This window comes from Dreissena polymorpha, chromosome 10 (assembly GCF_020536995.1).
Source record: "Dreissena polymorpha isolate Duluth1 chromosome 10, UMN_Dpol_1.0, whole genome shotgun sequence".
NCBI lineage: Eukaryota > Metazoa > Mollusca > Bivalvia > Myida > Dreissenidae > Dreissena > Dreissena polymorpha.
The window spans coordinates 75149034-75282491 of NC_068364.1; the positions used below are offsets into that span (position 1 = coordinate 75149034).

The 133458-nt window shown below is 34.4% G+C and overlaps 1 protein-coding gene across 1 annotated transcript; it reads right to left on the reverse strand.

Annotated features, from left to right (window-relative positions):
- Nucleotides 1-14566: 14566 nt before the first annotated feature.
- LOC127847096 (chitin synthase chs-2-like) lies at nt 14567-82543 on the reverse strand. The gene is made up of 28 exons (XM_052378704.1): nt 82394-82543; nt 80178-80337; nt 78845-79098; nt 78457-78587; nt 75230-75371; nt 74782-75002; nt 73097-73410; nt 71430-71541; nt 51301-51467; nt 50877-50976; nt 50452-50597; nt 42471-42547; nt 42085-42184; nt 40992-41145; nt 40109-40319; nt 34132-34332; nt 33450-33542; nt 29035-29339; nt 28408-28572; nt 24599-24734; nt 21223-21358; nt 20325-20497; nt 18895-19093; nt 18240-18426; nt 17096-17254; nt 16377-16579; nt 15922-16020; nt 14567-15488 (listed from the first exon to the last, which is right to left on the reverse strand). Exons 2-28 carry the CDS (start codon nt 80282-80284, stop codon nt 15332-15334), a joined length of 4449 nt encoding a protein of 1482 aa, XP_052234664.1. The 5' UTR covers nt 80285-80337; nt 82394-82543; the 3' UTR covers nt 14567-15331.
- Between the last annotated feature and the right edge of the window lie 50915 nt (nt 82544-133458).

The following is a 133458-nucleotide window of genomic DNA, read 5'->3' on the forward strand; positions in this document are numbered from 1 at the left end:
TTAAAACATTTAAATTTCCTCAAATACGTCATTCAACTAAAATTTAACATGTTGTAACATGAATTGACATATTGATCTTTTATTTCAAATAGTTGGCACGTTCTTGATTTAATTCCAAGTATTTTTATTTTGATGATACGTACTGATCATCGAATTCATGACGATTATCGATGAAATTTTATTTCATATTTTGTATAATCCACTGTTTTTTTCACGAGTTTTTTGTTCCGCAATACGAAGTTCTATACCATTAATCGACCAAACAATGTTACGTGTCTGAAAACCAAATGAACAGACTATAAATGCAAAAAACTGAAGAACTCAACTCTCGGGCGTGGCGTTTGTTGTTATCTGGTATCGAAGTGCCATCTGTTATCAAAGTATCCGCATACCCGGCGTGATGAGCGTCGTTGATACTTTAACAATGACCTATAAAAACAGATATAACAACCAATCATGTACATATGCCTTCAGCTATGTAAAGCTTACCATAAACGAGCACATGTTTGTGCAGCTGAGCTCTCAAAACACATCAGCACATGTTTATGAAGCAAATAACAGTTGGAATACGTTAACTGGAACGCTGATCCAAGAGCTTTAATTAATTCGCACACTTTTTATTGCTTGTTTTTCTCCTAAACCATAACATAGACGTGTGTATAATACATGTCGTATTGTATCCGACCCATCGTTTTAAAGCACTACTTTAGTTGTTGCAACACGCGTTAGCTATGACACCGTTCAATTTAATTGACCATTCTTATATTAAATATATCCGTTTTAATGCAAAGATTTATTATAATCATCATAACATGTTTCCTGTTTAATTGTTTTTGTCATTACTTTTTTTTGCTCTTCCAATGCGTCACTCAATGCCCTGTATATGCAATATGAATTCCAATTACGTATCAAAATACTAGTTGCAAGTCAGTTTTCAAATGACTGGCTGGAGTTTAACTGCCTCTGACAAACATTAATGGGTGAACGTTTATTTTACATGATAACATGTACTGTCAGAGCATGAAATACAAAAACGGCACCGAGTGAAGAAGAAATATCATCAAGGTCATTGTGTGCGTATATTTAATCTAGTGTGTGTTGTTTTTGTGTGTGTAAGAAATAGAATATTAAAAAAACTATAAAATAAAATAAAAGCTTATCTTCCTACCACCTTTTATGAAATAAACTGAACATGCTTCATGTTGTTTTTTTTTAGCAAATAAACTTTGTTAAATGATTTTTCTTGCATAAATGGTTATTGTTGTTATATGTCTGGCATTTGTTATGATTGTTGTCGAGTACTTGCGTGCGTGCGTGTGTGTTAAAGAGTGTGGTTGTTTTAATTATGATATATTTCATTATTAGTGTGCATGCATATATGGTTATTTATGTTTTGTTCTTATTGCTTAAGATAAAATATGATATATTTGTTGTAATATGTATTATGTTAGAAGACCTTGTTGAAAGTAAGAAATGTATTTTATAAATTGCATATCATGTAGTTTCATCTGATGTATTTCTTAACAAGTCTATCTTCTTTAAATGAAGATTTAATAATTATTATTATTATTATTATTATTATTATTATTATTATTATTATTATTATTATTATTATATGTCACACACAGTATTTAAGCAGTGGCAATGTTTGAAGTCTAGTCACAATGTCTTCATGGAAACTGAAAAGGGCTACCAAAATACAATTTTCTGAAACGAATATTTAAAAAAATGAACATGGTTTCAAGCGAAAGTTGTATTATCGATGGCGTTACGATAAGTGTTATTACGGTTGAAGTAAAGAGTGCGAAAGAGTGAACCAAAACTGGATCAATATTGCATTTTTCAAGCTGTAGAACATGGCAAAATGGTATAGTGTGAGCTATTGTTGTATATATCACTGGTGCCATTTTCCGTGTGTAAGTCCGAGAACTTAACCTAAAGGTGCCTACAGGGTGCAGAATCACGTGACTTTGTGGGAACCGGTAAGTGGTGATTTTTTTCCAATAACTTTTTAAAAACAATTTTTCTTAAGAATTTCAACTAGTGCATAAAAACAGATTTTTATGCTGCTTGATGCAATGTGAAATCGTCAGAATTACTTTATTTAATAAGCCTGTGTTCTTGTAAAAAATTCCATTCATACTGCGCGATCATGCTTCACGCAACGTGAAATTTTGTCACCGATTTCGACGTATTTAAGGATTTATTCTTATACCTTAAGATATCGGCACAAACTGCAAGAAAAACTGTCTTTTACACACCAAAGATTTTTGCAGATGAATTTCAATAACTTGAGATATTTGCAAAAATAAAGTTCTTACCGGTGTTTTTACACTCTGTTCAGCTCTTGTGTAACCCCTGAAAACCCCGTTGATTTTGCACCCTGGTTAGTTTTGCTCGGAGTGCAGTTAATGGAAAAAATAAGGTATTTGATAACTGATTTTGTCTGTTGAGTTGGTGACGGTTAGCAAGAGATTTTAATATGCATGTCACTATTTAATTTGTTTGACATTTTGACATGCTTTTACAAAAAAATTGTATAATGTTCATTGAACCCAAAAAATAAATCAAGTAAATATTTAAATCGTTGTACTTCGAAAAGAACAACATTACATGTACAGTATATAAAACAATACTTCTAATATCGCATCATGAAACATCATTTTATCATTCGATGATTTATGTGTATTATGTAACTCGTCAATTAAAGGGTGCAACGGAGTAACGAACATTTGTGCGCCGAAAGCATATACTGACAGTTTTGTCAAAGGTAATAATTACATCCTGACTGGATTGGAGAATAATTACGCGGAATTTTATTTGACAATACTTTTGTCTTTCTAAAACATTTATTCGTACAACTTGAATTCTGCTGTAAGCAATTTTTCCGGTTACCACATATACAGCAACCAGCTGAGATGTTCTTAGTGTGAAAGAAGGAATATAGACTTTGGCACTCACTGCTTCAACACTGTCCTGAATGTTAAAGTCTCTGTAAGCCAAAACAACATCACATGGTGCACGTATTTTTTCACGTGTTTCGGTTGTGTGCTTGTATATTGCTCGTCCTCCGAAGGAATTAAATGAGATAATTAATTGCGATGTAATGCCAATCAGAAACTAAGAAGTGTTTTCTGTTTTTTCCTACACTTTTTATTCAAACAATCTTTGGTGAGACGATCAAAATATAAGCGTTTGATTGTAAACAAGGAATGACCAAACCATATTGCATAACATGAATCGTAGTTATATTAAAATTATTCGTGATCTTTCACGGAATCGCTTGACGAAATAGTCCTCAACAATTCAATTAAAAAGCAGTTAAAAGACAAAATATCGCTGTGTGCACGGTTTCAAGTATAAGTGGAACACATAGTTTTTTGTTCAAACTTAAAATCATGTTTCACTTAAGAAAAATACATGATTATGTTAACTTTAGTCTACAAACACTTTTTCTTTGACTTACATGTTACTAACTCACATATAAAACTCAAACATAAACTTACTTATAGTTTACCCACCAACATTTTAGTATGGAAAAAAATCACATGGTTTATGTTCGTCTAGTTTTCTGTCATGATATGTTTTCCATCTGAACGCGACTTAAATGTTATATTTGTTTTTCCTCATCTTACTTTTCCATTTTAAAAGAATATAGGTAAGTAGGCATTTCGTTGTGGGTACGCATTCTTCGATCCACTAACAATGGAACGACTTATTCATCTAGTCCGGCAGAAAATGACATTGTGGTGTATAGTAAATACGAATGTGATTTTTTAACGGAACATGCTAATGATGAAGACTCAAAATGATGCAGGGCTCGTATCTTTAGGGGTTTTGAGAAATTCAAGATGGCGTCCAAGATTGCCGTCATTTTCAGCATTTTAACGTATATGATGATATAATCATTATTTTGGATCTTCTCAGGCTAACAAAGAATGGTGTTATGATAGTTAATGTTTTGAAAGTGAATCAATTGAAACAAAATTAAAGATTATACATCATGGCTTCCAATATGGTCGTTAATGCAAATAATTGCAGTTAAAATTCCATTACATTGAATCAAAATTTAATGCTATGAAAACTGCAATATTGTTTTTCTGAATAGCATTTTGTAAAGAACATTCAATATTATCCACCTAAAGCCATTAAATGCATTATTTTACCTAAAAATAAGGGATTACTGGCAAGAACCGTAATAAAACATACACAAGTTCTGCATAAAACATTAGGTGCGAACACCATATACACATGTTCGTTAAGCACAAAGGACTTACAGCCGTTTGATTTACATCGGATAAGCATGGGCTACGCAAATGAATTAATTTTTGATTATGTTTCAAAAACATTTAATAACAGTATACCAACGTTACTTCCATTTGATGAACAAAACGTATTTAAAGATTACTTGTGGGGTCAGTGGGAACGCTCATGGCAAGTAATGGGTTGGAAGAGCTGCATTAGTCAACATTTGCTACAATCCCCAAACTCATAAATGGGAGAAATATCCACAGTATGTACGGGCCTTACGAACAGTGACAGAGGAATTGTTGCGCAAAGTATTAACTACGAATAAATTGCAGACATTTAATGATCTAGAAATATATCTAAACATCATAGCATGTGCAAGTCGTACGTTTCAATTGTTGGTTGATTGTTTGATTAAGGCATTATTTCTTATAATGATGTATGCTCGAGCAGAAAGAAAAAGGTGTTTGGCCGTTGCACTTGACATCAGTTAAGTTCGTGTTACCATACCTCTTCCTGCTGCACACACAAAGTACCCGAGATACGGCTTCTGTTATCTAAGGTCAATGGCAAACTTGCATGAAAGCGCAAAAGACAAGTTCTTAAAGGTCGAGCATGTCATGGGACATTTTCCGAGGATATGGAATGCCACATGGAGCGACATTTTAAATGAAACAACTTTTATAAGATATGGCCATGACAAGAAGGGAATTATAGGTTCATATTTTCAACCTGACAATCTCTTGGTTTTGAGTTTGAGCCTGCATATTTATGCAACAGGATGGAAGAAGATCTGAGATAAATGAGCAGTGCCTATTTAGTGACACTGATGAACAGCACAACAGAGAAAAGCAGGTGAGGATTAATGCAGATGCTTAGGATAAAGCAAGTATTCTGGGAAAGTTGACAGAATATATTGATCCGTTAGATCCAAGCAAGCATCCGTCCAGTTTAGCGAACATTGTGCCAGAAACAATAGCACCAACGTCTGCTTATGTTGACCAAGCAGAGGTTATTGGGAAAAACCAAATTATGGAATTTGAAAACTCATGGCCGCACAATTTTTGTGGGTCTATATCTAAAACAGTTGAAACCCAGGGTGTGTCTTAAAAGCACCTTAGGGGTGCAAAAGTGTTTGACATCAATCTGATTAATTCAAGCGTGATTGGCTTACACGCTAATTATAGGGAAATTGATAATAACCATATACCAAACCATGTATTGCTCCAGTACCTACTGCTATGTTAACTGAAATAGGGGAACTCAGAATAGGAACAACCAAATAGGTGCTGAAGAATCAATTAATGAATGTGATCCATATATTGAAAGCCAGATCAAAAGTTCATTAATAGATAAATCTTCTGACCTGTGTGTCATTCATTTGCCCTTAGACGGAAAGATACATGACTATATTGACAACATTACGTTTTATATAAGACACAAGCTTAATAAATGCGACGTCTACATAATGTTTGCCCAATACATAGGGTTCAGCACCAAAAGTTTAGCGAGGTCAAGTAGACAATCCAATGTCTCAAAGGTGTCGACCTAACGGGTGACATGTCTGTACCACCACAGAATATTATACTTGATGCCACTGAAAACAAACAGTAGCTGATTGGATGCAATACGGTGCCTGGATAGTTGGTATTGGGAAGGAGACATTTAGTCAGATGCTGAACTTGGGCAACTCCATCAGACTGTTAGGCGAAATGACAGCTTGTTAGAACGAAAATGTGAAGGAATATTTGTCTCAGAATTCTATTGAAATACTGATACAGAGGAAAAGTGTATTACAAGACAGAATCTTTGGGCAATCAGGGAAGGGAAGTCAGGTTAGGCTATGCAAACGTTCGCAAGCTTGCCGCCAACCACGGAAGCATTGCAGTGCTCATAGAATTCATTAATAGAGGGTGCCTTACTTAATTTGGTTTTGCGTTGCAACAAATTCAAAATTCTAGTTTTTTTGGCATTTAATGATCTAAGTTTTGAAGAAGTATTTACATTATGTTTGTTAATGAATTTATTCATTGTTCTTTTGCATTGCTCACTTGCATTTTTTAATCTTAATTTGTTCTCATTATTTTTTTTATATTTGTGTATATTCGTCTTTAGCATTATGATAGTTATGTCTGGCTTGAAAGAATCTTGGTCCAAACCAGGGTTTATTGTTGGGCTAATTTACTACATGATTGTTTTTAATTTTCTCAGGGAACGTTTCAATTGCTGTATTGTGGAATATTGTATGTAGTTTGCTGGTTATAAATTCAACTGTTTCCTTGGATTGAGGGTAGGTGTTATGATGTGTTATTATATTTTCTATGTCTGCCATGTTTATGTTTTGCTTAAAATGCTTTTCTTACCTTGTTTCCAGGCTGGATGATAAAAGGTTGGTTTAGTGTCTTGTTTTGGCATTATGTTGTTCAATATTCTAAAGGTATATGTAAGAGCGCTGTGTCCAACAGATAAAATGGGATCTGTTTCAATAATCTCAAATGAGTCAATGTTTGGGAAGCAATCGGCTGTTGCAATGGCATCATCAATGACAGACTTATCTCGGAATTTGAGGGCACATGAATTTTTATCTGCGTCTAGCCTTATATTGAGAAGAAAATTGTTCCCGTTTTAACAGATATCAAGCATTCGGCACCCATGAATATTGTTTCTGTTTTTTTATGCCCCCGGATCGAATGATCGGGGGTTTATTGTTTTTTGCCTGTCTGTCTGTCTGCCTGCCTGCCTGCCTGTCTGCCCGCCTGCCTGTCTGTCTGTCTGTCTGTCTGTCTGTCTGTCTGTCTGTCTGTCTGTCTGTCTGCCTGCCTGCCTGCCTGCCTGCCTGCCTGTCTGTCTGTCTGTCTGTCTGTCTGTCTGTCTGTCTGTCTGTGGAAAACTTTAACCTTGGTTAAAATTTTGTAATATTTAATAAATTTTGCAAAATTGAAGATAGTGATCATTTTGAGTGGTGAAAGGTCAAGGTCAAGGTTATCCTTTAAGGTCAAAGGTTAAATATATGGCTTCAAAGCGGCGTCAAAACTTTAACCTTGGTCATAACTTTTGCAATATTGAAGATAGTAACTTTAAATTTGGCATGCATGTGTATCTCATGAAACTGCACATTTTGAGTGGTGAAAGGTCAAGGTCATCCTTCAAGGTCAAAGGTCAAATCTATGGCTTCAAAGCGGCGTAATAGGAAGCATTGTGTTTCTGACAAACATATCTCTTGTTTTTGTCTAGAGAAACTCTTGTATGTGGAATTGACAAATTTTCAAGGGACGGATTTTTTTCTAACTTTCTTAACTTACACACATATCCATGGAACCTATAAATTTAGATCTCAAATTGACACCATTTACCAGTGCTGTGTATTATTCAACACAGATATGAAAATTGTGTCATGTAGTTTGTTGCTATTTGTGTGTTTAAATGTGTCTAATCAGTGGTTATTTCTCAGTATGATATTAGACAAGAAATTAGCCCTATCCCAATTAAATCAACTTTGCATCATAAACATTTATCACTATTAGAGAATCCTGTCGACCAAGGTCCCAAACCCTGTCCCCTTATGCCTTCACCTACATGCCCTTGTTTTGATTAAATTATTTAATTATAGTGGAACGTGTATTTGAAGTTTCAATAAACCATTCAGAACTGTTCTGTGTTGATAATTATGAAGCGTACAACGTAGTCATATTCAATGCGATCGCACTGTAGTATGACAATCAAAGTAATCAACATTAAATTGTGTTTTTTTTACCGACACATGTATTAAACACAAACATAACAATATTCATTTACCAATCCGAATTTCTAACACGATGGTCATATTGAGTTTCGACACAAGATTTCTCACTATCTGAGTCAGATTCGAAAAAATTCAGTCACTTAATTCCTGCTCATACATGTACGGGTTTAACAGAAAACTCTCGACAATCACTATCATCTTCCATTTTGTTATCATTTTTTCTTATTTATGTTGCGAGAAATACCACATTTGCCCTCTAATGCCGGGTCATTATTGAGAGCATTAACATGTATCAAATTTACGTCTCTTCCGGTTTAATTGAAATGGCGAGTAAATCGGAATGTGTGAACATTCGCATCTTTGTTGTAATCGCTCTTGCTAATAACACCGTTATTGAATGACAGTGAGGTGCGGAAACTTTTTAAACTGCACTCAATTCGAATTTATACAATCGGGTTCAATACATGTGAATGATCCATTAATAGCATGGAATAGGGGATCTTAACTGATTAAGGGCAAAACATCTTTTAATAGCCAAAAGCTTACATCATAATATTGTATATAGCAGAGCCTCAATGCACAAACAAGACCATCCCATTGAAACGGATGAACGGGTGAACGGCGAAAACAACTACATATACTTTAAACATCGGGTTATAGAACTTGATGTGAACATTGTGCAAACGCATTTGGGGTGGTTTTGTTATATCTCTGGTATTAATTTTGTGCTTATTTATTGTTTGCTTCCAGTATATACACTTTTTGTGTACATTTTTAACATATGATGTTGATTATATGAGTCGCGTTCTGAGAAAACTGGACAAAATGCATGTGCGTAAAGTGTCATTCCAGATTAGCCTGTGCAGTCCGCACAGTCCGCTTTTATTACATTTTTCGTTTAAATGAAGTCTTTCTTAGCAAAATCCAATTAAGGCGGAATGTGTCGTCACTGATTAGTCTGTGCGGACTGCACAGGCTAATCTGGGACGACACTTTACGCACATGCATTAAGCCCAGTTTTCTCAGAACGCGACTCGTATGCGATTATGTCTTGTATTGGTAAAGGATAAATGTTAAACTTGAAAAATATCAAGAGATGTTGAATTAACTGCCCGCAAGTTCTAATGTTGCAATTCCAGTACAGCACGCAGCTTTGCGAAATTCCTTTCAATCATTGGTAATATATACATCGCCTTTATTAAAAATGCCTGTCGTAACCGTAAATATTGCATCGACAATCATAACAGCCATATAAATCACCTTCAGTAAATTTATAAATTATAATTTTGATACTAATGTCATTAGTAAAAAAATAATACAGACTTTCATTTTATCCAAACCCTAACGCATAAATGCCAACTTCTATTCAACACTGACAAGATTGCACTTCGAATACCTTCAAAAGCAACTTATTTTACATTTACATATAAAATGAAACCTTTGCATGTAAGGTATCTAAGTGCATAAATTGTTACGTAATCCATAACGCTGAATGCATCGAATTTAAAGTCAAAATAAACAGATTTATTTTTAGTTTAAAGTATGTACATGTACCGACCCAACTTGATGTGTCGTCTATGTAAGGCATCTCTAACGGAAATGTTTATAGCATTTTTACAAAGTATTAGAAGCTGAACTTAGAAAAAATCAGCTCAACGTGGCGCAAATTAAGAAGCTGTGGGCTAGATCATGACAGTTATATTAAATGTTAGAATGTGGGTAATACGTGTTACGAAAGGTTTGCTGCAAGAGAAAATGCGAAACAGCGACGCAACGTGAGGACACCTCGCGAAACAACGCAAGACTCGGCAGCTGTGCGTGTCCTTATGAACACACATGAACAAACTCCCGGACATCTTTGCAGACATTGTGGTCTAATTATCCAAAACAGCGTTATGTCGTCTCCTGTCAAAGACTGAGCGTTTATAGACTTACACTACTACGAGCGTGTGACATGCTCCCTGATATAAATCCATATGATATATTGACATTATTGCTTTCACTGGCCAGCATCATCGATTGGACAAACAGAAGTATATGTAATTTCATTCACATTTGTATTACGTCAAAGTAATTGTATCGTATTTTAAAACAAACAGACGTGTCATTTATCTTTTTATACATAATATTCAGATGTAAACTATTGTTTATGTAAATAGTAATTAACTCTATGTTTTTATATCTAAATGTATATTTGCATGATACTGTATGTATCTTTAATCATAGAAAAGTGAAAATAAACAGTATATATAAGACACACATCTAAACAGTTTCTTAAGACGGAGAGAGTGAACTTTATTGACAGTAAAATATTTCTCCCGAAATGTCCGGATGCTTCTCAACTTTTCTTTGGTAAATTGGGAAGCTGTAAACACCGTGTACGGTAACGAAACGTTATCTCTGTTACAGTTCAAAAACTCTTAAATAGTAGCAAAATGTGTCGGCTTATTTAAGCATGTCATTGATTTCAAATTGAACACTTACTTTAATAAATGTACTGTTGCAAATCCTTTTTTTTATTCAATATAAAACATATAATGTATACATGTATATGATTATAAAACAAAGTGATACTATGTAGCAGCAATAATGTTCAAACATGTTACACAAGATATGCTAATATATACTTTTTTAACCTTGTGGTTTCCTTTGGATTTAAAAAAAAGGTAATATGTATTTTTTCTTTAGTTGTTTGTGATACGTGTTTAAAAAAAAAGAAAAGAAAAGCAACAGAATAGTTATGAATAATGATGAGTTGCATAAAGTGGGTAGAAAGCATACTGGACTTGTTTATGAAAGTTTAATTTTTTTCCATTTTTGCAAATCCTTTTTTTTTATTCAATATAACACATATAATGTATACATGTATATGATTATAAAACAAAGTGATACTATGTAGCAGCAATAATGTTCAAACATGTTACACAAGATATGCTAATATATACTTTTTTAACCTTGTTGTTTCCTTTGGATTTTAAAAAAAAAGGTAATATGTATTTTTTCTTTAGTTGTTTGTGATACGTGTTTTAAAAAAAAGAAAAGAAAAGCAACAGAATAGTTATGAAAAATGATGAGTTGCATAAAGTGGGTAGAAAGCATACTGGACTTGTTTATGAAAGTTTAATTTTTTTCCATTTTTGTTCAAATATATGAAGTGTATCATTGTTTAGGGCAATTGCTTTTTCAATTTGAATCTTCAGTTTTAAATTATTGATAAAACAGTTCATTGTAGGTACTTGTTTTCTGTATTTCATGCTGAATATAAAATATTTCATTAATATAATTATGTAATTCACAACGTTATTAACCTCTTGTATTTTGAAGGTATTTACCCCCAAACTGATGCCTAAGAGAGATAGTTTAACATTTATTTGTTGTTTCTCTAGAAAGGTTGTCAATTGATTCCATAGAGGTTGAATATGTTTACACTCCCTGAAATGGTGTTCTATTGTTTAATATGTTCACTACACATATCACATAGATTTGTGTTGGATAGGTTGCGCTTAAAAATATATTTATTTGTTGCTATAATTCTCTGGATGTATTTGTATTGAAAGTTTCTCAGTATGCTATCAGTAGTTGATTTATATGGCATGACAAATATGTTTCCAATTAAATTCTTTTTCCCCAAGAAGGTTTTGCCATTTAGTTTGAGCTTTAGATAGTTCGACAGGGTTTTTAATTTAAAGTGTATAAATATTTTGTTTGTTTTGTTTTGTTTTGCAATAATGTTTTCTACGAAAGTTTTTTGAGTACATGGTGTGTTATTTGTAATGATAACAGTTTTTATATGTATGGGTATACTTTTGATCAATGTGTAGTACATCAGGAAATTACTTGTAGGTATTCCGAATATGTAGCATAAGTTATCAAAAGAATAGAAGTCGTTTATTCTGTAGTCGTATAATTGATCGATATATTTTATGTTTTGTTCGAACCAATTTTTATAGAAAAACGTTTTATTATTAGTAGTTATGTCTTTATTGTTCCATAGAATGATTTTACTGTTTATTTGGTTTCTAAATTATGAGTAACTTTACACCATGCCGATAGAACATTCGATAGAAATATGTTTTTGGTAGAAATTTCGTCTAAGATATTGTTGTCGATATTACATTCCAAAAGTAAGGCGTCACCATATGTTTAAAGGATTTTCTGGTAGAATAATTTCCATGTACTCGTATTGGTGATATCTTAATATCGTTTAACCCAACTGCATTTGATTGCATTCAAGAATGAATCTATATCCTATAGTCTGATACCTCCATATTCTACTGATTGAATTAATTGAGTTCGTTTAATTTTATCCGGTTTACCGTCCCATATGAAATTACATATTTCTGATTTTATATCTTCAATAATATCATTTGGTGGGTTTGGGAGAGCTGTTATTATATAAATTAATTTAGGGAGTGGAAAAGTTTTCAACACGGTGTTTTTTGCCGATTAGTGTAAGTTTACGATGCTGCCATGATTTTAAACAATTTTTAAATTTTTGTAATTTAGGCAATATGTTTTTTAGAATTGTTTCATTTTCATTGTTTGTAAAGGTTATTCCTAACGTTGTTGCTTCATCTGATGTCCAATTGAATTTCATTTCTTTTTAAGATGAATATTACTTTGTTTAAATTTACCTACTCGTAGCACAGTGCATTTAGTTTTGTTTAGTTTAAGACCAGATGCCATTCCAAACAGGGTTAGCGATTGTATAAGATTATCGAATGATTCACTACTGTCATTTAAAACATATGTTGCATCGTCAGCAAATAGGGACTGTTTAATTTCTTCGTCAGGTTCTAGTGATATTCCTTTTATATGTTTATTTGATTGGATGTAGTGTGATAGATACTCGATGCATATAATAAATAGTGAGGATGAAAGTGGGTATCCTTGTCTTACCCCTTGTTCGATGTTAAAACTGTTTGAGAAAAAGCCATTGTTGATAATTATACGGTTTATATCCGTGTAAAATAGTTTTACAACTTTAATAAGACTTTCACCGAAATTCATATTTTCTAAGCAAGAGAACATAAACGAATGGTCTAGTGAATCGAAAGCCTTTTCGAATTCTGCAAAGAAAATAAAGCCAGAATTGTTGGGTTGGTTTAAGTAATTTATGCATTCTTGTATCAGACGTACGTTTTCACCAATGTAACGTCCTTTAATGAAACCAGATTGTGATCTTGAAATGATTGATGGTAATATTTTTTTTATTCTGTTTGATATACTTTTAGTTGCAATTTTAGAATCATTGTTCAGTAAACTAATAAGGCGCCAGTTTGATAAGGATTCTAAGTTTTTTCCAGGTTTTGGAATGAGCGATATTATACCTTGTTTTTTATAGCGTAGTTAAGATTTCGTTGTTAAATGAATAGTTAAGTGAAATAATAAGTTGTGTTTTTATATCATTCTAGAATATTTTATAAAATTCGATTGTGATGACATCCGATCCTGGACTTTTGTTGTTTTGCATTTATTTTAGTACTAATCCACATTCATATTCATTAAGAAATCCATTGCACAGTAGCTTTTCCTCTTGATTTAAAGCATGGCGTGTATTTTTAAAAAGGGTGTTATTTTCAACATGTTTTCGTTTATAGAGGGTTTCGAAAATGAACGTTGTTCTTCTAGTATTTGAGGTTCTGTGTGTTATATCTTAGCCATTGACTACTAATTTGTGTACAGTTTTTTGTTCACTTCTACGTTTTTCGATGTTTGCGAAGTATTTTGTATTTTTTTCATTGTGTTCAATAAGCTGTGCACGTGCTCGTAGTATTATTCCATTAAGATATGTATGATGAATTCCTTCTTATACTTGTTTATTTGATGTTATTTCATCCTCAATGGCTTTGGTGTCGTTTGTGTTTGTTTCGTGTAATTGTTTTTCAAGTGTTTCAATGATTTTGATGGTTTCAGTTTCAAGTTTGTGTGTTTCTTTTTGTTTAAATGATGTGTATCTAATTGTTGTGTTACGTATTTTTCCTTTATTTACTTCCCATAAGGTGTTTGTGTTCGCATCTTTATTATTTTGAACTGTATTGAATATTTCTTGTTTTATTTGCGTTTGGTATTGTGTATCTAATAAGACGCTGTTGTTAATTTTAAAGTATCCTGTGACTCTTTCAAGTTGTATTTTATGCAGTTTAAGTTCAACTAGCAAGTGGTCAGTCATAAATCCTGGTTTTATGCTACATTTGTCAATAATGTTGCAGAGAGACTCAGATATAAAAAATAGTCTAATCTACAAAATATTGTTGGTTTTGTGTTTGAGTGCCAGGTGAATTTGCTTTCGTTTGGATAAACTGTACACCAGATGTCTATCATATTGTTGTTTTCAATTATGTTATTTAATATGTTTCTATTTTTAGGATGAGTATAAAGGTTTCCCTTCTTTTTATCTAATAATATGCAAATCTTATTTAGCGTCATTGATTTTGTTCAAATATAATCTGGCGCTTCTCGTATGTATCATAGTTAAAGTAGTCAAAGTAGAATATATATCTCTTTTCATATATGATATGTATGTTTATATAGAATTCCATAATCAGGATGAAAAATAACAACGTAAACCGGGAGTTATCATGTATGTTTTATAACATCTGATTAGTATGTTGAAATACATGATTGAATAAAGGCACGGTTATTTGTCTTTTACAAATCAAATCATGCCAAAACATCAAACCTCGAGCATAGAACTGTCCTCAGAAATAAAAACAAAATATGAAACATAAACAAAATAAGAGTTATAATAACAATACAAAGTAGATTAAAATCATACAACGACAGGAGTCTTGAAAAATGATTTATAAGACAATCTGGTAAACAAATGCATCAGAAGCATACATTAAAAGTAACATAAATGTTTAAGTATTTTAAAATTAAAAACTGTTCGTTAATAATGTATCCTCACTATAGTTAATGGCTTCAGATGTTTTATTGCAGCTACAATCATTGCGGTATGTTTGCTCTAATTGTATGTACAATATCAAATGCTGGAACAAACACTAGTATGATACATGTTCTATTAATTCATGTATGTTCAGCAGCGATTGTTCTCTTTTACGTTTAAGGTGACTGATGAGCGCTTCGAATTCTACCCTTGATGTATAATGGTTTGGCGTTTACGTTTGTGTTAGTTTTTCAGTATCTTACTTAAAATTTCTTTCGTCTGTGATCAGATTTGTTTATGCAAACTTAAAGTTTACTGGACGCATTTAGCAATGACCTTCGTAAATGCTTTGAACATAGTCGTTAATGTGCTATGGATGTACTTAAATACTCATTGGGGGAAGTGTTACCGCGGACTTCTTCACTAGAACATCGTTTTCGGACTCCATTCCGTTACTTATCCTTCGATGGACTGTCAGTAATTTCGCAGGCTGTAACGTGCGGTGATCCGGTGGAGGATACATTTGGATATTCATTGTTTGCGCTTTGGGTCACTATACCCCTACTTTTGGAGACGACGACACCTCGTTGCATAATAGATCTTTTGTTTCTGGAGATAAAGAAAATCTTTCGAAAGATCAGAAGATTGTTAGAATTCCTATTGTGCGTATGGCAAGGAAACGTTGATGAATATTTAACAGCTTTATGATAGACGTGAAGGACAATGTACTTAATCCTAATCCGACTGTATTGTAAACCTGCACGAGACTGCATAGCATTGTTTAATTTGTTACGAACTTACTAATATATAACTTGGCCTCAATAGTAAAATAGTTTAATACATTATGTCAAGCAACATATGAATGAATTGGAATTTAATTTTAAAGACAGGCTAAATATGGAATCGTATAGTTAGTAATCATACCTCATTTCATTGGTTTACGAAATTTCCTTTGACAAGTTCAACATAATAATCGTAAAATATACTTAATATTGAATCGTGCCTGTGTAATGTTCATAGCGTCAAACAAATGTGTTAGTACCTGGGGTCCAATGACATCTGGGTCATTGCGTGGACAGTGTTGGGGTCAATTTTTCCGAACTCTCTCCGGTCGTATTTGAACTCTGGGCTTTGTAATTTTCTATGCAACGAAAAAAAAGGATTGTTTCAAATTGAATTAAATTCAGTTTATTTCGTTATTTTGTTTTGCTGCACTAAGCAATATATTTCCAAACCGCAGCATTTTCAATTCGTATGGAGGTGTCAATGCAATTAAGCTAATGAATGCATTAAATTATCAATTAAAATGCGGACCGCCGAATTAGAAGCGGCTGCAATTAAACAACTTTTTTTGGAATGAGCATGTTTATCGCCAGATTTTATGAGCTCATTTTTACGATTAACATAATTTCAAATGAGAAAACCGTATAAAACAGGTGAAATGAAAAACTATAAATTACTTTAGATTATAAACATTAAAAACCATCGCATTATTACTTTAAGGAGTTCCTGAATGTATCGTTAAGCGATCTGTACTCTTGTTCTCCGCGACGCCGACGGGTCAGAGTGGACAACAGCTCTTTCTGGCGAACGACATTCTGCGTCTTGCCGGCTTCGTCTGTGTCGGGTGAAGCGGCTGTAGATCCTGCGACATATTCGTCTGCAGAAACCACTGGTTTCAAGTTGTCGTCTTTTACCGTCTAAAAAACACATCATATAGGTCTTTGTGAATTTCATAATTAATAACTTTACCAGGAGTTGTAATTATTTTGGATATGCCAGTGTATGCAGATAATACAGATCATACGTCCAAATATGGTATGTACCGCAACTCACATTCAAAGCTACATGTACATATAGATTTTGGATTAAGACTTTGTTTGAATTCTTAATCACGATTATTACATACCTTTTAACACGGATAAAAGGAGAACCAAGTTATACAAAATCAAATCTAAATGTTTAAACAATGTTGGAAGAAAAACATCTAGAATGATACCTTTATTTTCATTTGCCGTGTAAATACGAGGATACACCACATGTTTTCTTTAAAAAAATGTTACTGAGGACATACAATTAACATTCAATAAGAAATCAAGGGGCGAACCAAAATGGAGATTGATGATTGGCTAATCGAAAACAATATCCATTAAGAGTATGCTTAAAGGGTGTGTTCGACTTGTTCGTTTGCAAAAAAGAAGAGAAAAATAACCAACCTGCATATTTCTAACTAACTCCAGTCCTTTCTTGACAGTGACAGTGGAGTCTTCGGACGTCTTCGCGCGTTTCGGCGTGAATAGTCCAATATCCGTAATGGAGAGTATTTCAAGGAACGTGGACATACGATGGATACACATGCATAGAAACTGTATCGCCTGGCGAAAAAAACTTAATGTTTAAAAATATTATTTCATAGAAAACCATTTTTCATTCAATGTGATTGTATTTATATTGCACTGAAACACTGGATATTCAATGTTCGTATGTCAAAATTGCAGTGATAACATTGAATGTTCAATGCGTCTTTGCAAATGCTAAATATCAAATGCGCGTTTGCACACATTGAAATTTATATTAGTTTCATCTTTGTTCATACTGCTTAGCAGCACTAAAAGTAAAACGCACCTTTGTCCATACTAATATATAGCTTCGTAAACCAAATGCGTCATGTCTGGATTGAAAAACTAATATTGTGTATTAAATTTATTATTGTTATTTACAGCGTTTATGTCCAAATTGCAATGCAATATGTTGTCTGTTTCATCAGGGCAATGCAACATGGTATACTATATGCATTAATTACAAAACTAAATTAAACTAAATCATTTATATTTGACGCGTCTGTCTCTATACTGCATTTCAAACGCGTGTTCTTCAGGTTCGTTGTCCATTTGTCGCTGCTCAAATTGCATTAAAACGTCCACGATGCAAAATTTACACGATGATTGTGCAATCACAAGGTGTGTACATAAAAGCCTTAAAGCAAGAGAACGTTAAACATTCGTGTACACCATACAACATGATACAAGTGCGCTTGATTATCAAACTGTTACAACTCTTAATATTAAGGTCGGCAAGATGTGACTTTATTAGACACTTACTAAATGACATGCTATCTGCAGATACCTATCTTCCATGCCAGGTGCTTGGCAGGAAGTTAATCGGTATCCCTAAATAAAGTAGCTGTTGGTTAGACAACCGACAGTAACAGATCAAGTGTGCGAGAATCGAGAGTACGATTTTATTCAATTCAGGTAAAATGCCCTTGATAATAAGTAACGAGGATGGTTCCTTTATATGTATATGTGAAAAAATGCAGTGTGAAAAAACACTTAAGTAATGTAATTTCTGTACACTTACCAGAAGTACCCCAAACACGGCGGTGAACGCGATGCTGATGGGCTCAATGGACGCCCCGCGGCTTCCGGCTGCGCAAGTCAGCTGTATGGAAATGTTGCCGCCCGAGTCGGCGTTCACTTGCTGTAGGGAGAACACGATCGTCACGAAGAGTGCGTTCACGAGGAGGAAGAATAGACACACCTTGTTTCTAGTAATAAAACACACACACAAACAAAGTAAGATTTTTATTTGACATTACATTTTCTCCCGTTGGAACATGACAAGAAAACTCACGTTATTTGTAAAACATAAACAAGTGAAGGGGTTTTCTCTGGGGTTGAATCAAATTCAGAGAAAATAAATCTTTGCTCGTGAAAACTTGGAGATTTATCTTAGAAATACGAAGTGGAAATTGGAAAGACCAAGATGTTTTAAAGCCAAAACACAATTCTGAGTGTTATATATCTGGTAATTGCAGTTTTCCGTAATAAAAGTAGTATAATACCAATCCTTTTTTAATGAAAAATATTAAAACTAAGACTAATCGGCAAAAATCAAAACGTAAAAACAGAATAAACAACAGGTCTTAGTTGCGAAGAAACGTCTTTTTATAACAACAGCAACCGCTGCTGCTTCAAAAAAAAAAAACAAAAAAAAACACAAGCGGCCATCAAACCTCAGTTCTATCAGTTTCTTCTGCGTTTCCTCCTGTTGCTTCTTATCAGGTTTCATCGGTAACAGGTACGTGACGATAAGCTCCCGCCAGAAGGTCTCTTCCTCGGGCGGGAGTATTTTGGTGATGCTCTTCTGGAAATCAGGGTCCTGTGTCCATTGACCCGGTCCATGTTGCTCACGGTTGCTGTTGTCATCTGTGTCTTCAAACAGAGAGTTTACTTTCGGTCATATGAGACGAATTTGGGAGGTGGACATATGTAGATGAGTATGCAGTTGCTATGGCAACTATACAAACGTGAAACGTTTTTTATAAACTTTTTTGTCGTAGCACTAATTCTTTGTAAGAAGACCGTTAGTTAATTACTGCAACGATATTTTTTTCACATATCTGTGGTAATATCTTGTTTGGCATGTTTTTACATTTGAATGTTTTCAACTACAACAAATGTCAATCTTTTTTTTTTATCATTTAATACACACGAAAAAAAGAGCTTTTTTAAATTAAGCGGAATATTTTTTTTTTATTTGCTTAAAAACAAAACAGATTTTGCTTTGGCAACAAAACACATCAATGGCAGTGCCCTCTGCGTAGAAAATTAATAGCGAGTTTGCAATAAAAAGATGACTTTAAATTAAAATAATGTTGGCTTATTACGGTGCATTTTGGCAATACAAATTAACAGCGTTTTGTCTTTCAAATAAGCAGTGATTTAAGCGTTGAAATAACTTTGCGTTTAAATTTAAAATTCTGGTCTTTTGTAAAAAAATATTATCTTCGAATTCAGGATAAGAAAGATAAGATGTTAAGAACGGTAAATTCCCCTGATGCGTTTGAATACGAGTCCAGGTTAAATAGGTTATGCACAATTAAACAGGTAAATGGGTTGCTTATCTGAGGTAAATGTATACCTACAATTAATAATACGATAACTTGAGAATATGTACATGAATTGTATTATGATAATGAAACTGCTTCATACACACATAAATGTGTTATTGACGCTATTTAGAAGATATATATATTTATATTGCAATTGTGTTATCGTAATCAGATGTCCATAAAAGGTTCGCGAATTTTGTGTATCAAACGGATTGTGTTGTGAAATTAGTTATTATTATTAATTATTGATAATAAATCGGATACAAAAAAACATAAAACATGAATGTATAACTTATATAATATTTCACAAATCCTAATGTTTGACTTGTAATAAATAAGTTCTTCAAAAACTGAATAAAAGCAACAACTAATATTTGTAGTATTTACCACACAAATGACAATGTTATATCAAACACATCGAAAGAATCGAATAATGTTTAATATTGCCCTTCATTATATTCGTTTTAGGGGGCTTTATTTTTGTCATTTTAACATTACGTTAACTTGTATAAACTACGCGAAAATATCGAAATATTATGATCTTGTCATACTTCTCTCTTTGGCATCTTTGAACAAGTATGATGCTGCAGACTCATTTCCGTTAGTCTTGTGATCGGCGGCGGGCGGGTCAACGATCTTAGCTTCAAGGTCATCCAGGCGTTCCAAGACGGCGCTCAGTTTAATATCCACGGTGTCCGGCGTCTCTTGTGGGCAACACATACACCTTTTACCATGAAAATAAACATAATTTAACTTTTATTTAGCCTTAAAAAGTTAATAAATCTGTTTGAACTACAGTTTCAGTCCTTATTTTTAAGAAATGTTTTTATTTTAGTTTAAACAGGATTGATTTTTATTTGTATTGTCAAACATGTTAAAAACAAACAATTAAGATCAACAGTTCCATTCCGCTGACACAATGACCCATTGAGAAAAAATGACCCATTAAGTCAAATACAACGATATGAACATTTTTCAATATTTATATGAATACAACATGCATTAAATCTTGTCTGGCAATTAAAATACATGTATTTTTACAAAAAATCATGTTAAATGACAACTGTAAGAAACGATAATTGAAAGCAATTACGTCAGGATTTGGTAAACGATAACACGATGAACTTATCAATTATGATTATCTTACACAAAACTTCTCAATCGTAAAGAAGACATTGGTTTTAAAATGCAAATGATTTCATCGAGTTTTCATCGGAACCGAAATCTTCATTAAAAAAAGAAATTTGTTTTGAAAGTGATACACTTTATAAAGTCTATTTATTTTTAATTTGAAAAAATCTCTTCATACACATCTGAAGAAAAACTCGGAGGGTTAGTGCGTCCACTGTTTTTCAATTGCACTCAAGAAAAATCATTGGTACTGTCAAGCTTGGGATAATGAATAGGGAATCATTGTGCTCTATCCGTACTGTGGGGAAAAAAACTTACTTAAAGAGGTTACCGAAAGCAAACATATATCCCGATTTTCCCTCTCTCCCCTCGGCAAATCCGATCTTGTCAAGCCATTCCTGCATCGCCCCTTTCTTTTGCGGTAGAGTTTTAACAGACTCGCCTGGCTTTTGATCTGAAAAAAAAAGCGATTTTTTGCATAATTTCTATCATCTTATATTGTTATTATTGTTCATGCCATGCTGGTAATGCGGATACTTTGATAACAGATGGCACTTCGATAACAGAGAACAACAAAAGCCACGCGCGAGAGATACGTTCCTCAGTTTGTTTTTTTTAAAGTTATATCCTAAAGATGAGTTTTTCAGACATGGCACATGGTCTAGTTTATAAATGGTGTATCCTTTTCTATTGGGAAGAAAACATATCACGGAAGAATGGTAGATTTTCCCCCAAAATAATAGAAAATTCGGTCGGAAAACAGCATGAACTGGATGAACAGTAAACATTTCAACGAAATAAAACTACTTAAAAATATTGCAATCAATTGTTTGATATTCCAGCATGTAGAGTAATCACTGTGCTGCAAATACTGAAATTTTGATAGTATTCAATTAAACATAAACGAAGATAGGACATGTTTTAATAGGTAGTATTCATGCAGTTGCAGACACTTTGATTACCGATAACAGACACTTCGGATAACAGAGACTTTCAACAGATTGGAGACTCTCATAACCTAGTTTTAACTTTTACCTGAAATGTATTTATGTATATAATTGCTTTTCTTTATAAACATTTTGAAGTACAAATCAATGTGTATAGTCAAGCGCGACACATTGGGAATCTATGCATAACTTAATTACAAACACATGTGAAATACAACAACTAGCGTTGTTCGTTTTCAAAAATCACATTTATTTACTATTAGTAAATACTATTAATATTATAATTGCAATTTTTAAATAAGATTACAATGCTTATATCTGATGAAATATATTTCAAGTGACGACCGGAAATATTTGTCTACATAATGAACTTGTTATTTAGCAATCTCCACGCAGAGTTGTCGTTCCTTGCTCTCACATACAACTCTGCGAAAGGCTCAGCACGACATTTTGTCTATAAAATAGCTAAAACCTAACAAACGCATTCAATGTATATTTGATTTGGATATTTAAGATCGCATGCATTAAATTAAGAAATATGACTTTTAAATGTACGATAAATCGTGCAAATACATGCGAGTTTTAATGCAACTCTTTGGAACTATTTTATTGCCCATTTACGCAGATGGAATCATTCCACGCACTTAACATATGTAAATAATTGAACATTATGTTTATTGAGTGACGTTGGGAATTGCTTCGACGTGTGTATGTATGTTGGTTTCTTAACAACAAAAAACCATATCAATTTTATAATAATGAATTAAGACTGATGATAGATATTATGGTATGAGATGGTTTTCTTTAATGCAGTGAATGCAATGTAACCGTCGTGCAAGAGATTGTTTAGTATACTGTTACCTCAATGATGAACGCTTGGTATGATTATGACATGAATGAGACGCTTTCATAACAATAGTCCGTTCTGAGCCCAACACAGAGGTGAATGTAATGTAACCGTCGTGCAAGAAATTTGTTATTTAGTGGTAACTTCAGATTCAGAGAGATGAAAATACAACGGATCATGTGGATCAACACAATAGTGTATAATTTTACTTATAGCAGGTATCTAAATAAAGGGAGCGAAGGGGTCTTTAAGAGGCAAATACACCTACATAAAATCCTATGTCGTTGGAGCTTATTAGAATCGCATCATATCATTAAGATGATACTAATGCGTAGACACAACATTAATAAGAGAATTTAAAACTCCCTTTATCTTGAGCTTTGCTTATAGGGAGAACTTACTTTTACACAATGATAACGTAAGCTCGAAGTGCGAATCACCTAACCCTAAATCACTATTTGTTGAGTTAAAAGAATTTCGGACCTGTATCGCTACTGATATTTATCTTTAAGTAGCAGTGTAAGCAGAGTGATGTTTCATGACGTTCTATCTAATATTTAAGTAAATGACCTTAGTACCTTTATTAGGGCATAATTATACATGGTTTAGATCAACCGTATAGCTACAAGGGACATTCGTTAAAATTGTTTAAGCTCGTGTACTTTTCGAAGATCCGGCGGTTGGCTGAATCGAAAGTTGGAAAATATATGGTCATATAGACAGTACTCATCAGACATATCGTATTTGTTTCACATTTATCTTTTACATTTATACAAAACCATAATCATATTCCAAAGGAATAAGAACACGTTTAGGTAATTCGTTTTTAATTAACATCAGTACATACATTTTTATGCATTGCCTGCTTACTATAACCGTATTCCACAGCGAATTCTGCATTTCTGATGTACTAAAAAGAGTGTGTTAAAAAAGTGTCGAATAATCGGGAACAGAAGTGCTATTGTCATAGAGATGATCGGTTAAAGAAATGTCCATGAAAATTTGGCATTCTACTCTTTAAACATTTGAATCTACTCACATACGTTAGTAAACTAAAATGTGACATCAACACACTGACATGTTTTAACATTAATAGATATACTGAACTTTTATTTCGAAAAGTAAGCACGTTCTTGGTATATTTTCATGTATTTTTATTTTGTTGAAATATGCACTGATCATCCAATTTATGCTGATTATCGATGTAATTTTATCGTTTTTTTTTTAAATATATTCCACCGTTTTTCTGCGAACTTCTTTCTTCGCAATACGAATTGCTATACAATTAATCGACCAAACAATGCCTCGTGTCTGAAAACCGAATGAAAAGAACATAAATGCAAAAAAGCTAGAGAAATCTCCTCTCGCGCGTGGCTTTTGTTGTTCTCTGTAATTGAAGTACCATTTGTTTTCAAAGTATCCACATACCCGGCCTGTTGTTATTGTACACAAGACTAATTTCTCATGGAGATACCAATATTGTTTTTTCCAACTGTCAACCAAATTATTGTTGGTAAAAGCACCAGCCTATCAGTGCTCTGGCAGCCGCATAAAAACCCATCCCATGTGAAGGTGTTTACAATAAGTGTTCATGTCTCAGATCAATACTGACCTATCCAAACAACTGTAGCGCTGTAGATAAAGCGTAAACGACTTGTTTTTAGTTAGAAAAAATCTTTCAACATTTAAAAAACGCACTACGAAAATATCTTAGCGTTCTCTGTTCTATGAAGTTTTTATTCAGCAATCAATTATCTAAGTCCACGCTTTCCCCAAGGAAAAATGACGTGACGTCAATTTCTAGCGGAAGCGCTGAATTTATCATCCTTATTTTGTTTATCTTATTTATTTCTTACTTTGATTACTGCGACATAACCAGAATCACTCGACCAAGTCTCACCTGCGGCAGGCTTCGGATCCTCCCTGGTTCCCCAGGACACCACGTGCAGGTTCCCGATGGAGTAAAGCATCAGTAGCATCGACATTGAGGGGATGGCGAGGAAGTAGAGGAAACCATGAAAGATACACCAAAACTCCTGGGAAGAAAATGTTATAAAATACAGGTTTATGTCATGAAAGAAAACGGTGCGTTACAGAATAACGAGTTTTAAGATCTGACTTTGTGCTGGTATTTTTGTTTTTCATTTGCGGTTATTGCGCCAGCTCCGAAGTCGAAATTAAAACATGAACTGCGAATATCAGTAAGGTCTAAAATACCGAGCAATCACATTATCATGCAAATGCAAACCGCGACTATCGAGCTGATGCGAATATCTTGTTAGCACTGGTATGGAATTCAAACATGAACCGCTAATATTCAGAATGTTGAAATTTCGATCCAGCAAATATATTTAATGCGGGAAATCACGTGATCAGATTTGAGAAAAAACTGGCCGCCAATTCCTCGATTCGATGGAGAAATTGAGTCTTCAAACATACATCTACCTTATTACTTACTTGTTTTTAATCGGATGACGCCTATCATAGGGCCAACCGGAAGCGGTTTCAGCGAGTACCAACCGTTTTCCTCTGGTTGGTCTGAGTGTGGAGATAACTTATGGAATATTTCGCGATTTCCTGAACAGTCCATTGACATTGAACACGGACTAACAATAATATCACTGTTTTCACACTAATTAGCACTGTTTAAGTACCAGTTGTTCATGTGGATGCATTTTGGTTGACAAAAAAATGGATAACTCTATTGCTCATGGCGTTATTTTCAAGGTAAAGTTGAGTTTCGATTGGTTTTTACGATTGATATTGAGCACGCACATGACCCTTATACACGGACAACTTCTTGAACAACCTGATATTGAGCAAGGACATGTCAAGAATACCGTTTTCTCCGCCCAATAAGTCTATAACAACCTGGCATTGGCATGTTCTGGTACATGTAGCGATAGATATCTAATGTAAAGGCACTGTAAATGTTAGTATACGAAATTGGCTATCTGGATCATCGAACTTTTCTTTTTTATAGGAATTTTAGCCTGTTTCGGTGTAGCTGCTTTTTGTTTTGGCTTGCGAGTATTTGAAAATGTTGTTTTTCCTCCAGACAGTTTTAATAATGCTTTTTTGACTGCTGTTTTTTACTTGAAGAAATTCCTTGAAGAAAGGCTCGCGCTCGCGGCGTTCTAAGCCTCGCAATATACATTTCTCTCTATTCAACGCTTACCTAGTATCATACAGCTAAATGTTTTTATATAACAAACTACGACTCATTGAATAAAGATGAGGTTTATCCCACACCTTATCTTTATTCAACGCCTGTACATATACATGGGGACTTGTTTTTGCCGTTCACCTCTGGTTAAAAGTCAAACGCAGTGAGGACTTGTACACGATTTAAGTAGTTAACATGTATCAAGATATTTCGTGAGCATTTTATTCATCAAATAAAAAAAAAAATGTTTATTGTCTTGATATTTTATTTAATTGTTATCAATGACAATAATGATAACAATAAAATAAATAAATAAAAATAAATCACTATTGCGTGTGTAATTTTTAAATCATATCAATCAAATTATATATACCGTATATAATTAAAGCCGCAATTTATCAATCCAAATGCAGCGTTTCTTTAAAATTCGTTTAGCTAAAAAGATTTTTTTTTAACCAAACGGGCATGTAAACTAGTGTCTCCCGCGTGGTAGCCAGACATTCTAACCACGACGCTAAGAAGCTTACACAATTCCTCGTATGTTAGAAAAGAGCTTATTTATTACACCGCAAGACCTCATTTAACTACACAGCTGACGAAATCACTTGATTGCGTCATTCATGTTCAGGTGTCTAATGTAAGCATTTGGTACGAGTGTGTGTCTTTACGATAAATTATTATAAATAATTTGAATACAAGTGTTGGACTATATGGATATTACACAAATGAAACCGGTAAGACTGAATTATCGATATCTTTAAGTGTCGGTTGTACTCGAATAACACTATGTTTTTTTAACAATTGACGGATTAAGAAAAGTGTCAGTGAATTGTTCTTTAACTTTTTGAAGGAAACCAAAGATCAAAGAATTGCCTTCTTACACCAAGTGTTTTAAAACGGAAAATAATAATAAAGATGAAGAAATGTACATTTAATTGGTAAATGTGTGCAGAATTTTCATGAAAGTTTGGTGAGTAGAACAAGAACCAGCAGATGTTTGAAATTTTAATGCCAGATAGTAAAATTGTGTAAAAAAAAGAGTTGTTTATAGAGTAAATTCAAAATGGCAGCATTTTTTTGTATTTTGCATTAGTGAAACTAGAATTATCGTCTGTGTTCCACTTGAATGTGTAACATTTTGAATGCTGATTAAATTTTAATCGAGGAATATAGCGATATTTTGTCTTATTACTCTGCTTTTGCGTGGAATTTGTTTGGACTATTTCGAGTCGTGTAATCGGGAACGATCACAAACAATTGTAATATTACTACGCAAGGTAAGATTCAATTAATTTAATCTGTGTTTGCTATTGTTTTTAGCAATTAAAGACATTTTTTATTGCATCGGGAACAAATTAAAAATATATTTTAGGATAAAAGAATACTATGTAAGTGTGATTGTTAACTTGCATTTATCCGACTCGTCTCAGAAATGTTTACACGGCTCGCCAAGCCTCGCCTTGTTAACCTTTCTTCAACTCGTCAGATATATTCAAGTATACAATCACACTGACATAGTATTCTCAATACAGGGCTTTTTTTCCTGTTTTTGTAAAGCGACCTTCCCCCCCCCCACTTTTTGTGAAAAAATAACTGTTCAACATTGTGAAAAAATGAGTCACGAACTGTTCAAAATTGTGAAAATTTGAGTCGCAAATTACCAAAAACGGCCATTCTCACAGAAGGAAAAAAAGCTCCGCTATATAAGTGCTAAAAAAGTGCGATTAATTCAACCTAGCTCTATATACGTTGTTTATCTTTATATTTGTCAGAACTAGCACGATAATTTCTTCAGATCTATATACGCATTTCTTCTTTTAATGTCGATTTCAGTGTTGGATCGAGATTAAGCCTAGCTTACAAATCGCTAATAATGTTTGAATTGTAATGTCAGAGCAAGCACGATAATCGCATCAGCATGATATTCGAGTTTCCTCTTAAAATATCATTGCTAGCTCGAAGTTCAAACTTGCTCGATATTCGCTGTTCATGTTTGGCATTTGATGTCAGCGCTGGCACGATATCCAAACCAGTTCTAAACCAAACCATATTCGCGCTTTGCCTTTTAATATTGATTTCAGTGCTTGTTCGAAATTTAACCGAGTGCGATATTCGCGGTTCATGTTTGTTTTTCTTGTTTAGCACAAGAAAGATATTACGAACATCTCGATCCTCAATTTTTGATGCGATTTGTTACCAAACATACATGGCGTTAGTAAATATGTATTCACATTCCTTTTTGTAAACAATATACCAACGTGAATTTAAAATTAAAAGTACTGTATTATCGAAGTGGTAGGATTGGTAAGTAACTAAATGCTTATTCAAGTTTCTGATTGAAAATAATACAAAAATATGTATTGCTTTTTATGGTCATAACATTGATCCTTTTTCATATTGACGTATGAAGCCGAGAATGTTGTTTTTCTATATATGGCAAAGAAAATAAACTAAAAGTAGGTGATTCTACTACTAATGCTGCGTTTGCTCTCAAATGGAAATAATGTTTACTTGCGACTGTACGTTATGGAAATGGCAGTTACCTGAGGATGAATTAAAGCAGAAATGATAATTACGCCGGCGACAAAGCACAAAAAGATGTTGATGACGGAACAGAAGCCGTTCTCTGCCGCCTGCTTTATGAGCCCAACTATCACCAGCATCATCACCAACGAGTAGACCGTCGATAAGATGGCGGCATATGCAAGCTATAAAACAATGAGTATCATTTAAAAACCAGTGAATGAAATTTGTAAGTTAGAAGATAGTGGGCAAAATGCAGGCTTACGTAAGTTTATTAACATGGATGTATGTATTTATGAATGATGTACACAAATTCGCAACACGTATTGTATGTATTGGAATAGGACGAAACTACGAATATTCTAAAACATGTTTGCTTATTATATGTATATGTAATGTTTAGTGTTATGACGGGGAACATAACTATAAAAACCAGAAATCAAGAATAAAAAGTGGAATAAATTAAAAAACGAAATATTCTTAATGAAATACTAAAGGACAATGGATTGAAGGTTAAAAACATGTCGAATTTTAAGTAGTCGACATAATAATACACATAGGCAAAATGCAATAATGACAATAACTTAACTCTAACGAATGTTAAAACATTGTATTTGTGAAATGTTTATCAGACTACATGTACTTACTTGAGTTTCGCTCTTGGCAACGAAACACAAGAGGATAAAGATGGCGACAGGGATTAGGTTGAGTACGAGAGCCCAGTATAAGGACAGCTGAGGGAACGCCATGTTGATGGCACCGAGCACCATGAGGAAGATGGTGCCCGGCGTGAGGATGGAAGAAACCATGAGAAGCATCTGGTAGCAGACGTAAAGCATTGAGATTTCGCTGTTGCGCTTGGTGATGTTCTTGAAGTCCATGAGAAGGTCAAGGATGTTTGCCATGGTGGAAGGAGTCCAGCGGCGGCGCTGGTTGTAGAACTCGTAGAATCCTGTGAAGAAGTGAACGATGTGATAAATAACAGATAGTAGACACAAAATATGCACTCGTATAAACCCGCGATGAAAGATATGATAAATAATGAGTTGAAGAACTCGTAGAAACCTGGAATAGATTTTAGATATGGTACACGATAAAAAGTATCGCTTTGAGAAATGCACTTAAATAACAGGAAACTAACACCGTACAATCGCATATAAATGGGATAAGATAAAAGAATAATGATTAATTATAAACAACAGTTTACTTAAAAAATAAAAATTTAATATTTAAGATTGCTAAAGAAAAAAACACAAGAATGAGCTTAACAAACACGAGATGCAAACAAAGAGATGATTTACGATCGAGCAAACTAGCTCAAAGAAATAATACACTCTAAGCACAGTTAAGGAAATGCGACAAGAACTAATAGAAACGGGTGGCACAAAAAAGATGAGGAGAAGAGCAAATGAAAGTATTCATTGATAAGTTCCGGGAACGAAAATACTTATTGTCGGGATTAAATATAAACATTGGTAAAACAAATAAGAGTAATAATTGTTAACAGAATATTATGAGAAACCATATCATGCATGCGTGAGGAAACGAAATTGCGATAGTAATATACACATACGAGAAAAGAGTATTATATTTTGCGTACAATATTAAGTTTCAAATGTGCATATATACTGTGTATATGTCTTTCCGAAATACCGTCGGTCCTCGGATTTTTCCGATAATAATTTGGAAAATCCGGAAATGATTCTAATATTGCCGGACCTCGTGTCGCAAATTACACATTACGCCATCACTATATGAGTACATTCGCAAAGGGGGAGAATCGATACCATGTACATTTGGATCCGTTATATCCGATGAATTCGTAAGCAAGCCGGGCATTAACACAGGCCATTGTGACCTTCCCGCGATCTGTCAGTGTCAACAGCTAAACAGGAGTTCGAAGCGATCTACCAACATCTACAGAGGAGTTCGAAGGAAAACAGAGTATCCAGTTATATAACAGGTGATTTCATTTTCATTTTATTTTTAATATCTTAAAATGTTTCAATTAGGAAAAAATGAATGACAGGCCTTTTAACGTGTCATGGAAAGAAGGATGATCGTGGCTATATTTTGATTAAAGTAAAGGGGCTATGGATTGCTTGACCTGCATTGAGTTTTATGGAACAAAAAACATAGGTTATGGGCTTAAAGGATGCAACAACTTCCCCACTGGTAGCACCAATTTGAAAAAAATCAGCTGTCAGTGATCATGAGCTGAGCAAAGCCCACATTGACGCTACGTCAAAAATGGCTGCTAAATGTAGTGACAGTGCAGCTATTGCCAGTTCACAAGCTGGAAAAGCCATGCTATCACTACATTTATCAGAGCGCCAGCGATTGATACATTTGTTTTGAAATGCCCATGTTGTGGGAAAACAAGGCCGTTCCATTACAGACAACACATGGCTATGTAATGTCACTGAAGCCAATGGTGTTGACCTTGGCAAAACCTATCGAAATGGAAAAGCTGCTCTTGCGTTTTATTCGTACAGTGCATGTGCCGAAAAGACAAGACGGTCAAAATGATGAAAGCAGCCAAGGGGTTTTCATTCCTAATCGACGGAACAACGGACCTTTCTGGTGAAGAACAGGAATGTATTTGTACGGGCTGTAATCAATGGCCATGTGCAAGAAAGATTTTTGACCATTTGCTCTCCTAGTAGAACCACAGCGGGTGATCTGAAGGCCTTTGTGGATGATGTTCTGTTGGAGAACGGCCTTTAGAAAGGTATAGCAAATTGCTACCAGCTACCTCTCAATTTGGAAGACAATACCAGCATTTTTATTTTACAATCATTAAAACTTTCAGGAATGAGTTGCATGGTTAAAATCCAAAATTATACACTCAGTAGCCTAACTTTGCTCTTTGAATAATTCATGTATATATAGGGGGTATAACAAAAACTTACTGGCTAATGGACTCGTCCTAATTTTAATCTATACTCAATTATTATCTCATAAAATCATGATATTATGGAAAAAAAACCCATCACACTATACTTATATATAATTAAAATGAATCTTAATATTTCAGAAAAGCTGATTGGATTAGGTTCTGATGGGGCAGAAAATTTTGTAGGGGTACGCAATGGTTTTGCTGCAAAGCTCAAACAGGATATCGGTGGTAATTTATTAAATATTCATTGCTTTAATCATCGTCCAGAACTAGGCTGGCATGACACCATTAAACAAAACAAAACACATGCTACGCTGATTACTTTGCTGACATGACTTTATTTTATGTATCACAAACAGTACAAAAATAACAAAAAACACTGCTGTCCAAGTTTAACTATTGATGTCTCCCAAAGCCACTGATACCCGATGGCTGCCAAATCTTGGCAAGGGTATTGATAGTTTGGTACACAAATTCAAAGCATACTATTCCCACCTATCAACTGTGAGTCACAAAGACCCAAAGGCTGAAAGCCTGGCACGATTGCTCTTAGACAGGTCCCTTATGTCCGTTTTCTAAAGGTTTGATACAGTGAACATTATTTTTGTAGCGATTTTCATATAAAATAGAAAATCAAGTCATGTTAATTTTTAATTATTTATAATGCAAATGACGATGCTTATGTGACTTGAAGGTCATTTAAGAATATCAACAAAAAATTATATGTAACAGGAACTTCTGGAGCCACTGAGCATCCTCTCATCCAAGTTGCAGCAAAAAACAATAACCCTTGCAGATACCCAAATCTACGTGGAAACAGCTGCCGAAATGGTAGATGAGCTGAGATCCAGGTAAATAATAACTATTTTGTGGCTAACTTATCTTATTGCATGCAATTTTTGAATATTTAAATTTATAACAAAAGAAGATAATTTTGCACATATGCCTCAGCCTGTATACTTTTTTGGTTATCTCTGGCCATTGAAAAAAGTGAATGAGGTGGTGGAAAATGGAATCTACCAAGACATTCAGCTGCGGGGCCCTAAGGCAAATTTTACATTTATACCCCCTCATTGGTGGTGTCCTTGTGGCAATTTAAAGTCGTTTTTGCCTTGAAACAACATCTGAAATGTCACTAGTCAAGGCAACCAATGTATTGTCCACAGAATCTTGGCCTTGCAAGAACCAAGATAAATTTCAAGGTAAAACCTGTTGTAGTTAAATGTATTTTACCTTAAATCAGCTTTATCCTGCTATAATTAAAACAAGCAACTTGTCTTTCATGTAGTATATTTGTACTAGCGTAGTAATATATTTTGAAATAATTCAGGGGATATGAAAAAAAAGTAACTCAAACCAATATTTTTTTTTATAAAGCAACAGTTAGAAAATTATTTTGAAACAGTAAGTATAATAAGTTAATTAGTTCAACAAAAAAATAAAGCATACATATTTTATTTATATTTACAGAGTTTGGAAATGAAAAAAAAATGGAGCATGCTGCCATCTTCTATCGTGACGTTCTCGAGAAACATGATATGTGCCCTGAGAAAAAATATGTCTCAGAATGGAAATGCTTCAAAAGGGTCATGTGGAAGAGGTTTGATATATTATCAATATGATGGTAATGTCTATTCAATACAATTTTGTAACAAATATTTTTAGAAATTCTTCATATACTTGCAATACAGCATATTCATTAAGACTCGAGTTTAAGTATTTCTAATGCTGATGACTATCAGTTTGTTGATCTTCAGACACACAAATACATTGGGGAGTATTACGTTGGCAGATCTCTACACAGGGGAGTTTGAGATTTGTACTCATTTCAAGACCTGCTGCTAAGTCTACCTCCAACTAGCGTCCAATGCGAATTTGAATCTTTTTTTCCCTTTTTGTGCCTGAAATGATCAGTATGGGCCGGAAATGGCTGCATGATTATAGGACCTCCAGGCCGGCAATACAATTATAATTTTGGGAAGGACTGTTAAAAAAACAGTTTAAGCATACACAGAAGTTATATTTTAAGCTGTACACTGATTAATTTAAAACGTGTCTGACTGTTTTTGTGTTTAGATCAATCAATCTTAAGTTTGTTATTATATGTTGTATTTTGTTCCATACGTTGAATATACTTATAAGACTAGACGAAAACTAGCCTACCTTCCGGTGCGTACGTCAGAGCGTCCGAGGCGGCACAGTACTCCACGCGGTATCCTTGCTGTAGCAGTAGCGTGCACAACCAGCGGTCTTCTCCTACAAACACGTTCATTTGGGGTATTCAGAATTGTTGGTGTCCAGTACGTAGGTTAACAAGTATATATTTTTGCAAAGATATTCTTGAATAAAGCGCACAGAAATCAAGGGTATGTACAGCTGATTAAATTATTAAAATATATGTTTAATTGATGGAGCTTAACGAGCGTTTATTTAAACGAGGTCATATTTGATATGACATTTAGTAACGGCTGAATATGAGTTAATGTTCATTTCACAAATCTTTAAAAAAAATCCTCGTCTTATTTCATCCTTGAGATTAGTTGAAAGTTCATTATCTGGTATATATCAAGTACGGGAACAAGATTGCGATGTAAATTACATTCGTGTACGGGAAGTCGCAGTTTTCAGGTTTGCATTTTTTGGTATTACATTAAATATATAAAAATTACTATGTTATTTAAATTACTTCGACAGGTTCACTTTAATTTGTTATTAAACTCTCTTATCGCTTCCTTCTATTGTTGCTTTGTGAAAATTACATACGATGTTATAAATACAACATACATTTATGCTGCCAAAAACTTACTTTTTATGACTGTGATTAAAAATCAATGGATCACCATACCTTGGTCATACTGCACATAATGGCGTGCCTCTGTAGGTGGCGTCGTGTAGCGCTTCATGACGTTTTTGGCCATCAGGGAGGAGCCCCGAAAGAGGCTGAAACATCCGGGGCTGCACAGGACGCAGCCTAGCCCGTGCTCGGTTGCCTTTTGAAGCCAATGGCTGACTGCGTATTCGAACTTCTGATACCAAACCATAGGTCCTGCAACGCAAGGAAGTGAAAAACGAGGTAGGCATTCAAAATGTTAACAAAAGGTGATAAACATTAACAGTGCGATTTCCACGTCACACAACACAAATTTATATTAAGCATGATTTATATAAAGTACATTGTCAACTTTGTATCTTAACTTTAAATTTAATTAAGATTAAAAATATACTGTTTTTTTACCATAAAAACAGAACAAGTTAATATGTAATAAAACGAAAAAGTATATTTTAAATCCCTCTAAATAGCATGACTAATGATGTTTCGTGATTTTTCTTATGTAGTCAGCTTATTTGTTTTATAATCACTTTTCAAACAACAAAGTTATATGTTTAAATATACTGTGTTTTCATTTGCATTATCTACAAACACAGTTTTTATGTGAACACATGAATAGTTAATAGCTATACGTAGTGAATGGACAGACTATGCATGTTGTAATTCAACGACGGTGTCGGTTTGACACAGAAATATGATTTGATGTGACAGAGAACTTATAGCAAGGAAATAAGTTTCCTGTTGGAGGAATAATTCATTGGAAAACAATTATGTACATTACCTGGAACGTCATTATCAGTATGGCTTGGTGGCAGTTAATTGTAGTTATAAAAAAATAGTGTGCCGTAAATGTACCTTTTTTGTTCAAAAATTAAAGAACAAATTCTATTTTAGTGAACGTATGCAACTTTTTTTTCCAAAGCGAATTATTGACAACGTTTGTCTTATGATTGCGAAAGCTATCATTTATTTACATATGTCTGGTACTCTCCGTTTCGCGCATACATAGTTTCCTACATAGTCATTACTCTCCCTCGTTTTCTTTTTGTTCGAAAGAAATTTTCTACAGAAAGACCTCTCTTTCCGCTATTCAGTCATACCGTAAAACAACAAAACAAATTACTGATTTTAAAGATTATAGAAGAACGCTCTGAAAGTAATTATCAAATAATACTTTTAAAACTGATTTGATGCATATCACTATACCATCATGTAGATAAATGCATGCTTTATTGGAAAAAAATCGTCTATCGACATTAATAATATTTAAGGAAAGTTATCTAGAGATTATGGAAAGACCGCATAATTCTTGTTGTGCTGCCAGTTTACTGTGAAAGTTGGTAAACAAATATTTCATTATGATGTGCATGGAAAAGAGGGTTACATATACAGACCGATTCACTTTTTACCACTTACCAGCTCAAAATAAGTTAGAGGCTATATTTGGAAATGTTTTATAAAAACATCGAACCGAAAAAAGTGGTTATATAGTAAAAAGGCAAAAAAGTAAAAGGGTAGGAGGTTGAGGCATTTACTGTGAAATATAACAATTGAACATACATTATTATATCAAACAATGTCATTATCTTTGTAATATGTATTACTTTGTAAAACTTTTAACATAAATTAATATACCTTTTTAAAAAAGAAGATGTACTTGTTATTTTTAAAAATAAATAAAAATATTGTGTGATGTATTCTTTTTAATATTCTTCTGGAAATAACTTGTTATGTCTTTGATTTTATGTTTATATTTGTGTTTAGGTGTATGTATGTGTGCGTATATGTATATCTCCGCTTGTATATATGTTTTGCAACTCATATATTGTCTGTTATTAAAGCAATTCACCTGATTTGTTTTCAATATTACTGAAATGCAACATTACATTTATCAAAGCCATTCTAATACGGTCAAACGCGGAGGGGATTGACAGAGCCGCCGAGAAAAATAGAAACTACCACTAATTAAGAACAAAAATATCTGAACAAAAAGTACTTAAACAGCTAATGATGAAATAGAAAATGGTCATTCAAAGATTTGTGAACACGTTTAACAATATTTCGCTTTACTCTATAAAATAGACGTATTTTTGGACCAAGATAAAGCGATATATACTTTCAAAATCTTGAAAATATTTCAAAGGAAGATATAGATAAATACCCCGATTATTTATCCGAATACATATGCTTCCATGCATTGAAAGAACTAAAAATTAACAAAAGCCAAGGATCAGATGGACTAACAATGAAGTTTATAAACTTATTTGGCATAACATAAAACAATAATGTAATCAATTCAATAAATTATTCCTTTGAAGCATGATATTGAAACAAACTTCAATCCCAAGGTCTTATTTCATGTTTGCCATAATTTTTTTTAAAGAGATTCCATCTATTGACAATTTGCGACTTGCCTTTTTGTTGACTATGCAATCGCAAGTAAAATTTTAGCAAATATAATAAAACATTTTTTAAAACTTATAAACAAGGATCAAACGGGATTCATAATGGGAAAGATATATTGGGGAAAACATAGGTGTTTTGAATTATGTAATTAATAAAGTAAACGAAACAGGATTGCTCTTTTTCAGAAAGCTTTTGATAGCTTAGACCATTTATTTTACTAACCAATGTTCATTCAATCTCTGATACAGTGAGTGAAACATTTTGTATAGTTATGCAAAATATTGATAAATTTATTATGAGAATTTCTCTAAATTCTTCGTCAACAAAAAGGAAGTGCGACAAGGTTGTCCTCTTTCGCCATATCTGTTTATCGTATGCTTTGAAGACAAGACAAGACCAGACAAGCGTTTTATTCGAGATCAGTATAGAGTACATAATCTAGACAGTAATGTGATTAAAAACAATAAATCAGTAGTCAGTTTGTTTAGGTAATAACACAAATAGTGATACAAATACAGCGTACAGACAACGTAACATACACTTGGAGAGTGATGTACATGTATTACACGGAAACAAATTGTCTTATATCTAGTGCATATTATATAAAGTTTGCAACATTTTTAAGAACATTATTTCTAATCAGATTCTACGGCGGAAAGCTTGTCATACATTTTATCCTGTGATAATTCAAAACTGTCTACCTTTTCCTCTACTGATTTCGGTATTTCATCTGTTAGAGTATTAAGTTTTAAGCTCGTCTAGAGTTTCCAGTTTCTGATCTATTTTGTCCAGCCTACCTTCGATCTTTTTCAGACACAACAACAAATTTTTGCTTGTTGGATCCTTCGTGGCAGGGCGACTGCCAGAAACTTGCCCGAGCAAGAGCCTTTATCCATCTCAGCAAAAGAGTCAATTCCAAAAACACAATCGTCCGTACTTGGGTTTGAAAACAACGCATAATTTGCTTGACTCAACACTTCGCTTAAAAACAAACCTCCGGCCAGGCCTCCATCAAACGCTGACCTTTTTCGACCAATCGCTTCACTACCACTAAAACTATCGCTATTTCCTTTCTTTCTGTTATCTGTACGTTTATTTTTACGCATAACAATATTCAACTAATCTTATATATTCCACTGTATTTACCACATACACGACACATATAATGATTTTTATTAAAAATATTTCGAGAGCGTCCACAAACACAATCTTACCCGATCGACCACGTGACCCACCCAAAAGTAAAGTACTCGCTTATAATATTACACATTAATCAAATGTAAGAGGAATTCTCATGGTAAACATTGACATCATGCAAACTTTATTTGCAGATGTTGCCTGTTTTCTTCTTGACGGCAGTCAAAAGTCATTGGAATATTTAATAATTAACGTTGACAAATTTGCCACTATATCAGGTTTTAAAATGAATAAATAACAATAATTTCTCTGTAAATTAGGTGCATTTATAAGTAGAAATATAAAAATGTTTCCACTTAAAGGGATCTTTTCACGCTTTGGTAAATTGACAAAATTGAAAAAAGTTGTTTCAGATTCGTAAGTTTTCGTTTTAGTTATGATATTTGTGAGGAAACAGTAATACTGAACATTAACCATGCTCTAATATAGCCATTATATGCATCTTTTGACGATTTTAAAACCTAAAAATTATAAAGCGTTGCAACGCGAAACGATTGAATAATTTGGAGAGTTCTGTTTTGTCGTTAAATTTTGTGAAACTACGAAGATTGCTTATATAAGGTATAAAATACGTCATGATGTGTACTCGGCGGAATAGCTCAGTAGGCTAAAGCGTTTTTACTTCAGGACTCTGGCAGGACTCCAGGGGTCACTGGTTCGAAACCTGCTCCGGGCAATGTTCTTTTCCTTTTTTTAATTTTTTTCTTGATTTTTTACTGGAGCTTTTACGATCCAATGTTTACATTTATCAATATAAAGCATTTAATGAATAAGTTAAACAAATGCCAAAATCTGTGAAAAGGCCCCTTTAAAACTGATAACGACTGAAAGCGCGACCAAACATGAAATAACGATTTACAACTCTACAATTGTAGCAGCTGAATAGAATATTGATAATACAATTTAGCAATTGAACACTGTTTATATGAATGGAACTTAGGCAATCTATCACGGATATTTTAGCATTTGCATTGAGAAAAATTTATATACCCATTTACAGTTTTAGAAAGACCAGTTTGAAGTAAAATTAAAACTATAAAAAAACATCCATGCTCAAATTTTTATGGAATGGGCAGATACTACAAGATTAATCGTTGTCAAATAATACAATAATATACAAATGGAGATTTAAAAATGATTGATATAGAAAGCTTTGTAAATGGTCTCAACGCTACTTGGATTAAACAATTAATACATCAATCTGAATATTAAATAACATTGAATGAATCAAATTATAATACAATTTTCATGGTTTTGATGCAACAAAAGTTGGCAAATTACACAAATCACTCATGGAAAACAAATATAGGCATATAAAGAAAACAATTTTCTAGTGGTGGGAAATTACAAAATGTGTACGTATTAAATTCCAGTATTTTTCTGAAATACTCCAGTCTTTATACAAGTGTTTCACTAGATTTGAAAGCTAAAATCAGAACTTATCAACCGCCTAAATATTAACTATAATCAACTACAGGGTCAACTAAATTTTCAAATTATTTATAAAAAACAAGTTGTGACGAAGCAAATCAATCCAATTAAGGCAATTACAAAAAGGGAATTATTTTTTTACAACGTGTCTCAATTAATTATTCAACCGTTTAGACTGACACATGAAACCAAGCTTACAACTTTCCAAAATTAATATTCGATGCAAATTTTTCAAAACAATATATATTAACGGCTTTGTGGTTTTAGTTAACACATTTCAATATATGTGATTTTTTTAGAATTACAGTAGACTCGAATGTGCATTTGTTTTGGGAATGACCTGTAAATCAACAGTTTTGGAGCGATGTAGCTGTGCATACCAAACCAACTTAGACTTTGCTGTGCGTTTCGAACATATTATGAACATATACGCTACTGAGCCGTTTCAGTTGGCGATTCATAAATGTCACAGATGTTTACATGTATCATATTGTTGGCAAAATTTTACAAATAAGTATCAAAACAACACACCCAATATTAATAATTTTAATACATATCTTCAGAATAGGTTATTGCTTTCAATAAATATCAAATAGAAACAGTTGGTGAAAGTTGGAACAACTATTTAGCATAAATCACTATAACTGTAGTTTGAACATGCATTTTTATGCTGTGATCTTTTTGTCGAATCGTATATAATTATATGTATTTCTACTGTTTGGTGTGCGATTTTGATTTTCTTTCGACTGTTTTTACTAAATGCGTGTTATTATGTTTTTTTTTACTTTATGAAAAACACAATCACTAACCTAAAATTACATATACATTATTCGAAAGTTACGTATAACTTCAACGGGACAAAGTTGGACACTTAACGTAAGTAACATGAATACACACCGGAATGTGCGTAGATAAAAAAAAACAATTACGGGCACTTCGTTGTTACAATGATACTCACCGGAACCGATCGGGTGTATCCTGCCGCATGCGGCGCCGACGTTCGGGTTCCGCCGCATCCGGTCTATGAGCAGCTGCAGCGCTGACGGCTGAAAGTCGACGTCGCCGTCGAGTGCGAGGATGAACGTGTGGTCGGCCACGGTCCGGATGCGCTCCTTACTGCCGCCCATCGACAGCAGTTTATGGGCCAGGAAGTAGTACATGTACATCACCTGAAGTGTGGAACAGTAAGCACATGTACATCACCTGAAGTATAGAAGAAGTATATGAACATCACATGAAACGTGGAAGTAGAACATGTATATAACCTGAAGTATGGAACAGGAAAATATAACATGTGCATATATCGAAGGCGGGGAGATAGAAAGGAGACATACGAACTTGCTAAGAAATACGCCTATATCGACAGTGTATCAGAATTTCGAGGAGTGATAGAGAATATCCCCGTCTCATGTTTACGCTCCGGCATTGGAAGCAACGAAATGCATTTAAGTTGGGTATCCCTCGATGTACCTACCTATTTCAAACAATTTCTGCAGCTAAGCCTGTCATATAGTAAACTTACTGTCGTGCAACTTACCCGAACCCACGTCTTTCGGTAACCGATCTTGTGCCAGTCTTTAATTAGATGCGCAAAAGAACTTCCGCAGTGGAACATTGATGATACATTTCTTACCATGACGTATCTACTGTTTTGGTTCAGAGTACACAGATAACGTTAGTACAATCTATCTGGCTTAATATCTTCCGGTGCTTTATCTTCTGTTTTTCCAAGAGGTGCGCGGAAAAATAACTGCAGTTTAACATAAATGACTCCACCAGTTCATCTGACCCCTGCTCTGTTTGTGCTAGATATTAACAAAGATTATTTCAGTGTTACCTACCTGACTCCATCTTTTCCGGTGTCGTATTTTTTTGTTGTCCTTCAAATGCGCGATCAGCATGTTACCCCCGGGCAGTTCCCACACCAAACGACCCCCATAAGGCGTTTCGATCTTTTTGGGAGGCGGGATCTTCATATCAGACGTGTGGACGGAACTAAAACACACGTGTATATATTTTTAAACTGTTATTATTATGATGTAGTAGAAGATGACGGCGATTTATCACATGCCATACCCTGTTTCCCATGTAATATAACCATTACGAATATTTTTATCTTACACATGTTTAATATACTTTTTAAGCGTTTTCATTGGCTTAGTTTTCGTTCGATTGACCAATCGCAATTTTATATTTTGCTGAAATGACGTTGCAACGTCAAATGCCGTCACGAAATGTAAACAACATTCGGGATTTATCATTATGTTTGCGTATATACTTATTTAATTTGCTCATTTAAAAGCATGTGATAAAAAAGATCTTACAGTCGTTGTCATTTCATACTATATTTTATTAAACTCGCCCAGGAAATTCTTTAGTTAGTTCGCCAAAGGCTCGCTTACTAACAAAATTCCTGAACTCGTTTAATAAAATATAGTATGATATGACAACTCGTGCCAGATCCTATATTTATAACACATGTGGTTAGAATGTGGCTATGATATCAAATTCTTTGAAAAAATATGTACATTTCCAGAAAGGAAATTCATTTCTGCGTTGAATAAGACCGAGTTCATTGAAATCGCTGCACAATTAATAATGTTATGGCTTTTAAAGGCGATGCACTATGTTTTCGGGCCATTTTGAGTTAAATACCTTGATATATATACATATTTAAATGTAATACGTTTTCATTCAAAATGATGTTTTTACTAATTTATATCATAGCCACACGCTAACCATCTGTGATTTATAATAGATGCTGATATTGGTAAGAGTTGCTTCAGTAACAATGACTGGCAGAGTCAAGGCATATTTTGGGTGGGGTTGGCCTTCTGTGAAGTTTCGGAATGAAGTTTTACTCTCGCACTCGAGCGATACAAGCCGATTCATAAAGTATGTCTTCAACATTTGACACATCTATGTAAATCTCACCTGATTGCGTCATCAATCGTCTTGATCAGTTGTTTTACGAAACCATTAGCGCGTGACTCGCCGGCGTCGTAATCAAACGCGTCATCAAAGAATATGTGGGCTGAAAGCACGTGAGCAGATAACAAAGTGTAACTTTCACTAGAACTATCTTGAAGCACGATGACCTGGAGGATTTTACCGTACTTCAAGGGAACATTTTTCACCGGACAGGATGTACAGCCTAACAATACGTAAACATCTGTAGTTTTGTAAAAAGAGAGAGTACTTACAGTGCCTAGAAGAAACACACATCATATTATCCAACGCTTTTTATTTAAAATATATTATAGACATAGCATTTCATACCTGTTTCATAATTAATACATTTAATAATGAGAAATTCCTACCCTCAAATTCGTAATAGTCCGGATCCATGATACCAAAGTCCTTCAGGTTCATCCGAGAGCACTGATCTGTGTCCAGTCTTAATACAAATGAAAGCATTAATTTAGCAAGACCTAAGATAAATAAAAATGCGATGTATTGTAAAAAGGTTATCCTTTTTTTTCATAGTATCATCCCTCCTCATTGTATCGTGCCTTTGACATAAACCCCTCAAAAAGTGCTGGGCAGTAAATGTTTTTCAATTTTTAGAAGTTTTAATTTATTTGCTGACAAATTAATGACTATTACGACAATATTTCACACGATTTTAGGTTTTCATTTGAAAGAAGGTCATGTCAAATCCAGGCCGATATTATGATTACACATAATTGTGTTAGTTTGTTTTTGGATCATTATAAGGCTTATCAAATGTTGTATAAACCGTTTATTTGTGATAAATAAATAATTAATTATTTTAAAAGAAAAATGAACAAGCAAATTGGTTCAATTGATATCCTCCGCCAATATACTTCTGGACACAAATATATCTGGAAGGATGGAAAACGCCAACGTGCATCATCCTCTTATCTATTTCTATACTCATACCAAGTTTCAATGAAATCCGTCAAAGCACTTCCAAGATATGGCTCCGGACACACAAAAAAGCATTTTATCAAGATACAAAGGGCCATAACTCCGTTATCATCCAATGGTGTACAATGCCATTTAGCCTGCATCATCCTCTTATCCATATATATAATCATACCAATTTTCAATGAAATCCGCCAGGGCACTTCCAAGATATGGTTCCAGACACAAAAAAGCATTATTTCAAGATACAAAGGGCCATAACTCCATTATAAACAGATGGTGTACCATGCCATTTGGCGTGCATCATTCTCTTATCCATATATATACTCATACCAAGTTTCAATGAAATCCGCCAAAGCACTTCCAAGATATGGCTCCGGACACAAAAGTGACGGACGGACGGACGGAAGGACGGAAAGACGGAAGGACGGAAAGACGGACGGACGGACAACGCGAAAACAATATCCCTCCGCCTATGGCGGGGGATAACAAGGGTTTCGTTTTTCCAATACGAAACTATAAATAGAAAAAGAACATGCGGGTAGTAACTAACCTTAGCAACCAATCAGACGGGCCGATACTATGAGAAACGGTGTACATGATACTGATTACTACATGGGGCTTAGTTTCGCCAGTATTTCGGCAAAACATTACCGATGTTTATGCAGTTTTTGGGGCGATTGCCATCTGCAACTCGCCCCATAGGTAACATAATATACGTATACCGAAAAAAGAAGTCCGTTACTGCATGCATCCAGATTCTGCATTCGCTAACAAAATAGCTCCTATAAGCGCGTTCCATTCATGGCAACGTCTTTTCACTGTGGCATTAGCACCCGAGAAACACGCAGTCCTCATGGAGGGTGTATACAGCGACGAAATATCGGTTCAATACTAAACTATCTACACTTTAGGGGTGTTGCGGCAGTTAATTTAACCGAGGATATATTTATAGAAACACCGAAGATGCTATTATCGTAACTCAATATTTTTGTTATCAGTATCATCAGAAATGACCGAGTTGGTTCAAATGATTATCATCAACATTGTATTCACAAACGTTTCGCAGTTATGAATTGGCACGTACGACAATGACTTGTTTTAAAAAGCAGCATGTTCTTTTGAACCTCAATAGCTAAATCATATATTATGTTGACAGCCTGTCACCTTTCCTTAATTCCATCTGTTTTATTGAACAAAGGTGGTTGGTATCACGGTGTAAAGTGTTTTTACGACAAAAAAAATGAACAAAATTGCCCCACCAGTACTTTGAGTACTTTGATTTACAACAGTGATGAATTTCTGACCAATGAAAATCCTAAATTTAAGGATATTGTATCGAAAGGAAACCGGACCAAATTATTATTAGGTTATATTATGTTGAAAGCCTGTCACCTTTCCTTAATTCCATCTGTTTTATTGAACAAAGGTGATTGGTTGGCATCACGGTGTAAAGTGTTTTACGACCAAAAAATTGAGCAAAATTGCCCCACCAGTTCTTTGAGTACTTTGATTTACAACAGTGATGAATTTCTGACCAATGAAAATCCTAAATTTAAGGATATTGTATCGAATGGAAACCGGACCAAATTATAAGATGACTCAGTAATGAAGTGGAGTGTAACCGGCACAAGTCAAGGATGTGTAAATTTTGCGTTCCGTAAAAATCGCATATTTAAATGCTTAAAAGCTAGCTTTTCAAGTATAAATACACGCGTTTGAAAGCAAATGATCCAAAGTTTCGTATCGTCATTTTGTAATTAAAATTGGGTCATGTGTGGAAAAAGTTCGCCGTGGCGTAATGAACATGGTGTCTGCCTAGCGATCGAGAGGTCACGGGTTCGGTCCCCATTCGGAGAGCGTTCTCTAGATCTTCCCATAAGAAACCAAGTACTGGTTATTGGCCCAGGAAACGGACTCGAGAGCTTTTCTATAAGCCTAAGGCTTTTAATGCAATCGAGCTACAATAAATTGGTTTAAACTAAACTAAGTGTGGAAAATTGGTGTGAATACTTAAATGGAATCAGGTGAATTACAACTGAAAATGTCAACATATATGGCTACGTGTTTGGCGATCGCAAGCCACAAAAGTCAGAATGGTTGAGACACGAGGAGCTATACAAAGCAATAGCTCAAGGTATCGACCCAAGCCACATTACAGTGCTTCAAAAGGTACGTACTATGTGGCATATCTATGTTTACAATTTGAGTGACGAAATTATTCCCGATGTCTTATGGTGTTCAGCTATGGGGACGAACTATAAGAGTCATGCATACCAATCCAGAAAGACTAGTAAAACACTACACGGGTTAGTGTTACAAACATCCCCCTCTCTGTTGACGACGGGCTGATCACAAGAGCTTTAACATTTAAAAGGCATTGACGGTATTTCAAACAGAAGGGACAAGCTACGCATAAATGGTACATTGACCAACCATTGCACAGGTGACCGAATTTGCATCGTCAAAACAAGAGCCCCTACCGAATACAATGCAGTTTGGACAGTGTATTTGACGTGTTCTGCACAACGGACAACCTACTGCATTGCCAATTTTATCAACAAAGTGCACACAGATTCCTCCGATAAAAAACATAAGTCATTCAAACACAGATGGTCAAAATGGTGAAACCCGCAAAACCCATGGAAACCCCCATTAACAACCACACACCAAATCTAGGAACTAGATCCTTTAATGCCACGAGATCCACGGCCAGTTGCAGCCAACAATCAATTATACGTTTCACCATTACCTCGCCCAATACTTGGACGCCAAACAAGGACAGTCAAATGAAAGTTTCGGCAAGATCGCCGCCTGCACATGTTAAATAACTGCAGCAGAAAACACAGTGCTCCGACAAGAAGACAAAGCATGCAAAGAAGAAATAACTTTCGCAATGTCCTCATATTGTGTACCTACTTAGAACAGTTTACAGGCAACGATCAAGATTAATCACCGTTAACAAACATTATAATTGGACGTGTTACCTTTATGAAGGTACATAGAATCGTAGCAAACAAATAAGATATATATTCGAATACGAATTCGAAATTAACTTATACATATATAAAATCGCTTCATGTTTATATAATTTTACTTACACATACCGCTTTCTTATCTCGAGGTGTTAAACGAATGTATGCACCATTATCAAAAGAACATTGTGACCATTCTGTACTTTTGGCATGGTCTATTATTTATCACTATTCTATTTTATATGAAGTTTAATCACATTCTATCAGTTAAATTGACTTTTAACGTTTCGCTGCGTATAAGCATTTAATAGCAAATTGTGTCAACATGACGCATAAGCGCTCATGGAATAAACATTTATATCTAGTGGTTATATTCTGTTCCTCTTTTCGTTCAATTGTTTAACCTTTTAGGTAAATGCGTTAAGTATCGGATTAAACAGGTTTAGTCATTAAGCATGCCTCCAAATGTGTCTTATGCATGTTATGTGTTTAAACATGCTTAACTCATCCCTAGTGCTACGGTTGTATATGATGGCGTATACATGTTGTTTTTTAGTGGTACCCTTGTATATGAAAGCTTATGTATGTAGTTTTTTTTAATGAAGTTTCCTAAGTTATTCATTAGCATACCATCGTATGGTGTACCGACGGGCTATTTCTGTATAATATTTGTGTTAATGACACCCTTAAATAAATATCTACACATTGTAACCATGAATGTAATTGATGAAACAACTTGTTGAAACTCTTTTCTGTAAATGCGAGCCTTAAATGCATATTAACATATTATTTCCATCGATGTACAAGTCCTAAGATATAAATTAAAACACACACGAGCAAAACATTACCTTTACACCAACAAGCATATATCGCCTTTCTCATGAGACACGCTTTTACTAGATAAACTTTTGGAGTGGGATATTTATAGCTTATACGAAAATGATACCAGCAAACGTGTGTAAATCATAATTAAAAAGTTTCTTCAATGAACAGTAATTGATACGCACAGTTACATAAATGGAATAAATCTTTTAATAAATATGCAAACGAAATCCAATAATATATCTCTACTGAATATTTCTGCACCAAATGGCAAAAAGCAACGAAATGTATTGTTTGATTTAATTAAATGAACATTCACAGGGCAAAAAATAATCGGTGGGGATTTTAATGAAATAAATGACATACATGAGTATCATCCTCAAACAATTAGGTAAAAATTAATGTTAAACTCACAAATCTTACAAAAATAAATAATCTTACGGATTTTCGGCGATATTAAAATGCCTAAAAACAGTTTTCAAGAAGAAAGAATCGTAAAGATTTCTGGCTTTTAAACAGAAATAATATTTCTCTTGTACATGCAAGCGATATTAGACATGCAATAATTCAATGATTAAAAAAATCAAAGCAAAGAAGGAAAACTATTTTGCCTCTCAACGTCGATAGTAAACACTATACTAACCAAGTTGATATTTTAAATCAAGAAGCAAGTTCTTATGAATCATTATACAAATCAAATGCGTGTGCAAACTCCGATTTAGCATTTTACCTTAATTCAATTATTCTTGCATAAGCAGTCAAAGATACAGATGCTAATTTATGTGAAGACAGGCCTGTACCAAGGGTTTTGAAAAGGGGGGTGCGAAATTTCCCATCAGCGATTGTTATTGATCAACGAAGTGGCGAAGGGATTAGGTGCGTGAGGGGGTGTCCCCCTCCTGCAATCGTGGGGGGGGGGGGGGGGGGGGGGGGTTAGAGGTCCTCCCTCTAGAAAATGTTGGAAATGAAACTTAAAATCCTGCTTTTTATCTGTATTTATAGAGCATTGTTATATGAAATTTCACTTTCATTGACCATACTCGGTGACTGATCGACATGAATATGGTATAACATACATGTATTCCACACTACCGTTTTTCAATAACCACCTTTTTCGATCAGTCACGTAAATACATTATTTTATACGGTGTTTAACCCGACACTAGTATGCGCGCACACACTTTGTTCACATATGCAACAACAAATCTTTAGCCTGTAAAATCAACAATAAGAACGGTATAAAATATCATTTTTTATTGGAATCTTGGAATCGTGATAAAATTGGTGTATTGTACCATTCCAATATTCAACCATTCAAAAATCAAGCAAATAAAATGGAAATATTTGATTTTGTTTTCAAAACAATTGTTTGTCTGCTACTATGGATAGTACCAGAGGCCTAGCATTGCTCTAAACGTGCCAATAGTGTATTGTACAACAAACACTGATTAACAAAACTGGGTCTTCTCTAATCTTCATCAATACTTAACAGAAATCAAAGTCCTGGCTTTGACGGCATAGTCGAATTCTATCAAAAGTTTGGGATATTTTATCGCCTTTACTGCTGAATTGTTTTTACAGAATGTTTTCAAAAGGGAGAATTGACGCATATCCAAAACTAATTTTCTTTTTCATTGCTATATATGAACGGTGATCCAGAGAATTAAGACAACTCGACATCAATATCAATTACTTATTAATAACCTATTTATTGGTTGCATTATTCGATAAAAAAATGATATATTCGATTATTGAGAATAGTTAGAAATTGATGGCGCGCGTGTATATGTTGATTCTAAGAAGACATTTGATACAAAAGATTGGAACATGATGTTTAATGTCTTAAGAAAATTCGGTTTAAAAAGCAACTTAATAAATATGGCAAAATATTATATAACGATATATCCTCATCTGTAATGAACGATTGGCAATTTCAATTCTTCCAAATACACAAAGGAATACGACAAGGATGTTCTCTTTTGGCTCTTTTTTTTTAAAGCAGAAATATTAGCAACAAAAATTCGTTCGTGTAATCAATATGAATATATTACGATACAATTCATTAAAAATGTTCGAAATATGAAACTCACACAACTTGCAGATGGTACTTCGTTTTTCTTCTAAACATAAACGAGATATCAATTGTAATTAGTATACTCCATGATTTCGAGTTTATATCAGGTTTGAAACTAAATAAACAAAAAATCGTAGGCATACTGCTTGGCAAGTTAAAGCTCGAAAACGAATGTTTAATCCACGACAAAAAATGTAGTCCGACTGTTAAAGCCCTAGATACTTAACTTACTTTGGTATACATTCTGTTGGATGTGAAGAACTAAATTGAAATAAAAAATTGTTTCTTGTCAAATATTAATTAATTCACGGATTAACAGAAATCTGACATTTTATGGAAGGGTAAAATAAATCAAAACATTATTGCTTCCAATATTTGCATATATTTTTCAGTCAACATATGTTTCACAGAATATCCTAAATGAACTAAACACTATGTTTAATGCCATCGGCATTTTCGTGCTTTAGATTTCTCTTGTTGTTTCTTTCTTTTTTTCGTGCTTGAGAGTAGAATTCTATTGGTACATGTAAATAATGTGTTTGAGCTTGCATGAGTAAATGCCAATACAGCGTGTTTACACATGAACTAATTAGTCTTTGTGTGCACAACTGTACTTAAAAGACTTCAGATGACTTGTAGCCTAATGTGGCTTTCTAAACTTTACATTCTCAACTTTGGCACAGACATTCAATATAAAGATTTTTAACCAATAATTGTATAGTAAAAAAAAGAAAAGAATATGAATCAAAAGTAAGGAACAATTAATTACGAAAGAATTACGTAATGCACTTTCAAACTTAACGAAAAACGTTTAAATTAATGTGTACGTTTATAATGAAAAGCGAACATCTTTTTTTAATATATATACCATAAATACCAACGACATTGTACTCTATGTTTTCCTATATTATTTATGTAAAGGATATATATATTTAGTTTAACTAACAATATACAACTTAACTATAAATTAACTATTAGATTCACATTTTTAATGAAGGGCATATTTCTGTAAATGTGTGTAACTGATTTTTTTTACCCTAAGTGTATTATGTTATATAAGCTTATTTTTTTAAATAAATAGTTTGAAACAAATAAAAAAGATTACTCAGAAAAAGAGCAAATTTTAGGCCACGTAGGCTTTATGTATAGGTGAAATACCTAGTTTTCAATATATTAGGATACTGTTTTCAATGTCAACTACCAGTACCAAGCTACAGATTAGATGAGATGACTTAGTGATGGACCGAATTTTAGGCCAGGGGGATATTATGTATTGGTAATATACCTACTTTGTTAAATTTTTTGTGTATGCGGGGGGGGGGGCGATATTGGCTCAATGCTTCACCTCAAACCGGCCGAAGAAGTCAAACAGGTCACATTTATTTCACTCGCGGCAAAAAAGGTCAATTCCGCTCTATAACACGATTATACCGATGGCATAATTTAGCTTAACCGCTACAAAACGGATCGTCTTGATCCCAAAGATCGCGAGACAATATTTAAAAAACAACAACAGCGACTAGATAAACAAATAGAGATTACCTTAACAGCGACTTGATAATCTGTGTCATCTCGTTCTTTGTCTCATGCCACATGGTGGCGCAAATGTATATGAAGGGTGTGTCGTCTTTTCGAAGAGGGCTATGGGAGCTCTGCTCCCCGGGTCGTGGCGTCTCGCTATCATTCATCTGCGATATGCATTTAGCAAAACTCTAAAATTGCTTTTCAAGGTGTGTAAATCATGTTTTTCAAAATAAAAATTTAATCACAAGATATTCTATGACGTATAACTAGATTTGCTTTATACCGGAAGTTCGAACCACTTTATTTTGTCCATACTTGTCTTGTTTACTTGAGATATAAAAGTCAAAAGTAGACATATCTATAATTTATACGATTCTTCCGCACTAAAAAAATTAAAATTGTAATCCACGAACAAGCTCCTTTAACAATTCTGATTTCATTACCTTGACATCGATTGACTTTATGTCACCCTTTTCTTTCCGTCTGTTCAGGAGCAACGACTGATCTAGCAGAACGCCACAGTACATCGGTTGTACGAATATTCTAGAAAACAAGTGTCATACCATTTACCGATTTACAAAACAAATTGTGTTAAGTGACCGTGCCGACCCGTCCGGCTGTACAACCATGTTTAATGAGTAAAACTGCTAACAATATTATGCCTTATATATAACAGTTGTATGTACCTGTATGACTGCTTATTATTATTATGCAAAACAATTGCCTGTATATAATATGAACTTAATTGAATTATTTATATGATATCATAGACATTGAAACAAATTAACTACACTGGGTGAAAAATCAAAAGGGAAACACTTAAAAATATTTTAAGTGCATGAAACTAAGGAAATTTTGAGTTATTACTGATGTTTTCGTTGCATGCGTTGCTTCGTTTGCCGCCAAATGTACGTAGTCACCATAATAATTGTCATGTATCCCATGATGCTCGCCACAATCATTGACCAATCGTAGGCCAGTCCGTCCATCCATCTTGGAAAAGGGAGATTACACCCAGAGGTCATGGATAGCTCCTGATATAATTATTTGTAATTAACTTACCGATTATTCAATAATAATATTACTGAATAAGTTTACTAAAACTACTGCTATCAAGGAATAACTACGCACTATCTACCTCTAGTCTTCAGGTTGATTAAGACACGTTAGCTACTCGAGCATATCCATCGATCAAATTGGCGACATATGAACAACAATAGACAAATAGAACGTTAGACCATTCAAGCAGTGCGGCAAGATCCAAGAGCGGAAAAACGAGCTGTATCGCTTCTGCTACCACGGCAATGAATTAGCCGAGGTAAGATGGATAAGCTTCGCAGAAACATTTACAGAGCAAGGGAAATATATATTTTTTTAGCGGAGAGGATTCTTAACATCGCCACGGGGTTTCTTTCATCGTACGTACGTATATCCGCAAGTCCATTTATGTTGCCAAATTACAATTACATATTGCTTAATGACAATTGCATTTTGCTTTGTTTTATTTGTTACAACATAACTGCGTCTTCCTTGCGTCGTTATGCATGTTTCTATCAGTTAGTGAAATATTGCTTGCATACTTCGTTTTATTGTTTACTCGATGTATGGTAATCATGTATTACGAGTATTGCGAGTAAATGACAAATGAATAATTTTTGTTCATAATCATCTTCTTGTTGCTGAACTATTATCATTTCAATGCTTAGTAATGCTAGAAAAGGCATATTGATTGTAAGTTCTACTAAGTGACATCAAAAAGCACAAGGCAGCAGCTCACATGAAGTAAGCCGAGGGCCGAATGCATTAAGACGAATGCATTTGTAATACTGAATTTATACGGAGAACCATATTTCTGTAGTTTTTGGTTGTTTTCGTAAAAGGTTAACATTAAAGGTGCCATCCTACAGATAAAGCGTCGTATCGACGCGATTCGATATTTTGAGAAACTACGAGAATTGCTTATATAGCTAAACAATACATCTGCTCTGAATATGAGCGTGGATGGTCGAGTGGTCTAGGCGGGATGTTTTTTTTACTCCATGACTCCAGGGGTCAGTGGTTCGAGCCCTGTTGATGGTTATTTTTTTGTTTCCTTTTTTTAAATTATATTCTTGTGTTTTTTTACTGGAGATTTATAGTTCAAATGTTTAAATTTATCAATATAAAGCATTTAATGACAAGCGTCAATACATGCCAAAATCTGTTGGACGGCCCCATTAAGAACGATGTTGTACTATATATCTACCTGAAACATAACTCTTCCGCGTCGTTTCGAACGTATTTTCCACTGTTCATTTTCAGGTAAAGTGTACTCGTTTATTAAGTAAATTGCATACGAATATAATCCCCATTTCGAACGTTGGGTTGCCATTTGGTTTTGATTAAGGTCTATTTGAAGTTAATGGACTTAATCTTGTTTTTTACGAACACTTCAAACGTACCACTGTCAACACGTACCATAGTACCATTGTGACGAAGGTGAGTTACGATGATTAAAACGTCTTACTGTTGGCTGGTTTAAATTTAACTAAAAATGTCATACTGTTTTCATCGCATATCTTCGTTACAATGTCTTTATCTAATTAAATCGTACCTATGTTGGTAAAATCGTATCTTATTCAAATAGTCTATTTTAATTGTTTTATTTACTAGTTTATCATCAATTCGGCATAGAAAATCATATACTTAAATATAATGTAATTAAAATGGAAAGCAATGTGAGAAAATAAGTATGCTTAGTTATCTCATTTACAAACAAAAATAATTATGTTTTCCGGAATTTAATGGTTTCTCCGTGTCATTTCAAATGTTTATATTTCTGATCCTGTTTTATACTATTATCAATATGTGTTGATCATCTTACACCTATTTCTATATATTGAGTACGAGATGACTTTGGATATTTACCAGTTGACCAAGAAAACAGGTATAAGTTGACAAAAAAGGGTTTGAGTGACCAAAGTACGGGTTGAATATTTTACCTAGTATCCAAGCCAGCATTCTATACATAGATGGTGACGTCACTACGTTATTGTCACCTCTATACTTAGACGCATCACGCACCTCCATTTGGAGGCATTTATGACTACGACACAAAGAAGTCCGCGGATGAATGAAGAATTTGCTTTTTAAGTAAACATTCATGTTGTGATTTAAAAGTTAAGTATTATTTTGTTCAGTCTTACGGTCTTTTGTTAGTATCAATTATAATTTTCGTTAGTTTTCAACAATTTCGCTCTTTATTCATTTTTTTTAAACAGAACTTTCACTTTCGGTTGTATAAGAACATGTATCCTTTATTGACGAAAGTTTGCAATGAAATAGCGTTTACAAAACCGCTTAAAAAGTTTCAGAAGTTGTGTCTGGTGCATGTTTTGAAAAGACACAATGTCATAGCTATATTGCCGACTAGTATGGGAACAATTTGATATTTCAAGTGGCTCCATTTGCATTGCAAGAGAAGTTCAAATTGACTTGTCCAGTTTGTTAAATTTTGACACCCTTATTATATATTTTTTTATAAGTGCCTGATAGATTTCTTTCTTAAAATAATTGAAATCATTGAAAAATTTAGTAAAAGCACAGCATTGATGTTCTATGATGGTCATTTTTAGTGGAATAGTATGTTACAATAAAACAATTATAACTATTGTATTAATGAATTTAGATTAGGTGTCATTTTTAAATGGGGTAGTAATTCATTATATGAGATTAGCACATTATATAGTTGAAAAATAAATAACACTTTAATGACTTACCATAGTGAAATAAAGTAGCATAGAATATGTTGCAGGTCATAAAATGTTAAACTGAAGTTCAAACTCAGAAGAAGCTTTACAAATATTTTACACTGACAACACTGTTGATTTTCCAAAAAAAATCCTTCCTATCTTCCTGCCCTAGTTTTTTGGGGAAAATTTAAATATTATTAATATCATTGAGTTAAATGATTAAAATATCAATATGTTTTGATTACATTAGCTAATTATAGTATTATATTATTAATAATGAAATACTTTGCAAGGAAAGTCCAATTCTGTTTTAATTAGTCTTAATTAGCTACTAGTAAAATTGAAAATATCAGTGACATCCAATAATTGGATTATATGCGTGTGAATGCATATGTTTTTTTGACAGTTACATAGTACCCTATTTAATTGTATAACAACAAATAACTTTAGTTCCACAACCCAGCCCAAGTTTACACAAACTGAAATAATTCATCAATTGATCCTATTTAATTATATTAAAAACAACATGTGTAAGATTTTGAGAATATCCCATGTATTCCTCTAGTATTCTTTTCGTACACCCAGGGTTGGCACCAATCGACCAACCCATGTTTTAACCGGCGGTTTTTACCGGTTAAAACCGCCCCGGTCAATACTCCCAAATTTGTCATTACTGGTCAATACTTCGATTGACCTTTACCCCCAATTTTGATTAATATTCCATGCTTAATTAACAATATTCATAATATAAATTAAGCAGACATGTTGCCAATAATGTCTTAAGCTATTAATACCCACTATTTTATACCTGTTCATGCAAATAAGTAAAAGTTGGTCAACTGGATTTTTCTGGTTGATTGATTTTTTTTTAATTCTAATGAATCATGAATGCTCAGAAAATTCTGTGCTTGATTCAACACGAACCTGTCAATTACTGTGTATTAGTTGTTCCTCATGCCCCACTGTCCCCAGTCTTCTCACCTATACAGGTTAGGGCATCCAAAACTGATAATAGGGCCTTAAATGGCACCTTCTTGACACAACCCTTTCTTGTCATGTATTCTTGCCTGGATTTCTTTAAGTACTTTTTAAACAAAATAGTGAAAAAATATTTTATTTTCCATTGATATAAAAAAAACAACAACATAATTAGAAATAATTATTAAAAGAAAGTAGAGTAGACCCACAATTGGTAAACATTATTTGTTCGCAAAATCAAGAACTTTGATTGCTTATTCATTTGAAGACCAATTGAACTTTAAAATATGAAAACCCTCTTAATACAGAAAGGAGACAAGTTAGAAGTAACTATTAAATTAGTAGCAAGTTATCTCCTTTTGTGTGAGTGAAATGAAATAGCCTAAGGGCAGATTTGCTTCATTGTCACTTTCAGAGACATTACACTGCATGCATATTATTACCAATTAAGGCTTAGGGGCCAGATTTATGACCCTAGAAACCACACTAGTTATGTTTGTCATTCTGCCTATCAAATAGATATATCAATAGATCAGTGAAATGATTTATTATTGTTGTTTTTAGGGAAGCCTCAAACAAATTTTACCAATTAAATAGATCTAATTAGAATTGTTTCTATAAGTACCTGAATTTTTTCTTTCATTTATTGAGATCCTTGAAAAATTGAGTAAAAACACAGCTTTGATGTTCTTTGATGGTCATTTAAAGTGAAATAGTTGTGATTTTTAATGAAGAATAATAACTATATCCAAGTTTTAACTGAAACACAAATTATTTTGACTAAATAAATATCATATTGGGATATTTATTTTGAGACAAGTAAATAAAATTGTTATGTACCATTTAAATTATAATGTCCCAATACAGCTAGTATGAACATTTTACATTGATTTGTAGTACTCAGGTGTTACCTCTCAAAAATATTCTTTAAAAATTAAAGGAAACTCAACGATGAAAATATTTTCAAAACCAGGCAAATAATAGGAAAGTTATGTTTTCACTAATATTAAGTAACAACACACACCTACCATTGAACAATATATCAGGCACTTATGGTGCAATATACAAGCGTTAATTGGATTAGCAAGTGTATATAACAAGATAACAGCTATTTTATAAAGGGGTACTTATGGTGCAACAGGCCCATTAATCAGCATTGATGAGATTAGGTGACATCTTTGAAGGGGGATAGTCATTCATAAGATGAGATTAGCACATCATCATACAAAAACATTTTTATATAGTTTATCACTGTTTTAATTATTATTAATAAATTGCTTTGAATTTACCTTTTTTTAATTCATAAAGTTATTAATTTTTCCTTAAATTCCAAAAATTCATTTAATAAAAACGGGTAATTGTGTTTTGTGTTTCTTATATCAATAAGTTTTTATTACATTTGCTAATGAATTATATTATTAATAATGAAATAATGTGCAAGGAAAGTTCAATTCTGTTTTAATTAGTCTATTTGAGTTATTAGTAAAAATTAAATATCAGTGACGTCCAATAATTTGATAATAAACATATGAATGCATGAAAAAAATGTTGACAGTTACTAAGTAAATATTTATTTATCATATTTAACTGTTTCGAAATTAATTTAAATTTGATTTTGCCATTTCTCAATTCACCAATTGACCATATTTAATTGGATAAAAAACAACAAACACTACATTTGCACAACCCTGCCCAGGTTCACTCAAACTGAAATAAGGTGATAATTGTGTATTCAAAACGGGTCTTGATTACACATTATTCTTGGTTGCATTTGTGTTGAGCACCATGTATAAGATACTCAGTAAGATTTTGAGGATATTCCATGTATTCCACTAGTACACCAACATGCACTAACTAATGATTTACATGCAATCATTACACAGTTAAACCCTCCAAAAAACAATTCTAAAACCAAAAAACCATACAAGCTGCTTCATAGATATTAAAAGTTAATTAAAGGCTTCATAAACAAAATAATAATTTTTTTAATAAACAAAGATTATACTTCAACCGAACAATTATAAAAAAAAAATTTGGGGGGGGGGGGGAAACATCTGCACTAAAACTAAAATGGGGGGAAACGTCTGGGGAGGAAACATCTTAACGTCTTTGGGGGGAAACGTCTTGGGGAGGTAACGTTTTGGGGGGGGGGGAAATGACCGGAAACCATTCCCAAAATGGTGAAAAAAAAACACTGGCATATAAATTAAATGGAAAACATACAATATTATGTCAAGAAAAATAAAGCTGTACAAATCTCACCTGCTTGTCTTTGATGTTGCAATTAGCACATTCAGCATTTTCAGTATCTATTAAATAAATATATGAAAGTGCCAAATGTCCAAGATACCATGACGTCTTCCTCAAAATGTTAGATCCTTCGAACTCCATTTTATTTTAACCCTGACTAATCCTCTCACACATTAGGCCTACATGTAAGATTCCTTGTAATGTTCACAGCGTTTATTTTAAATCGTTTACGTTCTCAAATTTCAGCAGGTTTTTAATTATAAATATTTATTTATGATTTAGATTTATTTACTATTTCGAAGATACAGTCTTGACACATGTTTAGTTAGTCTAAGTTACGTGTTTAGTGATTCTTACAAACAATAGACTGACATGAAAAGTGGCTCCTTTTGAAGCACAAACTGCATCCAACTATATATTACAGCTGGCCCGTTTTGATGGGGCCTGTTTTTGATAATAATAAATTACCATTTTTCACTTCCGTGTTTATTATGTTTACCAACGCCATGATGGAAACAAGTCCGTTTCCCACAATGCTTAGCGCGCATTCACACAGGTCAGTAAAGACCGGTGTGACACAATGTCCAAGCCAGTATAGATAGCGTCTTCAAACACACACATTTTTATGAAGAACTTTCTATTATGGACTTAAATGGTAGATTGATCTTGTTTGTCTTTGCATATATATTAGGTAGCTCAGTGACCCAGTTTATGCTTACGTTTTGTAACTCAGGGGTCCTGGTTTCGATCCTCACATGCGACGCTGATTATTTTCATGGGAGTTTCCTCTGACACTGCAGAGCCCTAGCCTAGCATTGGTGAAACCCAGGAAGTATAAATAAGTAAATCTTTGCCTTAATATAAGTTAAATACACGGGCATAAACACCATACAAACAAACAAATCAAGATGATAGTAGATGTAGGATAATGGGATAATAAGATTTTCCCCAAAGATGGTACTTTGATAATCAACGCATATAAGATCATATTTCTGTGATAAAATATAGCAACTTAGATCAGCAAGTGTAATATCCGAGTATGTAACTGTTACTATCTCTCGAATCTATCATTATACTACATAATAGTGACTGGTTTTAGTAAATAAAAAATAGTGTACATGAATACATTTACAGATATGAGCCAACAGCAAAGAGCAGCTGCTCTTTTTATGCAGGCAGCAGATTTGTTGAATGTCAACACAAAGGACAAGAATACATAATACCAGCACCTGCACCAGTAACCTCTGTCAGTAATACTAGTGCTGAAAAAGCAATGTTTGCACCCGACAGTATTAGTATAAGAAGGAGGCATGGACATGCAAATACAGGGACTGTGGCAGTGTCAGCACTGGACTATTATTCCCAGGTGTAATCAGGTAGGCATCATTGAAGAGGTCTGTGCTAGTTATTTCGGAACTACAGTCTATACCACACATATTCTTTTTTAATGTAAATAATTCTATTGTTTCATAATATTTGTGCATAAAAAGCTTATTTTACTGTGCAAACTTAAAAAAATCTTTTATTTTTCAATATTTCCTAATTATTGTTTACAAGACCTTCCTGTACTTTCAATTTGTTCTGGAAACCACCTACATAAAACCCCGAAGCTATTGCATCAGTCCAGCTAAATATTAAATGATAAATTTCAACTATAACAAGACAAATGTGTTGCATTTACTCCCCTGCTGTAAATGCAGGTCCCTGATTACAACTTATAACCACCTTTTGAAGGAGCTAGCAGAGACCCGGCAGAGACACCAGCACAGAGGTGAATCAGCTTAACTGGAGCTACACGCAGCTTAAGAAACCCTTGAGCAACCAGCCTTAATGTTCTGTTAATGATAAGAACTATTCTGCTAGTTAGAACATATTGAACTGTTTATTGAATCATGCATGAATTATTTTTTTTGCCCTTTGAGCATTTGGCATGCTTAAGCTCAACATAATATAAGATAAATTGATTTATTTCACATTATTTTACTAAACTTGCGGTGATTTTTCCCCGTTCAATATATTTTATTATCCTCGTGAAAAGGTGTATGTGGGTCGAGGGCATCCTACTCTACACTGTAAAGAGTAAACGAACAATAAATGCATAATACAAAGCAAAATTGTACATTTTAACAGTATTTACTTTTACATAACAATACTTTTAAACTATATTTGGCAAAGAGAAAATTACTTATAACATGGCTTCTCTTGACACAACTACTGAAAAAGGGGTTTTGAAAGTTCCAATTCATTACTTTGGCGCATATCATTAATAAAGTTTATTTCCTTCAGTACATTGAAATGAAAGGACAGTTGTGATTTAGCTGCTTTAAAAGTGGGTGTAGTTTTGTTCATTTTCGATTATAAATATACATTTTGATCAAAATAAATATTAGGTGTAAGGGTCCAATTGTATTTGCATGTCCTAGTATAAAGGAGGGCATAATAAAACATTTCGAAAAATGATTACATGTAGAAAATAATTCCACTATTAAAGTGATATTATGGGCATCTAACAGTTTATAGGTGTCTATCGCAACCGTTGTTTATTGTTGAAGTTTTCACTTCATATACACTTATATTTGTTATTGTAGCATCAAAAGACAATATCCCGGACGGGAAAAAATATTGCATTTGAATATCAACCGTTTCGTTTTGACAACTGACGACAGAAATTATTCGATATACGATGTGAATCTAAATGAAGTTTTAGTGCAGATTCGTTCATACGACACAAAGACACTGATCATTTCGGCTTAGAGGACTCACCAGTCATGTAAAATATCGAATATAATATAATTTTTTTTTTAAACAAATGGTAGCAAGATGAGTTGCAGATGACTGGTCAGTAACCACATTTTAACTAACTCTTTTGATCTATTAATTCTTTTCAGCTCAATTCAACAGTGAAAAATGCCCAGAATATCACTTTAATTTATTGACGTGCTTACATTCCCGACATTGTTTTATAGTTTCACATTCAGTTTGACAAACAGTGCAGTTTGCTGAAGTTACATATACAATTCTGAAGACATAAGAGTTTGTAGCTATGATTCTATGTATGATTCTATATTGAAACCAATGTAAACTCGTATCCTGTGTAATAAAAAAAGGCATTTCAAAAATATGTCGCCTTTCTTTTGTTTCAATAAAATTAAAAATATTAGACCATTTATTTAATCATATTGGTGAAGACTCATCTTTAGTAATTATTTCGTAAATAGGTTTTGTACCTTTTGTGTAAACTAAGATAGACCTTAGGCCATTGGGAATAAAAGGCTTTGTAAAGCAAGTTTCATTAGAGGTTTTGAGTTTCATTTACCTTTTAACTGCATTAATAATTCCTAAGGATAGTAAGTAGTTCGGATAGAAGTTAAATACTTTGCAAAAATCGTCATATTTGTACAAAAATGAATCTTCAGCGTCGTGCATCAAGTCATAGACAAAATGAACGTCTTTTTCAAACCATGATTTAAAAAATACACTTGAGTTACCAATTGTTATGTCTGGGTTATATAATAATGGGTTTTGAAGCAAAAACTGATTTTTTAGATGGATCTTTTCTACAGAATTCAACACATGATTTTAATGTATCCTTCCAAAATTCATTGTTTATCATGTTTATTAAAGTGATATTATGCGCATCAAACCGTATGCTGTGTTTATAGGTGTCTATCGCAACCGTTGTTTATTTTTGGTGTTTTCACTTCATATACACTTATATTTGTTAAAGGGAGATTATACGATTTGTATACGCGTTCAATTGTAATTGTAAAAATATGTTTCAATAACCCAAAATAGGCAAGAAAAATTATACATTGAAGACAAATTTCATAAAACGCAGTAAATACAAATTAGCGCCCGGAGCCGATTGTGACGAAGATATTTCGAATATATTTTCCTACAATAACCGAAGCATTCGTCTTTTTATTAGGATCGGAGTGAGTGTTCGTGTGTCGGATGAATAGATATCGTAGCAGGAAATAAAAAAATCAATCTGATAATAACCCACATTGCGTTACCGCCGATACCCCGTCTTTATACAGTACGTTAAACCATTTTATAATGTCAGGTCCGAAATAAAACCATGTTCAAGTCCGATTCACACATTCCCATGACAGTGAGTCGAATATATTTTCAAAATCTATTAGCAGCAGCAGACCCGGGATATTGTTTTCTTCTGTGTAATCAAGAATATCGTAAATGAATCGCGTGTTCTCTCCTATGAACATACCCTTGATGAATCCGATTGATCATTGCTTTTCAATTTATCTATGTATAGCTACATTCTGTTCGCAATGCATATGTTACAAATTATATATACGGTATTTAGTAAAGTTAAAGGGCGCCAGTTCTGCCAAAAATTGTCTAGGTTTGTCAGCTTTTGGTATGCTGTTAATTATGCCTTGTGTTTAAGTAACTTTTCACTTATGAAAGCATACTTAAGAGCTCTGCAAACAAAAGTACCCAATTTTGGTAAAAAAAGCTTTAAAGAAGTCAATTGTAAAACCATATGAACCTGGGCTTTTATTGTTTTTTTTAGCACAGTCTAAGTTTCATTTTAATGTGATTGGCCCTTCTAGACAATTTGATTGCACACTTGAAAAAGTGGGTATTTCTATGCCATTAACATAACTATTTAAATCATTATCATGTACGTTTACATTTTGAAATTTTTTTTTAATAGAATAAGGCAGCTTCTTTCAAAATGTCAGATTGGTTATCTAATACAATTCCTTTTTCATTACTTTAGTTGTTCACATATCTTGTCGATTGGATATGTTATTGCTAGATTTCAATGGTGTAGAATTTTAGTAAACTTTTCTTGCCTTTCTATTTTGTTGTGCTGGTATTTAGACATTAGTAATTAGCTCATCTATTTTTTGAAAAAAAATTATGAGCTATTGTCATCACCTTGGCGTCGCCTTTGGTTAAGTTTTGTGTTTAGGTCCATTTTTTTCCTTAAGTATCAAAGCTATTGCTTTTATACTTGCAACACTTACTCACTATCATAAGGGGACTGTGCAGGCAAAGTAATGTAACTCTGACTGGCATTTTGACAGAATTATGTGCCCTTTTTATACTTAGAAAATTGAAAAATTGGTTAAGTTTTGTGTTTAGGTCCACTTTATTCCTACAGTATCAAAGCTATTGCTTTCATACTTGCAGCACTTATTAACTATCATAAGGGGACTGTGCAGGCAAAGTTATGTAACTCTGACTGGCATTTGGACGGAATTATGGGCCCTTTATACTTAGAAAATTGAAAATTTTGTTAAGTTTTGTGTTTTGGTCCACTTTACCCCTAAAGTATCATAGATATTGCTTTCATACTTGGAACACTCGCAAACTATCATAAGGGTACAGTAAAAGGACAAGTTGCATAACTCTGGTTGTCATTTTTACGGAATTATGGCCCTTTTTTGACTTAGTAACTTGGAATATATGGTTAAATTTTGTGTTTTGATCCACTTTACTTCTAAAGTATCAAGGTTATTGCTTTCAAACTTCAAATACTTTCATGCTATCATGAGGTTACCGTACCTGGCAAGTTGAATTTTACCTTGACCTTTGAATGACGTTGACTCTCAAGGTCAAATTATTAAATTTTGCTAAAATTGCAATAACTTCTTTATTCTTTATTTATGATTAGATTTGATTGATACTTTGACAAAACTACTCTTACCTGACATACCACAATAGACTCCACCCAAACCATCCCCCGTGCCCCCCCGAATCCTCTTTCCCCCTATTTTTTTTTAAGATCATCTCACAAATGACCACCACACCCCCCAATTTTTTTTTTGAAACGGTTAAAAAACACAAATATTTATTTTTATTATTTTATTTTTGAAATACCGTCCAACCATCGCACCCAAACCCCCCCTCCACCCCCGATATTTTTTTTTTTGCATTTTTTTTTTGCATTTTTGGAAGATAATGTAATAAATGTCCACACCCCCACACTATACACCCCTCTTCACTCCACCCCCCCCCCCCTCCTTTGTGATTGAAATTGAGAGTCCCTTCACCATTAAAAAGAAAATAGATGGGCGGTCTGCACCCGCAAGGCGGTGCTCTTGTTTTTTGTTTGCAGTGAACAGCCTATGTTATGCAGACCTGGTATATAAATTGAGCCGTGTTCTGGGAAAAATGGCTTTATGCGTGTAAATTGTCTTCCCAGATTAGCTTATGTTGTCCACACATGCTTATCTGGGATGACACTTCCGGCCTAAACTGGATTTTCTTTTTGAAAATACTTTCTTTGAACAAATAAATCTCATAAAACCAGACAGTGTATTCCCTGATAAGCCTTGCGGACCGTACACGTTAATCTTCGACGACACGTGAGGAATATGCATTAAAACCCATTTTGTCAGAACAAGGGTCATTGTATTATTTTCTTTCAATATTCACTGATCGCATGCCCTTAATTTTAGGATCATACTGATTCTAAATGCTTATTTGTTGTAAGCTGAATATTCAGTCATGACCAAAAAGTGTCATAAGATCTTTGTTAAAACAAGACCCTGAATTCTAGCATTTAATGCTTTTCCACACGTTTTCTATATCTTGTATAAGTATTTATTAATAGGTGAACACTTGCAACAATATAGTTTGCTACCAAATATGTTTTCTATATATTATTTCTTTTACATGAAAGAAGTTAACATGTGTAAAAGAAGTTTGGCACAGAAAATGACAGACGCAGCTTTATTCTTCTATGTGTGTATGTTGTTTCGTATTGTTCTGTTACGTAATATTTTGCCAGTTGGTCACTTGCCTTAAATAAAGGATCAACTAATTGTATATAATGAGAATGCAATACTGCTCCAGCAGCTGGAGTCTCACTTATTTATACTGATAGCATTTATTTTACACGAATTATATAAACACGATGAAGTATATGTAATAACAAATATAAATCAGTTTATTTATTGTGCATGCAGGCATTTACATATAACCAGACAGTAGTGGAATGTCATACGTATATGTAGGTTTTAACTTATAATGCACCAGTTTATAGATTGTTTTGAAAACAATTGTATGATTATGGTAAAATTGCATATGTCTAGTCATAAGAAGTATGCGTGAGATACAATAAGAATAGGAACAGAGGCTTCATTTTGTTTTCAAATGATGTTTATGGCATCGGTGTCTCACTTTAATATTTATTTAACCAGTTTGACATGTAATACATATATTTTTTATATATTTTTTTTAAAAAGGTCATTCATTGTTTAGATTATGTTGACACGCTATTTCATGATGGATGGCTTCATCTACAGTCATAAAAAGACACACATCAACAATATAATTGAGCCTTGGTTTGGAAAAATGGGTCTTAATGCATGTGTGTCAAGTTTTAATCAGGGCTTATCAGAGATGAACTTTCCGCTTTAATGGGATTTTTCGTAAAAAAATCTTTGGCGGAAATCGTCGTTGCTGAGACACACATGTTACACACATGCATTAAGTCCCATTTTCACAGAGCCAGACTCAAATGTTAAAGCAATTCCCCTTAAATTAAGGAATATATCAAATGAAGAGCAGCAAAGGTGGTTTGCAATTTATTGAAAATCTCATGATTGTTCAAATCAAAAAGATTTCATTATTCATTTTTTTACAACAAGATGCAATAATGATTCCAAAACAACAACACAATTGACATTCCATGTAAAGGCTATACACACTAGATGATACATTAAAATGGTGTTTATTATAAACAATATCATACTGAAGAAGCACATACAGTTCTCACAATTCCATTCATAACAATTTATACTGAATTCGACAACTGTTACAACTACCATAAACAGCATTCTCATTGGCATCTTTAAAGAGCTTCAAGTATTTCAAAATTCTACTTCAAAACACAACCTGTTGACTTTTGAATTGTAGCGGGCACTGTCATATAAAGCTCTGTGTTAAAATGCACGTTTTCTAGTCGTCAAGATAGAACATTAAGGGTACATCTTCGGCTTCATCAAAATGGTGTCGGTACATAAAAAATAAACACAAACTCATACTGATGTAACAACCGGTGGCACGCAGTCTGATGTCTGGTTATCTGCTGAAACACCCTTTCTATTGTGTGAAAATTACATCAAAATATTATTTGATCTTAAGACATGTCTGGCTGAACAAATGCTTGTTATAACAAATAAACATACTCCACCAGGGTATATATCAACAATAATATTTTAAGTTATATCTAAGAAAAGGTTGGTGTCGTTGTTTTACAAATAACTTCAATTATAAAAAATCTTGTATAATCTGTATACAAATGCATTTTTCAAATTTCTTGAGTCATTAATTTACAATAGTTTTCTAATAAACGTTCATTCATGTATTAATATGATTTTTAGTATTAACATTCGGGAAATAATAATAGTACATAATGATGTTATTTATCATTTCTTCTGCTTGTTCTAATTCTGCAATAATTTAAAAGCAGTCTTTTCCACCAAACCCGTGATTAGTCATGATGCGGTTAGTCTGATGAGAAAGAGGCCCGTGTGGTGTCTGTGACTTCACTGCCATCACTGCGTAGTGTGCAAGACCCAGGTCCTACAATATTGAAAATTAATGTTTAAGAGCCATGTCGTGCGAAATGGGTCTTGGAATCTCACATCTAACAGGTGCGACCAGAAAAGCTGCAGACCAGCCTGCGCCTCTGCCTAGCTGTCTGCCATAAATTCACGCGAGGTTTCGTGGTCCCATACGCGGACATTATGGCTCCTTGTCAGTGTGTACGGAAGGCAGAGGCATATATGTACGAAGACCAATTTTTGGATGAGCTTCTGAAGTAAATTCCTTCTTTAGACATTTTATGAAAATCTCAAAAATAACATGCTGGTATATATTGTTCAATTTTTTTTTTGAAATGTGGTAAAACAAGAAGCATCTGTGGATTCTTCGCCATTATAAAACTAATAAAGGGACAATAAACCAAAAAAACTACAATAAAATTCAAAATCAGATGCACTAATAGTAGAGGAATCGTTTGTAAAATGGCTAGTCTATAGATGCATTGTTACATTATTGTTTTCACAAGCATAGTTGGATGCGGATGTTCTGCTATTGCAGTGATATATTTTTCTGTACAAAATAACAAAAGAACTGAGTTTACTCCACACCATAGGAACCATAATCTTATAAGGTATGCTTCTTGACAGTTTAAATGCTTATTTAGAATCAGGCATTAGCAATAAATAATTTTATTTCACATAATTAGCCCGCGAATTTATTAATTGTGACTTAAGTTCTCCATACTTATACTAATCAATATCTGTTCTGCCACCTGGATACTTAACCAGTAGGCCGTGGTTAGGTATCCAGGTGCAGACTGTAGTACATAGCTGCATTAAATACTCGAAAAAGGTTTTGGAAGTAAGTAGAGATAAACAAAAAATGTTGTACCGCTCATCATGGAATTTGAACCAAAAACTTTCGTGTCCCGAAGCAGAGACAATTTCCGTGGACCATTGTTATACCCAAGTAATCGATCTTTATGTAGTTGTATAGTGATAAGGATCTTCCTCCATCACCAATGAGATGATCGCAATATAACTGAACTACACGTAACAGACTATTGCAATAAAACCTCTTCAGCTTGTGGTAATTAATACATCGTCCTTCGGTTTTCTAGGCATTGTGCTATATGCAGCAACCTACGGCGACACAGATCTTTTATTTGCATTACTTGCTCCCCCTAGCCTTTTAGTGGTTTGCAATTCAGGAATCATGACTTAATGAACTGATGCTGCAATATAGCTGATTTTTGTTTGAAAATAACATAAACTCTCCGTACAGCTGTGTGATGTTTTTAGTAATATTCTATCGTCATCATTTTCTGTTCAATGACGAGGAGTGAATCTTGCCCAGGAACATTCCCTTATAATCACACTTATTTGCAATACAAAATATGGTAACTCAAAAGTATACCATTAATGCAAACAATGTGAAGTGAGAATAAATAAATTAGCCTCATTCTGGGAAAACACAGCTTAATGCATGTGCGTACTGTCTTTCCAGATAAGCATGTGCAGACTGCAGAGTGACACTTTCCGCCTTTATGGTATATTTGTTTAAAGGAAGTCTTTTGTAACAAAAAATCATTAGGCGGAAAGTGTAGTTTCTGATTAGCCTCATTAATCTGGGACAACACTTTACGCATTGACCCTGTTTTACCATAACAATATAAATTTGTGCCCATAACAAAGTGATATGTTACTTTACTCTTGCAATTATTATAAATTAATATAAATTGGCGTGTACTAAAAAACCAAAGGATTAAACAGATATGATAAAGGATATCATTTATTAAATAGTATATGTCCAATTGTGAAATAAATTCTCCAAATTTATACTATCACTCTCTATTCTGCTATCTGGATACCTAACCAGTAGGCCTACTTGTATCTGATGTATATTGATGCATTGTGGTTCAGTGATGTAACGCTTGACCACCAATCCAATAGTCTAAGGATCGAATCCCGGTCAGGGCTGTGGGTTTTTCAGAGACATTTTCAAAGTTTCCATCCCAACTAGATGTGAACTTGTATGAAACCCATAGGGTAGCCCATGTATCTGCGCTTTACACAGAGCACGATAAAGAACCAAGAAAGTTCATAGAAATTTCATAGAAGGAACTAGGGTATCGCACCCTGATATCCATTTCTGACTCTAATCTATATATGCCATTTTATGTTTATCTTTATATATCTCTAAGCTTTCGTATCCCGAGGCTATTTCCCTGGACCACCGTCCTACCCAAGTAATTGATTTAGTTTATCAGGCTTGGGGCCTTCCTCACTCACTAATGAGCTGGGCCAATATTCTTGAATAACTGACTACTGTTGACGCGATTTAAAGTTCAAACCAAATCAAATCCCATGCGATACATGTTACAACAGAGACATGTTAAAGCCCCATTACTACTCAAAATGAACGAAAATTTCGTACAATATTTCGTAAAATAAAGTTCAACAATTAAAAATCAGTGCTCCTTATGGCAATTGCCGAAATATCGACTCTGTGTGGTCTGGTAACATAGATGTGTGTAGATTCAAAATGCTAGTTTGTTGTTTGTTTTGGCATATTAATTTCCATTTTAACTTCACGCAACGATATCTATTCATACGATACATGAACAAATAGATATATTTTCGGGAAATAAAAAATGGAATTAATTGTGTCACAAATAAATAAAAAACGATCATTTTGTATCTACAAAAATCTAAGTTACCAGAGCACATCCAACGTTGAAATTTTGGCTATTGCTATAAGGAACATTGATTTTCTATAAGTTAACTTATTTTTTTACGATAAATGTTTAGAAATTATCGTTGATTTTTGACCGTCATAAAAACTTTAAGCTTTTAAGTTCCTGTTATAACGTAAATAAATCATACAAAAAGTAGAACTTACCTGGGCATCATTTTACTCAAAGCGATTACAACAGGAAAAGGTGTCGAGAGTTGGAATTTAAACATTCCCACCAAAACAATAGGCATGGTTTAGACGGGTAAGTTTTTTACTCGCTCACCGCCTTTTACGGAGGATTCCGAAGATAGTCGATATATCGCGATTGATAACGGAGATTTTGAGTTGATGTTTATAGTGATCTCCCGGCAATAGTAATTTGCGCCATTCTTTACATAGATGGTGACGTCACTACGTTATTGTCACCTCTATACTGAGACGCATCACATTCCCCTGGTTTGGGGAATTATACTTACGCCAAAGTAGTTCTGCGAAGGAATGAACATGTTCATAATAAAAGAAAACTATTTTTATTGCGTGTTTAAAACGTAATGTTATTTAAAGAAATGTTATTTGATTATGTTTAAATGTGATTTTGAATCTCTATTAAGACTGATAGCGATTATCCGAAGAACAATTACCTGACCTACTTTCGCTTTCACTTTTGACTCGTAAAAGAACTGCTATCCACAATTCCTTTCACGTTAGTACACAGGTCAGTAAGACCGGTGTGTACACAATAAATTTGCGCTAGAATTTGTTGTGTTTTTTAATACTGGTTCCCCTTTTTTTGCAACGTGAACTATTTATAATGGCGGTGTATGCAGAAACGAAGACTAATTCTAAATCAGAGACGCACTAGCAATCGACTTAAGAACTAATATAGATCCACAAAGATACTAACAGCTAGTTAAATTCAGTAGCAACATAGCCAAATGCACATAGTAAAACAAAGAACTCCGTTAGAAATAGCATTAATACAAATTTCACAAGTTTAACTGCAGTTGTCAATAACACACGCGAAGTATAGATATATGTGAAGTAATTATAAACTTATCAATATGTGACAATTGGATGAAATGTTTGCACAGAAAATGTAACTAGACCCAAAAATGAAAATGCCATGTATCAGAAAGCATATGCCAGTAGTTAAAATAAGAATGCCATTTAACAGCATACATGTTCTGTATTTAAATAAGAATGTCATTTAACAGCATGCATGTACTGGCGGATATTTCCATCCATACGAAAGGAGATGCTTATAAGTGTCATGAGTTGTGCCCCAGTCTCATTTCCATCTTTAGACTAAAATTACGAGGAGATGAAACAGTCCTATGAAGAATATGATTCAATGAAGAATGGTCCCAAAAAGAGATATTCTTATAGTAAAAGGCGACTGGAAGGGCATAATTGGACCAGATTCCTAATTGCAAGGGAAAATTGGTTATTTTGTATAAGAAATACCAACGACAAAGGGTTGAGACTTCTTGAGCGAGCCATAAGCAACCAACCCACCTTACCAACACGCTGTTCCACACAAACTATAAAGAACAGCGCCCTTGCACGCTCGATTGCATACTAGCGACGCAAATGGACTGTGTGCATTTTCCTTCAGAAGATAATACTGGAAACACTCCAAAACGACAACACCTCTATTTCAATTGGCAGCAGACCATCTCTTGCTCAAGACATTGACTTCATGAGCGGACACCAGAAGTGAACCCCAAGACTTCGACAAAAGACTCTATAAAAAGAGGAGCATATGGGATAAAGGTCAGATTGGAGAAGTCGACGATCATTGTGAACAGTAAAAAAACTCCAGTGCAAATAAATGACTAGCTTCTTATACTGCGGAGCAACCCTGTCCAATGATAGTACCAGTATCGCTAAGGTCCGAATAAGGATTGCCATGGCAACTTCATTAGTGATCAGACTCAGGAGGTTTTGGAAAGCAGCTGCCACACCAAATACAGACTCTACACGTCCCTCGTAGTATCCATCTTATTGTACGGCTGCGAGACCATGACGCTTCCATCGGACACAGAAACCAATATATAGGCCTTCCTCTCAAGACTCTCCTCATATCCTACGTGGAGCACAAAATCAAAAAGTACGTCCGGAATCTGACAGTCTAACGACGAAAGCTGGTTTTGTTTTAGACAAATCATCAGGCAAGACTCTCTGTGGAAGACTGTGCTTCAGGGAAAGCTAGAGGAAGATCACTTTCGAGGCTGTCGGAAGAAAAGCTGGATGAACAAATTGAAAGAATGGACGTCCCTCTCCATATATGACCTACCCTCAGTAGGCCGCAACTGACCTGAGACGGAGGATCTCTGTGTTGTCGACCATCATTTACCCTAGACCGGTCAAGGGAATGATGCAGAATATGATGACGAAAGCAATCCAAGATAAGTTACGTAAAACGCCATTTAATCATCCGGCGAGGTCACATCTTGCCATAACATGCCAGTCATTATAGTGGTTTCCTACATAACCTCTCCTATGGTACTATTAACTACTTTTCGCAACGCAATTAATAAGAAGACCTTATTCAGAGCTCAATTTATACATAGGTACAAATTAGTATTTACTTTAACATGCACCTGTATCACATCAATATTCGCATTTTAGGCCACTTTAAATAGTAAGATACTACATAAACGTATGAGTCTAGATAACGCTTATTTGCAGCTCATGTACATGACCGAAAAAACGGTTTTCACAGAATTTCGAATAACAACTTATACACGAAAAATCATCATAAGGCTTACTCACGTTTCGCATCAACTCGGTGGCCATGATGGCGACCGTTATAGGGGTGGCAAGCACGATAGGCACCGAGTAACTCAGGATCTGAGTGCGGATCTTGTTGGCGACGACACAACACCTAAAATTTAAAACAAACTTTGCCCATTGTTAAGGCATTGTTCTTACTAAGTTGTCGGTTTCCACTTACATTTCCAAAAATAGCATTTTATGTTTGGTGGATGTCAAGTTAAAATTCGAAGTAGAAAATGTTAATAGATTTAACAAAATCGTATTCAAGCGCGAATACGAAACATGAACATGCATCGTAATTCAAAAAGCTAATGTATTCTAGTTATTTTGTTTTGATTAACTTCACAATTGTTCGCATTATGTTTCTTTAAAAGTATTTATTAATATGTTCAGCTTGAATGGGGAATAGGTAATTATTCCTTATTCGAATGAGGAAAAAGACACTAAGAAAAAAGAATCGACGTGATCCCCATTCTAAAATTATGCGTATTCGACTGCAAGCCCCTTTTTGGCATTCATGTTTTCATTATCTCTTAGCATTGGCAAATATTTAATAACGATAGTATAGACGTGCGTTCGGTTTGTGTCTGGAGGGTTACATTCGGCTGGCCATGAAGCCTGGTTTAAACACAATCATTTAACGTGAGATTGTACGATTTGTATATGTGTTAAATTGTAATATATTGATCAAGATATGTTACAATAACACAAAATAGGCAAGAAAAATTATACATTGAGGACGAATTTCATAAAATGCAGCAAAGACAAATTAGCGCCCCGAGCCGATTGTGACGAAGATATTTTCCTACAGTAACCGAAGCATTCGTCTTTTTATTAGGATCGGAGTTAGTGTTCGTATGTCGTATGAATAGATATCGTTGCAGGAAATTAAAATGATTCGTAAAACTAAATCTAAATTCACATCGTACATGCATGATAATGATATACATGCTGGCAAATTACGGACATTTTCGATTTCAGAATTAAATATCTTGCTTATTTCGCATTTTTCGACACATGTTCGTCTAAACTTTTATTTTAATTTATATTTGAAAAATATGTATAATAGGTTTTTTACATATTTTATATAAATTCATAAATATATGACAAAATCGTACAATCTCACTTTCAATTGGCCGTTCCAATGCTGTGATGCCAGATAATTTAGATACATGCCTATCGTAGAAGTGACGTTCTGTTGTTAACGTAATGGATAAAACAATGGTTTCTCTTCTGATACAGTTTTTTTTTAGTTTCAATGTTTGCTTTATAATATTTTTTTATTATGACCCCGTGGCCTAAAATGATATGGAACATTGCGTAGTCTTGATCCGACTGGCAATTTTGGTACTTTACTTGCGTAAAATGAAAACCGAAGAACGTCCATTTGGCGTTTGAACGCAGGGGAGATCACTGTCACGAAGTTGACAAATATCAGATTGATATCCCATGTGAAAAAATCTGGTCAGGAAAGAGCGCCTTTTCTGTTATTTTTGTCCGCGACCCCTTAAGTGAATATATCAGCAGAGACGAAATGCATATCGCTCAAATTAAACAAGACACTTTTTTCAAAGTTATCCCATTTCAATCAAAACAATAATAATAATAAGTTGATGTATAACGAAGACAGCGATCAAATATAAAGAAATGCAAAGGCAACTTACTTGTAACACGCAAAGCTTGACACGATATTCACGATGGCGACGGAAAACGGTAGATAAGGTGAGCATTCTTCGTGCACGACCTTCTCGACTAACAATGTTTTTCCAAACGTTTCGGATAGCAGCGTCGCGTTGAGTCTGACGTTATAGAGCGTTTCAATGCAGCTTGTTCCGTCGGCACAGTTCACGCTGTAGATGACGGTTACCATGGCAATCGTGACGGCGGTTTTCCACGCGTACACGATCAAATAGACCTTGATCTTGCAGTTGTGCAATTGGCCCTTTATTCCTATAAGGCCGGTGGCATTTTTGTCCCCCTTCAAACAAACTTTCTTCAGTTAAACCTGTTCATTTGGCTCGATAACAAGAAAAAACATGCGGCTGATATGTAAAGATAATTTCTCAAAGACGTTACTGGAAAAACAAAAGTATACTAGCACTGGATTTGTAAAGAGTTTAAAAGAAGTAACTGAGAAAAAAATCACAAACATATTTCTCTCGTAAATTCGATTATTGTCGTGATACAGGAGGTTTACCTCATAAACGAAGGCTTCAGAAATATAAAGACAAATAAATAAATAAGTAAATATATTCGTACGAATGGGAATATAAAACAAGGCTACAGATCATACCGGCCTGCACCTCTTTAAAAATACAAAATATATTTAAGACACATTCATTGCATTTGTTTTTAATATGCTGATTTTGCTGCTTGTGGCGAATACGTCTTTGGGTATGGGGCCTCTTCTTTTCAATGGCTAAGGAAGGATTTTGGCATAGTCTGTTCATTTGTATTTTTGAGTTTAAGGTTTAGTTTAAAACAGTAGTCATTGGACATCAAGACAGACTGAAACACCAAATCCTCAACATAATAGCAATTACCGGTATAAACATACAATGATTAAAGCATTAAGTAACGTCTTGGAACAAAACAGTGAGGGCTAAAATCAGGATTAGTGCTTGCCGGACGCTACATTGAACCCATTATTATATATTGCTATAACTATATGGGCTCACATATTGGCGCTCGGTGGTTTACACATTGAACAATAATAAATGTCGCTTTGAAACGTATACGTTATATATCCTCCAGTGACCTTTTTTCAGTGGAGACCTTTTTTCCATTAAGAACGAGAATTTTGTGCTAATGTCAAACGCATACATTACGTGTATTTTGTTTTACTAACAATAATACTCTTGAAAATATATACATATACTATGAAAATTATGAAAAAATATGATAAACCGCAGTTCTGAATCCTATTGCAACTCAATAATAAAATTTATCCATATTCCATAAATTTTAAAATTCTATTGGTTGCTTTGAAAAACGTATAAATTGAAAAGTAAAGCAGATCACTAGTGTTAACACAACACGTTTATTGCCAAGTTCAATCGAATACGCTTCCTTTGGTGTGTTGCCACCAGAATAAGGTTAACAATGCAAATAGTTAACGCTTTTGTAGTGTTCATGTCACTAGAATCTCTTGCGTGACTAAAATTGTGCATATAACCATATTTGACATGGATTTCACGGTACATGAAATAATAAATCATGTTATATGTATTTGTTTTCTTATGTCGCAGGAAGGAGGTCACTGGAGGATATATTTGGAATATAATTGTGTTGTTTAGAATTCAATCAACTTTTACTTAACACATTGCATCTACGTCAAAATTTAACTCACCTTTGGAACGAAATTTTCCCACCACGTGATGGACACAAAAATGGGAGCAAATATGAACAAGATGAGGAGGCCGGTGGAGTCCTTCTGCCACGCCCCTTCCATCCTGTGAACGTACACCGCCCAGAACGATATGGATAGCACGCTGGAAATCATGGCGACCAATGACACCACGCGTCGCATGTGTTTACATTTGGAGTTTTCTGATTTGTTTTGTGAATTTTCTGAAATCGGCAATTCTAGAAAATGTCGTATATATATTTTCTATAAGTTATTTTTTTTATTTAAGCAGAAATATAGTCTAATTTACCATATTGACAATGTGTTCTATAACTGCTCAAACTATTATAGAAAGCCTCTTACGAAAAAATATCACATATGTGCAAAAAGTAATCTATCTTTAACACTTCCATCAATGTAAATGAATTCAGAAGACAAACACACACTTTACCTGGATATACGAGGTTCAGTATGGCGGGAATAAGAGCCGCACTCATGCAGAAAGCAAAACCGGAAATCGGGTCTAGATTGGGTAGCAGGCCAAACAGGAAGATACTCAGGCCGACTGAGTGCGCAGTCTCCGTCACGAGCATCTAAAGGACGCGACATTTATTTTGATTGTTATTTACGGCTTATATAAATAGAAACTTCACATAGTGTAATCATTAAAAACCTACACATTAAAATTGAAGTACATATCATGTACGTCTGTATGTTATGGGTAAAGTTTGCAGACCGTGACACAATACAAAGAATTACACGTGCAGCGCAAATGTTTTTTACCACAATGAACTCATTTATAATTACTAATTTATAATTACTAATCGTCGACAGATGAGCCCAAAATGTGTGATTCAATCACTTTACGAAATAATTACCCAAAATAAAGATTTGAAAACGAGTGGCAGAATTATGTAAAGATTCTGTCAGCCGTCATTTACTCCGATTACATTTGTAAAAAGAGCCATTATTTCCCTAAAGCTCTCATCTACCGGTATGTGAGACACAAAACACATGAATAAGATAAACCTATCACGTACATAAAAAAGAATCTTTACTTTCTGTGGCACGATTAAATCAAACCAAGCCGAATATTTACTACATTTCGTCTTCATAAAAACAGCTTAAGAAACTTAGTTTTATAAAGTTTTGACATTCAGATCATTCAGGAAAAAGCCGCAATAAAGTTGTCAAAGGCCAAGTAGCAAAGCTTGGTTGTGGGTGTCCATCCACATTTAATATTAAAGTTAAATTATGTCAAAAAAAGTTAAAATGTTTTAAATAAATACAATTATTGAAGCATTTCAAATATAGATAATATGATTTAACATGCACTGAGATTCGTAATCTTTTAATCATGGAATTGTAAGGGTACAATTCAATCAGTAATGACGTTACTCAATTATGCACTCAGTTCAAAATTTGAAGAAGTGAATACGTTTAACTATAATGCACTTTGAAGCATCTATCATGCAAAGATCATTATTATATGAATATGGTTGCTACATAATAAGCATTCATTTAAATACAAACTAACACTAGAAATGGCGCGGCAGAGGCCGACGCGTATCCCCACGCCGAATGTTTGACCTAGATGTGCCCCAGGGTTGGTAATGGGGCCATGCATAGCTGAGATTGACCGTATTGTCATAAGAGAAGTTCATCATCAATTAGAAGTGAATTGGTGTAGAAATGAAGAAGTTATAGTAAAAGGCAATTTTGGGTGGGTGTGACATATGTGGGCAGGGCGCCCCAGGGTTGGTAATTGTGCCATGCATAGTTGAGATTGACTGTATTGTCATAAGAGAAGTTCAGTATCAATTTGACGTGAATCGGTGTAGAAATGAAGAAATTATAGTAAAAGGCAATTTTGGGCGGGTGTGGTCTATGTGGGCGGGGCCCCAGGGTTGGTAATGGGGCCATGCATTGTTGAGATTGACCGTATTGTCATAAGAGAGGTTCAGTATCAATTTGAAGTGAATCGGTGTAGAAATGAAGAATTTATAGTAAAAGGCAATTTTGGGTGGGTGTGGTCTATGTGGGCGGGGCGCCCCAGGGTTGGTAATGGGGCCATGCATAGTTGAGATTGACTGTATTGTCATAAGAGAAGTTCAATATCAATTTGAAGTGAATCGGTGTAGAAATGAAGAAATTATAGTAAAGGCAATTTTGGGTGGGTGTGGTCTATGTGGGCGGGGCCCCAGGGTTGGTTATGGGGCCATGCATAGTTGAGATTGACCCTAATGTCATAAGAGAAGTTCAGTATCAATTTGAAGTGAATCCGTGTAGAAATGAAAAAATTATAGTAAATGGAATTTTTTGGTGGGTGTTGCCTATGTGGGCGGGCGCCCCAGGGTTAGGATTGGGGCCATGCATAGTTGAGATTGACCCTAATGTCATAACAAAAGTTCAGTATCAATTTGAAGTGAATCCGTGTAGAAATGAAAAAATTATAGTAAATGGAAATTTTTGGTGGGTGTGGCCTATGTGGGCGGGGCGCCCCAGGGTTGGGAATGGGGCCATGCATGGTTGAGATTGACCGTATTGTCATAAGAGAGGTCCAGTATCAATTTGAAGTGAATCGGTGTAGAAATAAAGAAGTAAATGTAAAATAACCTAAAAAAATGAGTGATAATTTCTGACGCGGCCCCACCCCAACCGCTATAACTTTTGACCCAGGGGTCAGATCAAAATTCCAAATAGTGCAGGGTCGCACACATGCTCATAGCTACCATGTGTGTAAGTTTCAAGGTTCTAGTGCTTTTAGTGTAGGAGGAGATAGTGGCCAGGACGGACAGACAGACAGACAGACAGACAGACAGACGGACGGACGGACGGACGGACGGCGGAGATAACCACAATATCCCCACCTTTTTTTCAAAAAGCGTGGGGATAATTAATTAACGAGTGAAAATCACTGTAGTTTTTGCTAGGAATGTATAATTAGCTATTTGAGGGACCTTTAATTTATAACCTGAATCCCTTGATTATAAAGGAATTGAATTCACAAACTTTATATCGTTGATCATAAAAAGAAGTATTTAATATTTTTTTCATAAATACAAGTCCAAGTAATGGTAACCATATAATTGTATTGTACGTTGTTCATGCATTTAAAAAACACAAACAGCAGATGAACATATTAAGACACTCGAATAAAGAACGCCTATTTGAAAAAGGATATGTGTGGTAATTTGACGTTTAGTTAGGACTGGTCGTCATTTTCATGAGTCAAGTTGACATAATGTTGGGTCAAGTTTTCTTTTAATTGAGGCCAGTTTTATTCTTCGAGTCAAGTTGGCAGTAGGTTTAGTTACTTTAACACCTCGTTGAGCAATATTGGAAAAATGTCGAGTTCAGTTGACAAATGCTTGAGTCTTTTTTGGCATAAAGTTTAGTCAATATTACACTTTTTAAAGACGTATTGTAACTATTAACTAAAGTAAACCAATTGCCTGATTCATTGTGAAGATCACGGTTAAAGAATCTTTGCTTTAAAAACATAGACATCGCAATATGAAGTTCATTTACATCCTCAGCTAACAATGAAGCCCTAGCGTACCAAGCTAAATGTGGACAACGGATTACGTATAACCACGGAACTTGACTTACAACACATTCGTTATCTTGCAAACATCGAGCTCAATAAAGCTAAAAAGAGTATAAAACTACGTTTACCAAAACCAAAGGCTTGATTTCTATCGGCTTTATTTTCTTGAAGATGAGTCGCCGCAGGCATGAGATGATGGTGTAGACATAGGGAGCCAGGACAATCAAAACCAGGGACCAGATATACCTTGTTGCAGTGTCTGAAATACAAACGACGTATCTATGCCTCTGCCTGACAACTGTCTTATTACATTCAGAGGTATTGGAAAATGGCCATCAAATTTGAATAATTTTTACACAGTTGAATGAAAACATGCAGACAAAATAATATGGTATATTTGGACCGGGAATGAAAATGATCTACCAACTAAGTTAGCCCGCCGAAAATGTGTATAATTTAATATTTATAAACACTATGTTAATCAGATCAAATAACACAGTTTGACGACCTCCGTACCTGTGGTGTGGTACCGGAAGTACCCGTTCACCGTCTTCAGACTTGAGTTATGTAGAGCATTTGGCGGGAAAATGTTGGAGACGATCAGAATCAGCGTTCCCTTCGAGATTATGGCAGTTCCGAGGACGATAACTAACAAGACAATTGCGAAAACGACCTTCGTGAACTTGAAAGCATTCTTCCAGAAGTCAAGGTCACTTGATGTCACGTCGTTCTGCGATGTCTCCCAGAAGACGTCCCATTTGTTTGATTCTCTGGGGTTAAATTATGGAATACATGTACTTGCAGTAAATGAGAGGAATAGTTTCCCTTTTTTGGTTATGAGAGGAATTGCCATAAAGAATATTTTTTATGCAAGAATATGACTTTTTCAATAAAAGGTATTTCAAGAAAGGATGGTGCATGATCGAAAAGAGGTTGAGGAAAATGAAAATGTGTAGGAGTGCCGGTAAGAGAAGGGAGTCTGAAGTAAAGGAAGAGATGCATTAGATGAACAAGGACAGAAAATAGTATATAGAGAAGAGAAAAAAGGCATTTATCTCCAACAACAAAAACTTGATGAATTGCAGCGTGCTACAACGCCGAGAAACCGTTGATGGCAGTTCAGAATACCCAGGTTCGTAACACCTTCTTCAACGGAACACGTACCACACTGGTCTCCGGTACTGTTTTTAACATGTTTTAAAATGTATTAAGATACTTTAAAACACGCTAAATAGTTTTGGTTTCTGTTATATAATGTAATGTATGTTAAAAATATATTCAAATTCAGTTAATATTAAAGATATCTTCTTCATTGTATACTTTTTTTTAAATAAGCAAAAAAAAAAAAAAGAAACTTAAGTCACTATAAATAATTATTTTTTAGCTAAGCAGAACCGAGACAAAATGCCATAACATAAAAGGAAAAGGTATCAAAAGTTCGGCTCGCGATTACTTGCTATTATAAAAAACTTGATTAAGCATTCCATGTCTATTTTAACGCAATGTATCTTCAACCAAGCGATCTCTTGCTGGAGGCGCTACAGCTTAAGAGCCATTTTTCGCACCAGATATTACATAAATAAAATTGCATTGTATTCATTAATTACTTATATAATATATATATATAGTATAATATATTATACTAACATAATCTGCATCTTTTACTTGCATATTTAATTTATGTGATTGTGTCAGGTTATTTCAGGTGCTTCTCGATTAAAAACTGTACTGATGATTGTTCTTATCGTTTTTTAATGTAAAAATGATTTGTAGAATGTTAATTTGCGCTAGTTTTTCCCATGTTTTTATACATATATTATGATTATTAAAAAAAATCTGATAAAATTACCGTAATGTCTCTGTCGTGTCAGCATCGCTGTCGTCACCTACTGCGATTGTCTCCTCTTCGTCTTCCAAAAGTGACTGATATGCGTTCATTGCGTATTGCTGCGCCATTCGTAATCTACTCTTGAAAGAACTGGTCGCTTTGCTTGCGAACTGTGATAATCCTAAAGACAACATATTTTAATGGTAATGATGTTAAATTAAATACGTAAAATAAGCGTCATATTTCTGGCAAATTAAGAATTAAATTGACTTAAATCCCATCCTTTTGTCAACAACAAAACAGTCTTTGTCCTTAAGTATAAAGACTTTGGGAAAATAACTTGAAAAACAGAATCTTATTTTACAAAAAAAACGGATGCAACATTAATACTTGCATAAATTTGGTTCGATTACCAGTCGATACTCAGGGATCCTATAGCGGAATTGCTCTAGCATCGTTAAAATCTGTGATTTAAGTATCAGGAGCGTTATTTTATTTTGGAAACAAACGGCGAATGTTAACTCCCTAATCACTTTACTTGGTTGACCGTAAATTTTGTAATGGTTCAGCAAAGGAAAGAACTTTTTGAAAAACATAATGTGGAATTTAAAAAGAGAAAATCGCATTGAAGAAGAGAAAACACATCTCCCATGTCTGTGTTACGTTCTTGTTTTCTGCACGTACTCGCAAAATCTATAATTTTTAAGTGAAATTGAATCTATTTAATTTGAAGTTTGCTCCGCACAAGCAAATTACAATAGGTACCTATATAAATCGACCACGCTTTAAAGATATTTAAACAATAATGTCAAAGTGAAATCAGGCGCTAACCTGAGACCTCAATAAGCCAAACTGTCAAGAGTAGTTAGCGTTCACTTTAAGGAAACCCACACGAACATGTGCTTATAGACAATCCACAATCATTCTCAAACACGGTTTCATGAGTGAGTCATTGACGTGACTTGCATTATAGAAATGGTTTTACTTGAGCCACATAATGAAAACTGCCCAGCCTCATGACATCATGTTTTTCAATGGACCGGAACCACATGCCTCAAATGTGACTTCTTTCATTTAACCTAAAAGAGCTTGTTGATCCTATGTGATCCTGTTTCGAACTTGTTCGAGATATTATACGGATTCATCTTCTTACCAATTTCAATAGGAATGGGTAATTCATGTTACCTATCTAGTGTTCATAAGATTTGCCTTTCATTTGACCAAGGAATTGAGTTTTTAAGACCATTGTGAAACAGTGTCCAACTCGTCCGATTTATAATTGGGAAATTTCTGACGAAGTATCATGATGGTTCGGCATTAAACGTAGCTTTTAAAATGTTCACATGCTTGTTCTTAATTTTACCTTTTGACGTTGTTTGGCCCGTCGTTACCAAGTTTCGAACTCAGTAAAGATAGTTTTGTAACAGATTAGACAATACCTGTGGCTCTAGAGTGTTGACAAGCTGTTTTGTTCTTTGATTCCACAAAGTGACCTTGTTTTGAACCCTACTTAAAATCAATTCCAGATTCGGCTGAGATATCATTGGGACTAATGTTATTACCAAGTGTCATGATGATTGGTTAATAAATGAGGCCTCTATATTGTTCGCAAGTTGTTTTTTAATTGGATTGGAGACCACGTTTTTAACCCCATGTGACCTAGCTCTTTCAAGATTGTATTAGAACAAATATTCCGACACAGTTTCCTGAAGAAAGGGCAAAGAAATGAGGCGCGGCCTTTATATTGTTCGTCAGATAAATCTTATGTTGATCTCAGTTGAGTTTAACTGCAATTATCCGCTTTGGAAACATTTCAAAACATCGAAGGCACTGCTGTTGTTTGCTATTGCACAACGTTAGATACAGTCCATTACTCATTATAAAATGAAATAAATAAAACACAACACATTCGATTGTTTGCAAACGCAAATGTTAGACAAAGGGCTAAAGCGCTTGAAAAACCTACGTTTAAATTTCGAACAGGATTAATCGACCGGCGTCTGTTTTGACAATTCACAGCGATCGACCTGTTGAAATGCTGACATACCTTGACATGCCGATTATTTTTATGATACTTTTCAACTAAACGAATACTCAGGTAGATGATAACTATTATTAATCTTTGCGATACCTATGCAAAAGTAACGTTCAATCGACTTTAAAGACCATATAAGCCGTGAAAAGGATTAAATCTGAAACCGAAGAAAAAAGTAAATGAGAACAAATATATATCTCACCTGAACGAATAAATGGTGTAAGTCTCGCGCTATGATCACTAGATTAAATCACCAATTGTAAACTACAGTGAAGAATTATGATATGAAAAGTCACACAGACTAGATAAAGCCGCGATAATTTTTTTATCTACGAAATACTTAGTCATAATTAGTTTTCGATAAGAACTATGTTCATAGCAAGCACTTAAATTGTTTATGTGTAATAACAACACCTTAAACGTACCTGTTTATTCATTGTAATTCTGACCGAGTTAATACTGATTTTCGTGAGAACAAAAATGAATAATTTTCTTCTCAACAGGCAATCCAAATTAAGGTTCAATCCAAGTCACCAAAAACGAGACGAAGACGTTAGAAAAAGTATTTATATATAATCACGACTTCTTTCCTGGCCATTTTATGGAGCTTAATCATTGTAGAAAGAAAAGGTATGAGCATTAACATATTCAAACAAATTCATGCCGAAACAAGCATAGACACAAGCGGGCACAATTAATGCAAAATGTTTTACCACTGAAGATGCTGATTTCTAATATCCTAACTATGCCTCCGATTCATTCGGCCAAGAACAAAATCAAACCATTTCATTTTTAATCCGTGAACATGTACACGAAAATACAGTTTGAAAAAAAAATGGCTACTGAAAGCATATATCTTTCGGAGTAGTTGAAGGAAGGATTCTTTAAAACACTGTACCTTCAAATGGTCGCAATCAACAACAAAACCTATGCTGTATTTGTATTCCATCGTGGACCAAAAGTGAATGTACATAGAGTAAAACCGTTTAAAGAAGATTAAATATGTTTGCAAAATGCTTTTATTGTTTTGCGTTTTTTCATACCAGTTTTTGTTTTTGTGCACTTACCCTGCTCAAACACATTTGATGAATATCTTTGACTTAAACTTCAACCCTCGATTTCACAAAAATAGTTAAACCTGATTCAAGAAAAACGACTTAAGTCATTTATTTAATGTATTCATATGTCTATTTCAAAGTTGATGCAAGCGTATAAATACGTATTTATGCTTTGTTTACATGTTATTTTCAATTAAAGCTAGTTATATTTTTAAAGGAGCTTTTTGCACACTTCATTACAAAATGAAACAGTGAGCTTAAGCAGTTGCTGGTTAAATCGGTTACATAATTTTCGAAAAATCAGCCCCACTCAACTGATAAATGTCGCTGATTTATTATCTTCGCTCTTCAGACCGTAATCTATCCTATTTCGGTATTCAAAGATATTTGAAAGATATTTCACAGGTGCATCCTATTTCGACTCTATATTATAAACAACTATCTGCCATAAAGTATCCTTAAAATGCTTCATATGAACGGTATTGTTCGAAGAACACTCATTACAACAGTGACTTGAATTTAAAAGGAAAAAAACTTTAATTGTGTATCTCTACCTTTTTAAACCTGAAATCAATTGCAATACTTCCCACTTACTGATTTGAACTCAAAGGATTATTACTGTTTGTTATATTTGATAAAGATATTTAAAAAAAACATCAAGTAGTGTACACTCACTAAATAAAAGGTTTAGCGATATATTGGTTGAAGCGCAAATGTTCAATTTTTTTTTAAATGCTTTTCAAATAAATTAAAGAGGACTGACAGATTATTTTGGTATAAAGTGGATATCTTTTATTTCAATCATTATTTTTAACGTACCTGTTTATCATTACGAGTCTAATAAATTCAGATAATGGGATTTTGGTTGATTAAAAGCAAGTAGCACAACATATAACAATAACAGTTTGCTTGACGGTCTTTGATTTGGGACAGGAATATTTGGGACAGAGCGTGACTTGTAAATGATCAAAACGTGCAGATCCCCATCTTTATCTGCAGTGCGCATTCGTATAGCGCAGGGGTAATGTTCAAAGCGCATGTTGATAAGCCTCCTTTTTTTTCTTTAATGACACTCAGCTGCAGAAATTAAATCCGTTATCTGTTGTTAAAGGGACCGTCAACCGCGATTGAAGATAAACGAGTTCTAAAATACCGTATTTTTTACAATTATTAGTTTATATTGATAAAGATATCACGACTGGTATATTACATTACTTGACAAAAATTCTTATTTTCAGTATATTTGGGAATAAAATTTCGCGATGTGAAATCGAAAGTACATCGCGAAAATAAATGACTTAGCGATTAACACACTATAAATCATCATCATCATCAGCATCATCATCATCATCAAGTGTAAGGGTTGAAATCCATATTGTAATGTCGGAAACCCTGTGTAAAAAGCTCTGTGCTTGCCCGATAAAAAAAGTTATAAAGTGAGGTGCTGGTTAAAACTATTTACAAGGTGACAATGGTCTAGTAGCTGTGTGAGAGGGCTCCCAGGCTGACTTGGAACGCCTCTAACGTTGTGCAGTCGGTGGTCTGGGTTGGGAGGCGGTTCAAATCGCTAATAGTGCGTGGGAAAAAGGAGGCCCTGTAGGTGGCGGATGCTTCCAATTTCTTACTGAAACGGTGTGAGCCCCTGGTTCTTCTGTCTGAAAGAGCGAGTGCTTCGGTTGCCCCAGAGACTTCTACCAGGTGATGATGAATTCTGAAGAGCATAGAAAGTCTCGCTAGGTAGCGTCGATGTTGGAGTGACTGCAAGCCTAAGTCTTGCACCATCTTTGTGACGCATCCTGGTGTACGGTCAGGGTAGGCAGAATTCACAAAATATCGCAGCTTTGCGTTTGACCTGTTCGAGTTTGTGTATCTGGGCATTGGCTTGATGTTTGGGATCCCATACTGTGGATGAATACTCAAGTGTTGGTCTGACCATAGCTGTGTATGCAGTACTCTTGGCATCCTTGCTGCAATCGCCAAGGTTACGTCGAATAAATCCCAGGGTTCTGTTAGCTTTGGTAGTCGTGATGTCCACGTGCTTCTGCCAGCTAATATCTTCATTTAAAGTGACCCCTAGGTATTAACTGGTGTCTGTTGTCTGTAAGACTTGGTCATGGAGAGTGTATACGGTGTTAATCACATTTCTTCTGTTGGTGAATGCTCTGATGGCAGCATACTTCTCCGGGTGAAAAGACATCTACCATTTTTTCTCCCACTCTTCGAGCGCTGTGAGGTCCTTTTGGGGGCAGTCAGCGTCTCGTTTGTTTCTCGATTTCACGGAGAAGTAGGCTGTCATCAGCGAACAGCTTCGTAACGGATGAAATGATACAGTCAGGGAGGTCATTTATGTAGGTCAGGAAGAGTAAAGACCCAAGCACTGTACCTTAAGGGGACGCCTGATAGAACATCTTTCTCTGACGACATCTCTCCATCTAGCAGAACCTTCTGTTTCCGATTGCTGAGGAACGACTGGATCCATCTGGCTGTATTACCTCTGATTCCGTAGTAGTTCAATTTATGCATGAGGCGTTGGTGAGGGACTTTATCGAACGCCTTGGCGAAATCTAGTTGGATCACATCGACCTGGCTTCTGCCTTTCAGCTTGGTGGTGATTGATCGTATTGTCTCTATAAGCTGTGTTTCGCACGAACGTTTTGAGCGGAAGCCGTGATGGCAGTCGTGGAGAATGCTGTGCTGAGCGTAAAACCGCATGACTGAGCTATGTATGATGTGCTCCATAATCTTTGAGACCATTGATGTAAGAGAGACTGGACTTTAATTGGATGGTAAGTGTCGTTTTCCCTTCTTGAAGAAAGCGACGACATGTGCATCTCTCCATTCTTGGGGAACAGTGCCAAGGTCGTGGGAGAATGGGTAAAGCTTGGTTAGGATTGGTGCTTATTCGTCAGCGGCTAGTCTGAGTAAGGCCGGGCTGATGCTGTCTGGTCCTGATGCTTTACGAATTTATAGCTGAGATAGTTGTTTGTAAACCCCAGAAGTACTAAAAAGGATGTCATTCATTGTGGGATGGGGGCTTGGTCCCTTGTCCGGCATTGTAAAAAGTTCTCTCTGGTGAATACTGATTGAAAGTGTGTGTTTAGGATTTTTGCTTTACTTTTGCTGTTGCTGTGGATGAAACCATCTTTATTGTTCAGTGGTGCAACTCCGATTGTATCGTTTCCTGTCCTTGACATAGCTCCAAAAGCGTTTAGGTTTGTTTGCTTGTCTTGATGTTACCGTATCTTTCATGTTGTGTTTGTGAGCAGATCTAATATCCCTTTGTGTTGAGGCTTTGAGTTCGGCATACCTGGTCCAGTCTGCAGGACTACCGGAACGTTTTGCCTTCTTGTATGCTCTTGCGTTTTGAAAGACGACGCAGCTTGGTGTTAATCCAGGGGTAGGTGAACCTAGATGCTGTGCGGCGGGTAGCGACAAATTTGTTCTTGAGAGTATATGGCGCACTTGATGAATTGCCACATATCCTCGACTGAGTGGAAGTCCTCTGACATCAACTTGTCTCTAAATGTAGAGAGGGTACCTTTTATCCCTTCTGTGTCGGCTTTGTCCCACAGGTAAATGGTTCTCCTTTGTAATCTGGAACGAATAGGTTGCATGGCAAAGTCATATAGAACTACATCGTTGTCATTCTTAGCAGAGATTGGTGGTATCGTCTTGCATCGTCTTGCATCGCTGAGTGAAACTTGGGTGGGAGGTGACAAGAGATCCAGGATGTTGTTTTCTCTGGTGGATGAGGTAACCATCTGTACCAAGTCTAGATCTGATGCTAGGTTTAAGTAGTGTTGGTTGACCTTTTTCGAATAGTCCGGTTCGCTTCTGATAGAGTTTGTTTGCCACATAATATCTGGGAGGTTAAAATCACCACCAATAACAACACGAGGGCCATGATGGCCCTGTATCGCTCCACTGTTTTTTCTTTGCGAAAAAACGTGTAATGCGCATGGGTTGAAATGTACTCAAGCATGTGACTTTCTCTTTCTATCCCTCGTCCCACTGGGCGCTTAAAGTTGGAAGGGTGAGCATTTTTATATATGGAAAAAGTTACTACCGTGTTAACTAAACAGACAAAAAAGCCTCGGAATTGTTGCACAGGTTCTTTGCTTATAACGTAGGTACATTTATCTCTCCAAAAGATATTGTCGTTCTTTCTATTTCACATATTTTTAGATGCTGAAGATCAAATCTACGCATTTGATTTGAAACAGATTCACAAGACCCATAGGAGTCAAAATGCCTTAACCCTTTACCAAACAACACATTTTGGACTTTCACAATTTGAAAGAGGTTGCAGACGTCAATTGAATTAAAATGGAATATGAAGGAAATGATCAGGTAGGGTAGAAATAATTGTGATAAAAGGAGAAATTGCTCATCAACCAACACATCCCTAAGACCAACAGGCCTGAGAATATTATGATAATCTAAAGATTATTTCTTTATATTTATAAATGTATTTAATTAAGTAATACATTTGACTTCTAAGATCAATTCATAACTTATATTAAGAAAATTATAAAATGGTCAGAAATATATATGGATTGTTGAGCAACTGACAATCATTTCAACAATTCATGATCAGTCACGATTCATAAATGGAACAATAATCATTAGTTTTTAAAAAGCAGCATATACGATAGTTAAGAACATTGCACTTCATTAATTTCAACACCTTCTCTTGGATACAAAGTTTGAGTTTATCGTGCAGTATCATATATTGACTTTCCTTGAAATAATTATATCATGTTCATGGAAGTTGTGTTTTTAAAATCAATAATATATTATTAAAGTGGTTATAACACTACAAAAAAGACATGAAATTAACATGTCATCCAAAATATTTTCATCCGGATATATGGTCACTTTCGACATATTTAAATAAAACCCGACTTTTTTCAGTTTATAAGAAAAACATTTATAACACATGTTCTTACTTCAATGTCTTTGTAAGCAGTCACCATCTGACCTAAAATGGCACTAAATGACAGGGTTTTATCTCATGTTTACAAGATGTTGATGTTGTTGTTGGTCACAGCCAAACGGCCGCAGTAATCTCCACTGGTAAACGTCATATATTCAGTTTTGTGACCCCCGGGGCCGGGTCAAATTTGAGCCCAGGGGAATATTTTGAACAAATTTGGTAGAGGACTATTAGATATCACTACATACCAAATTTAGTAGCCCTAGGCTCTATAATTAAGGACAAGAAGATTTTTAAAGTTTGCACAAAATAGGCCTTATTTAAGCATATGTTCATTTTTGTGACCCCTGGGGCAAGGTCAAATTTGTTCCTAGGGGCATAATTTGAACAAACTAAGAAGAGAACTATTAGATGTCACTTCCTACCGAATTTGGTAGAAATAGGCCCAATGGTTATGGACAAGAAGATTTTTATAGTTTGCACAATATGGGCCCAATATAAGCATATGTTCAATTTTGTGACCCCTGGGGAACGGTCAAATTTGATCCCAGGGGCTTAATTTTAACAAACTTGGTACAGGACTATAAGATGTCATTACATACCAAATTTGGTAGCCCTATGCCATACGGTTATGGACAAGAAGATTTTTAAAGTTTGCACAAAATAGGCCTTATATAAGCAAATTTTCGATTTTTTGACCCCCCAGGGCAGGGTCAAATTTGACCCCAGGGGCATAATTTGAACAAACTTGGTAGAGGACTATAAGATGTCACTCAATAGATAATTTGGTAGCCCTAGGCCCAATGGTTATGGACGAGAAGATTTTTGAAGTTTTCACAAAAAAGGCCTTATATTAGCAAATTTTCAATTGCTTGACCCCCGGAGCAGGGTCAAATTTGACCCCAGGGGCATAATTTGAACAAACTTGGTAGAGGACTATAAGATGTCACTACATACCAAATTTGGTAGCCCTTGGCCCAATGGTTATGGACAAGAAGATTTTTAAAGTTTTCACAAAATAGGCCTAATATAAGCAAATGTTCAATTTTTTGACCCCCGGGGCAGGGTCAAATTTGACCCCAGGGGCATAATTTGAACAAACTTAATAGAGGACTATAAGATGTCACTACATATAAAATTTGGTAGCCCTAGGCCCAATGGATATGGACAAGAAGATTTTTAAAGTTTGCACAAAATAGGCCTTATATAAGCACATTTTCAATTTTTTAACCCCCGGGGCAGGGTCAAATTTGACTCCAGGGGCATAATGTGAACAAACTTGGTAGAGGACTATAAGATGTCAATACATACCAAATTTGGTAGCCCTAGGCCTAATGGTTATGGACAAGAAGATTTATAAACTTTGCACAAAATAGGCCTTATATAAGCAAATTTTCAATTTTTTGACCCCCCGGGGCAGGGTCAAATTTGACCCCAGGGGCATAATTTGAACAAATTTGAAAGAGGTTCACCACAGGAACATTCCTGAGAAGTTTCATTAGATTTGGACCAGTAGTTTAGGAGAAGAAGATGTTTAAAGAAAAAGTTAACGCACGCACGCACGCACACAGACGGACACAGGACCATGACATAAGCCCCGCTGGCCTTTGGCCAGTGGAGCTAAAAAATAACGCAAGTAGATTTATCATTTTATATATAAAATACATTCAATTCACTACGCATGCACAATTTGCATTCCTGGGTTTACCATGTGACGATGATGATCAATCTACTTGCGTTATTTATATATGGAATGAGTGATGTATTGGACGTCATCATTGATGACGTTCAATCGAACGAATGATAAAGGGGGCTAAGTTTCGTTAAGTTGAGGCATATAGTCGCGATTTGGGAGTCTTGAAAACTGGCCCAACACGTTCGCTGAAATTTGACATGTATATGAACCAGAATGCGATCTACCTGTTGGCGTAGGCGTTATACCTGGGAAAAATCAAGTTTTTTGATTAAATCACGAAAAAGTTTCGCAAGTTTTACATAACCGGAATTACAAAATGCGCTTTGTGGATATACCGAAACCCTACCGAAATCCCCGAAATCAAACTTTGATAAAAACAATGTTTCATTAGTGATTTCAGTGTATTTCGCAACGATCTATATTAAAATACGCAGTTTTTCAATACACAATCAATATTAATGGGGATTTCGTGGGATCTCGTGGATTTCTGAGGATTTTGGTAATTACGGGAAATTCGGTATTTCTTCACACCCGTCAAAATGGTCGACTTCGTCAGAATGAACGCTTAGAAAGTATTTACAAAAAAACATCATCTCAAACGATGTAAAGTGAACGCTACTTATCTGTTTTGTAGATAAGTATACGATCCATTGGAAAACACTAACATTTGACATAAAAAAACGCCAGTGGATATGGAAATCTTCATCGTTGGAAATAGCAGACGGCGTCGACCAATGGCGAAAAGAACGCGAGAAAGTATTAACAAAATAACATAATTAAAAATGATGTAAAGTGAACGCTAATTCGCTGTTTTGTAGATAAGTATACGATCTATTGAAAACCATAACATTTGACATAAAACACCCGTGGATATGCAAATCTTCTGCGTACCAAATAGCAGACATCATGCGGCGTCTAATCTGAGTCTACGCTGTTTGCCAAGGCCGATAGTATAATGAATGGAAATGCACAAACTCAGCAACTGGCAAGCATATATGCATTAGTAGATTGTTTCGTGATTATTTAGAAACGACTACATAATTCTTTTGGTTCAGCCAGTGCAACTTAACAGAAATAAGTATAATAGTTTCTACACCTGACAACAATGTGCCAACTTTATACAAGGTAAGTTGTTTACATTATTTAAAATATTTCAAGCTTACAGTATACAACAATAAACAGCTGGTACAATGTAATGTCATCGTTTTAATTTTAATAAGCCCGTGGTTAATTACCCTTTTTAATCTTATGGTTCAATGCATCTCTAACACCTTCAATTGACATTCTCGGCTCGGGTACTACTTACCGGTACTACTACCCCGGGTACTCTTAACTTTACTTACATGTAGCCCGGGTACGGTAAAGAAACTTAAACATACCCGCAAATATTAGATTGTATCCGAGTTGTATATCTGCCAAAAATCAGATGTCGTTAAACATGCTAGCGATTTAAGTAAAACAATATTGTTTACCTTTAAGAAACTTCTCTTTAAAAAAAATCTGCATCAACATGCTTTATAGTATGAGTGTTGAGAGGACGCCGTAGGAATAATCAAGTAATCAAGAATACGTCTCTGTTTCTGCTTTTATTTCCTTCATGTATAATGACGATAAGGATTGACGACTAACATTGACGGCAATGATAACAAGCATTGAAAACTAACACTAACGACAAGGATTGGGGACTAGATGTAACATTGACGATTCTCTACAATAAATGAAATTAACAATAAAGAATGAATAATACGATTATAGTACAACAGATCTGCTATTCGAAGTATAATATGATAGCATACACTCATTAGAATAAAAGGTTTCATAAATAACAATTTGAAACATTTTCAATAAATATCGAAATATCTTATACAATATTTATTACACAGCATGAATTATTTGTTAAAACATAATATAAATACCAAATATGGTGTTCCCCATTTAACGGACCTCGCAAACCAAAAAATGTTTCTTTAAAAATATCTATGACGGTAAAAAGTGAACGTGCGACATCGCGGAAAATATACTTGACAACGTCATACAATGACGCGACTTTAAACAATTTAAGATTTTAAATTGAATCACATTAATGATTGTAAAAATGAGTTTTGATAATACATTGTATAAATGCCATTTAACAGAAAATTGACATAAATGTAAACATAATTAATTTTTACAAAATAGCCGACAACAACCGATTTAGTGTTAACATTCCCGGGTATGTTTTAGTATATTTACCGTACCCAGGGTACGAGCCTTACTAACTGTATTATTATTATATCTCACCGACTACCTTTACCTTGTTGTGTTTCAACCTGAAATTTATGTAAAATCCGGCTTTCTTTACTTTTATTTTTCATTCATTTGATTACGCAATTGTTGACGTATCTCGTGGAAAATTATTTGAATCTTTGGATTTTAGTGACGACAAGCTGGAAGTGTCAATTTATTTTTTACAATGAATCTAAGATGTATTTAATTTTTGTGTGTTTGTCATGCATAGTTCAGTGTTTTCCAGAAAAATTTGAGTAGCCAGTTATATGGCCGGCAACTATGCAGTAAAACCAAAGCATTTGTGACATTTACTTGATATATTTGGGAAAAGTAGCCGGCATCAAGAGTTAATGTAACCGGCAAGATCGCTAGCAGCCGGTATTTAAAGAGAACACTGATAATAGTAAACTAAATCTCTACGACGGGATTACAGCTTTGTAAAATTGTTTTTTGGGTGATAATGGTTAGTAATTCATACTAATGTTATTAAAAAATATCGGCTTTAAATTTAATTTGGAGAATGGGATGGAAGAACAGAAAATGAAGAGCATACAGGGATGGAAATAAGTGGTTTACCGTGAACCCGGGGCAAGTAGATTTTTGCCTGGGCAACTCAATTTCAAAAGTTGGTAAACTTCTTTTTTTTAAAGCTTAAAACAATTCACTGCAATAAAAATTGAAAAACAATTGATCACCATGGATCAATACTAGTTAAATAACATTCATTATTTAGGAATAGGACATGATTCAATTCAGGCTCATAATAAAACATCATGCATTGAACATGTGTTGTCAGCAAATGTATTTAATTATCTACTATTTTATTAAAAGAATGTATAATATTCACATGTTCATATTTCTGGGCTCGTTATTCTTTATCTGGGCAACCAAAATACTAAAGATGGTTGCCCACAATAGTAAACAGTTAGTTTCAATCCCTGGCATATCATTGTATCTCTATTGTTATAAGCATTGCATTAAAGTTGTGATTGAGGTTAGCCTGTTGTTTATGGTATATTTACATTTTAGCTTGACTGTTATATATGAAATATATATAGTCGAGCTATCCTACTCAACCCGGCGTCGGCGTGCGCATTGGAATGTTTGCGTACCACCTCAAATATATTTCCTATGTCCATTGACATATTGCTTTTATATTTTGCATACTTCATTACCGACATAACCCCAATCTATAAACAAGAGCAGACAACTCATTTACTGTATCAAGCATTTTAACAGAATTAGGCCCTTTTTCACTAAGAATAATATGCATATTATTGATAAATCTATGTTAAAGTTTGCATATGACCTCAAATATTTTTTATGTCACTTGACATATTGCGTTCATACACCATGTATTTTGCTTATTAACCAACATGACCCGAATGTATAAACAAGAGCAGATAACTGTATCAAGCATTTTGTAACAATTATGGCCTTTTTTTCACTTAGAATAAGCATATAATTGATAAATGTATTATTAAGTTTGCGTACCACCTTTAAATTGCCATAACTTGTTAATTATGCTCCCCCCCCAAATTTTTTAGGGGGAGCATATAGTCGCCGCTTCGTCTGTCCGTCGGTGCAAAAATTTGTTTCGTACCCAATTTTTTTTGTACCCAAATTTATATATGTACCCTTTTTTTTCGTACCCAAATAGTTTTTTGTACCCTAATTTTTTCGTTCCCTATAGGTTTTCATAACCAAATTTTTTTTCGTACCCAATTTTTTTTACACAAATTTGTTAGAACCCAAATTTCTTTGAACCCATTTGTTCGTACTCAAATTTTTTTCGTACCCAAATTCGTTTTGTTCCCAATTTTTTTTGTACCCAAATTTTTATTTGAACCTTTTTTTTCGTACCCAAATAGTTTTTCGTACCCTAATTTTTTTTATAACCAATTTTTTTTTCGTACCCACATTTTTTTGTACCCAATTTTTTCGTACACAAATTTGTTCGTACCCAAATTTCTTCGTACCCATTTGTTCGTACTCATTTTTTTTTCGTACACAAATTTTTTCGTACCTTATTTTTTATTTGTACCCATTTTTTTCGTACCAAAATAGTTTTTTCGTTCCCTTATTTTGTTTGTACCCTTTTTATCGTACTCAAATTTGTTTTCGTACCCAAATTTGTTTTTTTTTCCTACCCACATATTTTTTCGTACCATTTTTTTATGGAATGAGTGATGTATTGGACGTCATCATTGATGACGTTCATTCGAACGAATGATAAAGGGGGCTAAGTTTCGTTAAGTTGGTGCAAATCACTGCGATTTGAGCGCCTTGAAAACTGGTCAGTTACTTTTGCTGAAATTTTGCATGTATATGGAGAAGATTGCGATCTACCTGTTGGCGTAGGCGTTATACCTGGGAAAAATCTAGTTTTTTGATTAAATCACGAAAAAGTTTCGCAAGTTTGACAAAACCGGATTTACAAAAAGCGGTATGTGGATATACCGAAGTCCTACCGAAATCCCCGAAATCAAACTTTGATAAAACAATGTTTCATTAGTGATTTCAGTGTATTTCGCAACGATCTATATTAGAATACGCAGTTTTTCAATACACAATCAATATTAATGGGGATTTCGTCGGATCTCGTGGTTTTCTGCGGATTTTGGTAATTACGGGAAATTCGGTATTTCTTCACACCCGTCAAAATGGTCGACTTCGTCAGAATGAACGCTTAGAAAGTATTTACAAAAAAAATCATCTCAAACGATGTAAAGTGAACGCTACTTATCTGTTTTGTAGATAAGTATACGATCCATTGGAAAACACTAACATTTGACATAAAAAACCGCCAGTGGATATGGAAATCTTCAGCGGTCGAAATAGCAGACGGCGTCGACCGATTGCTGCCAATACAGGTTCGAAAAAAACGCGAGAAAGTATTAACAAAATAACATAATTAAAAATGATGTAAAGTGAACGCTAATTCGCTGTTTTGTAGATAAGTATACGATCTATTGAAAAACCGTAACATTTGACATAAAAACACCCGTGGATATGGAAATAGCAGACATCACACGGCGTCTCATCTGATTTTACGCTGTTTGCCAAGGCCGATAATATAATGAATGGAAATGCACAAACTCAGTAACTGGCAAGATTATATGCATTAGTAGGTTGTTTCGTGATTATTAAGAAACAACTGCATAATTCTTTTGGTTCAGCCAGTGCAACTTAACAGAAATAAGTAAAATAGTTTCTACACCTGACAACAATGTGCCAACTTATACAAGGTAAGTTGTTTACATTATTTATATTGCAAGCTTACAGTATACAACAATAAACAGCTGGTACAATGTAATGTCATCGTTTTAATTTTAATAAGCCCGTGGTTAATTACCCTTTTTTATCTTATGGATCAATGCATCTCTAACACCTTCAATTGACTTGTTCATGAAAAATATACACCCTCAGTGCATGTTATCCCATACACCATCACTCACTTACTAAGGCTCGATTGGTCATTCTTGGCTCGGGTACTACTTACAAGTACATGTACCCCGGGTACTCTTAACTTTACTTACATGTACCCCTGGTACGGTAAATAAACTTAAACATACCCGCAAATATTAGATTGTATCCGAGTTGTATATCCGCCCAAAACCCGATATCGTTAAACATGCTACCAATTAACGTAAAACAATATTGTTTACCTTAAACAAACTTCTCTTTTAAAAAATCTGCATCAACATGCTTTTTAGTATGAGTGTTGAGAGGACGCCGTAGGAATAATCAAGTAATCAAGAATACGTCTCTGTTTCTGCTTTTATTTCCTTCATGTATAATGACGATAAGGATTGACGACTAACATTGACAACAATGATAACAAGCATTGAAAACTAACACTAACGACAAGCATTGGCGACTAGATGTAACATTGACGATTCTCTACAATAAATGAAATTAACAATAAAGAATGAATAATAAGATTATAGTACAACAGATCTGCTATTCGAAGTATAATATGATAGCATACACTCATAAGAATAAAAGGTTTCATAAATAACAATTTGAAACATTTTCAATAAATATCGAAATATCTTATACAATATTTATTACACAGCATGAATTAATTGTTAAAACATAATATAAATACCAAATATGGTGTTCCCCATTTAACGGACCTCGCAAACCAAAAAATGTTTCTTTAAAAAAATCTATGACGGTAAAAAGTGAACGTGCGACGTCGCGGAAAATATACTTGACAACGTCATACAATGACAAGACTTTAAACAATTTAAGATTTTAAATTGAATCACATTGATGATTTTAAAAATGAGTTTTGAAAATACATTGTTTAAATGCCATTTAACAGAAAATTGACATAAATGTAAACATAATTAATTTTTACAAAATAGCCGACAACAACCGATATAGTGTTTAAATTCCCGGGTACGTTTTAGTATATTTACCGTACCCAGGGTACGAGCCTTACTAACTGTATTATTATTATATCTCACCGACTACCTTTACCTTGTTGTGTTTCAACCTGAAATTTATGTAAAATCCGGCTTTCTTTACTTTTATTTTTCATTCATTTGATTACGCAATAGTTGACGTATCTCGTGGAAAAATATTTGAATCTTTGAATTTTAGTGACGACAAGCTGGAAGTGTGAATTTATTTTAAAAATGAATCTTAGATGTATTTAATTTGTGTGTGTTTGTCATGCATAGTTCAGTGTTTTCCAGAAAAATTTGAGTAGCCAGTTATATGGCCGGCAACTATGCAGTAAAACCAAAGCATTTATGACATTAACTTGATATATTTGGGAAAAGTAGCCGGCATCAAGAGTTAATGTAACCGGCAAAATCGCTAGCTGCCGGTATTTAAAGAGAACACTGATAATAGTAAACTAAATCTCTACGACGGGATTACAGCTTTGTAAAATTGTTTTTTGGGTGATAATGGTTAGTAATTCATACTAATGTTATTAAAAAATATTGTGCTTTAAATTTAATTTTGAGAATGGGATGGAAGAACAGAAAATGAAGAGCATACAGGAATGGAAATAAGTGATTTACTGTGAGCCCGGGGCAAGTATATTTTGGCCTGGGCAACTCAATTTCAAAAGTTGGTAAACTTCTTTTTTTTAAAGCTTAAAACAATTCACTGCAATAAAAATTGAAAAACAATTGATCACCATGGATCAATACTAGTTAAATAACATTCATTATTTAGGAATAGGACATGATTCAATTCAGGCTCATAATAAAACATCATGCATTGAACATGTGTTGTCAGCAAATGTATTTAATTATCTATTATTTTATTAAAAGAATGTATAATATTCACACGTTCATATTTCTGGGCTCGTTATTCTTTATCTGGGCAACCAAAATACTAAAGATGGTTGCCCACAATAGTAAACAGTTAGTTTCAATCCCTGGCATATCATTGTATCTCTATTGTTATAAGCATTGCATTAAAGTTGTGATTGAGGTTAGCTTGTTGTTTATAGTATATTTACATTTTAGCTTGACTGTTATATATGAAATATATATAGTCGAGCTATCCTACTCAACCCGGCGTCGGCGTGCGCGTTGGAATGTTTGCGTACCACCTCATTGCCTCAAATATATTTCCTATGTCCATTAACATATTGCTTTTATATTTTGCATACTTCATAACCGACATAACCCCAATCTATAAACAAGAGCAGACAACTCATTAACTGTATCAAGCATTTTAACAGAATTAGGCCCTTTTTCACTTAGAATATGCATATTATTGATAAATCTATGTTAAAGTTTGCATATGACCTCAAATATTTTTTATGTCCCTTGACATATTGCGTTCATACACCATGTATTTTGCTTATTAACCAACATGACCCCAATGTATAAACAAGAGCAGATAACTGTATCAAGCATTTTGTAACAATTATGGCCTTTTTTTCACTTAGAATAAGCATATAATTGATAAATCTATTTTAAAGTTTGCGTACCACCTTTAAATTGCCATAACTTGTTTATGATGCTTCCCCCCACCAAATTTTTTAGGGGGAGCATATAGTCGCCGCTTCGTCTGTCCTTCCGTGCACAATTTTTGTCCGGGCTGTTTCTCAGCAACTAATGACTGGAATTCAATTAAACTTAATGGGAAGCTTCACTACCAAGAGGAGACATGCATGTTATCAGCCGGTTCTGGTCGGATGATTTTTCACAGAGTTACAATGTATGGCCCTTTGAAATTTTCCATTAACTGTACATAAAGTGCAATTCTTGTCCGGGCTATTTCTCAGCAACCAATGACCGGCATTCAATGAAATTTATGGGAAACTTCACTACCAAGAGGACATGTGCATATTATCAGCCGGTTCTCGTCGGATGATTTTTCATAGGGTTATGGCCCTTTGAAATTTTCCATTGAACATATAGTGCAATTCTTGTCCGAGCTATTTCTCAGCAACTTATTATGGGAATTCACTGAAACTTCATGGGAAGCTTCACTACCAACAGGAGATGTGCATATTATCAGCTGGTAATGGTCGGTTGATTTTTCACAGAGTAATGGCCCTTTAAAATTTTCTATAAACTGTACATATTTATGTAGTGCAATTCTTGTTCGGGCTATTTCTCCCCAACTACTGACTGGAATACAATGAAGCTTTATGGGAAGCTTAACTACCTCTAGGAGATGCGCATGTTATAAGTGGGTTCGGGTTAGATGATTTATTTAGAGAGTTATGGCCCTTTGAAATTTTTAAGTTACTTAACCATCCATTGTATTATTTTGTCCAAAGTTATGCCCCTCAAGAAGTTTCCTTTTATTTGAATATATAGTGCAATATTGTAACCAAAAAACCTTTGGGGAGCATCACCCGTCACCGATTGTTTCTTGTTTATCATCAAATTTGATTCATGCTTTGACAAAACAACACTAACTCGACATACCACAATGGACACCACCCAAACATGAAATAAAATCTTATTAGTTTGTTTTATGTCTTTACAAATGTTAAATGTTTTCGTACCAAAATAGTTTTCGTACCTTCATTTTTTTTGTTCCCTATATTTTTTCGTACTCTAATTTGTTTTTGTAACCAAATTTTTTTTTCGTACCCAAATTTTTTTCGTAACCAATTTTTTTCGTACCCAAATTTTTTTCGTACCCATTTTTTTCGTACCGAAATGTTTTTCGTACCCAAATTTGTTCGTACCCAATTTTTTTTTCGAACCCATTTTGTTCGTACCAAAATGTTTTTCGTACCCAAATTTGTTCGTACCCAAAAATTTTTTTGTACCTAAATTGTTTCGTACCCAAATTTTTGTCGAAATAATCGGCTTTCAATTTGATTTGATCTCCCCACTCATTCCATCCCGCGAAACCCTTAAGGTGTCGCAACTCTAGTATAGAAATAATCGATTTTCAATTTGATTTCATCTCTCCACTCATTCCATCACGCGAAACCCTTAAGGTGTCGCAACTCTAGTATGGAATGAGTGATGTATTGGACGTCATCATTGATGACGTTCATTCGAACGAATGATAAAGGGGGCTAAGTTTCATTAAGTTGGTGCATATAGCCGCGATTTGAGGCGCTTGAAAACTGGTCGGCAACTTTTGCTGAAATTTGACATGTACACGAAGAAGAATGCGATCTACCTGTTGGCGTAGGCGTTATACCTGGAACAAATCAAGTTTTTGATTAAATCACGAAAAAGTTTCGCAAGTTTGACAAAACCGGAAATACAAAATGCGGTATGTGGATATACCGAATCCCTACCGAAATTCCCGAAATCAAACTTTGATAAAAACAATGTTTCATTAGTGATTTCAGTGTATTTCGCAACAATCTATAAAATTAAAATACGCAGTTTTTCGATAAATAATCAATATGAATGGGGATTTCGTGGGATCTCGGGGATACCTGGGGATTTTGGTAATTGCGGGAATGTCGGTATTTTTTTACACCCGTCAAAAATCATGGCCGACTTCGTCATCTCGAAAGAACGCTTTAAAAGTATTTACAAAATAACATCATCACAAAACGATGTAAAGTGAACGCTACTCATCCGTTTTGTAGATAAGTATACGATCCATTGGAAAACACTAACATTTGACATAAAAAACGCCAGTGGATATGGAAATCTTCATCGTTGGAAATAGCAGACGGCGTCGACCAATGGCTGTCAATACAAGTTCGAAAAGAACGCGAGAAAGTATTAACAAAATAACATAGATGATGTAAAGTGAACGCTAATTCGCTGTTTTGTAGATAAGTATACGATCTATTGAAAAACCATAACATTTGACACAAAAACACCCGTGGATATGGAAATCTTCAGCGTAACGAAATAGCAGACATCGCACGGCGTCTCATCTGGGTCTACGCTGTTTGCCAAGGCCGATAATATAATGAATGGAAATGCACAAACTCAGTAACTGGCAAGCACATATGCATTAGTAGGTTGTTTCGTGATTATTCAGAAACGACTACATAATTCTTTTGGTTCAGCCAGTGCAACTTAACAGAAATAAGTATAAAAAGTTTCTACATCTGACAACAATGTGCCAACTTAATACGAGGTAAGTTTTTTACATTATTTAAAATATTGCAAGCTTACAGTACTCAACAATAAACAGCTGGTACAATGTAATATCATCGTTTTAATTTTAATAAGCCCTTGGTTAATTACCCTTTTTAATGTTATGGATCAATGCATCTCTTAACACCTTCAATTGACTTGTTCATGAAAAATATACACCCTCAGTGCATGTTATCCCATACACCATCAATCACTTACTAAGGCTCGATTGGTCATTCTCGGCTCGGGTACTACTTACCGGTACATGTACCCCGGGTACTCTTAACTTTACTTACATGTTCCCTGGGTACGGTAAATAAACTTAAACATACCCGCAAATATTAGATTGTATCCGAGTTGTATATCCGCCAAAAATCCGATGTCGTTAAACATGCTACCGATAACGTAAAACAATATTGTTAACCTTAAACAACCTTCTCTTTTAAAAAATCTGCATCAACATGCTTTTTAGTTTGAGTGTTGAGAGGACTTCGTAGGAATAAGCAAGTAATCAAGAATACGTCTCTGTTTCTGCTTTTTTTTCCTTCATGTATAATGACGATAAGGATTGACGACTAACATTGACGACAATGATCACAAGCATTTACGACTATTAACACTGACGACAAGCATTGTTAAATTAACGATTTAATTTGAATAATAAGATTATAGTACAACAGATATGCTTTTCAAAGTATAATATAATAGCATACACTCATTAGAATAAGAGGTTTCATAAATAACATATGAAACATTTTCAATCAATATCGAAATATCTTATTCAATATTTATTACACAGCATGAATTAATTGTTAAAACATAATATAAATACTGAATATGGTGTTCCCCATTTAACGGACCTTGCAAACCAAAAAATGTTTCTTTAAAAAAAATCTATGACGGTAAAAAGTGAGCGTGCAATGTCGCGGAAAATATTATACTTGACGACGTCATACAATGACGCGACTTTAAACAATTTAAGATTTAAAATTAAATCACATCATTGATTTTAACAATGAGTTTTGATAATATAAATGCCATTGAACAGAAAATTGACATAAATGTAAACATAATTAATTTTTACAAAATACCCGACAACAACCGATTTAGTGTTAAAATTCCCGGGTACGTTTTAGTATATTTACCGTACCTAGGGTACGAGCCTTACTAACTGTATTATTATTATATCTCACCGACTACAAGGTACCTTTACCTTGTTGTGTTTATCAACCTGGAATTTATGTAAAGTCCGGCTTTCTTTAGTTTTTTTTTTCATTCATTTGATTACGCAATTGTTGACGTACCTCGTGGAAAATTATTTGAATCTTTGGATTTTAATGTTGACAAGCTGGAAGTGTCAATTTATTTTAAAAACGAATCTAAGATTTTAAGTATTGTGTGTTTGTCATGCATAATTCAGTGTTTTCCAAAAAAAAAATGGAGTAGCCAGTTATATGGCAGGCAACTATGCAGTAAAACAAAAGTATTTATGACATTTACTTGATATATATTGGGAAAAGTAGCCGTCATGTAAATGTAAGAGTAAATGTAACCGGCAGAATCGCTGGCTGCCGGTATTTAAAGAGAACACTGATAATAGTAAACTAAATCTCTACGACACGATTACAGCGTTGTAAAATTGTGTTTTGGGTGATAATGGTTAGTAATTCATACAAATGTTATTATAAAATATTGTGCTTTAAAATTAATTTTGAGAATGGGATGGAAGAACAGAAAATGAAGAGCATACAGGGATGGAAATAAGTGGTTTCCCATGAGCCCGGGGCAAGTAGATTTTGGCCTGGGCAACTCGTTTTCAAAAGTTGGCAAACTTGTTTTTTTTAAATCTTAAAACAATTCAGTGCAATAAAAATTGAAAAACAATTGATCACCATGGATCAATACTAGTTAAATAACATTCATTATTTAGGAATAGGACATGATTCAATTCAGGCTCATAATAATACATCATGCATTGAACATGTGTATTGTCAGCAAATGTATAGAATTATTTATTATTTTATTAAAAAAATGTATAATAATATTCACATGTTCATATTTCTGGGCTCGTTATTCTTTATCTGGGCAACCAAAATACTAAAGATGGTTGCCCACAATAGTAAAAAGTTAGTTTCAATCCCTGGCATATCATTGTAACTTTATTGTTTAACTGCATTGCATTAAAATTGTGATTGAGGTAAGCTTGTTGTTTATAGTATATTTACTTTTTAGCTCGACTATTATATATGAAATATATATAGTGGACCTATCCTACTCACCCGGCGTAGGTGCGCGCATTGGAATGTTTGCGTACCACCTCGAATATATTTCCTATGTCCATTGACATATTGCTTTCATACATGTATTTTGCTTCTTAACCAACATGACCCCAATGTATAAACAAAAGCAGATAACTGTATCAAGCATTTTGTAACAATTATGGCCTTTTTTTCACTAAGAATAAGCATATAATTGATAAATCTATTTTAAAGTTTGCGTACCACATATAAATTCATTTTTTATTGCCACAACTTCTTTATTATGTTCTCCCCAAATTTTTTAAGGGGGGAGCATATAGTCGCCGCTTCGTCTGTCCGTCCGTGCACAATTTTTGTCCGGGCTATTTCTCAGCAACTAATGACTGGAATTCAATTAAACTTAATGGGAAGCTTCACTACCAAGAGGAGACATGCATATTATCAGCCGGTTCTGGTCAAATGATTTTTCACAGAGTTACAATGTATGGCCCTATGAAATTTTCCATTAACAGTACATATAACGCGATCTACCTGTTGGCTGTTCGTTATAACTGGGAAAAATCTAGTTTTTGATTAAATCACGAAAAAGTGGTGTTTTTTATTGCGCAATCGCTATAAACACGTGGCTTGGCCGAAAGTACATGTAGCTTTAATAGCAACCCCAAGACAATTCACCCCCAGGAGACAATTCACGGGCTAGACTATTCAAATTAGATTTTTCATACCCCAATTTTTCGATTTTCGTAATCATTTTTGTCGTACCCAAATGTTTTTCATACCCAAATTTGTTCGTACCTAAAAAAAAATTCGTACCCATTATTTTCGTACCCAAATGTTTTTCGTACCCAAATTTTTCGTACCCAATTTTTTTGGTACCCAATTTTTTTGGTACCCTTTTTTTTTCGTACCCATTTTTTTCGTACCTAAATTTTTTTCGTACCAAATTTTTTTCGTAACATTTTTTTTTTTCGTACCCATTTTTTCCGTACCCAAATGTTTTTTGTTCCCAATTGTTTTCGTACCCAATTTTTTTTTCGTACCCATTTTTTTCGTACCCAAATGTTTTTCATACCCAAATTTGTTCGTACCCAATTTTTTTTTCGTACCAATCTTTTTTGTACCCAAATTTGTTCGTACCCAATTTTTTTTTCATACCCATTTTTTTCGTACCCAAATAAAAAAATTCCTACCCATTTTTTTAGTACCCATATTTATTTCGTACCCAGATTTTTTTGTACCCAAATTTTTATTTGTACCCATTTTTTTCGTACCCAAATAGTTTTCGTATCCTAATTTTTTTCGTTTCCTTTATTTTTTCGTACTCTAATTTGTTTTCGTAACCAAATTAGTTTTTTTTCCTGCCCATATTATGTTCGTACCCATTATTTCTTCGTACACAAATTTGTTCGTACCCAAATTTTTTCGTACCCATTTGTTCGTACTAAATTTTTTTTCGTACACAAATTTGTTCGTACCTAATTTTTTATTCGTACCCATTTTTTTCGTACCCAAATAGTTTTTCGTACCTTTATTTTGTTCGTACCCTTTTTTTTTTCGTACTCAAATTTGTTTTCGTACCCAAATTTTTTATTTTTTTAGTACCCACTGCCCACATATTTTTTCGTACCAATTTTTTATTTTGAAATAATCGATTTTCAATTTGATATGAACTCTCCACTCATTCCATCCCGCGAAACCCTTAAGGTGTCGCAACTCTAGTATGGAATGAGTGATGTATTGGACGTCATCATTGATGACGTTCATTCGAACGAATGATAAAGGGGGCTAACTTTCGTTAAGCTGGCGAGAATCACTGCGATTTGGGTTTCTTGAAAACTGGCCCAGCACGTTTGCTGAAATTTGACATGTATATGGACAAGAATGCGATCTACCTGTTGGCGTAGGCGTTATACCTGGGAAAAATTTAGTTTTTGATGAAATCACGAAAAAATTTCGCAAGTTTTACATAACCGGAATTACAAATTGCGTTATGTGGATATACCGATACCCTACCGAAATATCCGAAATTAAACTTTCATAAAAACAATGTTTCATTAGTTATTTCAGTGTATTTCGCAACAATCTATATTAAAATACGCAGTTTTTCAATACACAATCTATATTAATGGGGATTTCGTGGGATCTCGTGGATTTCTGGGGATTTTGGTAATTGCGGGAACGTCGGTATTTCTTCACACCCGTCAAAATGGTCGACTTCGTCAGAATGAACGCTTAGAAAGTATTTACAAAAAACATCATCTCAAACGATGTAAAGTGAACGCTACTTATCTGTTTTGTAGATAAGTATACGATCCATTGGAAAACACTAACATTTGACATAAAAAAACGCCAGTGGATATGGAAATCTTAATCATCGTTTGAAATAGCAGACGGCGTCGACCAAAGGCGAAAAGATCGCGAGAAAGTATTCACAAAATAACATAATTAAAAATGATGTCAAGTGAACGCTAATTCGCTGTTTTGTAGATAAGTATACGATCTATTGAAAAACCATAACATTTGACATAAAACACCCGTGGATATGCAAATCTTCTGCGTACCAAATAGCAGACATCATGCGGCGTCTAATCTGAGTCTACGCTGTTTGCCAAGGCCGATAGTATAATGAATGGAAATGCACAAACTCAGCAACTGGCAAGCATATATGCATTAGTAGATTGTTTCGTGATTATTTAGAAACGACTACATAATTCTTTTGGTTCAGCCAGTGCAACTTAACAGAAATAAGTATACTAGTTTCTACACCTGACAACAATGTGCCAACTTTATACAAGGTAAGTTGTTTACATTATTTAAAATATTTCAAGCTTACAGTATACAACAATAAACAGCTGGTACAATGTAATGTCATCGTTTTAATTTTAATAAGCCCGTGGTTAATTACCCTTTTTAATCTTATGGTTCAATGCATCTCTAACACCTTCAATTGACATTCTCGGCTCGGGTACTACTTACCGGTACATGTACCCCGGGTACTCTTAACTTTACTTACATGTAGCCCGGGTACGGTAAAGAAACTTAAACATACCCGCAAATATTAGATTGTATCCGAGTTGTATATCTGCCAAAAATCCGATGTCGTTAAACATGCTAGCGATTAAAGTAAAACAATATTGTTTACCTTAAAGAAACTTCTCTTTAAAAAAAATCTGCATCAACATGCTTTTTAGTATGAGTGTTGAGAGGACGCTGTAGGAATAATCAAGTAATCAAGAATACGTCTCTGTTTCTGCTTTTATTTCCTTCATGTATAATGACGATAAGGATTGACGACTAACATTGACGGCAATGATAACAAGCATTGAAAACTAACACTAACAAGGATTGGCGTCTAGATGTAACATTGACGATTCTCTACAATAAATGAAATTAACAATAAAGAATGAATAATACGATTATAGTACAACAGATCTGCTATTCGAAGTATAATATGATAGCATACACTCATTAGAATAAAAGGTTTCATAAATAACAATTTGAAACATTTTCAATAAATATCGACATATCTTATACAATATTTATTACACAGCATGAATTATTTGTTAAAACATAATATAAATACCAAATATGGTGTTCCCCATTTAACGGACCTCGCAAACCAAAAAATGTTTCTTTAAAAAAATCTATGACGGTAAAAAGTGAACGTGCGACATCGCGGAAAATATACTTGACAACGTCATACAATGACGCGACTTTAAACAATTTAAGATTTTAAATTGAATCACATTAATGATTGTAAAAATGAGTTTTGATAATACATTGTATAAATGCCATTTAACAGAAAATTGACATAAATGTAAACATAATTAATTTTTACAAAATAGCCGACAACAACCGATTTAGTGTTAAAATTCCCGGGTATGTTTTAGTATATTTACCGTACCCAGGGTACGAGCCTTACTAACTGTATTATTATTATATCTCACCGACTACCTTTACCTTGTTGTGTTTCAACCTGAAATTTATGTAAAATCCGGCTTTCTTTACTTTTATTTTTCATTCATTTGATTACGCAATTGTTGACGTATCTCGTGGAAAATTATTTGAATCTTTGGATTTTAGTGACGACAAGCTGGAAGTGTCAATTTATTTTTTACAATGAATCTAAGATGTATTTAATTTTTGTGTGTTTGTCATGCATAGTTCAGTGTTTTCCAGAAAAATTTGAGTAGCCAGTTATATGGCCGGCAACTATGCAGTAAAACCAAAGCATTTGTGACATTTACTTGATATATTTGGGAAAAGTAGCCGGCATCAAGAGTTAATGTAACCGGCAAGATCGCTAGCAGCCGGTATTTAAAGAGAACACTGATAATAGTAAACTAAATCTCTACGACGGGATTACAGCTTTGTAAAATTGTTTTTTGGGTGATAATGGTTAGTAATTCATACTAATGTTATTAAAAAATATCGGCTTTAAATTTAATTTTGAGAATGGGATGGAAGAACAGGAAATGAAGAGCATACAGGGATGGAAATAAGTGGTTTACCGTGAACCCGGGGCAAGTAGATTTTGGCCTGGGCAACTCAATTTCAAAAGTTGGTAAACTTCTTTTTTTTAAAGCTTAAAACAATTCACTGCAATAAAAATTGAAAAACAATTGATCACCATGGATCAATACTAGTTAAATAACATTCATTATTTAGGAATAGGACATGATTCAATTCAGGCTCATAATAAAACATCATGCATTGAACATGTGTTGTCACCAAATGTATTTAATTATCTATTATTTTATTAAAAGAATGTATAATATTCACATGTTCATATTTCTGGGCTCGTTATTCTTTATCTGGGCAACCAAAATACTAAAGATGGTTGCCCACAATAGTAAACAGTTAGTTTCAATCCCTGGCATATCATTGTATCTCTATTGTTATAAGCATTGCATTAAAGTTGTGATTGAGGTTAGCCTGTTGTTTATGGTATATTTACATTTTAGCTTGACTGTTATATATGAAATATATATAGTCGAGCTATCCTACTCAACCCGGCGTCGGCGTGCGCATTGGAATGTTTGCGTACCACCTCAAATATATTTCCTATGTCCATTGACATATTGCTTTTATATTTTGCATACTTCATTACCGACATAACCCCAATCTATAAACAAGAGCAGACAACTCATTTACTGTATCAAGCATTTTAACAGAATTAGGCCCTTTTTCACTAAGAATAATATGCATATTATTGATAAATCTATGTTAAAGTTTGCATATGACCTCAAATATTTTTATGTCACTTGACATATTGCGTTCATACACCATGTATTTTGCTTATTAACCAACATGACCCCAATGTATAAACAAGAGCAGATAACTGTATCAAGCATTTTGTAACAATTATGGCCTTTTTTTCACTTAGAATAAGCATATAATTGATAAATGTATTATTAAGTTTGCGTACCACCTTTAAATTGCCATAACTTGTTTATTATGCTCCCCCCCAAATTTTTTAGGGGGAGCATATAGTCGCCGCTTCGTCTGTCCGTCGGTGCAAAAATTTGTTTCGTACCCAATTTTTTTTGTACCCAAATTTATATATGTACCCTTTTTTTTTCGTACCAAAATAGTTTTTTGTACCCTAATTTTTTCGTTCCCTATAGGTTTTCATAACCAAATTTTTTTTCGTACCCAATTTTTTTTTACACAAATTTGTTAGAACCCAAATTTCTTTGAACCCATTTGTTCGTACTCAAATTTTTTTCGTACCCAAATTCGTTTTGTTCCCAATTTTTTTTGTACCCAAATTTTTATTTGAACCTTTTTTTCGTACCCAAATAGTTTTTCGTACCCTAATTTTTTTTATAACCAATTTTTTTTTCGTACCCACATTTTTTTGTACCCAATTTTTTCGTACACAAATTTGTTCGTACCCAAATTTCTTCGTACCCATTTGTTCGTACTCATTTTTTTTTCGTACACAAATTTTTTCGTACCTTATTTTTTATTTGTACCCATTTTTTTCGTACCAAAATAGTTTTTTCGTTCCCTTATTTTGTTTGTACCCTTTTTATCGTACTCAAATTTGTTTTCGTACCCAAATTTGTTTTTTTTTCCTACCCACATATTTTTTCGTACCATTTTTTTATAGAAATAATCGATTTTCAATTTGATTTCATCTCTCCACTCATTCCATCACGCGAAACCCTTAAGGTGTCGCAACTCTAGTTAACTGGTAGTTACCTGGTACCTGTACCCAGTAAACTTCATTACCGAATATACAGAAAATATGAAAACTTAACATTTTTCAAGTAATGTAATATACCAGTCGTGATATTTTAATCAATATTTCCTAATAATTGTAAAAAAAAATCGTATTTAAGAACTTTTCTTTTTTTGTCAATCGCGGTTGACGGTCCCGTTAAAACATTTGGCGTAGATAAATTAAACAATCGTGCTAGATTTACGCAGTAACTATGTTGAATTATTTGTGTAGCCCTGTTAGTTTAGTTTAAACCTATTTATTTTAGCTCGATTGCGTCGAAAGCCTTAGGCTTTCGCTCTCGAGTCCGTTTCCTGGGCCTAGAACCAGTACTTGGTGTCTTTGGGGGAAATCTAAAGAACGCTCCCACGGTGGGGATCGAACCCGTGACCTCCCGGTCGCAAGGCGGACACCATATCCATTACACCACGGCGACCTTCGACATTAGCCCTGTTAACAGTCAATCTATCAACTAAATATAGTTGAAATTTTTGCAATGTATTCATTCATTCAATACATTATTATACTTTATTATTCGATTGTTTGTCATTGAAAGATGCGTTAAACTTTTTAATGCTATTGAAAGCCGCATATTCAATATGAACGGCTTTGAGGTCATCGAAAGTTGATAAGGAACTGTGTTAAATGACACATCTGCAATCAAGTAAAAACGTAAGTCAAAGGCAATATCAAATTGAGGTAATGTGATGTTGGTGTTTTGATAACATTATGCAATTTATGGTTGTTTTTTGTGTATATCGCCGGAGCCCGATGTGCTCATGGTGAGCTATTGTGACCATCCTACGTCCTGCGTCCCTCTTTAAGCGATCGGCGCAGTAAATTTCTAACTGCGAAGTGCTGTTTGTTGCTCTTTAGTTCCTTACAACTCTATCACTTCTTGATGAATATTGGTTGATCCGAACAACATCTAGGCCGAATTCGAATGCGTTTAGAAAATAGTGTCAACATCAAAGAGGTTACATTTATTACAAAATCTTAACAAAATTCAGTCAACATGTTTAACTTGACACCATCTTGGAATAATTCCAATCTGGGTAATGTACATTCAAAAACAAGATCACCAGGTCAAATCTTAGAAAAACCTCGTTACTTCTATAGAGGCCGTATAATATTAATATTGAGAATAAATGGGCGATCTGTTAATCTTCGTCACGCGCGTCCTGTATCTAGGTCACCAGTACAGATACCACACGTATGACTCAATCTTGATGAAACTTACGACCGAGTTCTAATCAGGGTGACATGTGTCTAACACGTAGTAGTATATAGAATGTATGTTGATGACTTTTGGTCAGAATGGCAATCTCGGCAATATCCATGCCAAACTTAGATGTGGATTACATGCGTAGAAAGCTAGTTTACCAGTTCAAAACTTGTTAAAACCTAGTTACGACTCTAAAGGCCACATTAATGACTAAATGTTGATGCAACATGGTAATATGTCATTTGAATCCAAAAGCTGGGTAACCAAGTCAAATCTTAGAAAAACGCTGTCACAGTAAGGAATAAATCTTGAAGAAACTTGGTCAAACATGTTCACCTTGACATTTTAAAATAGCTCACGTGATCAAATCTTAGAAAACCTCGTTTTGTATCGGAAAACATCGGCTTTTATATAGATTACTAGTTCTACGTTACTGACTGATAATGATTTTTTTAAGTATTGTTGAAATCGATTATTATTACAAAAAATATACATTGAAGATCCATTATTCCGGTGTCATCATGAATATGCCAAGTTTTCGTGCGTAAAAAAGTCCTTGTGTGATGACCACACAGACATGGCAATTAAAGAACTTTTAAGTGGCATGTCAAATCATCAAAGAGGCTTGTATGAAATAAAACATCAATACATTTAATGACAATGGTGATCGGTATTGGTTTGATTTAAACAACTCTTTGCGATAAAGTATACAAAATATGAAATGTAATCAAAAACGATGTATAAAATACTGCTAACTACTCCTATAAACCTGTTTTGTTAGTTTATTCCAATATTTGTCGTTTCCATGGCGCTCCAGTCACAAAAGAGCCTGCCTTCCAAATGGCGTTTTTTTTGGCGATGGATGTGTTGCTTGTCACGGACAATATCCATTGCAGTACAAAATAGGAAGTCATTTTTCACAATCACGTTTTCTTACTAAAATCCAAAAAGAAATAGTTTTCCAAGGTGTAAGATTTTACAAAACATCAACAAACATGTCCATAAACACTTTTAAGCAATGTTTTTTCTCTTGTGGATACTTTCGATTTTATGAATTTTGTGTTTTGTATCTGTATCGTGTTTTGTCTTCAGTGTTAGAATATGAAATAATAATTTTAGTGTTATACCGTTATGTTCCTTGTTCATATATAATTTATCTACTGTTGACAAATACGTTTCCATTTTTTCTGAACGTGGGTTTTATGTTAAAAATTCGATATAGCCTGTTTGAGTTGTATTTAGAGATTTGAATATCATTCCAAAATTGGAATACACATTAGCATTGTTGAAATTTACACCATTTTATAGTTTTTTGAAACCTCACGCCGGGTATGCGGATACTTTAATAACAGATGTCATTTCGTTAAGAGAGAACAACAAAAAGCACGCGCGAAAGGAGAGTTCTTCAGCTTTTTATATGTATGTTTTGTTCATTCGCTTTTCAGACACGCGCCATCGTGTGGTCGATTAATGGTATTGCACTTCGTATAAGAAATTCGCATAAAAACGGTGGATTATATAAAAAAAAAGATAAAATTCCATCGATAATCAGCATAAATTCGATGATCAGTATATATTAAAACAAAATAAAAGTACTTGGAAATAAACCAAGGAAGTGCTTACTTTTCGAAACAAAAGTTTAATATATCCATAAATGTTTTAACCTGTTATATTTTAGATTACTAACGTATTTGAGAAAATGCATATGTTTAAAGAGTCGGATGCCAAATTTTCATGGACACTTCTTTAACCGATCATCTCAATGACAATGGAACTTCTATTCCCGATTACTCGACACTTTTATCAGACATAAAACACTCTTTTTAGTGAATCAGAAATGAAAAAATCGCCGTGAAATACTTTTATAGTTAGCAGACAATTCATAAAAATGTATGTACTGAAGTAAATTAAAAACGATTAACCGAAACATTTTCTTATCCCTTTGTAATATAATTATGATGTTGTATAAATGCGAATATAAATGTGAAACAAATATGATATGTCTGGTGAGTACAGTCTATATGACCATATATTTTACAGTTTTAGAGTCACCCAACTGCCGGTCCTTCGCTTAGTACATGAGCTTAAACAATCTTAACTAACGTTCCTTTTAGCGAAGCGGTTGATTTAAAGCATTTGTTATTATGTGCTAATACAGGTACTTAGGTCATTTACTTATACATTAAATAGCATGTCATGAAACATCACTCAGCTAAAACGGCTACTGGAAGATAAGTATCAGCAGCGATGGAGGTCCGAAATTCGTTTAACTCAACCATAAATTGATTGAGGGTCAGTTGAATCACACTTCGCGCTTATGTTATCATTGTGTAAAAGTTAGTGCTCCCTATAAGCAAAGCTCAAGATGAATGGAATTTCCAATTCTCTTATTAGTTTTGTGGCTACACATTAGTATCGTCTTGAAGATGCGATTCTAATGAGCATCAACGACATAGGATTTTATGAAGAACACATGTGTATTTACCTCTTAAAGACCTCTTCGCTCCCGTTATTTAAAGCCCTGGTATGAATAATACTTAACACGATTGACTTGATCCACATGATCCGTTGTATTTTCATCTCAAGTTGCCACTAAAAAAAGTTCATTATGTAGACAATTATTTCTGGTCGTCACTTGAAATATGTTTCTTCAGGAATAAGCATTTTAATCGTATTTAAAAATTATAGTGTCCTTTATCGATAATCTAAGCGTCTGCAAACTCTTGAATACCATCTATTGAAACATGCCCTTTGTTCTTTTATATTTCATCGAACATTATCAAAATTTCAGTAGTTGAAGCACAGTGATTACTCTACATGCTGGAATATCAAACAATTACTTGCAATATTTCTAAGAAATTTTATTTTGTTGAAATGTTAACTGTTCATCCAGTGCATGCTGTTTTCCGACCGAATTATATGTTTTTTGGGGGAAAAATTTACAATTCTTCCGTGAAGTTTGTTTTTCCCAATAGAAAAGGATACACCATTTATCAACTTGATCATATGCCATGTCTAAAAAACGTATCTTTAGGATATAACTTTAAAAACAACTGAAGAACTTACCTATCGCGCGTGGTTTTTGTTGTTCTCTGTTATCGAAGTGCCATATGTTGTCAAAGTATCCGCATACCCGGCGTGAGGTTTCAAAATACTATTAAATTGTCACAATATTAGATGGCATGAAAAAAATAGGTTTATTAAAATTCCGTGTGGAAAATGTCGAGTCCATTTTGTATAACAACTGTGCAGAACATCACCCACATCGATTCATAATTAGCCACCCTGGTGAAGTTGACGACCTCATGAACAGCGCACGCCGACTGGCTGGAGGACTATCCCAACGATATAAGCGACGCAATGAAGCAGTTACGGTCGAATTCAATGAAGCTAGGTCGACGCATGGAACCCGAAACGTGCATATGCTTTTCCCAGCAGCCCTCCAAGTGAACGGACGAGTCGTCGAAGACATATTACCAGAGTGGTACTCTATCTTTAAGGGTTCGACAGTATCAAATATCCATGAATTACTTGTCATCTAATCCCTTTGAGTTTAATTATGGCATTTAATCGAAATATTAAATTTCCTTTTAATAAAAGGACATTTTGTGTTTTATTTTTATTGAATGAAGTATTTTTTATTACCAATCATTAAATATTAGTGTAAATATATAGAGGATATTTGTTCATGTCAGTGTAAGATCGTTTGTTATTTCACGAGTGATCAAATTTTCTCTTTCTTTTATGCCCCTTTGTCAAGAAAATAATTAACAGCTGCTTCCCTTTCGCTGAAAAGTTACCATTTCTCCCGTGCCTCAATACATTTCAAAACACAAATGACGTCATTAGTGTGAAGAAATTAGGTCATTATACCAGAGAAATTCTCTTGTTAAACTCTTTTATAATGTAAATAAACGGTGAAAAAGCATAAAATAAAAAGAAAATTTGTTGGATTCGGTGGAATGTCGATTTTAATTCACTCATGATCATAGAAAGCATATATAAAATTATTTATGATAATCTTAAAATAGAAAAAGGAGTTGCGAAATTTTGTTATTTTCACCGGTGAAAATAACAATTTGTTTATTTTCACTGCTGTTATTTCACTGCAGAAATATCATATTTCATCATTAGGTATAAAAGAAAGGTTTCATCTTTGTAAGACGAGTATCAATAAATAAATATTACTATAGTTTTCAACTTTATAAGACACATGAATCTTCTTACACTAAATAAAATGTAATTATTGACTGAATAGTTATTGTTGAATATGTTCATTCAATCGTTTGTTTATGTAAGGACTGGCCCCCTTGATACATACTAGTGAAGTCCTTCAAAAACTATTTACGTGCAATGCTGTAATATCTTGTTTTGAAATAAAAATATGAAGAGAGAGCAAGTAAAAAGATTTGTTTTGTTTTTCAAAATAATCTTCACTTATTATTCGATTGACATAAACATGCTCCATTTATTGTTCCTCGGATGCAAAGTAAAATGGTTTTTTAACAAGCTTCATTTATTTTTCAATTAACAGAAACACGCTATATTTATTATAACTCTAAAGTAAACACGATTCATTAATTATCCTTTTAAATGAACACGATGCATTTGTTATTCTATTAACAAAGTGCTACCGCTGAATTTTAATAACACTTTTTTAAAGAATGTTTGCGCGTTTGCAAAACAAGAAACTCTGTTGGGGTAGCTTAAATGTTAGGGCCAGTGATTCTCTGATTAAAATAAAGATGTTGTAGGGCGATGACTTGTTAAAACGTGATTCACTCTATTTTCCGATAAGACATTAAGTTCGCAAATTATCCATGTTCTAATAATCCAAAATAAGCCGCATCATGCGAATATGAATCTGATGCCATATGCGAAAAACGAGGCTCCAAATCTCGCAATCGCTCAGACTGGTCAAGACCAAACCTGTTTATAAAGAGTTATAAAGTCACGCATGGCTTCATGGTCTCCTGAGCGACAGAGTAGGTCCTCACCAGACTTGAATGCGCAGGCTAGTATTGAGTTACTCAAGCCGCATATGGCAGAAGATCCATTTTTCGCATGACTATGGTCAAATTATGCACAATACGTTTGAGTACTCAAATATAGCTCGCACCATTGTCAGAGGGGGTAATCACACGACAAACTAGATGGCGACGTCCATGCCGAGGCAGGTATGTTTCGTCGTTTTATACCCTTTATTACTTGTATTAATTTTTTTTATTTCGCTCACTTTCCAGCCATATAAGGCAGAAAGTTACTGGCTTCTATTTCATAGTCATTTTCGCTTTATATCTCGACTTTACTCGGTGCAAAATTTCTTAGCGGGATGACCTAATTTGCGGGTAGTAAAGTCGAGATATGAAGCGAATTTACATACGAAATAAACGCTCATCACCTTGTTACTAATATGGCTGGAAAGTGAGCGTCATTTAAAAAATAAACAGAAGTAATAAAGGTTATAAAACGGCGAAAAATAACTATCTCGGTATGGCCGTCGTCATCTTGACTATCACGTGATTACCCCCTCTGATAGTTAAGTATAAAACTGCACTTTGGTGTTATCGCAACTTCGGTTTTTATCTCCTCTTTATCATCACCATCAGCAGTGTCATGATCATATTTATCATCATATGTATCATCTACATGTCACTGCATTTCTAAATTGTTTATTTTTGACGCAAAATACAATGACAATTTGAAATATGCGAAGGGAGAACACATGATAATGACGTATCACAGTTTTACAGTTTTCTTTGACAATAACTTTAGTTTAAGGAATATATCATATTAAATAACGTTAAGCGTTGGGGAAGCTTTCAAAGTTTTACAAAGTTTTAAATACGTAAGTGCATTCGTTCGTCATGATGCTTTATGGCATTTTCAAAAACACAAAGACGTATTATTCACTCGAAATGTGAGAAATAATGTGTGAAATAATACATGGAGGTAACGTAAAAAACTACGAATATTATTCGGAATATTTATAGGAATGCGTGAATAATTGCAGGGAGTGAACAGAGGAAATCAAAGCGCTGAAGGCTACCCAGATGTTCGCTCTTCGAATGTATTTAATATAACAGTCACAGGACATTAAGTTCGATTTTTTTTACGTAGGCCAATCGAACGGCAACGAAAAAAGCATACACCAATGTGAATTAATTTTAATTGTCGACAGTTGTGAGATTTTGCAAAAACTTCAAGTTTGAACGAGGAAAAATACATTGATTTACATTCTTTCATAACTCTATACAGGATTCACAAAAAAACGAAATATGATTACAAAGATGAAGCTTAGTTTAAACAAGAAATATCGTTGTTATATTTCCGACGTATATCCTGACTTTGAAATATAGTAAGAACAAAAAATTAAATAAAGAAATTGAAAATAAAGGTTTACATAGTTGTTTTTGTCACTTGATAGTCGCATATGCACCGCATGAAATGTGTGCTATTAAGTGCACTATATTAAAAAACTCGTAAATGTTCGTAAACAAAAATTATCCCACGGGAGATCACATCATTTGTGTTCTCATGTGGTTTATTTTAATATTTGATTAACACGCAGTTTTCTTTTCGACACATTCAAATAACACTTTAAGAGTCGCTGCATGCAAATAGGTATTATGGCGTTTGGGCCAGCGTAGCTTAAGCCCAGTCTGGGCAATTGCGCAGTCGGTTCAGGGGCTTCACTGTCCGCAATAAATCACGCAAGGTTTCGTGCTCTCATGAGGTATCTTCTAAACAGACTGCGAGATGCGCATAATGGGATATATCTACGCTGTCCGAATATGGCATAAGACCCATTTTCAGAAGTCGCTGGTCTTTAGAAAATAAAAATTTCTTTGTTTCTTTTAAATGGAACATCTAAGCACAATACTTTTCGTTAGAAAATTGAGGCAAAACTGTACAATTTATAGCAAACTGGCAAATTTCTGTAGTCTTTTCAGTCTTTTGAGAACGATTTCTATACGAACTGATCGAGTACGGCAAATATTTGTGGTAAGATAATGAAACGATTTCTGTCTTGTAATGACATTATACTATTTCGGTAGTTTTTTTATATTGAAAGTTAAACAGTGATATCAACGTTTATCGATAGTCCATTATGTCTTTCCCCGGAAGATTTAGTGACTGAGTACCAAGTCAAAATGCGAAGTAATATTTAAACACATTTCAAACACAATTATATTGTTAATGATAAAAAAACATTTGTGTTGTTTTCTGTTTAGTTTGACGAATATGGATAAATTATTTGCGATTGTCACGACTTTTCTCAATTTACATCGGATTACTTATCATTATGAAACAAGAACGTTATATAATTTATTTAAGAATTGAATAGCATATTTCTGTATTCCATCGGCGTTTATGCATAAATTAGGAGCATTTTTTCCGACAGTTCATACACCGATGAAATGCAGAAAATGCTACTCAATTCTAAAAATTACAATACAAAATAATCTTAAAGCTGAAATCCTATCGTGTTAAGGGTCATAAAAGTCATTTTAATCTGGCGTATGAATCAATTTTCAGTTTCGGTTTCATCTCCGTCAAACGGGTATAACGTCATTTGGCTATTTATCAATAAAAAAACAACGCCATTAAGTTTCGCGCAAAAACATATTTATTATAATATTATACGATCCATGAATATTCATGTGTAAATTTGCATACGAAGTGGGTTCCTCGGAAAATGAAAAAACGGCCACGTTAACAAATTATCCAATCAGAATGCAGCATTCATGTGAATGTGACAGAAGTTGTTATTATATGCATATAAAAACTGTAATTAAGGTTGCTTATTAATAGGCTCCGCTGCTGTGTATTTAAGAATTCGTTTACATTTATATATATATAGAGAGAGATGCAGAACAATAATACACAAGAAGAATCGAAATGAAATGATAACATATTAGTCAACCGGCCACACACCAATCATACGTACATACACATATTTGAAATAGTTATAAGAGCGTTGTTCAAACAGTGTTCGAATAGTCGGACATTGTTAATTGATTCGATTGATAATAGCCTCGCGAATCATCGAACTCATGCTTAATAAATAGTTTTTGTAATAGTTTGTCTTTACTGCCTATAAAATTATTATGTTTCTCCTTGTCAAAATCGTAATTTTTCACTGTTCTTAATTTGTTTAGAAATGTCATTTCATTTAATTTAGTTCTGAAATTTTATTTAACTAACTTACTAACATATATACATCATTATATTGATTTGGTTACCAACTATAGTTTACTGATACGGGATATTACTTTATTTATAATTATATGCATTAAAGACGATGTACCTATGAATAAGTCTAAATAAACTATCTGTTCTGTTCTGTTCATGCTTAATAAACTGGTAAATATCATCGAATACTCAAAACTAGTACATATTGTCGAGTTGTTGAAAACAAAATAAGAAACTATTATCGACATACCATAACAATATTGCCGAATAGCTTCATTTAAGATATTTCTGTTCAAAATAAAATTCAAGTTTACCTAGTCAACGCGATAGCGTTTAAATTACGATTCTTTTACTAACCGCAAATTGTCTATTATATCTTGCGGGATGGAATGCGATGCATAAAAGCGATGGAACGACGGCTTGTTTTAAGCATTATACTTTTACATGTTTAACGGTCAATTTCGAAAACGATTTAAAATATTATGTTCAAAACTAATATCATAATAGGGAACGACAATACTTATATTATCTAAAATATACCACTGCACATAATACAAAACAAGACTGGTAGTTATTACTAAGTACAAACGCTATTAGACTAGTGCTGCCACTTTTCTTTCTATAAAGGGACACACACAAACTATGTTTATGTCGATAATTGAGTGTTAGACTGTTCTATTCTTCTAGATTTTTTATGAGAGATTGTTTAATACTGAACACTCAGTAAACATTGCTGCAAAACGCACGACGGTATCCCTTTCCGTACCATATACTTCACAAAAAAAAATTCAGTTGAATATCATATGAATATAAATGTGAGAACTGTTTGTAGATTGAACGTTTTCTATTTTAAAAAGTTTCTGGCATACCGGCGGGAAATTGTGTTTCAAATTCATTGGACGCTTAGAAAAGTCAGCTAAAGTGAAAAGCTGCGTTAAACAGCTACGCAAAAAAATAACAACAAGTACCTTGCCCTTTTCCTAACTCCTATCGTTTCACACGGTTAATTATAAAACTTGGTGTTACTGATCGTGGGCATAGTCTTCACAAAGTTCGAACATACGACCAGATTGCATGCAACACCCGTGAAGTTTTGCCATTACATAATTCATATAAGCAAACACTCCTGCTTCATATAGATGGTTTCTCAATATCTTCATTTTGTATGAAAATATTGCTCTCCAGATTTGTGTGAAGGTGCTTACACGTAGACTCGGCTTTGAATTGCGTATGGAACTGGTCAAATCAAGGTTTATAATAATGATAATCAAAATAGAAAAGCTGTTTCTGCTCAATATCTTTATTTTTCGGAAGGATGCATCAAATGGATATTGTGTATAGGTAGAGTACATGTAGGCCTAGCTTAACATGGCATTTGGGGTCAGTCAGGTTGAGGTCTTTGTCGCTGTCTATAATGATAGAAGAACAAAGTCCAATTTATGACACGAGTTTTTAATGGAGATATTGCAATACAATTGTTTGTATTGGTCGTTTTGTGCACACTAAGATATGAATTGCATTTCAGACCAGTTTGATAAAAGTCAAGGTGACTGCTGCTGCTTCCAATTGCTCAGTTACTAGAGTTTTGCTGGAGCCAGTGGAGGCATTAAGCTGAAATATAGTTAGTATGTAGGTTACTTGCAGACCTAATTTGAGATTAGATACACATTATTTGTATTAAATAAGATTAAAATGGTTTGCGCTGTTGACATGGTTTGATCGCCCTGCCAATGTTTCTCGTTATTTTCGTGTAAACTCCAGACCTTTAAACGGGCGAATGTTTTACTTTTTATTGGATCTATTACATCGAATTGTTGTATTTTAAAAATTTGTCAAGAAACACATTTGATATTATAGATTATGTTTTACCTACACTGTAATCTAAACGAACAATCTACGTTAATAGTTTAATTAAGAGTTAGCACATTACCGTTAACGTACACACTGAATTTGGAAGTAAACAATATACTTAACACTGACATGCATAAAAAGTGAAATCATCGCCGATGAAGGATCAATTCGTAGGCGCTTGGGTTTTTTAACTGAAGACACAAACTTTACTCAACCTTCCAGGTTAAAACATAAGACGTTTTTTAGTGTGAACAGAAGTTAACTTTATAGTATAACGAATACAATTGACATGACTTTAATGCAGTTGTTTTACTATTACAAATTTCATGATCACCACCATCTACACGTATAACTTATATAATACATCAACCAACGGTGAATCTCAATATTCATTATAATTTATCTTCGAAACGTTGCAAACCTTTTGTTTGTGTTCATTATTTCATGCTGTAATCATATAAATATATAAATATAATCTACTTGAACACGTGCGTATTGATACTTGATTTGCTTTTGCGTTTATGTTATCATCGTTATCGAACATTATATCAATCTTCAATCTCAAGTTAAATGTTATCTTAAGAAACTCACAGTCAATGTGCGTCAAAGACATTTACTGACTCCCTGAAGTAGTTAATTACGTAATAAATCGCTAGTAGTGAGTACTTAGCAAACAAACAGAGCCGACTCGTGACGGGTTATCTCTACTTTAGATTGATATATTTTAATTTAATGATTAAACGTACTCCAAAATTATATGAAACGAATACATTTAACAACGAACACAATTTTCAAAACCGCAATTTAATTTAATTTATGACTTTTTGTTTCGTCAGGTGGTTATAAATACAGTGTTTTACTACACTCCAAGCCACAAGTAAATTATTCGTTCAGCTTGATATTAAGAAATTTGCGCCTTACTTCCGCAGAGAATTTTAAGTTAAGTTATAATTAAATGAAATCAATATCCATCTGCAAATCAATTACTTCGAATTATACAAGCGGGTATCCACGATCTTTCGGAACAAACAACGTAGAAGAGTAACAAGCTTCACAAAATATTTAGAAGAAATAGTACCAATAGATAAACACACGTTTTAGGCTTGTTATACTTTGTGATTAAACTATTAATGATCAAATACACGTCCCCACTTTAACATTTCTCACTATTTAATGCAGATTTGTTCACACCACCCAGATATACGATGCTTGGTTTTGCAACAAATACGGTTAAATTTGTCGGTTTCATAGTAAACTTAGTCGTAACAAATGTATTGATATTATTGAAATATTAAAATCATTTGATTGATTGTACCAAAAATATAATGCATTAATTATATTTAATTTATCTGGTTCATGTCCATAACTTGGCTCTAGATAAAGAAAAAAGCAAGTTCTACTTAAAACGCGAACACATACCAAATGAATCGCTATTAAACTATGTTCAACAGTTGCACATGCACACAAAAACACATGGTATGAGCGTTCATATAGATTAGCAATAATACGTACTTATTTGCAGTGCAATAATCAGGAATATTAGCTGCAATTCACCATGGTCTGTTATATTTGCTATATTAATACTTATACACATTTAATCGTTACAAAGCTTCTTAATTTTCTTACGCACACGATATATTTTCTGAATAAATGGAGTTAACAGTAATTGAACATATTCGGCCTGCTTTGATTGTTTATACATGCATATAATTATGATAATGTTAAACAATATCAAAACGAGTAACAATATTATACTAATATAGATGTTAATACCTCGTAGCTTGAGGGCCAGAAGTGATAATCGGCCCGCAGAGTGAATAATCGATTATCACTTCTGGCCCTCAAGCAACGATGGTCTTAACGTCTTTAATACTTAATCCCCGTTAACTGAACTATTTATTACAGAACCAGCTTTCCGTACTTTAATTTTCATTTATGTGATCACGCAATTAATGACGTATCTCATGTGACGTAATTTTTGTAACGAAACACAGTTTTAGCTAGGCTCTCTGGATTTAAGGGACAACAATTCCGTCGTGAAGGATTTATATTTAACAGTAAAATATTATTTAGCATCGAACGGTTCCAAAACTTTTTTCGGATTGTGTGTTTGTCATGCATTATAAGGAATCAATTTTGTGTAATCGCTCCGACAAGTAATTCGATTTCGTAAATCGTGTTTTTGGTGAAAGTGGTTAGCATTCGATACTATAAATTTTGCTGTTCGTCAGTTCGATGAATCCTGTTAAAGCTCAAATAGAGGCATATATCTAATGCACAGGCACTCGGCATTAGCTACTACCCCCCCTCCCCCTCCCACAGCTGCTATGCCCCTCCCAAACTCTCAAAATTGTCCATTAGTAATAAAAAAATGACATGACAAAAATGTTCGTCATTAAAAAAAAAAAATATATATATATATTTCGACGAACTTTTTTTGTGATGTTATTTTTTTATATATTATTAATGGACAATTTTGAGAGTTTAGGAGGGGGGTAGCAGCTTGGGGAGGGGGTGGGTAGTAGCTAATGCCGAGTGCCTGTGATCTAATGGACATAGGAGTTTCAGTTTCAATCGATATGGTATAATCCAAACTGTGTGCTACGTGTCGTTAACATTATGTTCGATTCTATCGTTGAGTTGTGGTAAGTTGTATTGATCACCGTTGGCTTAGACTTAATGTGGACGCCATTTTTTTATTACGTAACGCGTAATGACGTCACCCGGGCCGATCATCGATTATCAACATCAATCGTAACACTTCGTCCATCTCCGGAGTCTCCGTAAAGAGTGGACTCGTACCTAAATACCAGCCATCTTGGCTTTGATACACCCAACGCGTGATCCGCCTGCGTTATAAGGCGATATACTACGCATAAAAATAGTGTTGCAATACATAGAGGGTAAACGCATTATTATCAGTCCAAATCATTTTCTTATTACTTTGTTATGCAAAAACAAGCATAAATTAAATATAATTACATAATAAATCATTATTTGACTTTACGGCAAACGGCATATTTCATGGTATTGTCTACATTTCAGAGTTAAAATGGATTTCAAGTCTGATCTAGAATATGCGATGAGCAAGCTGAAGATAGAGTTTAGTTTTAGCGACTACCAATGGAAAGCCTTCAAGAGTCTTTATGATTTTAAAGATACGATCGAACTTCTTCCAACTGGATCAGGAAAAAACATTATTTTTCAGGTAGTAAGATGTTTTCGCGATCTTTACCACGATTGTTATAAATGACGTTTTTTGTATTATTATGTATTGTGTTGTAAATAAGCCATTTGCTAATTCGACACCTAGCGATTATTCAAAAATATATCTGATTGTTTATTATTCACAGATTTCTGAGTAACTATGGACACATTCCTAGGTTAAAGAACGGAAAAAAGTTGCATTTTCTGATTGCATTTTCATTCGAAAATCGCGTTATAAAATGTTTTAAATATTGATTGCTGGAATTACGACAGAACATATTTAGTTTTAGCTAGGCTCTCTGGATTTAAGGGACAACAATTCCGTCGTGAAGGATTTATATTTAACAGTAAAATATTATTTAGCATCGAACGGTTCCAAAACTTATTTCGGATTGTGTGTTTGTCATGCATTATAAGGAATCAATTTTGTGTAATCGCTCCGACAAGTAATTCGATTTCGTAAATGGTGTTTTTGGTGAAAGTGGTTAGCATTCGATACTATAAATTTTGCTGTTCGTCAGTTCGATGAATCCTGTTAAAGCTCAAATAGAGGCATATATCTAATGCACAGGCACTCGTCATTAGCTACTACCCCCCCTCCCCCTCCCACAGCTGCTATGCCCCTCCCAAACTCTCAAAATTGTCCATTAGTAATAAAAAAATGACATGACAAAAATGTTCGTCATTTAAAAAAAAAAATATATATATATATTTCGACGAACTTTTTTTGTGATGTTATTTTTTTTATATATTATTAATGGACAATTTTGAGAGTTTAGGAGGGGGGTAGCAGCTTGGGGAGGGGGTGGGTAGTAGCTAATGCCGAGTGCCTGTGATCTAATGGACATAGGAGTTTCAGTTTCAATCGATATGGTATAATCCAAACTGTGTGCTACGTGTCGTTAACATTATGTTCGATTCTATCGTTGAGTTGTGGTAAGTTGTATTGATCACCGTTGGCTTAGACTTAATGTGGACGCCATTTTTTTTATTACGTAACGCGTAATGACGTCACCCGGGCCGATCATCGATTATCAACATCAATCGTAACACTTCGTCCATCTCCGGAGTCTCCGTAAAGAGTGGACTCGTACCTAAATACCAGCCATCTTGGCTTTGATACACCCAACGCGTGATCCGCCTGCGTTATAAGGCGATATACTACGCATAAAAATAGTGTTGCAATACATAGAGGGTAAACGCATTATTTTCAGTCCAAATCATTTTCTTATTACTTTGTTATGCAAAAGCAAGCATAAATTAAATATAATTACATAATAAATCATTATTTGACTTTACGGCAAACGGCATATTTCATGGTATTGTCTACATTTCAGAGTTAAAATGGATTTCAAGTCTGATCTAGAATATGCGATGAGCAAGCTGAAGATAGAGTTTAGTTTTAGCGACTACCAATGGAAAGCCTTCAAGAGTCTTTATGATTTTAAAGATACGATCGAACTTCTTCCAACTGGATCAGGAAAAAACATTATTTTTCAGGTAGTAAGATGTTTTCGCGATCTTTACCACGATTGTTATAAATGACATTTTTTTGTATTATTATGTATTGTGTTGTAAATAAGCCATTTGCTAATTCGACACCTAGCGATTATTCAAAAATATATCTGATTGTTTATTATTCACAGATTTCTGAGTAACTATGGACACATTCCTAGTTTAAAGAACGGAAAAATTTTCTGATTGCATTTTCATTCGAAAATCGCGTTATAAAATGTTTTAAATATTGATTGCTGGAATTACGACAGAACATATCATTTTTTGTAATGTGTCTTGTTTTACAGGGGTTCAGATTTCCGCAAATCGTTTAACAGACTTGGAGACCTAACATGTTTGTTCCCCAAAATACCTCACTTGGCACTTACAGCGACAGCAACACCAAATGCTATAGAAAACCTTATTGAACGTCTGCAATTCAAGAACGCGAAAAAGTATAAGGCCAACCCAGACCGCCCATATATTTTTTGGGAAAAAAAAGAAAGAATGCCAAATATTCACAAATATGAAAAGTATGATATGATAATGCATGAAGTGCTGCCTCAATTAAAAGACTAACATATTGAGTTTCTAGTCACTATACTTTACTGTGATAATTTTGAATCGTAATATCAATTGCAAAGATATTAAACATAAATGTCATGTTTTTACCAAGCATTTAGTGACTTGCAATGGATAAAGAAGGACAGATATTGATAGTTGCAAAATTGAATTACATTGTCCGCTTTTGACCTAAATTAGTTGGACTAGTGTAACATATGTATGCATTAAGGAAGTCATCATAATCAGAACTGATTAGTACCCAACATAACCATTAATACCTTCAGAAAAATACATTTCTTACTGTTAAAAGTGTGCCTTGTCTTCATTTCAAGTGTATTTAATGCACACTAAATGCAGAAAAATACAATGCAATTACTGTCACATGTAATGGGCATTAAATGCACTTTTTCTTGTTATTATATGCTTAAGTGAATTAAATCATCTTTAAATAACCGTTTTATGACCCCGGATCGAATGATCGGGGTCATATTGTTTATGGTGTGTTCCGCGGTCGGAGACATATGCCCCCCAAACGTGGCCTTGGCCGTCACCTTGACCTTTGACCTAGTGACCTGAAAATCAATAGGGGTCATCTGCCAGTCATGATCAATGTTCCTATGAAGTTTCATGATCCCAGGCCTAAGCGTTCTTGAGTTATCATCCGAAAACCATTTGGTGGACGGACGGACCTACAGACCGACCGACCAACATGTGCAAAACAATATAGCCCCTCTTCTTCGAAGGGCAACATAAATATATGGCTTCAAAGCGGCGCAGTAGGGGACATTGTGTTTCACGAACACAGCTCTTGTTAACAATTAAAAATTCCCTATTGTATAAATTTTTCTTTTGAAATGTGACACTTAAATGACATTTGCACCACTAATATGAGATATAATTTGTGCTCATATGCTTTTCATTACACTGTATGATATCATTCGTATGAATCATGTGTTCAGCTTAAAAAAATTATCTTCCACTTCTGTTTTGTTTTATGAAAATTACCCATAAAATTCATTTGAAAGCTCAAGGGATAAATAGCAGCATGCTACACCCTGCTCCTTTTTACATGACTTGATGGTAATTAGTTCCCAATTCTATATGGCCAAGGACGAATTTGCAGATTTGACAAATAAGTCTGAACTGGGATCCCCGAGGCAGAATCTTTCCTTTTACTTGTATTTAATTTAATTCAAGATCTGATTTGCTCTTTGGCAAATTTTAGTTGGTCACAGTATTCAACTGAAGTTTGTTCACTTTGTAGTTATTATATTGTTATAATTTTAATATCAGATAATATCTCTCTTCAAAAGTTTAACATGATTGCTTGGTGAATTCAGAAACAAGATCAATGCATCATAACATAAAATAACAAAATATGTAATAGTAATAATGTCAGATAAAAAACACTAGAGATTATCTGCCTCAAATCTGAGATGATATGGTGATGTATTGGAATTACTCCTATAGATAATGTGTCCCGTACTTGTATAATTGTTTAGTCACATCATTAGTGGTGTCATAATACAATTGAAAGCCTATAATTTACTAAAATAATGTGAACTTTAATGCGTGTTTTTTTCAAAATCTGTTTATATATATATATATATATATATATATATATATATATATATATATATATATATATATATATATATATATATAATGTTGAAATATATCTTCAAGTGCCCGCTTTTGACGCATCTAAGCAGTCGGATGAAGTTTTGTTGCTCAAAATAGGGATTTTGTTAATCATATTGTTATTGATTATCAAATGTACCATAAGTGCCGAAATATCCAGAACTTCAAGGGCCAAAAAAACTTGTAACAGAGTACCGAAGTGACTAAAGTCCGAATTGTCCGGGGCAGTATAGACTAGGATTCTTGTGAAAGAAGCTATGAAACATTAAATGTGTTGTTTTCTTTTAGAATTACACATGATGGAAGAGTTGTGCGGGGCTGAAACATTATGGGTATGTGCGAATATTAGCTTTCATATGAATAAATACACCGTCATCTATCAGGAAAGAATATAAAGTTTGATTCGTTGACGCACGAAAGAACGAACGGACGAACGAAAGAAAGGACGAACGGATGGACATACGGACAAACGAACGGACGGAAGACGGGAGAAGGGACGAACAAGCAGGACGGACGAAAGAAGGGACGAACGAACGGACTCACGATGGCACGAACGGACGCACGAAGGAACGAACGAACGAACGAACGACAGAAGGTACGGACGAACGAAGGAACGAACAGACGCATGAAGGAACGAACGGAAGAACGAACGAAAGAAGCGACGAACGAACAAACGGATTAACGACCGTACGGACCGACGGACGGGCGAGCGAACGAACGAACGAAGGAACGAACGGACGAATAAACGTCCGCACTGACGTACTCACGGGAGAAGGAGTCAAGCCAGAAGTGCCTGTGCCCATTTCACCAGCACCATTGGTGCGATTTGTGAATGCTCCCGCCCCTGGCCTGGCACTGACTTCGATTTCAGTCCCAGCATGTGTAACTCTTCAAACCACTACATAAATAGGAAGTTGGAGGCTGAGCAGGCAGGGGAGTTCCGTAGACAGTACAACACGATGCTGCAATACCGCAGCTGTATTAGACGAATTCTTACAACAGATGGGTTCAAACCATAAGTGCCGGTGCACAGTTCACCAGCACCATTGAAGTGATTTGTGACTGCTCCCGCTTATGACTTGGCACTGACTCCGTCGATTTTAGTCTCAGCAGAACCTAACCTGTCGTGCTCTACAATGCACTACAGGAAGAGGAAGCTGGAGGCTGAACAGGCAGAGGAGTTGCGGAGACAGTACAACAAACAGCTGCCACACCGCATCTGTAATAAATGTTTCGAGGACAGGAATACGGAAGGTCATACACAATATTAAGGACACTTGGTGCCCCTTAAGTCTTCTAAAACTGATGAACATTGGGAAGATGCCCTTAGGGTGAAGATCTATGGAAAGATGAAAACTGAAAAAAGTTAAACATAAATAGCTGGACATTCATCACAGTTAAACAATATCTGGAGTTAATCATCAGGCACTGTGCTTTGGACTATAAACAACAACATAATTAATATCAACTAAAGTAACAATGAAAAAAAAATCATCTAAATGCTGCCTTGCTGTTATTGAGTATTACACAGTAATTTATTAATTTGTGTTTTGCTTATATAAAAGCTAGAAGGTCCAAAGCACTTATGGAACATGCCATAAGTAAAGTGACATATGTCTTGAAAAGAAGAGGGAGAATCAATTTTGTTCATTAAACATGTATTTGATTTGAATTACTTTTTATTTGGAAATAACATATTTTCACGAGTAAAGATCAAGCATTATAAATAAATAATAGTGCCCATCACACTTACAAGATGTAAACTAATTATTTTTAAAAGCTTTGTGTAGATTTGGGTCAATTATAGGTAGATTTGGTAAGATTTGTGTAGAATTGGTTAGTTAAAATAGCAGACAGTTCGAGTTGATTGTTAAACATTTTAAGAAAAGCAACAAACAAATGAACTTAAATATGTGAAACCAGTTTTATCTAAAGGTCAGTTACATATACCAAAACGATAACATTTATGATCAAAATATATTGGCCAGAACCGAAATCATTTAGTTAGTGGTGTGTAACCTATATTTATTAAAATATTGTCTCGAGTAAAGATAAAGCATAACACAAAACAATTGTTCCCATCACAAAAACATAATACAAAATAATTATTTTTAAAAAGATTTATGTAGATCTGGGTAGATTTGGGAAGATTTGGGTAGATTCGGGTTATTCGTGTCGCCCCAAAATAAGCCATAGCATCATGTAAACTGTCATGAAAGCGACATTTTAAATTATGGAATTTCTATATTAGACGTTAAACAAGCCGTATCTAAACAAAAATAAAGCTTGTGGGGTTGACGGATTGACGGACTTCCGGCGCAATTGTTATTTTTGGAAATCGCATCGAATTTTTACATAGACTGTTCTGTGTATGCTTTGAAACGGCGAAAATACCTATGCATTGGGGCTGTGAAACGATTACTCCAATCTTAAAAGACCTTAATGCAGACCGACGAAATACAACAAATAATAGAGGAATAGAAGTTCTTTCGTCTGTAGATAAAGAATACTGTAGCATACTAAACAAGCGTCTTACTAAATGGGCACCAAAACGGATTTCGCCCAAAAAATAGCACTATAGACCAATTATGTACATTAACGCTTATAATATGAAGCCGCTTGCCTACTCGTAAACCAACGTTTACGGCATACGTGGACTTCAGTAAAGCATATGTCAAAATTTAACGTCGTTTATTATGATAAAAAGAGCTGTCTCCAGAAGGTGACATTTGCCTCCGATAAAAGCTTTGATAAAAATTATGAGCATTTTTCGAAACCCAAACGCATTTTTCGAAACCTACACGCGGACCCTAAGTTCAAGGTCAAGATCAAAGGCCTCTTCCATATACACATGCATACCTAATAGGAATGTTACATTTAAAGCGACATAGAAGTTATGGGTATTTTTCGAAACCTAAACGCCAAGTGTGACGGACAGACAGACAGACAGACCGACAGACAAACAAACAGAAAGACGGTAAGACAGACGGACAGACAGACAGACAGACAAAAAGACAGACATACAGACAGACAGACAGACAGACAGACAGACAGACAGACAGACAGACAGACAGACAGACAGACAGACAGACAGACAGACAGACAGATAGACGGACAGTGCTATCACTATATACCCTCCTTTGGGGGCATAAAAATTAAGTGCACACGGAGTAAACGGCAAAGTGATGAAAACGCTTATATCCCTTTATTCAAATGTACAATACTCTGTTTAAATAAATCACTACAAAACTCTTACTTTCTATGTAAAATCTGGTCTTAAACAAGGGTGTTTGCTCTCTACGCTAGCTTCAAACGCAGTAACGTTGGAAAAGATACCGACGACAAACTGATTAACTGATTAACCACCTCCTGTATGCCGAAGACCTTGTTCTTATTGCTGAAAGCGAAAAAATCTTCAACAACTACTAGGCATCTTAAGTACATGGTGTAAGGAAAATAACATGACGATAAATACTTAGAAAACTAAATTAATGCACTTCCGCTGCCCAAACGCAGAGCGCTCAAACGCCGTCTTCACTTGCTGTGAGTCAAATATTGAATACACATACCATTACAGGTATATGGGACTCGTACTGACATAACATTTTGACTTTAATATTGCCACTTAATTGGTAGCTAACTCAGCAACGCGTGCTCTGAGGTTACTCATCTCCAAAGATAAAGCGTTCTGAGGGATGCCGTTTGATGTCTTCAACAAGCTCTACAATACAATAGTATGGCCGATCATCAGCTACGGCGCCGCCATATGGAGAGCAGACGCACGGACGAACGAACGAACGGACGCACGAAGGAACAAACGGACGAACGAAAGAAGGGTCGAACACATTGACATACGGACACGAACGAACGGGTGGAAGAATGAACGAACGGACGAATTGACGGACGAACGGACGAACGAACGAAAGAAAGGACAAACTAACGGACGGACGGAAGAAGCGACGAACGAATGGACGAACGCATGGACGAACGAAGGCACGAACGGACGCACGAAGGAACGCACGGACGAACGAACGAAAGAAGGGACGAATGCAGGGGCGAACCGACGGAAGAAGCAACGCACGGACGAATTGACGGATGAAGAAGAATTATATAATTATATTGAAACTGATGCTAGTAAGCTGTTGTGATAACTGTAGTTGAATTTTGACCATTTGGTCATCGCTGTGGAAAATGAGGCTTAAAGTGACTGGACTAGACTGGATTTGCGTTTAGAAGAGATTTCAATAAAAGCATTAAGTGTCTTCCTTGATAAGCCTGTGCAGACTACACAGAATTATCTGAAAGGACACTTTATACTTAGCCGTTTCCCAGAGCGCGGCTCATTTATATACACCCTCCTCTGTTTTTATATGTGGATACTGCTGGTAACTTCATTTCATGCCCCCACCCCCTTGAATAATTGAATTTATTTGTGTTTGTTGCTATCTCTTATACTTACTGTTGCAGCTGTTTTCTAAGTTTTGTACCAACCAGATCGATTGGGACACCTTTTTCACTAGAATAGAATTTCGTAAGCTAAATGGCGGCAAACATCATAATTTGTATCTTGATGATGTCATGAAATATGTTTATGATTTTATAACTCGTATTTTTAATGGGCATACAGACAGTCAACCGACAATCTCTAAAATTGTTTGTAAAATATTGAAAAACATATCCCCAGTTTTTTTGTATAAAGATTAGTTCTCCATTACGTTTTTCAGTTATGTGGTACGTGTGCTGTTAGTTACTTTAATTTAGTTACTTATTTGTCATGTGTTTGGCAACTTATATTACAAAAAGCCTGAACTTTTTGCACCACCAAAGGAGTATCATAGACACTTTTTTAAAGGTACACAATTCAGTCACAACATAAACTTGTCTTTGAGATCTAAGATGAGACAGAGCACAGTTTCTTTCCACCCATTTCATCTGAAATCATGTTTAAAATGTTTCAGGTTTTAGCAGTGCTGCAGATTGTTGTCCTCATTCTAGAGTTATCACTCGGGGATAACGAGCTAACAGAAAACAGGGAACATTCTGGCAGGCAAATGTCGTGGGGCCTGTTATTGAAGCCGTCTAAATGGTAAGGCTTTAATATAGAAGGCCCGTGCGTAGTGGATATGGTGCTGATCTAATAAACAGGATATTATGGGTTTGATCCCCTCTTTTCGAGGGTTCTTTCGATCTCACCCAAAGGCGATAAGTACTTGTTATAATCGGTAAACTGACTTTATGGTGTTTGAATAAGCATAATGCTTTCGATGTAATCACGTTTAAATTAATAGTAACGTTTTCTCGCAGGTTTTGCTTGTTCAATAATAAAAAAAAGCAAACAGCAAGTAGGAATGTTTATATGAATGGAGATTCAACATAAGGTTTGAAAAAGTAAAAAAAAATCTTGTTCAAACCTCAACATTATTTGAAGTTAAAGTCACAAACGTTTCATACAAATATAAGGATTAGGAACCAAATCTAAAAATGATTCGTGAAAATTCTTATGTCAGTATTTGAATAAATATTTGAATAATTGATTTTTTTTAATTTAAATTTTGATGATCATCGATTATTATGTTATGCATTTTGCCTTAATACATTTTTATTTCATAAGATAAAATATATTTTCAAAAAACGTATTACCGTTATTCACATTTAGTTTAATATTACATGTATAATTAATTATATTTATACCTTCCCAAGATGCTATTTATGCTTTTGTTTTTGCATTTGTTTTTCTCAACGCACACCAGAACCATGACTATTTAATTGGTTAATATTTGAATAATTAAATTCTGAGAAGATAATAATGAGTCTAATATATGGATATAGCAATTAATTTGAAGGTAACGAAAGTCGGTTTGTATGTTGCCTTAATTACGAGACACTGAATTATCAATTACATGTACATTATAATAGGCAATAGATTCACCCGTGTACAATCCCATATAAAACCAATAATTACACTACACTTTCTTGATTCAAGAAAGTCGTCCACATTGAACCAACCATGCATCTTTGCACTTACACATTTTGGGAAAATATATTTCAAAAACTCGATTATTCAAATATGAATTTTGGATTTGAATATTAAGCCGATATTC

Excerpts from the sequence above, each read along its gene's own strand:
- LOC127847096 (XM_052378704.1), bottom strand. The coding sequence starts at position 80,284 with ATGGCGCAGCAATACGCAATGAACGCATATCAGTCACTTTTGGAAGAC. Across the intron at positions 71,542-73,096 it reads TCAAGCTTTGCGTGTTACAA|GTGTTGTGTCGTCGCCAACA; the intron begins GTAAGTTGCCTT and ends TTTAAATTTTAG. Across the intron at positions 17,255-18,239 it reads CCGTGTTTGGGGTACTTCTG|GCGATACAGTTTCTATGCAT; the intron begins GTAAGTGTACAG and ends TTTTTTCGCCAG.